The 142,363-nt window shown below is 43.2% G+C and overlaps 1 protein-coding gene and 1 pseudogene across 2 annotated transcripts; both read left to right on the top strand.

Moving 5' to 3' along the window:
• The first annotated feature begins 21,999 nt into the window (after positions 1-21,999).
• On the top strand, positions 22,000-80,513 carry mtnr1aa (melatonin receptor 1A a). Of its 2 annotated transcripts, NM_001124262.1 has the most exon segments (3): positions 22,173-22,225; positions 22,322-22,476; positions 78,565-79,508. In NM_001124262.1, coding segments are annotated over 3 exon segments (1,152 nt in total).
• Positions 54,724-56,411, top strand: LOC149980131 (uncharacterized; annotated as a pseudogene).
• Positions 80,514-142,363: the final 61,850 nt, after the last annotated feature.

Genomic DNA, 142,363 nt, shown 5'->3' with positions numbered 1-142,363 from the left:
CTCCCTGTTGGTCACATGTTTTTGTTTCTTTTTTTTCCTGTGTTTTTTCCCTCTCTTCAGCATAAGGCGCTAGTCGATTCAGGCGCAGCTGGGAGTTTTATGGATCGCGGACTCGCCCGTAAGTTGGGTATTCCGTTAGTGCAGATAGACCCACCTGTCCCCGTGCACTCCTTAGATAGCCGACCGTTAGGGTCAGGGCTGGTCAGGGAGGCCACGATTCCGCTGGACATGGTAACGCAGGGGGATCATAGGGAGAAGATCAGTTTCTACCTTATTGATTCACCTGGGTTTCCAGTGGTGTTGGTGGTTCCATGGCTGGCTATTCACAATCCCCTAATTTCCTGGAAACAGGGGGCTCTTCAGGGGTGGTCAGACGAGTGTTCGGGTAGGTGTATAGGAGTTTCCATCGGTGCCACGACGGTGGAGAGTCCAGACCAGGTTTCCACCGTGCGCATTCCCCCAGAATATGCCGATTTGGCTATCGCTTTTAGCAAGAAAAAAGCGACCAAATTACCACCCCATCGACGGTGGGATTGCGTGATAAACCTCCAGGAGAACGCTGCACTTCCCCGGAGTCACGTGTACCCACTGTCACAGGAGGAGACGTTGGCTATGGAGACATATGTCACGGAAGCTCTGAGACAGGGGTACATTCGGCCCTCCATGTCACCCGTCTCCTCGAGTTTCTTTTTTGTGAGGAAAAAGGAGGGAGGTCTGCGTCCGTGCATTGATTATCGAGTTCTCAATTCGATCACAGTGGGTTTTAGTTATCTGCTACCTCTCATCGCTACGGCGGTGGAATCATTCCACGGAGCGTGTTTCTTCACAAAACTGGACTTCAGGAGCGTGTATAATCTGGTGCGTATTCGGGGAGCAGACGAGTGGAAAACAGCGTTTAGTACCACATCAGGCCACTATGTGTACCTCGTCATGCCGTATGGGTTGAAAAATGCTCCAGCAGTCTTCCAATCCTTTGTAGATGAGATTCTCAGGGACTTGCACGGGCAGGGTGTGGTAGTCTATATTGATGACATCTTGATTTATTCTGCCACACGCACCGCGCATGTCTCCCTGGTGCGCAAGTTTCTTGGGCTACTGCTGGAGCATGACCTATACGTCAAGGCTGAGAAATGTGTGTTCTCCAAACCAGCAGTTTCCTTCCTGGGTTATCGCATTTCCAGCTCGGGGGTGGTGATGGAGTGTGACCGCGTTAACGCCGTGCGTAATTGGCCGACTCCGACCACGGTAAAGGAGGTGCAGCGGTTTTTAGGGTTTGCCCATTACTACCGGAGGTTTATCCGGGGTTTTGACCAAGTAGTGGCGCCCATTACCTCACAGCTGAAGGGGGGGCCGGTGCGTCTGCGGTGGTCGGCAGAGGCTGATGGAGCCTTCAACCAGTTGAAGGCGCTGTTCACTGAAGCTCCCGTGTTGGCGCATCCGTACCCTTCGTTAGCATTCATAGTGGAGGTGGATGCGTCCGAGGCTGGGGTTGGAGCCGTGCTGTCTCAGCGCTCGGGCACGCCACCGAAGCTCCGTCCCTGCGCTTTTTTTTCTAAGAAGCTGGGTCCGGAGGAGCGGAACTATGATGTGGGGGACCGCCCAATTTTTCAGTTTTTGATTTGTTAAAAAAGTTTGAAATATCCAATAAATGTCGTTCCACTTCATGATTGTGTCCCACTTGTTGTTGATTCTTCACAAAAAAATACAGTTTTATATCTTTATGTTTGAAGCCTGAAATGTGGCAAAAGGTCGCAAAGTTCAAGGGGGCCGAATACTAATACTGGCCGAATACTTTCGCAAGGCACTGTATTTAAGGGCACTAGGCCCGCTGGGTATTTGTGCAGGCTTGTTTTCTGTCATCTAGTGTATGAGTGTTATCAGTATTTTTCCGGACAGTTTTAGTCTGTTGTATTTTGGGACGGGTTTTTTCATGCGCCCTGGTGTTTTGCATGTCCTGGCTCCAGTCTATGGAATAAAATATCCACTTACTGAATTATCTGCTCTCTGCGCTTGACTCCTCCACTCACCATTGTTAGAAGTTGTAACACAAAGGCTTTACAGAAGTCCAGAAACAGGATCTGAAACCGCATCTGAGTCAGTTGCATCTGAATAATCTATAAGGTCCAAGACTAAACGAATGTTAGAGCTTATGTGACGGCCCTTCATAAATCCTGTTTGAGTCTCATTTATAATGGTATCTATTCCTTTCTTTAATCTTTTGACATAAAGCAGAGCAATCAATTTGTAATCAGTATTTAATAAAGTCATTGGTCTCCAATTGTCAATGAGAGAAGGGTCTTCATCAGGCTTCGGAATCAGTGAAATAAGGCCCTGTTTCATAGTGGAGACCATTTCCCCTTTTTTAATGCAATCTTGAAACATATTGAAAATCGGGTCTTCTAGTAACTCCCAAAACTGGTTTTCATAAAAGGAATTGACAAATGATGATATTGTAATGGGATCTTTGCATAAAACATTGTTAATTTTGAGTGCAGTTATAGACTTTCTTTTGTAGTTTCTCTTTTCAAGTGCAATAAAGTAACTAGTGTTTTTTCCCCCCTCTTCAATCCATTTGGCTCTTGACCTTACAAAGGCGCCCTTTGCCAGATCCGTCCGTGTAAGTCTGTTCTCATTCTAGTTGTAAAGACCTGAACACAGACTCCTCTTCTTCAGATAGATTATCTTTCTTTAGAAAACTGTCAAACTTGCTCATCATCTCCTTTTCTCTATTGTTCTTTAATTGCATCAGCTCTTTGGCGCGTTTAATTAATGGCTACCACTCTGACTTTATGTTTGAAAAATTCCCATCGACTTCCATGACCCAAGTCTTTTCTAGCAAAAATATCTTTAGCTAATGATTTGATGTTTTCAATGAGATCAGTATCTTTAAGAAGTGTATTGTTTAATTTCCAATATCCTCGAGTACCTTTTGATTTTTTAGTAGCTTGTAAATTCAGGGAAATCAAGTGATGATCAGAAAAGGAAGCCAACTGATGATCTACATCTATAACAAATTGTAACAAACAAGGGGAAATTAGGAATACATCTATTCTAGATTTACGTGACATAGTTTTGTTGGTCCAGGTATAACCCTTAGCATCCGGATTGAAATAACGCCAGGCATCCTCAACACAGAGATCCTTGCATAATGTAATGATAATGTTACTATTTTGAAGGTTTTGACTCGTTCTAGGAGGAAAACAATCAGCAGATGCATCAGGTGTTTCATTAAAATCCCCTGAAATAATTAGAAAAGCCTCAGAGTATTTGTGGTTTAAATCCTGTACTTTCCTGGTACATTGGGTAAAAGGGGTCTTATTAGGAGCATGTGAGTTATGTCCGTATACATTACAGATGATGAAAATAGCATTGTCAAGTTTAACAGTTACTATGACCCATCTGCCCTCTTGTGAAGATGTGGATTCTAGAATGTCACCTTTAAACTTGTGAATAAGTGTCAACACACCAGCAGAATGATTTGATCCATGACTGAAATAGGCCATATCTCCCCATTGTGCTTTCCAAAAATTTCAAATCACTTTCACCCGAATGAGTTTCCTGAAGAAGGACAAAATCTGCATTACTGCGTTTACAGTATAAAAATAAAGCTTTCCTTTTTGTAGGATTTCTCAAACCCCTAGCATTCAGACTAACGATATTGAGTGAATTGAAAACGAACTCCTGCATTAAAAAATAAAGAACACAAATTAGATAACAAGTGTTAATGTGAACAATAAAACAAACAGTGAACCTTGACACGATTACTCAACGGAAAACTACGCTCAGATGAGGTAGCGGTGGTTAACAGAATAACAAATCTATTTACTTCCTTTTCTTTGGCAAGTGTTCATCAGTTGTAGTTCGAACGGTACATGTATAATAGTACTCACTCAATTTCCCCCTAGTACTCACAGTTCCAATTTGCTTAATGTCAACAGAGTTACCCAGTAATCATTCTTCCTTCGATAAACGCGTGTAGGCCCTTGAACCCCGCCTTCTTTCCTTCTTGTCGCGCCTTCTGTATAAGCGGCCACAGTTTCTCTCGCCTTCTGTATAAGCGGCCACAGTTTCTCTCTGGCAGCCTGATCCTCCGGTATCAGAGCCTCTTTGATGCGGAGCTTCTTCTCGTCCAGAAACTTGTTCCCCTTGGCCATTTTCCATATGATGTCCCTGTAATGGCGCATAGTTATGCGCAAGATGATATTGCGAGGGGGTCCATCAGATCTTCGTTTCCCAAGTCGATGTACCACATCAATCACGTATCTTAGCCAGTCTTTGATGCATGGTGCCACTTTTCCCAGGATATCAATGACTACTTCTCTAATATCCTCTCCCTCTACCTCTTTTACACCTTGGATTTTCAGATTCCACCTACGAGAGTACCTTTGAAGTTCTGCTACATTCTCACACAGCTCATTATTTTTGGATTGCATTTTCTTCCGCTCATTCTCTAGGAGCGTTATCTTTTCCTTGTTCTTGCTCACAATTTTATGTAGTTGATTGACAGTTTCTGACAGATTATCGATCTTCTTTGATGTTTCTTCTGTAGCCCGCTCTATGATGGACACTTTGGAGAGCGTGGTGTCTTGTTTAGTAGACAGGGACTGGATTGCAGAGAAAAGTTCCGAAATGGAAATGTCTTCTTTTACTTTTTACTTGGGGTCTGAGGTAAAGAGGTTGCAAGGATTTCATCCTGGTCAGTTTTGTTCTTTCTCTTGCTTAAGATCGCGGCTTCATGTGTATCCATGCTGCTCTGGTCCTCGTTGTGGCTAGCTAGCATGTCAGCCGTCTTCTGTGAGACTTGGATATTTCGTCTACTTTTGTCTTTCTGTCGTGTTCTTCCTATTCAACTTGACAAAAACTAACTCTGTCCATAAAAACTAACTAATGTCCATAAAAAAGTTATAGTTAGTTTCTTTCAATACTAATAGCCAATATTTGACTGGTAACCACCTTACCCTCAATATTGCTTTGAAGAGCGGAAAACACTCCCTCTCACAGCGACACCATCTTGGAGTCCCCTTCTGGAAAGTAGCTATTGGCTGTCGTAAAAGTCGCTACATGATGCCATCGCCTAATTTACATAATTGGCCATGTGCGTGTAATTGTGATGGACGCTGTAGGAGAGAGAAATAATGTCGTGGGAGAGACAGAAAAGTGAGTAAAAAACACCCTAAATATGTTTAGAACTACAAATGAACTTTCTTCTGTCGATTCTTGTTTTTTTAATGTCACAATTCCAACTCCTCCTTTATCCGGGCTTGGGACTGGCAAAAGCGACCCAAAAGAGACACTGGAGGAGTTACTTAGTTCTTAATTAATTTTTTTGTTTTTGTTTATTAGTTTAGTTTTCTTCATTTGGTTTGGTTTTTAAACGTATGGTCCACTTAGGAGCCTATAACAAGTCACAATAAAACATGAACATTTTTAACCATAACATTTTTTACATTGTTAATGTAGATTGTATACAAAAAAATCTAAATGGATCAAAAAGAGACAATAGAAAAAACTGTTAATGGCAATGTGAGAAAATGATGGTAACTAGTTTGGCCCTAATTCAGGTTAATAGTTTAAAAAAAATGTAAGCCAGGGTGGGATCAGCCAGCGGCTGCTTCCCGCATGCGCGATTCAATTGCAGTCTGGATGCAGAGGGGTGAACATCTCCCAACTGTAGCTGGGAGGGACTACTGCGCAAGGACAGGACCGCCTGTGAGTGCTTTGGGACTGGGTGGGACAGGGGTGGCATTGAGAAGAGTAAGAAAGATACTTTCACGTCAGAGTCTCCAAAAGTTTCCAATAACACCAGAAAAAGTAGCTAGACTAGTAGCTAGTCGCTTTTTTGAAAATGTGTCCGCTAGAGGGGAATGAATTCTCACTAAATTAAGCGACAAAGACGCTAAGTTGGCAACACTGGTTGCAAAGGGTCAGAAACTTTCCGGATATTTTCCATGGAAATTTAAGCCCGGCTTAAATTCCTCAAAAAAGTAGGATACACATAAGGCAATTCTAGGTCTTGTGGCATATTTTGGTTATCTCAAATTCAATGGAATTGCAACCCTCTGCATGCATAGTGCACTCTTCCATCACATGTACAGCTGATTCTCAAGATCTTGCACACTAATGAGATGCAATTGAGCCCACTCTACTACACTGCCTGAGCCAAGGACTACATACTTTCTGGTAAATTTAGTTTATAATACTGGGTGGGGTGAATATATTTCATATGACATACATGATTTGTTTTGTTAACTAACTTGTTAACAATTTCTGCTACTTAGTTTTTGCTACCATGTGGGTTTTAGCTTGCTTAAGCCTGCTAACTGAGGAGTGTTAATTCAACTGTTTCCATACATGCTTCATTTTAAAACGTGTATCTTACAAAAGAGTAGTTTAATCTAAATGCTTAACTATTTATCTGTACATGGAATTGTATTTGTTGTTCCGGAGTTCCAAATTGAGCAGAAGCTGCTGAAAAAATGAGCTCCTACAAATATAAAAATTTACATGGTTTTTAGAGTGAAGTACAGTGCCTTGCGAAAGTATTCGGCCCCCTTGAACTTTGCGACCTTTTGCCACATTTCAGGCTTCAAACATAAAGATATAAAACGGTATTTTTTTGTGAAGAATCAACAACAAGTGGGACACAATCATGAAGTGGAACGACATTTATTGGATATTTAAAACTTTTTTAACAAATCAAAAGCTGAAAAATTGTCAGTGCAAAATTAGGTCTGTACCCAAACAATTTGAACTTCTACTTTTAAAAATCCAACTCTCTAAAAACAAGTCTCTCACCGTTGCCACCTGCTATAGACCACCCTCTGCCCCCAGCTGTGCTCTGGATACCATATGTGAACTGATTGCCCCCTATCTATCTTCAGAGCTTGTGCTGCTGGGTGACCTAAACTGTGACATGCTTAACACCCCGGCCATCCTACAATCTAAGCTTGATGCCCTCAATCTCACACAAATTATCAATGAACCTACCAGGTACAACCCCAAAGCCGTAAACACGGGCACCCTCATAGATATCATCCTAATCAACTTGCCCTCTAAATACACCTCTGCTGTTTTCAACCAAGATCTCAGCGATCACTGCCACATTGTCTGCAAACTACCTCCACTCATCATTATCAAACGCTACCTGAAACACTTCAGCAAGCAGGCCTTTCTAATCGACCTGGCCCGGGTATCCTGGAAGGATATCGACCTCATCCCGTCAGTAGAGGATGCCTGGTTATTTTTTTAAATGCCTTCCTCACCATCTTAAATAAGCATGCCCCATTCAATAAATTTAGAACCAGGAACAGATATAGCCCTTGGTTCTCTCCAGACCTGACTGCCCTTTAACCAACACAAAAACTTCATGTGGCGTTTAGCATCGAGCAGCCCCCGTGAAATGCAACTTTTTAGGGAAGTTAGAAACCAATATACACAGGCAGTTAGAAAAGACAAGGCTAGCTTTTTCAAGCAGAAATTTGCTTCCTGCAACACAAACTCAAAGTTCTGGGACATTGTAAAGTCCATGGAGAATAAGAGCACCTCCTCCCAGCTGCCCACTGCACTGAGGATAGGAAACTCTGTCACCACCGATAAATCCACTATAATTGAGAATTTCAATAAGCATTTTTCTACAGCTGGCCATGCTTTCCACCTGGCCACCCCTACCCCTGGTCAACAGCACTGCACCCCCCACAGCAACTCGCCACAATTTCTCCAGTCAGCTGATGTTCTGGAATAGCTGCAAAATCTGGACCCCCACAAATCAGCCGGACTAGACAATCTGGACCCTTTCTTTTTAAAAATTTCTGCCGAAGTTGTTGCAACCCATTATTACTAGCTTGTTCAACCTCTCTTTTGTGTCATCTGAGATTCCCAAAGATTGGAAAGCAGCTGTGATCATCCCCCTCTTCAAAGGGGGGACACTCTTGACCCAAACTGCTACAGACCTATATCTTATCTATCGAGAAGAAACAATACTGTGCAGCTGTATTCATTGATCTGGCCAAGGCTTTCGACTCTGTCAATCATCACATCCTCATTGGCAGACTCGACAGCCTTGGTTTCTCCAATGATTGCCTCGCCTGGTTCACCAACTACTTCTCCGACAGAGTTCAGTGGGTCAAATCTGAGGGCCTGTTGTCCGGGCCTCTGGCAATCTCTATGGGGGTGCCACAGGGTTTAATTCTTGGGCTGACTCTCTTCTCTGTATATATCAATGATGTCTCTCTTGCTGCTGGTGAGTTTCTGATCCACCTCTACGCAGATGACACCATTCTGTATACTTCTGGCCCTTATTTGGACACTGTGTTAATAACCCTCCAGACGAGCTTCAATGCCATACAACTCTCCTTCCTTGGCCTCCAACTACTCTTAAATACAAGTAAAACTAAATGCATGCTCTTCAACCGATTGCTGCCTGCACCTGCCCGCCCGTCCAGCATCACTACACTACATCACTTCTGACTTAGAATATGTCGACAACTACAAATACCTAGGTGTATGGTTAGACTGTAAACTCTCCTTCCAGACTTACATAAAACATCTCCAATCCAAAGTTAAATCTAGAATTGGCTTACTATTTCGCAACAAAGCATCCTTCACTCATGCTGCGAAACATACCCTCATAAAACTGACCATCCCACCGATCCTCGACTTTGGCGATGTCATTTACAAAATAGCCTCCAACACCCTACTCAACAACTTGGATGCAGTCTATCACAGTGCCATCCGTTTTGTCACCAAAGCCCCATATACTACCCACCACTGAGACCTGTACGCTCTCGTTGGCTGGCCCTCGATTCATATTGGTAAAGCCTTATCTCAGCTCAGTCGTCACCATTGCAGCACCCACCCGTAGCACGCACTCCAACAGGTATATTTCACTAGTCACCCCTAAAGCCAATTCCTCATTTGGCCGCCTTTCCGTCCAGTTTTCTGCTGCCAATGACTGGAACGAATTGCAAAAATCACTGAAGCTGGAGACTCATATCTCCCTCACTAACTTTAAGCATCAGCTGTCAGAGCAGCTTACAGATCATTGCATCTGTACATAGCCCATCTGTAAATAGCCCACCCAACTACCTCATCCACATATTGTTATTCTTTTTTTGCTATTTTACACCCCAGTATCTCTACTTGCACATTCATCTTCTGCACGTCTATCTCTCCAGTGTTTAATTGCTCAATTGTAATTATTTCGCCACTATGGCCTATTTATTGCCTTACCTTCCTAATCTTACTTAATTTGCACACACTGTATATAGACTTTTCTATTGTGTTATTGACTGTATGCTTGTTTATTCCATGTGTAATTCTGTGTTGTTGTTTGTGTCGCACTGCTTTGCTTTATCTTGTCCAGGTCGCAGTTGTAAATGAGAACTTGTTCTCAACTGGCCTATCTGGTTAAATAAAGGTGAAATAAAACAATTAAAAATATTGATATAACAGTAGCTAAGATGAGGAGTAGTCTGTCTATAATAAAGTGCTGCTCTGACTTAATAATACTATCAACAAGGCAGGTCCTACAAGTCCAAGTTCTGTCGTACCTGGACTATTGTTCAGTCGTGTGGTGTCAGCTGTCACAAAGAGGGACTTTGTCATTTTCCTATCGGCTCAGAACAGGTCAGTACGGCTGGCCGTTAAAAGTACACAGGGAGCTAACATTAATGATATGCATGTACATCTCTCATGGCTCAAAGTGGAAGAGTGACTTCATCACCACTTGTTTTTGTTTTTGTAAGAAGTGTTGACAAGCTGACTGCACCAAGCTGTCTGTTTGAACTACTGGCACACAGCGCCGACACCCGTGTATACATCACATGCCACCAGAGGTCTCTTCACAGTCCCCAAGTCCAGAACAGACTATGGGAGGTGCACAGTACTACATAGAGCCGTGACTACATGGAACTCTATTCCACATCAGGTAACTGAAGCAAGCAGTGGAATCAGATTTAGGAAAAAATATAAAAATACACCTCATGGGACAGCAATGACTGTGAAGAGACACACAATTTTTTTATTTGACCTTTATTTAACCAGGCAAGTCAGTTAAGAACAAATTCTTATTTTCAATGACGGCCTGGGAACAGTAGGTTAACTGCCTGTTCAGGGGCAGAACGACAGATTTGTATCTTGTCAGCTCGGGGGTTTGAACTTGCAACCTTGCGGTTACTAGTCCAACGCTCTAACCACTAGGCTACCCTGCCGCCCCAACATACACACTATACACACATGTACACCTGGAGTGTGTGTTGTAGTGGCCGGAGGGCAGACAATGTACTGTGAAATCTGTTGTAAAAAGCAGGGTGGTGGTAGTGTGATGGTTTGGGGATGCTTTGCTGCCTCAGGACCTGGACTACTTGCCTTAATGGAAGGAACCATGAATTCTGCTCTGTATCAGAGAATTCTACAGGAGAATGTCAGGCCATCTGTCTGTGAGGTGAAGTTGAAGTGAAGCTGGGGCATGCCGCAAGACAATGATAGAAAGCACACAATCAAGTCAACACCCAATCATGTTTTGGAATGGCCTAGTCGAAGTCTCGACCTAATCCCAATTGAGATGTTGTGCCAGAACTTGAAATGAGCGGTTCATGCTTGAAAACCCACACACGTCGCTGAGTTAAAGCAGTTCTGCATGCAAGAGTGGGCCACAATTCCTCCACATTGAAGTGAGAGACTGATCAACAACTACAGGAAGCATTTGGTTGCAGTCATTGCAGCTAAAATTGGCACAACCAGTTTTTGAGCGTAACGGGGTGATTACTTTTTCACACAGGGGCATTAAATAAAATATGTATACATGTTTTGTTATTTGTTCACTCATGGTCCCGTTACATAATATTAGGTTTTGGTTGAAGATCTAATAGCATTCAGTGTAAAAAATATGCAAAAATGCAAAAAATCAAACGGGGAAAATACTTATTGTTGTCAACATGACAAGCCTAACATACAGTAGACCTACCGCAAGGCTCTTGGGCTACATGTTCAGGACATGTTATAAACAAACTAACATGAATACCATTTTTCTTACCAAAACCACATGAGGGTCAGGGGAACCATTGTAATGGAATGCTAATCATAGGTCATCACCTATAGGATGATAGGATGATTTATTGATTCATAGGATGATTTAGGTGCACAGCCAGGGTTTTATGCATTAGTGCACACCATAGCAAACTGTTTTGCAAAGGAAACGAAAACAAGGGTTTCTTATCAGACAAATTCAGGTGATCCCTTTAGGTCAGTTTTCTTCCATTTGGTGCCTAATATATATGGCCCAGTTATGGGTTGTTGGCCTAACATGCTTGTTTTTTAAGCACTACCTCACTGCTTTAGCACATGGCCACAGTCACGTGTTCTAATGTGAATTCTTTAAGAGATGGGTGGCTTTAGAGGGTGTGAACAATGCTAAATGGGCATAAACAACAATAGGCAATTTAATACTGTTAATGGTTTGCCTAATGGGGCAACTTGGTGAGATAATGTTCAGAGAATCTATTTTGTCAATTTGGTGAACGTATTCCTTTTCTGACTACATGTTTCCCAATGATTAATACAGAGCAAGTGTGACATTCACTCCTCCTTCCCCAATGTTTCACTGTAGTTTCCTCCAACTACAGTGTATGATATGCCCTTTTGAAGCTCTGTCTGTACTTTTATCAAATGTAAAAAAAAACATAATTTCAAATGTTGGAACGTAAGACCTAAAAGAGATTCTGGGTCACAAATGTCCTTGTTGGGATTCTCTGAAAGCTATTCTAATTTCAGAGAAGTAGATACGTTCAGTATATTATTTTCGGAAAACATTATTATTATTATTAACCTTTATTTAACTAGGCAAGTTTAGTTAAGAACAAATTCTTATTTTCAATGACGGCCTAGGAACAGTGGGTTAACTGCCTGTTCAGGGGCAGAACGACAGATTTGTACCTTGTCAGCTCGGGGATTTGAACTTGCAACCTTTCGGTTACTAGTCCAATGCTCTAACCACTAGTACTGTGTTAATAATGACAGTTAGAAGCTAATTATGTTAATAATGGAGGTAGTTGTCAGGTTCATTGTTTCATGTGATGAAGTGAAAAGTGACATTGTTTATTTCTCACAAGGGGCTGATAGACATCCTCTTTTCCCTCCTGTTATTGTGTGCGTGCGTGTGCATGCGTACTTGCTTGCCTATGTTAGTGGCTGTGTGTGTCTTTCTTTGTCTCTGGTTGTACCGTCAATGCCCCCTCCACTCAAGCTGTACTGCCTTTCCAGCCTACTGCCTCAACTCCCTTTCCATCATTAGGAACCTAGGTAGGGGGGGGGGGGTATTTTGGGATAAGAGTGATTCTCTTTTGTCCTTTCTCGTGGGTCCACATCTGTGGAGGCTGGTGGGAGGAGCTATAGGAGGACGGGCTCATTGTAATGGCTGGAATAGAATAAATGGAATGGTATCAAACAGATCAAACATATAGAAACCACGTTTGACTCCATTCCATTTATGCCATTCCAGCAATTACAATGAGCTCGTCCTCCTATAGCTCCTCCCACCAGCCTCCACTCTTCCACATACTCCATTGGGGTGTTGTGTGTGTCTGTGTGGTGTGTGTGTACGAGCACATGCATGTGTTTACAAGCATACTGTACGTATGAGTTACTTTTAAAAAAAAACAGCAAAGCAAAGGATTTCTGTGGCATCATCTCTCGGACCGAATTGAGCAATCTCATTCTTCAGTGCCTAGACATCCCTCTCAAAATATACAGGGACGGACCTATAAATAACCCTCGCTCTCAGCCACATCCACACATACAGACCACCTCTGTCTCACAGAATACACCTCTCTCTCTGGCCCTGCCGGGCTCTCCAGTCACTGTGGTAACCTACCAAAACAAGAACACCAACGAAATACCTCTGCACAGTGAGTGAGTGAGTGAGAGAGTGAGAGTGAGAGAGACCCTTTACTCATTACTTTGTTGAAGCACCTTTGGCAGCGATTACAGCATCAAGTCTTCTTGGGTATGATGCTACAAGCCTGGCACATCTGTATTTGGGGTCTTTGCCTCGATCCTGACAAGTCTCCCAGTCCCTGCTGCTGAAAAACATTCCCACAGCATGATGCTACATCACCATGCTTCACTGTGGAGATGGTGCCAAGTTTCCTCCAGATGTGACGCTTGGCATTCAGGACAAAGAGTTCAATTTTGGTTTCAAAACGTGTCATATTATGTCTATATACGTTGTTGTAATATTGAGCAAATAGTTAAAGTACAAAAGGGAAAATAAATAAACAAATACAGGTTTTATTTACAATGGTGTTTGTTCTTCACTGGTTGCCCTTTTCTTGTGGCAACAGGTCACAAATCTTGCTGCTGTGATTACACACTGTGGTATTTCACCCAATAGATATTGGAGTTTTGCGGGTCTGTGTAATCTTTGGGAAATATGTGTCTCTATTATGGTTATACATTTTGCAGGGGGTTAGGAAGTGCAGCTAAGTTTGCACCTAATTTTGTGGGCAGTGTGCACATAGTCTCCTCTTGAGAGCCAAGTCTGCCTTCGGTGGCTTTTCTCAATAGCAAGGCTATGCTCACTGAGTCTGTACATATTATTTTAATATATATTTTCTTTATACCCCTCATTCTTCCCCAATTTCGTGGTATCCAATTGGTAGGTACAGTCTTGTCTCATCGCTTCAACTCCCGTATGGACTCGGGAGAGGCGAAGGTCGAGAGCCGTGCGTCCTCCGAAACACAACCCAACCAAGCCACACTGCTTCTTGACACAATGCCCACTTAACCCGGAAGCCAGCCGCACCAATATGTCGGAGGAAACACCCTACACCTGGCGACGGTGTCAGTGTGCACTGCGTCCGTGCGGGCCGGAGGTCAAATTAAGGAAAGATTATCTTCCAAGAGAATTTTCTTCGATTATAGTCACAGCCATGTATATCCCTCCCAAGCAGACCCCTTGTCGGCCCTGAAAGAACTTCACTGAACTCTATGTAAACCATACATCCTGATGCTGTATTTATTGTAGCTGGGGATTTTAACAAAGCTAACCTGAGAACAATATTTCCTAAATTCTATCAGTATATCGAATATGCGACATGAGCTGGTAGCATTCTGGATCATTCTGGATCATTCGATGCATACAAAGCCCTCCCCCGCCCTGCCTTCAGCAAGTATGACCATGACTCCATTTTGTTGCTCCCAACCTATAGATAGAAACGAAAACAGGACACTCCCGTGCTCAGGTCAATACAATGCTGGTCTGAGCAATCTGATTCTACCCTACAATATTGCTTCGATCACGTGGACTGGAATATGTTCCGGATAGCCTCAGACAACAACATTGATGTATACTCTGACTCGGTGAGCGAGTTTATTAGCAAGTGCATCGGAGATGTCATACCCTCTGTGACTATTAAAACCTTCCCTAACCAGAAACCGTAGATTGATGGCAGCATTCGCGCAAAACTGAATGCCCGAACCACCGCTTTTAATCATGGGAATGCGACCGGAAACATGACCGAATACAAACAATGCAGCTACTTCCTCCGCAAGGCAATCAAACAAGCAAAGTGTCAGTATAGAGACAAAGTAGAGTCGTAATTCAACGGCTCAAACACAAGATGTATGTGGCAGGGTCTACAGCCAATCACAGATTACAAAAAGAAAACCAGCCCGGTCGCAGACATCGACGTCTTGCTCCCAGACAAATGAAACAACTTCTTTGCTCGCTTTGAGGACAATACAGTACCACTGACACCGCCTGCTACCAAAGCCTGTGGGCTCTCCTTCTCCGTGGCCAACGTGAGTAAAAACCTTTAAACGTCTTAACCCTCGCAAGGCTGCCTGCCCAGACGACATCCCTAGCCGCGTCCTCAGAGCATGTGCAGACCAGCTGGCTGGTATGTTAATGGGCATATTCAACCAATCCCTATCACAGTCTGTTGTCCCCGCATGCTTCAAGATGGCACCCATTGTTCCTGTTCCCAAGAAAGCTAAGGTAATTGAACTAAATGACTATCACCCCATTGAACTCATCATGAAGTGCTTTGAGAGACTAGTCAAGGATCACATGACCTCCACCCTACCTGACACCCTAGACCCACTCCAATTTGCTTACCACCCCAATAGGTCCACTGACGATGCAATCGCCATCACAATGCACACTGCCCTATCCCATCTGGACAAGAGGAATACCTATTTAAGAATGCTGTTCATTGACTACAGCTCAGCATTTAACACCATAGTACTCTCCAAACTCATCATTAAGATCAAGACCCTAGGTTTTGAACCCGCCCTGTGCAACTGGGTCCTGGACTTTCTGACGGTAGGAAACAACATCTGCACACCACTGATCCTCAACACTGGGTACTCACAAGGGTGCGTTCTCAGCCCTCTCCTGTACTTCCTGTTCACCCATGACTGCGTGGCCATGCACGCTTCCAACTCAATCATCAAGTTTGCAGACGACACTGCAGTGGTAGGCCTGATTACCAACAACGATGAGACGGCCTACAGGGAGGAGGTGAGGGCCCTCGGAGTGTGGTGTCAGGAAAATAACCTCTCACTCAACTTAAACAAAACCAAGGAGATGATTGTAGACTTCAGGAAACAGCAGAGGGAACCCCCCCATCCACATCGATGGGACAGTAGTCACAGACAAACTGAAATGGTCAACCCACACAGACAGCGTGGTGAAGGAGGTCCAATAGCGCCTCTTAAACCTCAGGAGGCTGAAGAAATTTGGCTTGTCATCTAAAACACTCACAGGCTGTCAGGCTGTATCAGCGCCTGGTACGGCAATTGCACCACTCTCAACCGCAAGGCTCTCCAGAGGGTGGTGCGGGTCTGCACAACGCATCACCGGGGGCAAACTATCTGCCCTCCAGGACACCTACAGCACACGATGTCACAGGAAGGCCAAAAAGATCATCAAGGACAACAACCACCCAAGCCATGGCCTGTTCACCCCGCTATCATCCAGAAGGTGAGGTCAGTACAGGTGCATCACAGCTGGGACCGAGAGACTGAAAAACAGGTTATATTTCGAGGCCATCAGACTGTTAAACAGCCATCACTAACATAGAGAGGCTGCTGCCATCATAATGACTCAAATCTCTAGCCACTTAAATAAATGAACTTAAGAAAGGTATCACTGGTCACTTTAAATAATGCCACTTTAATAATGTTTACATGTACAGTTAAAGGAGGAAGTTTACATACACCTTAGCCAAATAGATTTAAACTCAATTTTTCACAATTCCTGACATTTAATCCTCGTAAAAATTCCCTGTCTTAGGTCAGTTAGGATCACCACTTTATTTAGAGAATGCGAAATGTCAGAATAATAGTAGAGAGAATGATTTATTTCAATGTTATTTTTTTTCATCACATTCCCGGTGGGTCAATTAGTATTTGGTAGCATTGCCTTTGAATTGTTTGACTTGGGTCAAACATTTCGGGTAGCCTTCCACAAGCTTCCCACAATAAGTTGGGTGAATTTTGGCCCATTCCTCCTGACAGAGCTGGTGTAACTGAGTCAGGTGTGTAGGCCTCCTTGCTCACACACGCTTTTTCAGTTCTGCCCACAAATTTTATATAGGATTGAGATCAGGGCTTTGTGATGGCCACGCCAATACCTTTACTTTGTTGTCCTTAAGCCTTTTTGCCACAACTTTGGAAGTATGCTTGGGGTCATTGTCCATTTGGAAGACCCATTTGTGACCAAGCTTTAACTTCCTGACCGATGTCTTGAGATGTTGCTTCAATATATCCACATAATTTTCCACCCTCGTGATGCCATCTATTTTGTGAAGTGCACCAGTCCCTCTTGCAGCAAAGCACACCACAACATGATGCTGCCACCCCCATGCTTCACGGTTCTGATAGTGTTCTTCGGCTTGCAAGCCACCCCCTTTTTCCTCCAAACATAACGATGGCCATTATGGCCAAAAAGTTATATTTTTGTTTCATCAGACCAGATTACATTTCTCCAAAAAGTACGATCTTTGTCCCCATGTGCAGTTGCAAACTGTAGTCTGGCTTTTTTTGGCGGTTTTGGAGCAGTGGCTTCTTCCTTGCTGAGCTCCCAAGGATGAACCAGACTTGTGGATGTCTACAATTTTTTTTCTGAGGTCTTGGCGCTGATTTCTTTTGATTTTCCCATGATGACAAGCAAAGAGGCACTGCGTTTGAAGGTAGGCCTTGAAATACATCCACAGGTACACCTCCAATTGACTCAAATGATGTCAATTAGCCTATCAGAAGCTTCTAAAGACATGACATACTTTTCTGGAATTTTCCAAGCTGTTTAAAGGCACAGTCAACTTAGTGTATGTAAACTTCTGACCCACTGGAATTGTGATACATTAAATTATAAGTGAAATAATCTGTCTGTAAACAATTGTTGGAAAATGACTTTTGTCATGCACAAAGTAGATGTCCTAACCGACTTACCAAACTACAGTTTGTTAATAAGGTATTTGTGGAGTTGTTGAAAAACGAGTTTTAATCACTTTAAATAATGCTACTTTAATAATGTTTACATATCCTACATTACTCATCTCATATGTTTATGCTGTATTCTACACCATCTGTTGCATCTTGCCTATGCCGCGCGCCATCGCTCAACCATATATTTAAATTTACATAATCTTATTCATCCCTTTACATTTGTGTGTATTTGTGTGTATAAGGTAGTTGTTGTAAATATGTTAGATTACTTGTTAGATATTACTGCATAGTCGGAAAACGAGATGCACAAGCATTTCGCTACACTCGCATTAACGTCTTCTAACCATCTTCTAAAATTGTATTTGATTTTATTTGAGTCTCAGTGGTCAGGTATTCTGTCACTGCGTACTCTCTGTTTAGGGCCAAATAGCATTCTAGTTTGCTCGTTTTTGTTTTGTAAATTCTCTCCAATGTGTCAAGTAATTATCTTTATTTTTTCTCATGATTTGTTTGGGTTTAATTGTGTTGCTGTCTTTCTACTCACTCTCTGTCTTTGCTCTGTTTCTCACACACACACACACACACACACACACACACACACACACACACACACACACACACACACACACACACACACACACACACACACACACACACACACACACAATCTGCCCCCCCCCCCTCTCTTGCTCTCATTCATTCAGAAGTGTGTGCTCTGTTCTGAGGTCAATGTTCTGTTCATTGCCTGCATGCCCTTTCGTCAGTCTTCCCCCTTCACCGTCTCTGCTCACGTCAGTGCCTTTGTATTTTATTCAAACCATTGATTTATTATCGACTGACAATGCAGCAGAACCATGTGTATGATTCTGTTCATTGCAGATGCTTTGTGAGACTCAGTTCCACTGTGACTAGGGTTCTTGTTTGGACTAAAGCGTTTGGATGCGTTGGTATTCCCACTCCGACTCTATTGTCTGAAATAGTTTGGGGGTGTTTGGGTTTGGTTGGCCAATATCAGACCCAAAGTGGATGATAGAAATCTCAACAGATCACAGCAATGTGTCGAAGGGTCTCGGAGCTCAGAAGCTCTCTCTTTTTCTTTCTCTCTCTCCCTGTCTCTCTCTCTCCCCTCCCTACATCTCTCTCACCTGCTCTCTCTTTCTCCCACCCTCTATCTCTCCTCCATCTCGCAATTCAATTCAAGGGGCTTCATTGGCATGGGAAACACACTTACATTGTCAAAGCAAGTGAAATGGATAAACAAAAGTGAAATAAACAAACAGTCAACAGTAAATATCCCTCTCTTCCTCTCTCTCTTTCTCTCTCTTCCTCTCTCTCTCTCTCTCGTTCTCTCTGTCTGTAGTGTATCATGAGATTAAGCAGTGAAAAATAGAGGTAGGGTTGTAGAGAATCAAAGGACCATGAATGCAATAAGAAACCGTAGGTGCTGGCTTAAGGCCGCTAGTAACCACTACAGGATGTCTGGTCAGAACAAGGATGAGGATGACCGGGTTAGGGGGAGTTTAATGGAAGAAGATGTCCACATGCACACATCTGAGAACTGACATGAACTATGTGGTGGTTTGGATGCACGCACAATAAAACATCAGACGTAGAGGGATTCAGTCTCGAGGAGGAAAAGTTCAGCAGGAGGGACAACTTTTTGAAGTGTTCATTATGATGGGGGAAAGCATGTTTCGGACCACACAGCGTGCTGGGGTCATAGACTAACTGAAACTGAAGTCCTGGGAATCAAAGCCACTGATAGGCTGAAGGAGATGTGGTGATAAGTGTTTGGCATGACTAAGCTGCCCAACTAGAACTAACCAGAAGTAATGGCTAGAATCAGCTGACTGAAGCTGGCCATTTTCACAAGCAGTCAAACCTCTGTCCGCCTTAATGAGTGTGGGACGAAGCCACATCAAAGACATGCAATGAATTACATTGGTCGCATGAGACGTGTGTGTGTGTGTGTGTGTGTGCGGATGTGTTTGTATGTATATGTCTGTACGTGTGCATGCGAACATAAACATGTTTGTGTTCGCGTGTGGCTGGACAGGATGAGAGCCCACCCCAAAGTAATCATGATGTTTTGATTGGAGTAACCTTTGCCCTCTCTTCAACTTAACTCAAAGTCTATTCCTGGTTCCAAACTAACAATTTAGTTTGGATACTATTTTTACTACCACTTATGGACACATTCCAACCTTATGACAGATAGTAATGGGTCTAAGAGTACTTCATATTGGCTTTCAGGGCAATATGTTAACATTTTATGACAAGCTAAAAGCATGGTGGACATACAAAGTAGCCTCATATAGTCGCCTTGCTGGGTCAGACACAGTGTTTGCATCGCAAAACAGCACGCTATTCCCTTTTGTGCACTTTAGGGCTCTGGTCAAAATGAGCGCACTATATAGGGAATAGGGTGCCATTTGCAACAGAGCCTGTCCCGTCCAACTGAATTACTTGAGTAGTACCCCATCAATCAATCAAATTGTATCTATATAGCCCTTTGAACAAGGTGTCAAGATGAAGCTGCTGCTATCGTGAAGAGTTGGTTTTTGCAAAACAGATGTCATCTTAATGAGACTAGCCTGTAACCTCGTACAACCGCCCAGAAGTCTTACGAGTTCACTCACTGTTTTGCTACATTACATCTGGCTGGGAGTGGAGGGGATGTGAGCTTGATGCCCTCACCGTTCTGTCGGACGACGAACGCGAATCGCCACTGTTGACAGGCACTATATGGCTTCAGTTCAGTCGGCATTTCTTTGCTCGAGCCAAGGTAGTAAGCAGGCGTTAGCTGAAATACTTTTGCAGCCAGGTCACCGCGATACAAGTCAGTATTTAACGTCCATCCACGTCCAAGGACCAAAGTTTGCAAGTTCGAATCCAGCGATGGAAAGTTGTTTTTGAGATTTTTGTTCAAGCCTATATCCCAAACCTTAACCCTTACCTTAACCATTTAGAGCTAATGCCAAACCTTAAGATTTTGGGGTTGATGCCTAAACTTAACCTATAACCTAAAACATTCTAAGTTAACGCCTGAACTTAACCGTAAAACACGTCAACATTTGACTTTGAAAGTTGTTTGTGAAACATGGATGAATGTCTAATTGTCAGACCTAGTTGGTTTATGTCCTGGTACTCAATGTGCTTTCCTCTGCAACGACAGCAAGTGCTTGTTTTACTTCTGCAAAATGCAGCACTGTGGCTTCTGTTGTCTGACTGGTTGAAGATGTTCCAATCGCTTTAAAATGTGTTTTTCTGCAACTCCACTCGGGCAAAAAGGCTTCAATGGTATCACACACACACACACACACACACACACACACACACACACACACACACACAGAGAGGATAATGTGGAGAGGGAGAGCTGAAGAGGGAAAGAGAGTGAATGAAAGAAAGAGAGAAGGGGAGAGAGAATTAAAGAGAGAGAGAACATAGCCCACACAGACCTTTTTAATGCACTGCCTTCATCACAGCAGACCTATTAGTGGGATGTCTCCACATTAAAGTTGCATTCACATGGCAGATGAGGTTTGGGTGACAACCCCTTAACAGCGTGTGTGTGTGTGTGTGTGTGTGTGTGTGTGTGTGTGTGTAAGGGTAGGTGGAGACTAAAGTACCTGTCACACGCTGATATGTGTGTGTGTCTGTGTGTGCGCGCTTGTATGTGCGTGTGTGTGGGAATTTGTGCAGAAGGAAGCGATTACAATTGTACTTATAGGTCGCAGGGGCGCAGTTTCCTTTGGTAAAATAACTTCGATTTACCATGTGTTGGTTTTTCAAGTCAGGTCCACCACATTTCCCCAGCTCAGCTACAAGCAGTCTCCTCAACCTGTCTCTATAAGTCTGCATATTCCCATATAGTGCACTACTTTTGACCAGATCCCAATGAGCCCTGATCCTGACTAGTGCATAGGGTGCCATTTGAGACACAATTAATGTTTCTATGTTAGAGTTTGTAGTTTATCTTGATATTCTGTAGATACTAATCATGTGGATCACTCTTTACAACGCCTGCTGTTGGGACACAGATATGAGAGAGAGATAGAGAGAGAGAGAGAGATTTACATGACATCTGTACATCTGTCTAAATCTTTCTGTCTCTCCATAATATTAGTAAGTAATGTTATGTTATTTGAATTAACAGTGTTTTCTCTATCATAGTAATTGGAATAATTCCAATAATTGATATTAAGGATAATCATCATGATGATCTTAATAATAGCATAGTCGAGTCAACATCCTTATGTTGATATTTTATTAAAAAAGGTGCATGTTGTCTGTTTCTTTATTTGTGAAATGAATCAACGTGGGAAAGGATAAAAAATAAAAATATGAACGATTCCTCAACAAAAAAAAGTATCAGTGAACGCTTGAATAAATGAACGACGAAGTCGCTGGAAGCGAAGCAATAATAGCGAGGAGAGCTCGCAAACATGCTTCAAAAGACACTTGGAAACGAGTGCCGCCGCGTGCCGTCCACTGTTTTTCCCTCTTTCGGCCGCTGAGAGGCATCACTAGGCTACCACTTACCCGTCATCCAACCACGACGGGCCCACTGTAATCACATCATGTTAACATGGGAAGGTCTGAAGTTGCCTCTGAATGTCACATACCAACAATGTGATGGGGACACATATAGCCATATAAATGTAGACGCTGACACACGAGCATTGTGACTAGAAGGTTGTCTTCGGGATCTTATAACGCGCAATATGGAGAGGAGGAAAGCCACGGGAGTATACCACGGCATCCCTGTGTCCAAAATGTAGACTACATATTATGGGACGGGCGGCACGTTTATTTCGCTAATTGGGAAAGTTACAAAATATACAATGATTATAAATGGGTCTTATCTGAACAGGTCGTCGCTGGACCCGTACGAGGAAGTGTTGAACCGCCCTCCGTGGGTTACTACAACTTTGGGGTGCTTCCTGATATTCACTATCGTGGTTGATATTTTGGGCAACCTTTTGGTGATATTCTCTGTCTACCGGAATAAGAAACTAAGGAATGCAGGTGAGTAATGTATACTATTGTGCACGAGGTCGGAGTAGCCAAAGTATTGTATTGTGTTTATAAACAAGTTTCAAATTGTTGTATTTGACACCACATTGTTTTGATACATTTGAGTCCGAAATATGACAACAATAAAGGACAGGCGTTTGGGTAAAGCTATATACGCTGTTCGCGCGCACATGTAGAAATTAACAAAACAAGTAGGTTTATTTGTGCAGAATTTGTGATAGACCTACTACCTACATCGATGAAAAGCAATAAAATGCACGGGTCTATCCCAATTAATTTAGTTTGAGCTTAAAGCTACGGTGAAAGTAATGATCCGGTGGCATTTGGAGGTAGCTACCCGCGCGTTATAGAGGATGCCGTGCCAATGTTGGTAGCCTGATCGTATACCCCAGGCAATAACAATAGCCAGAGAGGGTCAATGAAAAATAGACTCGCCGAGATAGATTGACACGCGCCGCCCGCAACTACTCAAGAGAAACTATAGGATGGACCGCAGTGTATTTCAGCAGACATGTGCGCCACAGGCTCCACATGCTTAGTTTGAGTTTGCATTTCACATCTTATCAATCATGTAACTAAACTGGGATGTCTGAATGAGAACTATCCGTTTTATTTTTCAATGGAAAAATTGGATTAAGTGACAGAAGATGCGTCACGTGCGCACTTGGGTTTTATCAATTGGGATCGGAGTGGGGCTGCTGTGTCCTGCCTATTATCACCAGATGGCAGATTGGATATAGAATGTGTTTGATATTATAATGTGGGATAATGTCGTATGTAGGATAATGTTGTATGTTGTACAGTATGTATATTTTAAATGCATTATAGTATTGTACTGTGGAGTGGTTGTTTAACTTATGTTTGGATATTTCATGTCTTAATGATTCTATTCCAAAGTACAGTACTGCTGTAACCCTGTGATAAGACGACATTCTTGAGTGAGAACGCAATAATACACATATCATAAAAATAAAAAAATCTCTTCAGCAATAACATTGTGATTTGATAGGCTACATATAACATGTGCGTGCGCCTGATAGAAGTTAAGCTGTTGAGAAAATACATATTTAGTCCTACATTATTACTGACTGGTGAGTTCTCCAAATACCAAATGGACATGCTTTGGGATCCGGTGCCGCTCTGGACATTCAATGACAGATTGGAATTTTAGACGAATCCACATTGTACACAGCTTTGAGAGTTTGTAGTTTACTGGAATGTGAATCTAGATAAATTCCTTTTTTTTTTACCCTCCAAATTACTTTTTTTTTCTTTGACGTTTCATGATATTAGTTGCGTTTGATTGACACAGCCTAGACCTAATGTCAAACGCAGAGCATCTTTTAAGTGATTTAAGAAAAATATATTTGTGCCAGTCATATTAAGACCCTCCCCCTAATGTGAAGAATATTATTATTATTATTAAGGCTTCCTGTAATTCCTTGTCCCACCCCCCTCACCATCCTGATTTATCATTATAATCACTTCCGTTTGATATAAACATACACAGAATTGCACAATTGCTTTGTCCTGGATGTGAGTCTTTGAATAGTTTATACAGCAAATAGAATTGAACATAAAAAATCACATCTTTTTAATTTGGTATGACATGTTTGATCATATTTTATGGTGCCCAGTCTGTGGCCAAAAAAACGATACTTATTTAGGGAGCACATCTTTGAGGACGGGAGGGATGATACATTTAAGTGCACAGAGTTCAATTGATTTAACAAGTGCAGTCTCTCTGGGTGCATCTCAATAGTCTGACGTGGCTCCCTCTCCTCCTTCTGCGTCAATAATGGCTGCATCTCAACAGTCTAAAGTGGCGCCCACTCCTTGTCCCATGTGCTTCATTTGCACTGATCTGAAAGTCCTAATGGTAGTCCCGAATTATTAAACTGCTTCACCTGTCCAGTCCAGTCCTTTCACATCAGTGCAGATGAAGGAAAGGAGACAAGTCAAGGAAGCTACTTTAGACTGTTGAGAGGAAGCCATTGTTGTCAACTTCACAGTAGCTGATGTCCTATTTTTCCTTGTACTTACTCACCCTAAAGTTATTCTTTGGTTTGTCAGTTATCTCCTTGCATTGTCATTATAGTTGCAAATCCTTGCTACGCCACTGCTGAAAACGAACTATAAATTAAGTATCTAAGATGTGCCAAATCAATTGTTTCCAGCTCAGGGCTCCAGCTAGGTATTTTGGCTCCCGAGTGGTGCAGCGGTCTAAGGCACTGCATCGCAGTGCAAGAGACCACTACAGACCCTGGTTCAAATCCAGGCTGAGTCACATCCGGCTGTGATTGGGACTCCCCTAGGGAGTGGCGAACAATTGTCCCAGGTTTGGCCGGGGTAGGCTGTCATTGAAAATAAGAGTTTGTTCTTAATAGTTAAATAAAATAAAAAAGTGGTTTGTGAGCTAAGTGGCTAACTTGCTAGATCAAGCTTATTGGTTACAGCAGAGACAATTAATCCCCTGCTGGATCAAGATCCCTGCTGCATAAATGCCTTTTCATTTATTTTCTTTTATTTTTATGTTTGGAAAGAAATAGCGGCCCTGCTGGCAATACCGTATACCCCGGTATGGTACAGGAACGGTATGAAGGTATGAAATACCGCCCAACCCTAGTTAGAATATCTGATTTGAATAAAACCATTTACACTGACATGAATATCCATTCAGTCTTTTGTCAGCTTTCTACACAACAATAATTCATGTCATTAATAATGGACCTATGTGACAGGCTTCAATTGAGCCACGTGAAAAAATGTGGTATCTCTCTAACACTGTTTCCACAACAGCGTTTGGCGAATACTAACATCCCTTAAGCAGGCCAGCCAACCAGTTTCCCTGTATCCTTAGTTTTATGCCTTTCAGGAGCGTTTGCAATTTCCCTGCCCTGTTCCCAAAGATGGTGCATGTCCAACTCAAAGCCCTCACAATTTTCTTTCTATTCAAGCCTCCCAAAAAAGGAAAAAACCCTACATTGGCAAATCGTATGCCTCATGGCAGCTATATTGATTGACACTTTTCCTTAGTATTTTCTAGGTCTATAGGCATGGAGTTGTCTCACCAGGCTACATAATGTTTGACATGGTTGTTATTTATGGGATGGAATGGAATGCATGTGCCGGTTCGTTTTGTCAATGTAAACACGGATTATGACTTGACTCCTCGAGCAGTCTGCGAGCTATGGATAAACCGCAGACAACCAAAGTCTGTTTGTTGATGCTGACCAAAATGGGGTTTTGTGGTATGGGAAAACTCAGGCATGGGAATAAACTGAAATAACAGAATGGGTTTGAATTCCATGCAAGTTTCCATTAACATGCATCCCAAATGGCACCCTCTCTATGCAGTGCACTACTTTTGACCAGGGCCCATAAGGAGAATAGCGAGCCATTTGGGACACTGATCATGCCTATTTTCTCCTCAGCGGATATTTAAGTATTTTGTAAAGTTCAGACAAAGTGCTAAGTCCCATAGCGTTGCTAAAACAGATTGGTCCAATCGTGGAGTAAGGTTCATTTTGGGCATCCGGGGAACGTGGAAGCCACCACCACCTCTGCCCATGTGGCCTGCCCCTTTGCCAGCGAACAGAATGGCTGTGCCGCAGAAGAGTGTGCGTGTGTGATTGACTGCACATTGAACTTTAATCTGAAGCACTCTCTCTCAACCCAGCGATGTTGCAGTGCTTTCCATCCTTTCAGAAGCAGAATGTTGTTTGTGTGCCAAAGTTTTGAATACACGCTACATGCACGCTTGTGTGTGTGTGTGTGTTTGAGGTACACCAGGCACAACAGCAGTGTTTACTTGTCGTGTTGTGTATGATTTAGGGCAGGTCATTCAATTTCAATTGATCATTCAACTTGTGCCAGACAATAAATCTTGGCAACAGAGAACTTGAAGACATGACATACCTGTACAGCGCATTGGGAGAGTATTTAGACCCCTTAACTTTATCCACATTTTCTTACATTACAGCCTTATTCTAAAATGGACGAAAAAATGTTTTCCTCGTCAATCTACACACAATTTATTTTTATTTTTTTTCTACTGTGTTATTGACTTGTTTATTGTTTACTCCATGTGTTGTCTGTTCACACTGCTATGCTTTATCTTGGCCAGGTCGCAGTTGTAAATGAGAACGTGTTCTCAACTAGCCTACCTGGTTAAATAAAGGTGAAATATTTTTTTTTTACAAATAAATAATAATGAATATGCGGAAATTGGTTTTTAGAATTTTTGGCAATTGTGTTAATTAATAAATAACAGAAATACCTTATTTGCATAAGTATACTATTTACTATTAAACACAGGTGCATCCTGTTTCAATTGATCATTCTTGAGATTAAAAAAAACAAAACATTATTTAACAAAGCAAGTCAGTTAAGAACAAATTCTTATTTACAATACCTGCCTAGGAACAGTGGGTTAACTGCCTTGTTCAGGGGCAGAACGACAGCTGTTTACCTTGTCATGGATGCGAACTAGCAACCTTTCAGTTACGGGCCCAACACTCTAACAACTAGGCTACCTGCCGCCCCATGTGTCTACCTATAGTAAATTCAACTGATTGGACATGATTTAGAAAGGCAGACACCTGTCTATATAAGGTCCCAGAGTTGGCAGTGCATGTCAGAGCAAAATCCAAGGAATTGTCCCGAGAGCTCAGAGACAGGATTGTCTTGAGGCACACATCTGGGGAAGGGTACCAAAACATTTCTGCAGAATTTCAGGTCCCAAAGAATACAGTGACCTCCATCATTCTTTAATGGAAGGTTTGGAACCACGAACACTCTTCCTATAGCTTGGCCAAATTGAGCAATTGGGGGAGAAGGGCCTTGGTCAGGGAGGTGACCAAGAACACTTGGTCACTCTGACAGAGCTCCAGACTTCCTCTGTGGAGATGGGGGAACCTTTCAGAAGGACAACCATCTCTGCAGCACTCCACCAATCAGGCTTTTATGGTAGAGTGGCCAAACGGAAGCCACTCCTCAGTAAAAGGCACATGACAGCCCGCTACGAATTTGCCAAAAAGCACTTGAAGACTCTCAGACCGTGAGAAACAACATGTTTTTCAGTGACAGGGACTCACAGACTAGTCAGGATCAAGGAAAGACGAACGGAGCAAAGTACAGAGAGATCCTTGATGAAAGCCTGCTCCAGAGCGCTCAAGACCTCAGACTGGGGTGAATGTTCACTTTCCAACAGGACAATGACCCTAAGCACATAGCCAAGACAATGCAGGAGTGGCTTCAGAACCTGTCTCTGAAAGTCCTTGAGTGGCCCAGCCAGAGCCCGGACTTGAACCAAATCGAACATCTCTGGAGAGACCTGAAAATAGGTGTGGAGCGATGCTCCCCATCCAACCTGACAGAGCGTAAGAGGATCTGCAGAGAAGAATTAGAGAAACTTCCCAAATACAGATGTGCCAAACTTGTAGCGTCATACCCAAGAAGACTTATGGATGTAATCTCTGCCAGAGGTGCTTCAACAAAGCAATGAGTAAAGGGTCTGAATACTAATGTAAATGTGATATTTCCGTTTTTTTTTTAAAGAATTTCGGTAACATTTCCAAAAACTGTTTTGCTTTGTCATTGTGGGGTATTAAAGTACCAGTAAAAAGTTTGGACACACCTACTCATTCCTTGGTTTTTCTTAATTTTGACTATTTTCTACATTGTAGAATAATTGTGAGGACATCAGAACTATGAAATAACACACATGGAATCATGTAGTAACCAAAAAAAGTGTTAAACAAATCAACATATATTTTATATTTGAGATTCTTCAAAGTAACCACCCTTTGCCTTGATGACAGCTTTGCACACTCTTGGCATTCTCTCAACCAGATTCAGGAGGTAGTCACCTGGAATGCATTGAATTAACAGGTATTCCGTGTTAAAAGTTCAATGGTGGGATTTCATTTCTTCTTAATGCATTTGAGCCAATCAGTTGTGTTGTGACAAGGTAGGGGTGGTGTACAGAAGACAGCCCTTTTTGGTAAAAAAGCAAGTCCAAATAAGCAAATAGAAAAGACAGTCCATCGTTACTTTAAGACATGAAGGTCAGTCAACGAGGAAAATTTCAAGAACTTTGAAAGTTTCTTCAAGTGCAGTCACAAAAACCATCAAGCGCTATGATGAAATGGGCTCTCACGAGGACCGCCACAGGAAAGGAAGACCCAGAGTTACTTCTGCTGCAGAAGATAAGTTAATTAGAGTTACCAGCCTCAGAAATTGCAGCCCAAATAAATGCTTCACAGAGTTCAAACACGAGCAATGGACATTAGACCGGTGGAAATCTGTCCTTTGGTCTGGTGAATCCAAATTTGAGATGTTTGGTTCCAACCGCCGTGTCTTTGTGAGATGCAGAGTAGTTGAAAGGATAATCTCTGCATGTGTGGTTCCCACCGTGAAGTATGGAAGAGGAGGTGTGATGGTGTGGGCATGCTTTGCTGGGGACAGTGTCTGTGATTTATTTAGAATTCAAGGCACACTTATCCAGCATGGCTACCACAGCATTCTGCGGAGATACGCCATCCCATCTAATTTGCACTCAGTTGGGCTATCATTCATTTTTTCAACAGGACAATGACCGAACACACCTCCAGGGTGTGTAAGGGCTATTTGACCAAGAAGGAGAGTGATGGAGTTCTGGGTTAGATTACCTGTCCTCCACAATCATCCAACCTCAACCCAATTGAGATGGTTTTGGATGGGTTGTACCGCAGAGTGAAGGAAAAGCAGCCAACAAGTGCTCAGCATATGTGCGTACTCCTTCAAGACTGTTGGAAAAGTATTCCAGGTGAAGCTGGTTGATAGAATGCAAAGAGTGTGCAAAGATGTCATCAAGGCAACAAATACAAAATATATGTTGATATGTTTAACACTTTTTTGGTTACTCCAATTCCACATGTGTTATTTCATAGTTTTGATGTCTTCACTATTATTCTACAATGTAGAAAATAGTAAAAACAAAGAAAAACCCTTGAATGAGTAGGTGTGTCCAAACCTTCGACTGGTACTGTATGTGTAGATTGGTGAGGAAGAAAAAACGATGTCACCCATTTTATAATAAGGCTGTAACGTAACAAAATGTGGATGAAGCCAAAGGGTCTGAATACTTCCCGAATGCACTGTATGTCTACACTACAGAGTCTGATTATAGAGTCTGGTGTAAAATCTATATATGGTCTACAAGCAATTCGTATACTATCAAATTCATGTATTTTCATGTATACACATTACAAGTTTCAATGATGTTTAGGTAAAGTTCAGATTCAAACTTCAAGTTCCAAAGTTTGCTTTCGTTTCATTAAATGTTATTTTGGATCATCATAGAATCCAAACCCCACTGCCACTCCAGAGTCTGTTATTGTAGCTCCAAGCGTAATACATGATTTCTAAGCATATAATACGGCATTAAGTGCTTTGCGTATGTCTCCATTTATGACAAGCGTTTACGGCCCCTAAATATCCCACTGGCTTTGTTGCTAAACCTCTTTAACGGAAATTGGTACACAGCACAGTGACGTCAAATTAGAGGGCTCAGTGAAAAAACAAAAGACAAATCTTATTTTTGGAGGGAAATTGATATTTTTAATTGCACTGATTTCCCCCAGCGTCCTGTTTGAATTTCATCTAGAGGGGAAGACATTTTAAATCCCAATTGAACTCTGGGTCAAACTAGATTGAGTTTTGTATTTTTGAGACCATTCTGTTGTACTAGACACACCGAACCAACAGCAACTCTAAAGTATAGAACAGTGTTTACAATATTTTGATTCGAATAGATAGTACTTTATTGTGTGTATTAGGTACAGAATTTGCACTGCGTTCAAAGAGATTCCACAGCAAAAGAGAGACATGATATAGTCATAACATCAGACACACAAATTCATGAATTTATTCATATTTGACACAGGTCTAGTATTCACTAATCATCTGTCAATGGACAGCCTAGAATGTTTGAGTGACAGGGAAATACATAGGGTGTTGTGAACAGAGCTGTTTGTTCACCTCTCTGACAATCTGCTGCCCAATATCTGTCATTGGAGTGTACCAGTGTCACGCCCTGGCCATAGAGAGGCTTTTATTCTCTATTTTGGTTAGGCCAGGGTGTGACTAGGGTGGGCATTCTAGTTTCTTTATTTTTCTGTTTTCTGTTTCTATGTTTTGGCCGGGTATGGTTCTCAATCAGGGACAGCTGTCTATCGTTGTCTCTGATTGGGAATCATACTTAGGCAGCCTGTTTTTCCACCTTAGTTGTGGGTAGTTGTCTTTGTTACTGGCCTGTATAGCCCTAGGTAGCTGCACTTTAGTTTTTGGTGTTGTTTTGTCTTGTTTTGTTGATGACATTCTTAATAAAGGAAAATGTACGCTTACCACACTGCACCTTGGTCCGGTCATTTACCTGACGACATTTGTGAGAGAACTACCCACCACAAACGGACCAAGCGGTGTGGCCGGGAGGAGCAGCGTTTTCTGGAGGAATGGACATGGGAGGAGATCTTGGAAGGCAAGGGACCCTGGGCAAAGGCTGGTGAGTATTGGTGTCCAAGGGAGGAGATAGAGGCGGCGAAAGCAGAGCGGCGACAATACGAGGAGTTGGCACAGCGGAGCAGGCTCGAGAGGCAGCCTCACGAGGAGATTGGAGACCTGAGGTTGGAGACCTGAGCCAACTCCTCGTGCTTACAGTAGGGAGCGTGGTACTGGTCAGGCACCGTGTTATGCGCTGGCGCGCGTTCACAGCCCGGTGCGCTACAATCCAGCTCCCCGCATTGGACGGGCTAGAGTGGGCATCCAGCCAGGACGGATGGTGCCGGCTCAGCGCGCCTGGCCTCCAGTGCATCTCTTCGGCCCAGGATATCCTGTGCCGGCTCTGCGCACTGTGTCTCCGGTGCGTATGCACAGCCCAGTGCGTCCTGTGCCAGCGCCCCGCATTTGCCAGGACGGGTTGTGCAGGCTCTACGCTCGAGACCTCCAGTGTGCCTCCACGGACCAGTGTATCCGGTGCCTGCTCCAAGAACCAAGCCTCCTGTATGTCTCCCCAGCCTGGTAAGCCATGTGGCAGCTCCACGCACTGCCTATACATCTCCTCACTCCAGTGATGATCCATGGCACGAAGCCTCCAGTGATGATCCATGGCACGAAGCCTCCAGTGATGATCCATGGCACGAAGCCTCCAGTGATGATCCATGACACGAAGCCTCCAGTGATGAACCATGGCATTAAGCCTCCAGTGATCATCCATGGCACAAAGCTTCCAGTGATGATCCATGGCCCGGAGCCTGCAGTGAGGATCCACGGCATGGAGCCTCCAGTATTGATCCACGGTCCGGAGCCTGCAGCGACGGTCTCCAGTCCAGAGCCTCCAGTCCGGAGCCTCCAGCAACGGTCCCCAGTCCGGGGCCTCCAGCGACGGTCCCCAGTCCAGAGGCGCCACCAAAGTGGGGGGAGCCAGAGGTGGAGCGGGGTCTGCGTCCCGCACCGGAGCCGTCACCGAAGTAGATTCCCACCCGGACCCTCCCCTATAGAGACAGGTTTTGTGGCCGGAGTCCGCACCTTTGGGGGGGGGGGGGGGGGGGGGGTACTACTGTCACACCCTGGCCATTGAGAGGCTTTTATTCTCTATGTTGGTTAGGCCAGGTTGTGACTAGGGTGGGCATTTTAGTTTATTTATTTCTATGTTTTCTGTTTCTATCTTTTGGCCAGGTATGGTTCTTGATCAGGGACAGCTGTCTATCGTTGTCTCTGATTGGGAATCATATTTAGGCAGCCTGTTTTTCCACCTTAGTTGTGGGTAGTTGTCTTTGTTAGTGGCCTGTATAGCCCTTGGAAGCTGCACGTTCGTTTTTGGTGTTTCATTTTTTTTTTGGCGACGTAAAGGAAAATGTACGCTTATCACACTGCACCTTGGTCCGGTCATTTCCCTGACGACGTTCGTGACAACCAGACAGAAGAAGAGTCCCATTTTAGACCTGTCTTGTAAAGTTCAAGGTTCCTTTTGCTGGATGCACGTGGCAAACATAGTATCGCCAGAATGTAGTGTTTTGTATTTACATCACAAGGATTGGAATGAGTACATGTTGGCACCAGGTCAATTTGTTAGATCTAGTTGCAGCAGTCAACTTCTGTTGCATAGTCAAAACAATATCAAAGTGAGGCCTCCCGGGTGGCGCAGTGGTTAAGGGCGCTGTACTGCAGCTGTGCCACCAGAGACCCTGGGTTCGTACCCAGGCTCTGTCGTAACCGCCCGCGACCGGGAGGTCCTCACAATTGGCCTAGCATAATCCGGGTTAGGGAAGGTTTGGCCGGTCCTTGTCTCATTGTGCACCAGCGACCGGGCGACCGGGCCGGGCGTAGTGCACGCTAACCAAGGTTGCCAGGTGCACGGTGTTTCCTCTGACACATTGGTGCGGTTGGCTTCCGGGTTGTGTTGTGTTGTGTTAAGAAGCAGTGCGGCTTGGTTGGGTTGTGTATCGGGGGACGCATGACTTTCAACCTTCGTCTCTCCCAAGCCTGTACGGGAGTTGTAGCGATGAGACAAGATAGTAGCTACTAAAACAATTGGATACCATGAAATTGGGGAGAAAAAGGGGTAAAAAATAAATAAAATGAAAAACTATCAAAGTGAGCTCTCAAACACAGCAGCAACAGTTCCACTCTTTGAAACAGTGTAAAGTTTGCATCTGTGAAGTGGGATGAGATGTCTGTGTCCTTCTTCCCCATCCAGGCTGCAACACATCCGGCCGTGATTGGGAGTCCCATAGGCTGGCGCACAATTGGCCCAGTGTCGTCCAGGTTTGGCCGGTGTAGGCCGTCATTTTAAATAAGAATTTGTTCTTAACTGTCTTGCCTAGTTATATTTAGTTGCATAGCTTTCTAAGTTGAATATGTGTAACCTTGCTCAAACTTTTCATGATGTCTTGTCAGTTGGAATTTCTACAAAACCATCCGCCGAGAACCAGTCTGTTACCACAGAGTTTGCCTCGCTACACTACAATGCACAGCTTGCCTAACAAGGGAATTGGTAACGTTCCCTCAGCATAAGAACATGTTTAAAACAGCACCGCAATGCTTCAAAACGATAACCAGAAAGTCACATTGCGATCGACATCTTTGCCAACTCTTACCAGTGAGCCTTGGCCAAAAAAGCTGCATGCTCCTGTTGATGTCTGTTGCCGCGGCGACTGCCAACACTAGGAGTCAAGCAGTGGTGGGGGGATAGGGCATGTTGTCAGGAGCAAGGAGGATGGTGGGTAAACTCAGGTGAGGGCCGCGGGAGTGTATGACCTGGGGGTGCCTTCGCTGCGTGTATGTGTGCTGGTGGCTTCCCTGTGTGTGTGTGTGTGTGTGTGTGTATGTGTTGGCAGCTTCCTATTGTATGCGTGTGTGTCTGTGTTGGTGGCTTCGCTAATGTGTGTGTGTCGGCGGCTTTGCTGTGTGTGCGTGTGTGTCCGAGCTGCATAAATTAATAATTTGTTAGGAAGAAGTCGATTAGAGAGCGAGGCCTGCCAAAGCAACGTTCTCCTTAGTTCTCGTCATAACCCACTTAACATCGGCCGTAAATCAGTCTCAACATCACCTCCAGTCAACTAGGGCAATAAAAAAGGGAAAGTCGTCCACACCAAACATGACATAATACAGAACATTAATAGACAAGAACATCTGTCTGTGTGTGTGATGTGTGTCTATCAAGACACCCTGGAGCAGTGAGCAAACTTAATGAAAGGTTTGGATTGTGTTGTGTGGTTCAAATCGAATCAAATTGTATTCGTCACATGTGCCCAATACAACAGGTAGACCTTACAGTGAAATGCTTACTTACAGGCTCTAACCAATAGTGCGGAAAAAAACAAGTGTGTGTGTGTGTGTGTGTGTGTGTGTGTGTGTGTGTAGGTAAGTAAAGAAATAAAACAACAGTAAAAATACATTTTAAAATAACAGTAGCGAGGCTATATACAGACACCGGTTAGTCAGGCTGATTGAGGTATTATGAACATGTAGGTATGGTTAAAGTGACTATGCATATATGATGAACAGAGAGTAGCAGTAGCGTAAAAAGGGGTTGGCGGGTGGTGGGACACAATGCAGATAGCCCGGTTAGCCAATGTGTGGGAGCACTATTTGGTCGGCCCAATTGAGGTAGTATGTACATGAATGTATAGTTAAAGTGACTATGCATATAAGATAAACAGAGAGTAGCAGCAGCATAAAAGAGGGGTTGGGGGGGGCACACAATGCAAATAGTCTGAGTAACCATTGGTTACCTGTTCAGGAGTCTTATGGCTTGGGGGTAAAATCTGTTGAGAAGCCTTTTCATCCTAGACTTGGCACTCCAGTACCGCTTGCCATGTGGTAGTAGAGAGAACAGTCTATGACTGGGGTGGCTGGGGTCCTTAACAATTTTCAGGGCCTTCCTCTGACACCGCCTGGTGTAGAGGTCCTGGATGGCAGGCAGCTTTGCCCCAGTGATGTACTGGGCCATACGCACTACCCTCTGAAGTGCCTTGCGGTCGGAGGCCGAGCAATTGCCGTACCAGGCAGTGATGCAACCGGTCAGGATGCTCTCGGTTCAGTTATAATGCTTCTGTTATCATCACTCCTTTGGGGATGGACGGAGGGGGGAGAGAGAGAGGTAGAGAGAGACTAATAGAAAGGGAGGGATACAGAGACATTTCATCTGTGGAATTTGTTCCTTAAAGATGAAAATAGAGCACTTTTCTGGGCCCCTATTATTTTGCCTATTCTGTTCCCACTGGGCACAGACGTCAATTCAACGTCTATTCCTTGTTTGTTCAAACATCATTTCATTGAAATGGCGTGGAAGCAACGTTGATTCAACCAGTGTGTGCCCAGTGTGTTGCTATTTATAGGGCTCCCGAGTGGCGCAGCTGTCTAAGGCACTGCATCTCAGTGCTAGAGGCGTCACTACAGACCTGGTTTGATTCCAGGCTGTATCACAACCGGCCGTGATTGGGAGTTGTCACGAATCCCGCCGAAGATGGTGCCTCGCCCTGTTCGGGTGGCGCTCGGTGTTCGTCGTCGCCGGCCTACTAGCTGCCACCGATCCCCTTTTCTGTTTCATTTAGTTTTGTCTGATTAGTTTCACCTGTTTCTTGTTTGGGTTTGGTTTTGGGCTATTTAAACCCAGTAGGCCCGCCGGCTTTTGTGCGGGCTTGTTTTTCTGTTTATGGTGTGTGAATATTTTGTGGATTCCATTTTTCCGAACAGTTTCGTCCTGTTTGTTGGACTGGGTCTTCATGCGCCCTTGTGTGTGTGGTGTGACCGTCTCTCTGTTTTTTTGGAAGTAAAAGATCCACATCTTTGAACTACCCTGCTCTCTGCGCCTGACTCCTCCACTCACTACTTCTAGAAGCCGTTACAGGAGTCCCTAGGGCGGTGCACAATTGGTCCTGTGTCAGGGCTTGGCCTGGGTAGGCCTTCATTGTAAATAAGAATTTGTTCTTAACTGACTTGCCTAGTTAAATAAATGAAATATATACAGTTGAAGTCGGAAGTTTGCATACACCTTAGCCAAATACATTTAAAGTTTTTTACAATTCCTGACTTTTAATCCTAGTAAAAATTCCCTGTCTTAGGTCAGTGAGGATCACCAGTTTATTTTAAGAATATAAATTGTCAGAATAAGAGTAGAGCGATTTATTTAAGCTTTTATTTATTTCATCACATTCCCAGTGGGTCAGAAGTTTACACACACTCAATTAGTATTTGGTAGCATTGCCTTTAAATTGTTTAACTTGGGTCAAACATTCTGGGTAGCCTTCCACACGCTTCCCACAAAATAAGTTGGGTGAATTTTGGCCCATTCCTCCTGACAGAGCTGGTGTAACTGAGTCAGTTTTGTAGTCCTCCTTGCTGTCACACGCTTTTTCAGTTCTGCCCACAAATGTTCTATTGGATTGAGGTCAGGGCTTTGTGATGGCCACTCCAATACCTTGACTTTGTTGTCCTTAAACCATTTTGCCACAACTTTGGAAGTATGCTTGGCATCATTGTCCATTTGGAAGACCCATTTGCGACCAAGCTTTAACTGGACTGATGTCTTGAGATGTTGCTTCAATATATCCACATAATTTTCCATCCTAATGATGCCATCTATTTTGTGAAGTGCACCAGTTCCTCTTGCAGCAATGCACCCTTGCAACAGGATGCTGCCACCCCCGTGCTTCATGGTTGGGATGGTGTTCTTCGGCTTGCAAGCCTCCCCCTTTTTCCCTCCAAACATAACAATGGTCATTATAGCCTAAAAGTTCTATTTTTGTTTCTTCAGACAAGAGGACATTTCTCAAAAAAGTAAGATTTTTGTCCCCATGTGCAGTTGCCAACCGTAGTCTGGCTTTTTTATGGCGGTTTTGGAGCAGTGGCTTCTTCCTTGCTGAGCACCCTTTCAGGTTATGTCGATATAGGACTCGTTTCATTGTGGATATACAATGGGGAGAACAAGTATTTGATACACTGCCGATTTTGCAGGTTTTCCTACTTACAAAGCACGTAGAGGTGTGTAATTGTTATCATATGTACACTTCAACTGTGAGAGACGGAATCTAAAACAAAAATCCAGAAAATCACATTGTATGATTTTTAAGTAATTAAATAGCATTTTATTGCATGACATAAGAATTTGATACATCAGAAAAACAGAACTTAATATTTGGTACAGAAACCTTTGTTTGCAATTACAGAGATCATACGTTTTCTGGATTTTTGTTGTAGATTCCGTCTCTCACAGTTGAAGTGTACCTATAATAAAAATTACAGACCTCTACATGCTTTGTAAGTAGGAAAACCTGCAAAATCGGCAGTGTATCAAATACTTGTTCTCCCCACTGTAGATACTTTTGAACCTGTTTCCTTCAGCATCTTCACAAGGTCCTTTGCTGTTGTTCTGGGATTGATTAGCGCTTTTTGCACCAAAGTACGTTCATCTCTAGGAGACAGAACGTGTCTCCTTCCTGAGCGGTATGACGGCTGCGTGGTCCCATGGTGCTTATACTTGCGTACTATTATTTGTACAGATGGACGCGGTACCTTCAGGCATTTGGAAATTGCTCCCAAGGATGAACAAGACTTGTGGAGATCTACATTTTGTTTTCTGAGGTCTTGGCTGATTTCTTTTGATTTCCCCACGATTTCAAGCAAAGAGGCACTGAGTGTGAATGTAGACCTTGAAATACATCCACAGGTACACCTCCAATTGACTCAAATTATGTAAACTAGCCTAACAGAAGCCATGACATCATTTTCTGGAATTTTCCAAACTGTTTAAAGGCACAGTCAACTTAGTGTATGTTAACTTCTGACCCACTGGAATTGTGATACAGTGAATTATAGGTGAAATAATCTGTCTGTAAACAATTGTTGGAAAAATGACTTGTGTCATGCACAAGTAGATGTCCTGACCAACTTTCCAAAACTATAGTTTGCTAACAAGAATTTTGTGGAGTGGTTGAAAAACAAGTTTTAATTACTCCAAACTAAGTGTATGTACACTTCAGACTTCAACTGTGTATATACAGTATATCACAAAAGTGAGTACACCCCTCACATTTTTGTAAATATTTGAGTAAATCTTTTCATGTGACAACACTGAAGAAATTACACTTTGCTACAATGTAAAGTAGTGTGTACAGCTTGTATAACAGTGTAAATTTGCTGTCCCCTCAAAATAACTCAACACACTGCCATTAAAGTCTAAACCGCTGGCAACAAAAGTGAGTACACCCCTAAGTAAAAATGTCCAAATTGGGCCCAATTAGCCATTTTCCCTTCCCGGTGTCATGTGACTCGTTAGTGTTACAAGGTCTCAGGTGTGAATGGGGAGCAGGTGTGTTAAATTTGGTGTCATCGCTCTCACACTCCCTCATACTGACTGGTCACTGGAAGTTCAACATGGCACCTCATGGCAAAGAACTCTCTGAGGATCTGAAAATAAATATTGTTGCTCTACATAAAGATGGCCTGGGCTATAAGAAGATTGCCAAGACCCTGAAACTGAGCTGTAGCACGGTGGCCAAGACCATACAGCGGTTTAACTGGACAGGTTCCACTCAGAACAGGCCTCGCCATGGTCGACCAAAAAAGTTGAGTGCACGTGCTCAGCGTCATATCCAGAGGTTGTCTTTGGGAAATAGACGTATGAGTGCTGCCAGCATTGCTGCAGAGGTTGAAGGGGTGGGGGGGTCAGCCTGTCAGTGCTCAGAGTACGCCGTACACTGCATCAAATTGGTCTGCATGGCTGTCGTCCCAGAAGGAAGCCTCTTCTAAAGATGATGCACAAGAAAGCCCGCAAACAGTTTGCTGAAGACAAGCAGACTAAGGACATGGATTACTGGAACCATGTCCTGTGGTCTGATGAGACCAAGATAAACTTATTTGGTTCAGATGGTGTTGAGCGTGTGGCGGCAACCAGGTGAGGAGTACAAAGACAAGTGTGTCTTGCCTACAGTCAAGCATGGTGGTGGGAGTGTCATGGTCTGGGGCTGCATGAGTGCTGCTGGCACTGGGGAGCTCAGTTCATTGAGCGAACCATGAATGCCAACATGTACTGTGACATACTGAAGCCGAGCATGATCCCCCTCCCTTCGGAGACTGGGCCGCAGGGCAGTATTCCAACATGATAACGACCCCAAACACACCCCCAAGACGACCACTGCCTTGCTAAAAAAGCTGAGGGCAAAGGTGATGGACTGGCTAAGCATGTCTCCAGACCTAAACCCTATTGAGTATCTGTGGGGCATCCTCAAACGGAATGCGGAGGAGTGCAAGGTCTCTAACATCCACCAGCTCCGTGATATTGTCATGGAGGAGTGGAAGAGGACTCCAGTGGCAACCTGTGAAGCTCTGGTGAACTCCATGCCCAAGAGGGTTAAGGCAGTGCTGGAAAATGATGGTGGCCACACAAAATATTGACACTTTGGGCCCAATTTGGAAATTTTCACTTAGGGGTGTACTCACTTTTGTTGCCAGCGGTTTAGACATTAATGGCTGTGTGTTGAGTTATTTTGAGGGGACAGCAAATGTACACTGTTATACAAGCTCACTACTTTACATTGTAGCAAAGTGTCATTTCTTCAGTGTTGTCACATGAAAATATATACTCAAATATTTACAAAAATGTGAGGGGTGTACTCACTTTTGTGATATACTGTGTATATATATATCTCTCTGTCTTCAATACTCTCACAAGTACCCTATAGCCCCTGAGCCGTCCTCTTCTTTATCCCTAACCTTTTCATTTTCTTTATCCCCCATATTTCTTTATTCCTCTTCATTATCCCTGACCTCTTCCTTCCTCTTCTTTATCCCTGACCTCTTCCTTCCTCTTCTTTATCCGCAACCACTTCCTTCCTCTTCTTTATCCCTGACCTCTTCCTTCCTCTTCATTATCCCTGACCTCTTCCTTCCTCTTCTTTATCCCCCACCACTTCCTTCCTCTTCATTATCCATGACCTCTTCCTTCCTCTTCTTTATCCACAACCACTTCCTTCCTCTTCATTATCCCTGACCTCTTCCTTCCTCTTCATTATCCCTGACCTCTTCCTTCCTCTCTTCTTTATCCCCCACCACTTCCTTCCTCTTCATTATCCCTGACCTCTTCCTTCCTCTTCTTTATCACCAACCACTTTCTTCCTCTTCATTATCCCTGACCTCTTCCTTCCTCTTCTTTCTCCTGCTTTTCCTCCCTCTTTCAGGGGCTGTTTTTAATCATTTACAATATAATACAGTGTAAACCTCTTTCTGCTTGAAGTGCACTGGGGATGACGCAATTTGGCGGGCTCAGTATAACCTAATGCTCGTCCGAGGGGAACCGTGCACAACTTATGCATATGGTAGTGTATGCCGGGTTAGAGTATAAGAGATGTTTTGAACACACGCACCCACACTTGCGCCATTGTGCAAAATGGTATGCAGCTTAATCAGAAAATTCAATGTTCAGGTTCTGCTACCATTTATGTCAAGCCTTCTACACATACGATTTGATACAGACGTTTGTTAAATTCAACGTATGCACCACACTGAACGCACTACAACTGCCTCTGACACGCAATGTTGCAAGGCAAACGCAGTGTTCCGTTGGAAATGAATGTACTTCTGGTGTGTCTCCCCTCTGATGCGCCTATCTGTTTTCCCAAAAGAGCTTGGGCATGATCCACTTATGTTTGATCCCACTCTCTCCCCCTTCCCATCAGACTAAGCCAAATATGAGTGGGCTACCTTACAGGCAAAAGGGGTTGCAATGATGTCATTCTAACATCTTTTGTGACATCATGGGCAGGTTTCATATGCTGATTCTGGAGACCAGAAGACCAGATTACAACCAGGTAAAGATTTATTTATCTGTCAACTCTTACGACCAGGTAACCGATTCACAACCAGAAAATGTCATACATCACGTGACACATTTTGAATTCTGGTTAAACTCAGGAATCTGAAAAAAAAGGAGATATTACTACATTAACTTTGGAACTAGTGAACCGATGTATCATAGATGAATGTGAACAAGAGACTCCCCCACACGATGTGATGAAACATTACTGTTGTCTTTGTGTGCAGGAGGAAAAGAGCAAGAGAGGAATACAAGACAGGCCAAAATATGAAACAAAAAAAACAAAAGACAAATCGTGTCTAATCCGCCTCTTTATTTTGGGCAAAAGATTTGTTGAAAATGATCAAGTATCACGATGCTCAAAGTGTAATTACAGAGACAAAACTTTTATCAAATGGGTTTTTGTGCTCGGCAGATTAGAAAGAAAGCCAATTCCACCCCAAGGCAAGATGCGTTCCATGTGATAAAACAATTAAACATTTGTTTTTTTCTTCTAGGGGTAGGATCAATTACTGTATCACCAAACATTATTTTGCTAGAGCCACGCTCCTATAACTTGAGCCATAGAGGACCAGCGAAACCACGTAGCTGTGAACTGCCAAGATAAGCCAATTAGCTTACCCGTCCTCGTCACACGATATGCCAATATCACCCTATACGTTTTCAATAGCCACTCCATTGAACTGACCAAGCGCTAATGGCTTGTATTGTTGTGGCACACCTTGCATCCCAAATGGCACCCTGTTCCCTACGTAGTGCACTACTTTTCACCAGGGCCCATAGTAGTTGCACTGTGTAGGGCATAGGGTGACATTTGGGATGCAGGGCATTGTGTCAACGACCACAATTGCACTTCACAGTACTGTATGTGCCACTGTGGTGACAGGGCCATCCATGCGTCAGAGGACATTAGTGTCAGCTTCTCCCGTAGGGCAGTATACATTCCCTTGTATGGATGGATCTTAGGGACAAGTAAGCACCCCCTCTGACTTCTCCTCCATTGTCATTGTAACATAGTGAGGAACTTTAGAACAGCTAGTGGCTCCTAGTAACAGCCTATATTTACAGTAAATGCATTAATGAAGCCTTAATTAACGCATACATTTATTTATATTTGTTTTATTTAACCTTTATTTAACTAGGCAAGTCAGTTAAGAACAAATTCTTATTTTCAACGACGTCCTACCGGGGAACAGTGGGTTAACTGCCTTGTTCAGGGGCAAAACGACAGATTTTTACCTTGTCGGCTCGGGGATTCGATCCAGCAACCTTTCAGATACTGGCGCAATGCTCTAACCACTAGGCTACCTGCATAATGAATTGCGCTACATATAGAAAGTGTGTAATAGGAGCAGATTGCGTTGCCAAACTGACAGATTGTGTTACCTCCAGTATGTGTACTGTATGTCACAAACTGCACATCTCTTGTATAATTTTATATATATATTTTTTTTGAATTTACAATTGCCGTGCAAGTTCAGTCCATCAGAGGATGAATACTAACTTTCCATTTGCTAACGCTTACGTGTAAGGGGGTGCAAATTGCTTTCCTTCCAAGCAGTATGTTTTCTTTTAACAGGCCATAAACAAACTCTTTGAAATGCTTCTCAACATGAATTCATCAATTTCATAGACTTTCTAATCCGTTCGTTACAATCTCTCTCCTCATGCCTGGCAGCTCAGCCCTTGTCCAAGCCAGCTAGTCTGAGAACCTCCACCGTCAGGGCCATTTGGGCACAGTCCAAAAAAAAAAGTGAAAATGCTGCAGTAGGAAATAGGATGATCTCGCCCATAAACTACCCTCACATCCGGAACTCGGCCGAGCCGTATTTTCTCAGAGGCCTTGAGCCCGTCAGGAAGCACCTTTTGGATGTGTTATGAATCCAAAGGAGTGACTTCCGTGTCAATGCGGTGGTGAAGACAGCCTCAGATTTGTCCATGATTGATATCACCTGTGGTATTTTAGGGGAAAATATAACATTGATAAGCAGGACTGCTGAGAGGTTTTGACCCATTTTGGCAGTTGGAAGGTGGGTGCATGGCCTGCTGTGTGTGTGTTTGTCAGAGACTACTCTCTCCCCGGTGGAGCGGACGTGGTTCACAGATATTTTCCCTCCGTCAGAAACCACACCGTTGCTGTGGATACCTAGTGGGTTACCCCACTTTTCATTCTGCTGCTCATAACAGAAGGAAAGAGAGAGAGAGTGAAAGAGAGGAAGAGTTGGCTGGACCTCCCAATTTTTGTTTTCAGCACTTTTATTTCCAAAACTCGTTTTCTCATGGCTCTCTCGTCCCACAGCAGCAGACATATGGTGAGTACTATGTTTGATATATCGGATTGCAATAAAATCACAGAATTGAATCGCAAAACATATAGGATCGTGAGAATCGCAATACGTATCAAATCAAATCAAATTTGATTTGCCACATGCTCCAAATAGAACAGGTGACCTTACAGTAAAATGCTTACCTGCAAGCCCTTAACCAACAATGCTGTTTTAAGGAAATACCCCGCAAAAAGTATGAGATTAAAAAATAACAAATAATTAAAGAGCAGCAGTAAAATAACAATAGCGGGGATGGTAGCAGCAACATTATGTACAAGATAACTTACAAACAATGCGAAAAAAGTAACAAAATAGCACAGTTGGTTAAAAGCCAATAAAACAGCAGCCATCCTCTCTGGCGCCATTGGGACTGAAGTATTGAGATAATATCATACCGTGAGGTCCCTGGCAATTCCCTGCCTTAGTTTACAATATATCTAAGCATTACATTGTCATATGCTGTCAACAGTTTCTAATTCCCTGTCCAAACATTCATAACAATATTAATTTATCCAGTATTGTGGGGGCAGAAGGTGTGGGAATAGAGTGAAATCATTTTGACTTGTAATAATGTGCTTTTTTTTGCATAGAATCCCAGTCATTTTACATTGTTGAGTTCTCAAAGTGAGTTTATAGTTCTACTCCTGGTTATTCAAAATCAAAATCAATACAAATCATATTTTATTTCTCACAAGCGCTGAATAAAAGAGGTGTAGACCTAACAGTGAAATTCTTACTTACAAGCCCTTAACCAACAATGCAGTTTAAAAAAAATGCCTAAAAAACTAAGAATAAGAAATAAAAGTAACAAATAATTAAAGAGCAGCAATAATAACAATAACGAGGCTATATACAGGGGGTACCGGTGCAGAGTCAATGTGCGGTGGCACCGGTTAGTCGAGGTAATTGAGGTAATATGTTCATGTAGGTAGAGTTATTAAAGTGACTATGCATAGATAATAGCAGCAGCGTAAATTTGATAAGACGTTCAGGAGTCTTATGGCTTGGGGGGTAGAAGCTGTTTAGACTTGGCGCACTTTTATTGTGCCTTCTCCACGACTGTCTTGGTGTGCTTGGACCATGTTAGTTTATTGGTGATGTGGACACCAAGGAACTTGAATCCCTCAATCTGCTAGACTGCAGCCCCATCGAAAACTCACATGCCAGGGAAGGAGGGCATTAATCAGAGGTAACAAAGAGACCAAAGATAACTCTGAAGGAGCTGCAAAGCTCCACAGCGAAGTTTGGAGTTTATGTGTAACGGATCTCTTCGTCGTCTGACGACGAGTATGAAATATCGGACCAATCCAATGTGTTAAGTGTCCATGATAATTTATTAACTGAACACACAAAAACAAAATAACGAAGTGAATGGAAGAAACAAAACAGTTCTGCAAGGTGACATACCCTAAACAGAAAACCACTACCCACAAATCATAGTGGGAACACAGGCTACCTAAGTATGGTTCTCAATCAGAGACAACGATTGAGAGCTGCCTCTGATTGGGAACCATACCAGGCCAAAAGCAGAAATACAAAACATAGAACAAAAACATTGAATGCCCACCCCAACTCACGCCCTGACCAAGCTAAAACAGAGACATAAAAAAGGAACTAAGGTCAGGACGTGACATTACGTCCATAGGACCACTTTAAGCCGTACAATCCACAGGGTTGGGCTTTACGGAAGAGTGGCCAGAAAAAAGCAATACATTTAAAAAAATAAAATAAAATAAAAACGTTTGGTGTTCGCCAAAAGGCATGGGGGGGACTCCCCAAACATATAGAAGATTGTGCTCTGGTTAGATGAGACTAAAATGTAGCTTTTTGACTATCAAGGAAAACGCTATGTGTGGCGCAAACCCAACACCTCTTATCACCCCAAGAACACCATCCCCACAGTGAAGCATGGTGGTGGCAGCATCATGCTGTGGGTATGTTTTTCATCGGCAGGGACTGGGAAACTGGTCAGAATTGAAGGAATGATGGCACTAAATACAGGGAAATTCTTGAGGGAAACCTGTTTCAGTCTTCCAAGAGATTTGAGGTTCACCTTCCGGCAGGACATTGACCCTAAGCATACTGCTAAAGCAACACTCAAGTGGTTTAAGGGAAACATTTAAATGTATTTGAATGGCCTAGTCAAAGCCCAGACCTCAATCCAATTGAGAATCTGTGGTATGACTTAAAGATTGCTGTACACCAGCGGAACCCATCAAATTTGAAGGGGCTGGAGCAGTTTGGCCTTGAAGAATGGGCAAAAATCCCAGTGACTAGATGTGCCAAGCTTATAGAGACATGCCCCAAGAGACTTGCAGCTGTAGTTGCTGCAAAAGGTGGCTCTGCTAAGTATTGACTTTGGGGGGTGAATAGTTATGCATGCTCAAGTTCTCTTTTTTTGTCTTATTTCTTTGCTTGTTTCAGAAGAAAAAATATTTTGCATCTTCAAAGTGGTAGGCATGTTGTGTAAATCAAATGATACGAACGATACGGTTGTAGTCAAAATAGGAATAATGCCAAGGGAGATGAATACTTTTCCAAGCCACTGTAAGTGTTCCTTTTGCCCAGGTGTGAAAGTGCAGTGTGGAGTGCAATAGAGATAGCATCATCTGTGGATATGTTGGTGCGGTATGCAAATTGGAGTGGGTCTAGGGTTTCTGGGTTAATGGCGTTGATGTGAACCATGGCCGGCCTTTCAAAGCACTTCATGGCTACAGATGTGAGTGCTACAGGTCGTAGTCATTTAGGCAGGTTACCTTAGTGTTCTTGGGCACAGAGACTATGGTGGTCAACTTGAAACATGTTGGTATTACAGACTCAGACAATGAGAGATTGACACTTGCCAGTTGCTCAGCACATGCTCGGAGTTCACGTCCTGATAATTCGTCTGGCCCTACGGTCTTGTGAAGGACCTGTTGACCTGTTTAAAGGTCTTACTCACATCGGCTGCGGAGAGCATGATCACACAGTCATCCAGAACAGCTGATGCTCTCATGCATGTTTCAGTGTTACTTGCCTCGAAGCGAGCATAGAAGTTATTTAGCTCGTCTGGGAGGCTCATGCCACTAATCTTTCCAGTCTTTTAGGTCATTTGAAGCAGCAGGTAGTCAGCAGGTTGTCACCGTCAAAAACACCGTCCTTGGAGGGCAATTCTGAGATATACATTTTGCGCAGACTGAGCTGGCGCTTATGAGGCGAAATAGTACTAGAACTGCCCGCTTCCTCCTTCCTTCATGACCTACACGAGGTAAAATAGAGCCAAGCATAGCAACGGACACTTTGGTTTATTACCTAAGTTCTAGCAACAGCCCTAGATCTCACTGAATCCCATTGTGAAGCAGGGGGTGGACACTTTTTGGCAAGGGGACACTATTTGGCATGACAAGCCCTGAGTCTAAACCCCTCCCTGTGCAACTGGGTGTTGGACATCCTCGCAGGCCGACCCCAAGTGGTGAAGGCAGCTAACAACGCCTCCGCCACATTGATCCTCAACACGGGGGCCCCACAGGGGTGCATGCTCAGTCCCCTCCTGTAGCCCCTGTTCACCCATGACTGTGTGGCCACGCAAATCGTCTCCAACTCAATCCTCAAGTTTGCTGACGACACAACAGTGGTAGGCCTGATTACCAACAACTATGAGACAGCCTACAGGTGAAAGCCCAACACATCAACGGGGGCACATGGAGTGCCCTCCAAGACATATATAGCCCCCGATGTCACAGGAAGGCCATGAAGATCATCAAGGACCTCATCACCCCAGCCACGGCCTGTTCATCACACTACCATCTAGAAGGCAGAGACAGTACAGGTGCATCAAAACCGAGAGACTTCTTCTATCTCCAGGCCTTCAGACTGTTAAACAGTCACCAATAGCCTGCCTTTGCCCTGAACCTTATTCACTGTTAATAGCCGGCTGCCACCTGATACCTCTACCCTGCACTTTAGAGACTGCAGCCCTATGTACTTGAATAATGTTTAATAATGTTTACATACTGTTTTACCCACTTTAGATGTATATATTGTATTCTAGTCATGGCTCATCCTATATAACGCCTGATGTACACATCTTTTGTATCTATATACTGTCCATAATGTCTATAGACACCAGTTTAATAATATCATATATTGTATATTCTGGACGCTGACATTTCTTAATTGATTTCTTTTCACTTTTTGGATTATGTGAATATTAGTGTTGCTATGGTATTATTGCTGTTGGAGCAAGAAACACAAGCATTTCGCTTCACCTGCGATAACAACTGCAAATCTGTGTACGCGACCAATAAACTTTGATTTGTTTTGATTTGACATATATTCCGTGTTCTGGGTCTCAGTGTTCTGAGATGTAAATTCCCATTGCACACTTGTGGCATGAGTTGGAGTGTTAATCTCAATGTCCTGTCTAAATTCCAAACCTGGCCCTCAGCTTCCAATGGGCTCTTTCAACCTCTCTACTCTCTTTCCTGTCGTATTTGTAAATGAGAATGTGCTCTTCATTAACCTAGTAGCTGACTGATTCTACTGAAACTCTTTACTTCAGTCCTGGGCACAGATTCACAAAACACTTCTTACACAAAAACGTAATAAGAAGCTTCTTAAGAAAAATAAGAAGTTCATAAGTTAGTTCATAAGTGCAATTCCTCCACAATATCATAAGATTGAATGATTTTCTCAAGAACTTCCCAAATATCTTTTTACAAATCTTAAGATGTTTGTTGCTAGCTATCTAGCTAGCAATAGCAATCGTATTAGCATATTTCCTACTGAGATTACAGTTCTAAAACATGTTATTGGGTTTAAATAATCAATACTGAAACTTTCAGATGAAGTTTGTGAATGAATTAAACATGTTCAATTGCTTTCATGAGCTTTTTCTCTCACTGGCCTGAGTTTAAGACAAGGGTTTAGCTATCTGGGAATTATTAATATTTCCAATAACTTTATTTTCAATAATCTAATTTCTTCTTAACTTTTTGCTTAAAGGAGAAACATAAGAAAAAGCACAAGACAATTTCCAAAAACCTTTTGAGGAATAGCAGCGTTGCTTATGTTTATTCTTAAGTCTATAGTTAAGGAAAACATTGCAGTTAAGAAGACATTTCTTCTTCACCTCTCTGGCACAGGTGTTCCGCTAGCGACCCACCTCGACAACATCCGGTGAAATTGCAGAGCGCCAAATTCAAAATACAGAAATACTCATAATAAACATTCATAAAGGACACAAGTGTTATACATTGGCTTACAGATGAACTTCTTGTTAATCCAGCCACTGTGTCAGATTTCAAAAAGGCTTTACGGCGAAAACATACCATGCGATTTTCTGAGAACAGCGCCCCACTTACAAAAACATACAAACATTTTACAACCAAGTAAAGGAATTACATAAATCAGAAATAGCGATAAAATTAATCACTTACCTTTGATGATCTTCATATGGTTGCAGTCACAAGGGTCCCTGTTACACAATAAATGTTTGTTTTGTTCGATAAAGTCCCTCTTTATTTCCCAATAACTCTGTTTTGTTGCCGTGTTTTGTTCAGTAATCCACTGGCTCAATAGCGGTCACAACATGCAGACGAATACATCCTAATAGTACCGGTAAAGTTCGTTGAAACATGTCTAACGATGTTTATAATTAATCCTCAGGTTGTCTATTGTCTAAATAATCGATAATATTTCAACCGGACAATAGCATTTTCAAGAGAAAGGAAAATAAACGAAGGGTGCGCAATCAGTCACGAGCGCAAACTAGCTCTGGTTCATTCTACAGTACACTTAGAAAATGGTCTCATTCTTCCTAATTTTTCAGAAAACAAGCCTGAAACAATGTCTAAAGACTGTTGACATCTATTGGAAGCCATAGGAACTGCAATCTGGGTCCTAACCCAACACATACTGTATATTCAATTGAAAACTACACACATCAAAAATATCCCACTTCCTGGATGGATTTTCCTCAGGTTTTTGCCTGCCATATCAGTTCTGTTATATTCACAGACATTATTCTAACAGTTTTGGAAACTTTAGAGTGTTTTCTATCCAAATCCAATTATATGCATATCCTAGCTTCTGGGCCTGAGTAACAGGCAGTTGGGCACGCTTTTCATCCAGATGTCAAAATACTGCCCCCAAGCCATAACAAGAAGGTTTTGTGAATCTAGGCCCTGGAACTGTCTAGGCCCTGGACCTCTATACCAGAGTGTGTAGTTGATTACTTGCATCAGGTGTAATAGTACAGTCCTAAAACACGTGTGGTTCCCCCCAAGACCTTGATTGAAAAGCCCTGCTCATTACTCTAGAATCTGGAGGCACCTTTTGACTTCACACCATGTGAAGATTCAAAGGGGGTGGCGCTCCATTAGTACAGGATGTTTGTGTATTCAGCCCAGGCTCAGTTGAGCTGTATCTATAGACTGATAATGACTAATCATAATTTATCTGGTTTAGCTCTCTCTGCACACTCCCAAACTGCAACACCAGTCTCTCCTGGTGGTCCCTTACGAAAAAGCACTATAGGATTACTATAAAAGAGTATTATACAAATATCACAAAAAAACACAATATTCTTGTGGTAAATTTGGACATACTATAGAATAACGATATCAATATTGTAATGATCCTATAAGATTACTATAGAAATATCACAGAAAAACATTTTCTAAATTCGATAATATTTTATGGTAATTCCTACATACTAGAGAATAACTATAAAATACTAATTTTCCACCATAATTTGCAAATAAATTCATTTAAAAATCCTACAATTTGATTTTCTGGATTTTTTTTCTCATTTTGTCTGTCATAGTTGAAATGAAATATGATGAAAATTACTGGCCTCTCTCATCTTTTTAAGTGGAAGAACTTGCACAATTGGTGGCTGACTAAATACTTTTTTTGCCCCACTGTATTTCATCATTCTACATGTTATTGTACAGTATTTATAGTAAAGAAATGACTAAGCAACTTACTGCAGCCACTTTGGTTGGGCACAGCTGTTTCTTTGCCTCCTGGTCCCAGAATGCATTAAAATGTTTTCCTGTCAACGAAGAGACAGCCGTCATCTCTCTGGGAAACAGAACTGTCATGAGCTCAGAAATGCACATTGATGGTTCTTTGCTCAGTCGAGGGATAATGTTTGCCTGGAGTTTAACACCCTCTGCCAGTTCCACCTGTAAGACTTCAATAAACAACAACTTTAATAAAAGACACAAAACATTAAGCCAGTTAAACATGATCTTGGGCCTTTAGAAGCTGTGGTCAAAATGTTATCTTCGTACAGTACTGTAATAGTTATCAACAATGTATTCAAACTGTCCTTTGTGATGGACTGAAACTTTGTTTTTTGCATGATATTAGAATATTTAAAAAAATGTCTGAAATCGATACAGTATTTTAATATTAGGATTTGCTCTGACTTCTAGTTTGTGTTCACCTGTTCTAAAAAAAACTTGCCTTGTTAGCGCAATCATCCCCAGTATGTCTTTAATAGGGGTGTGCAGAGTATTTGGACAAAATCATTATTGTTACTAATATGAGCACTTTCAATAGCATTGCATTGGAAGTAAATCTGAGCTCCAAATTTGTTTTCTCCTCAGGTTTTCGCCTGCTATATCAGTTCTGTTATACTCAGACATTATTGTAACAGTTTTAGAAACGTCAGAGTGGTTTCTATCCAATCCTACCAATTATATGCATATCCTAGCTTCTGGGCCTGAGTAACAGGCAGTTTTCTTTGGGCACGTCAGACAGGCGGTAATTCAGGAAACTAGCCTTTTGCGGAGAGGTTAAAAGTACTTTTTCGATGAACCACCCCTTTAAGTAAGTAAATGTATTTGAATTATAAAGCCATTTCCTTTCTGCCATGACTCAAGTTGTTTGCTTGCTGTCATCAACCTAACAACAAACTATAACACACCATTAAAAACTGTTTTTCCTCTCTCACCATTGTGAGATTTGGGGATAGGTCTCAGACCACCAGCCATGTCTGGGAACACAGTATGACAGTTAGAGAAAGTGAATACAGATTAATTAAACCACCTCCTTCCAACTTCTAATAATCTTTCGTACTCTCATTCTCTACTGCTCATATTTTGGTCGTCATGCTTAAACCAAACACACAGACACCCTTTGAAGTTGTGTGTCTCATTCTATCCCTTTTTTAGGTTTTTCACCTCCTGGAGAAAACCTGGCAACTCTGAAAATATTGAACATAATGTGCTATCATTGCACTTGCATGCAGTATTCATTCAACTAATAGATTGGTAGACACTTTACAACTGCACCTACTCACAGATACACCTACAAATGAACCTAATCACTGTATCTATGGGTATATACACAACTAAACCTGCACTTGCATGCAGGGTGAGAATATTCTGTGGGAGCATCCAGAAACAGGAAAGCTTACCTTCAATGAGAGAGATTGTCTGAGTGATGCACGCAGTGGTTATTTGCATTTGCATTCCCTGTTTTGACACTAAGGTGAGATCCTCCTCACTCTCTGTGTCACTTTGAGGTTTAGCTTGGAAGGACAAAGATTCTTTGTACAACTTACACATTTAGACATGAATAGGGGACATATTTTTTTTAAAGACAACATCCACCAATTGACAATATTTGTGATGTTTTTTAGTCTCAATGATTGGAGGTTTCAGACATAATTATTAACCACATAACTATTTTTTTATGTATTTGGTTGTGTTGAGGAGAAATCCGATTTTTATGCACAAAGTGTTCTGCTAATATTAGTGATTAGTACATTAAGTAGGTGAGACAGGGTTACATTCACCTTTAATGCATCAACTTAAATTGCACAACTAATGCTACAAAGTGAAACTTACTTGACGTGATACACTGGTCGTTAGTTCCGCCTGATGCTTTTTCAGACTCGGCCCTCTTCTTTTTCTGTGAAACACTCTGCTAGAGTAACATAGCTACAGTCAGGAAATTACAGGTTTTGCACAAAGATATAGCTCGTCAATTTCACAACTAAGCATACCTTTCGTGTAGTATTTTCCGCTTCTTCCACATAATGCCGGTTCTCTCTTTTCCACCCTCATTCCTCTCCCTTTCTTCTCTTGCACATTCTGACCTGGTCCTTTTTTGGACATTTCTGCGAGTCTCTTGCGATCTTCTAGAAAGTAAAAATGAACATTATTAGCTAGGCAATAGCTAGGAGCGACTCACATCACTCACCATGATGCATACCCCCCCTCAACCCATAATATCATAAGCTGTGTTTGCAACTTAGCTTACTAGCTAGCTATATATTTTATTTTACCTTTCTTTTACCAGGCAAGTCAGTTAAGAACACATTTTTATTTACAACAATGGACAGGCAATCAGCCCAGTTAGTATGTGTTAGCTAGCATTCGTGCTAACCAGAAGCTAGTTAGCTGTTGGATCGGCCTGCCGAACAGCTAACTAGCCAGTGGTTAGCATGCTTCCTACACATACTAGTGAACTTAAGTGATATAACTAGCTCCTTAGCTAGCTAACGTTAGCTACATCAGTTGTTAGTGTTATAGCCAATGTCTTGGCTGTATTACTTTTGTATAACTAAGTTTAACGATTGATGACATTAAACATATATTGTTAGCTAGCTACGTTATACTGTGTCATTAGCTGAATAGCTAGCTAGATAGCTTACCATCCAGAGCCATGACATAGGCGGCATATCTCTTCCCTGTGTGCTGCCAATTAACAATACATTTTTTCAAATTGTCGCATGTCTCACTGGAACAATTTCTGATGTCCCTTCTTCAAAAAGATCCACAAGTGCATACATGGTTGGTGATATTTTGCTTGTGCTGCAAAGTGCAAACTGAGAGTAAACCGTTATTTTCTTTGCTCGTGCCTAGTTTTCTAACCTTCGCCCATGCGCACGATTTAGTTACGTAGAGCTTGGCACCTTTTATGCTTTACCGCAAATGTTTTTTTATTGCTAACTACGCCATCAGTTTCATTAGCAGTTGACATGATGCAAACAGTTTTCATCAATTAGCTAATTTGCTTACCCTTGTAAGAAATGGCTCCAGTCCAAGTGAGGACCATATAAAAAATGGATGCGTGATGGAAACTTCCCTTTTCCTCGACAGACCAGATCAAGCAGAAATATTAAGGTATTGTTGTTGTTAAATTGCCTTATCTAGGTGTGAGCTCTAGAAAACTAGATTTATTTTTGTATGTAGCTACAACCATAATACTGCTTGGGGTGTTCAATTGCTTATGCTATGCTGTTACTGGCATGTATTCACTAGCTGTATATCTGCTAGCTAGATACAGTAGCTAGTTAACTTGCTACCTAGATGGTACATTGTCAGTGTTTGTATTCAGTATCTAGTTTCTAGCTAGCTACTTACAAACCTCAATCAACATCGCTCTGATTTAGAGCTTAATGAGGATTTAGTCGTGTGTCAGGTACACACAGACACCCATCCACACACACACACACACACACACACACACACACACACACGCACACACACACACACACACCCACCCAGACATTCAGGTTTTTAGCCTCACCCTTGTGAAGTCAGTCATGTATTCTAGCTAATATTTTCATTAGATATTGTTCTGTGTTGGTTTTCTCTGTTCATTTTTTAGGGCCCCCTGAAACACCCCAATCAACCTGGCTCTGATCATTTAGACTATGATGATGCCCCTGAGATGGTAAGTGTCAGGTGCACAAACACACACACATGCACACACACACATATTTGTTTTTCTATCGTTGTGGGGACTTGAGACCTAAACTTTACCCAAAAATGCATGTTCCCTAGCCCTAAACGTAACCTTAAGGTTAGGGTTAAGATGAGGGTTAAGGTTATTGACGTTAAGGTTAAGGCTAAAATTCACCTGGCCCTAATGCCTAACCCCAAACTTAACCCGCAATGCCTAAGCCTAATAGTAACCCCAATTCTAACACTATGCACAATTGTACGTTCCAAAAATTGCAATTCCCCTCATGGGGACTTGCCAAATGTCTCCACGATGTCCAGATGTGTCCGGTTTTTGTATACATGTGGGGACATCAGGTACTCACATGGACACATAAATGTGGTACACACACATACATTCAGTTTCTTAGCCTCACCCTTGTGAAGTCAGTGTTATGTATTCTAGCAAATATTTCAGTTAGATAATGTTCTGTGTTGGTTTTCTCCATGTATTCCTAATTTAGGGCTCCCTGACACACCCCAACCAACCTGGATCTGATCATTTAGACTATGATGATGCCCCTGAGATGGTTAGTGTCAGGTGCACAAACACACACAAATCTCAGGCCTTGGCAATCTGTTCTACCTTTACAGATTTATTGTACGTTTCCTTCTGGCTTAAACAAATGTCTAAATATACCTTGCATCTAACTCTTTTCAGAACAAAGAAATTATTTACCCTGGGGCATCAGTAACAAAGGGGCAATGTCTTATGGCAAAAATCCTCTTTGTTCTGCATCATCACCTGACTGGAACTGCACTGATAGACCGACTTGCCTTGCTGAATTTGCTTGTCCCCAATTTGGTTCCAGCATCTAAATATCTCTTCAAAAGAATGTTGGGTAACCCAGCCCTGACAGCTGTCTCTCATTTATTTTGTGTTGAATGCCAAAATGACTTAGGAAAGCAATGTGGAACGTCCTTCATCAGAGAAACAAAATGTTTATTTGGGTCAATACCTTTGAGGGACCTTCTGCGAGATACACTGGAGAACCATGGAATAGATATTTTGAGGAAAACAGTGAAGGAAGAAGAATATGAAATTGAGGACGTCATGGATGGAAAGATGTACCAGACATTACTGAAAGAGAAGAGGCTATCTGCTGATGATTTAATGATGATTTAATATGATAATATTATACCCTGATGAAGACCGCTTGGCTGTCGAAACGTTGGTAATTACATTTTTGCATCTGAGCCGCACACCTAGAGCTCTCTTTTATTTTCAAGTTTTCTACTCCGCTAGCCAGCACCTCGTCTTAATAGGTGTGCGTTTCTTTTTCTTCTAGATGATTTAATATGAACCTGGAACTGTGATGGAGTATCCGTTTTTAACTCCTCAAATTACTCAGTTTGGCCCCTTCCATTTACCATAAATGAACCGCCTTACATACATCGGGAAGAAAATATGATGATTGCAGGACGTTGGTTTGGCCCAGAAAACCCCAGAATGGATAACCTTTTAAAACCTTTTACTGATGAATGTTGCGATTTAGCCCAAAACCCATTACGTTGGAGAGAGAACAGTGGGATTCTGAAGAGAACAAAGGTCTTCTCCTTGATTTGTTCCTCGGATGCAATTGCCAGGCCAATCCTTCGTTACCGTAAGCAATTCAATCGCGGAATATGGTTGTGACTGGTGCTTGCACCCTGGTAAAGTTGTCCCCTGGTAAGATCCTGTCCTTACAGTCAACAACTGCAAATTGAAAGATCACACAATCAATTTAAGGGTAAGCAGCATTTCATGCTGCTCGCACTGACATTCTGTAAAATGGTGTAAAGGGGTTGTCAACACTGTTTTTGCTTCCATTGTTCAACATTGTGTTTGGTTTTGTGCCTAACTACATGCATTCTGTTCTCCTCGGCGTCACTCGACAGCTTCTGTCTCTTCGGTTGGACACGTGCAACTGTTTGAATCCATGGTACATAGGTCGACACATTACAGAATTAGACTCCCGACTGCTAAATCTCAAGCCACCAAAGGAAGTCACAAGAATAGCGCGACCACTGCATATAAGAACATTTTGGAACGCATCGGAGTGTCGTCATTTTCTTCTGTTTTATTCAACCACTGTTCTGCCGGGCATCCTCCATCCGGCTCCATTTCTACAACATTTATTTTCAACTTACATTCTGCATGCATATTTTGCTTCAAGGATCTAGTCCTCTTTCTCAAGAAAATGGAAGAATTATATGGACAAGAAAAGGTTTCTTTTAATTGTCATCAGCTAATCCACCTTACTGATAGTGTACTGATCTGGGGGTCTCTATGGGCAATGCCATCGTTTACATTTGAGGGTAACAATGGAAGTTTGACATCTCTTTTCCATGGGACGCAGTGTGTTCCACAACACATTTTCCAGCTTTTCCTTCTTTGGCGAAATGTTCTCAAACGTCTTAGTGTTTTAGGATTTCACCCAGAGTCAGAGTTCGGTATATTCCGTACATAGCTTGCAGACAGCAAACTGAAAGGAGAAAAAATATCAGGCTCTCTCAAAGCTCTTGGAAAATCTGTACCTCTTCATCTCACAGCTTCTGAAAAACTTGCTGTTGAATAACTAATTACCAGATCTGTCCCGTCACAGCCTGTGGAGTCATACGACCGATTCATTTATGAACAGATTGTTTATTACACAACTAACTACAAAATCTCAGAAAAAAAGGTGTTTTATGTGCACAACTGCTGTTATTTTTCTTTTCTTTAGACTGAATTGCATTTGTCAAACAAACTGCTTATGTCAACCTATTCCCATTGTTGTGGTTCAACAATATTGTCACGTTCTGACCATAGTTATTTTGTGTTTTCTTTGTTTTAGTGTTGGTCAGGACGTGAGCTGAGTGGGCATTCTATGTTGTGTCTAGTTTTCCCGTTTCTATGTTTGGCCTGATATGGTTCTCAATCAGAGGCAGGTGTTAGTCATTGTCTCTGATTGGGAACCATATTTAGGTAGCCTGTTTTGTGTTGGGTTTTTGTGGGTGGTTGTCTTCTGTCTTCGTGTGTCTGCACCAGACAGAACTGTTTCGGTTTTTCACATTTGTTGTTCTGTAGTCATTGAGTGTTCAGTTTATGTTTTTAAATAAACAACCATGGACACTTACCACGCTGCGCATTGGTCCTCCGATCCTTCTCGCTTCTCCCCCCTCAGACCAAGAGGAGGAGGAAAACCCTTACACATATGTCATTGAAGCTGACAGTTTGTTCATCAACCACATTCTAGGCATCTCATCAAAAAGAAATGTACGTGAAAGTTGAGAGGTCGAGACAAAAAAATAACGTTTTCTCTTTGGAAGACATCAAGTGTAAATGTATTTATGTGGATGGCTGGTTTGTCCCTCTGTCAAACACTTATGAGAGAGATTAGTTATGGGTGGTTTTTTTTAGAGAGAGCTGGTTGATGTTATTGTGCTGATTGATAATGAGAGCTGATTCTCATTTGCAATGGTGACCTGGCCAAGAAAAGCATCAACATACAGTACTTTAATTCAGGTCCGTCCAATGTGAAGACGTGTTAGGGACGTGCAGCTTCCAGTTAAAACGCATGCATTTAGTTTCACTGGGACTGAGCAATAGTTGGAGATCACAGAATGTGTGTTGTATGTCAATGAATCTGTGTGATTCTAATCGTATGTTTCATTGATAACTTATCAGCGACATACATCAGTGATGCAAGGGCCATCGCTTATATATAATTGTATTGTACATGTGGTTAACATGTTCAGTGGAATAGATGTTTTTTAAAATAAAAATAAATTATTACATTAATATTACTGGTCTGTTTTCACTAAGATGCAACATGTGTTTGATGGATTTAATTTATTGAAAGTATCCATCCCAAAAATTCACCCTACTTTAAAAGTAACCTGGCTATAATAACCATGTTGGCATATAAAATAAATATTGGTTGGCTTTCTTTTTTTGCTTGCAGAAAATGTTTTTTTTCATCACCTCAAATAGAATACTACTAAAAACCCGACTGGAATAGCCTATAGGAATGCTTTCAATAACTTCAGGGGAATGCTAACGAAAATAATACAGGAACGATGTTTGAATTCCTAAGAATATTATAGAGAGAGTGTATAATATTTGTACTATTCAAAACATATTGGATATTTTGAGGTTATTGTAGTTTAAAAAAAATACATACTATAGAGACTCCTATAATCATTCTATTTTCAGTATTTTCATAGCAAAATAATATATCATAGCATACTATAAGGGTATTATAAAAAAAACATACAGTTTCTTATAGGAATCTTATAGAAACGCTATAGTGCTTTTTCGTAAGGGGTGTGTTTGTGCGCGCTTGCGAGCGCGAGCTAGAACGCATGTGTGTGTGAGTAGTTAACTCTTCACATGGGATGATGTCACTGAAAACAAAAGAAAGGGAATATTGAATGCTCCCCAATGATCAATCACCTCTCCCAAAAACGTTTTCAACATACATCTGTAAAATGATAGTCAAGAAACAAAAGCTGTGGTTGTCTTCCTCTCAGGCTTCCATGTCTTCTACCTGGACCCCCTCAATGTCCACCTCTTGAACATCAGACTCTATAAGGCCTCATCTTCACTGTCACTTTCCAACCTTGTTGAGGATGGCTCGTTGTCAGGCTCAAAAATCCAGAAATTTGCCCGGATGGCCACCAATTTTTCAAGCCTTGTATTGGTCAGCCTGTTGTGTGCTTTGGTGTGTGTGTTCCCAAACAAGGACCAGTTGCGCTCTGAGGCGGCTGATGTTTTTGGGGGATTTGGAGGATGATGGAGGCAACAGGGGAAGGAGCCTCAGATCCACAAAGTCCCTTCCACCAGGTGGCTGATATACAGTCCTATTTTGTTGCATTACAACCTGTAATTTAACTTCTTAGGATAGGAGTCCCATCCCACTAAACATTTATGTACATATAAGTGTCTTATATTGGCTGAAAGCTTAATTTATTGTTAATTTAACTGCACTGTCCGATTTACAGTAGCTTTTATAGCGAAAACATGCCATGCGATTGTTTGAGGACGGCGCCCCACATCAAAATATTTTTCCACCGGCACAGGTTTCATACATTCACAAATAACAATTTAATATTCACTCACTTTTTGAAAATGTTCCTGTGATTTGTCATCCAAAGGGTCCCAGCTATAACATGTATTGTCATTTTGTTGGATAAAATCCTTCTTTATATCCCTAAAAGTCAGTTTAGTTGGCGCCATCGATTTGAATAATCCACTCGTTCAACATGTAGAGAAAGTAATTTGAAAATCTACCCCCTTAACTCTGTTTCAACAAGTAAAAATGCATTTCTATTTACTCCTCAGATACCCTAAAATGTAGACAAACTATATTATTTCTAACGGAAAGAAGTATGTTCAATAGGAAACCGATTTTAGCAGGTGCGTAATGTCTTCATGGCGCGCACAAACACAAATTTCCAAGACTGTGTCCTTCTGCTAAACCTGATATTTCTTATTCGATTTTGAAGTTACAAGCCTGAAACCTTGAACATAGACTGCTGACACCCTAGTGGAAGCCATAGGAGTTGCATCGCGGGAGCTAATTTTCAATTTGATCTTACTCTTGCATTTCTAAGAGGATGGTCTCTAAAAAAAGAAAATTCCGGTTCGTTTTTCTTTGGATTTTCTCCTACCATATCTATCGTGTTATATTCTCCTACATTATTTGATTATTTCTACAAACTTCAACGTGTTTTCTTTCCAATGGTACCAGTTATATGCATATCCTGGCTTCAGGGCCTGAGTTACAGGCAGTTTACTTTGGGCACGAGAAAAAAGGGGCCGGTATATGCATGTCTGTTCACCCCTTTTGCTATGAAGCCCCTAAACAAGATCTGATGCAACCAATTACCTTAAAAATGTGAGTCGTTATGCACGCTCAAGTTTTCTGTTTCTTTGTATTATTTCTTGCTTGTCTCACAAGAAAACAACATTTTTTACATCTTCAAAGTGGTAGGCATGTTGTGTAAATCAAATGCTACAAATCCTCTAAATAAGGCAACAAAATAGGAAAAATGCCAAGGGGGGTGAATACTTTCACATGCCACTGTATGTTGGCACGAGTGCCATATTGCATCTCCATCCCAAAGCCTTTGCTTGGAAGTCTACTTCGCCAGACTGCCAAGAACCGTGCCCTCTTCCAGGCCAAGGTGGCGAGACACGGTAGTGATGACACCATAGGCCTTGTTGATCTCTGCACCCGACAGGATGCTCTTGCCAGCATACTTGGGGTCCAACGTGTACGCTGCAGCGTATGGGCTTCAGGCAGAAGTCTTGAAGTTTCCGACCCTTTGCAACCCTATGTGTGAGAGAGAGCGTGTGTGTGTACGCTCATGCTCATATGTGTTTGTGTAGATGTGCATAGCCTGTAGTTGTTTATGTGGACTCAAGTCGGAGCAGCTAGGGTGGACCAGGTAGGGAAGGAAAATCAGAGGGCTGCAAAGCGAGCTGCTGTTTCTCTGGAACATTCTGCCCAATCCTGTTTGTTAAGTTTCTGCCTGCTGGTATGTATCTAATCATCACCCAAGAGTTGTCAGTGTTTTCAAACGTTGAACTCTCTAAGGCCTGAAGACTTGCGCTATAGGTACCTGAGGTAAGCCTGGCTAAAACAGTATTGTGGCGTGGAAGATATTCGTGTTCGAACCCAGTCAGTCGTTGACATATCGGAGATCAACGAATCGAAAAATGTTCATGGTGCAAAGACACTTTTTTTTGTCACCAGAATATGTAAAAAAAATAATAATATGTTTTTCAAAGTAAGAGTCTCTTCTCGATGAACCAGTATGAATGCCACAATAATTGTAGAATTGTGTTGCACATGACACACAAAGTAGTCCTTAATTGTATGTAGAAAACAAAGGTATTATCAAGGTACTGAGGTGATATGTTTACACTGACTCAGACATATACTGTACTGATGCATACATGTAGAAGGAGACTGTGAACCGTGTGGGTGCTCAAAACAACAACACCAGCTGCAGCAGATGGAAAATAAAGACGTATGCATTACCTTTACATGGGTCACTGAGTCTTTTTCTCCGGCACACTTTCTCTCTGTAGACTGTGTGTGTGTGTGTGGGGGGGGGGTGGTGAGTGTATGTGTGTGAGTCAGTGTGTGGCTCTCATTTCAGTGTGTGTGTGTGTATCTCTGTGTGTATTTATAGCTATAGCTCTGTCTCCAGTTTCTGTGTGTGAGTGAGTGTGTGTATCTGTCTCCTGTGTGTGTGTGTGTGTGTGTATATCTCTCTCTCCAGTGTGTGTCCTAGCACTATTCAATGTTTCATATCTACACATCTGTGTGTGATCCCCCCCCCCCCCAAAACCCACAGTAGGCGAGATCACAATGCAATATAGAAATGGAAAGTGCCGTCAAATGGGCCGCCTTTTTGTGGTACATTGTGGGCCATGGGCTTCCAATTGCAGATGGCGTGCCGCCGAATCTGGCAAATGTGTTTAAAAAATAGATATGGAACTGATACCAGGAGCCTGGATCCCATAGAATAACCCCACGTTTAGGCTTGGAGCTAGTATTTCTCTGTCTCCTGAGAGGCAGCTCTGCAGGGTGGGAGGGGAGGGGGGTCTTATTAGGGGTGTCTTAATCTCGGAAGTATCGTGGCAAGGAAACAAAACATTTCTAGAGAAAAACAGTCCTATTATGTATCACCTAGAGGCACATTTGTTTATTTTGCAAGCTATAACACCCACCATTTGACATAAAGTCGTTTTTAATAGGATCATTCGTGTGTTTTTTTTTACCATGGAAAATCTGGTGCCTGTAGTAATGCAATACTGGTATCGTGACAACCCTAGCAATGTGTGTACGGGAGGTGGAAATTAATTCTGGTAATTAGAGCTTATCATTCCTGCATGAGGTGTGAGAGAGAGAGAGAGAGAGAGAGAGAGAGAGAGAGAGAGAGAGAGAGAGAGAGAGAGAGAGAGAGAGAGAGAGAGAGAGAGAGAGAGAGAGAGAGAGAGAGAGAGAGAGAGAGAGAGAGAGAGAGAGAGAGAGAGAGAGAGAGAGAGAGAGAGAGAGAGAGAGAGAGAGAGAGAGAGAGAGAGAGAGAGAGAGAGAGAGAGAGAGAGAGAGAGAGAGAGAGAGAGAGAGAGAGAGAGAGAGAGAGAGAGAGAGAGAGAGAGAGAGAGAGAGAGAGAGAGATGTAACAATTCACTGATACACATTGGTTCTGGTTCAAATGTTTAAGATAAGAGTGCATCATTCTGCCTGAACCGATCCAAATTAAGCATGCATTGGTAGGAAACCCGATTGAAACGTTAAGAATCGCCAGTTCACTAATGTTTTTTACTCCTATTGTTTTGTTCCAAAAATCTTCTCATCAGTTGTGTCTGAATTGATGAATCCTCTCCTTCAGGTCAGTAGACCATCGAACTTTGTCGTAGCAGAATCAGAATTAGTTAGGTAACATTGATAAACAAGATGTTTTATCTACTTTCATAAATAGGCTTATGTGGGTAAAGTCACTTGGGGCCCAGAGAGGGGAGAGGTCAGGACTGTCTTCATATGTGAGGGTATCTGTTAAACCATGTGAAGGGCTCCACAATGTCTGTACACCAGTCACTCCCTCCTTTTCCCATTGGGGGAGGAGTATGGCAGTGTCTGGAACCATTGTATGTCCCCTCTGATGTCGAAACTTGTCTTGATTTAGTATATGACCTCACTACTCTCTGTGAGCTTGTCCAGGAGGGTTGTATTTGAGATGGGAGTATCTAGATTTGACAATTGATATATGCCATTAGATGAGGTACTGTTTTGGTAATATCAAAAACGAGAAGTAGAACCTTGTCTTAGAGAGCAAACTGAACGATAATTTGTAGCTAATGCTGTCTGGCTATGGGATACTCCTCTCTCAAGTAAAAGTCTTCCTTTGTGCAGTTTTCCTAAGACCTGTGGTTCGTCATTGTGAGTTGAGAGAGGTGGATCTTTGCTATAAAAGATCTCAGTTGCCATTATGTTGACACTCTCAGAATTCATTTATAGACACTGAATTGATCCGAGAGTCAAAGGGCTATGATAAAGCTGTCACGACTTCTACCGAAGGTAACTCCTCTCCCTGTTCGGGCGGCGCTCGGCGTCGCCGGTCTACTAGCCACTACCGATCCCTTTTTCTTTTTCTGGTTGTTTTGTCTGTTCCTTTTCACACCTGGTTTTCAATTGCTTTGATTTCTGTCGGTATATAGGGCACCTGTTACCTGCCGTAATTCGTGCAGGATTATACTTGTGTGTATTGCGTTCGATGGTATTTGATATTTGTTGTTTTTTCGCTATTACGCATGTGTATGTAAAGTGTCGGAACTGTGTTTGTTCCTCCGTGTGTTTGCACGATTATTCGAGAGCGTAGTTTGGGGATTTTGTTCTGTGCCGTTTGCATTGGTGGACTATATTATTAAACACGCTTCTCAGACATCCCTGCTCTCCTGCGCCTGACTCCTACACCTCTCACCAAGACGCGTGTTATCACAGAAGCTCATATTATTAAAAGATGAAGTTTAAAGTATAACTCTGACTTGTGTGTGGTTTGTAAACTCTCCTTTCACTTAGTAATACAGGAAATTACCACAACAACTTTTATACATGTAACTGTGTATGCCTGTCGGATAACAACAGTGCAGCAGACACTGATGCTCACGCCAACGAGCGGTAGACCTATCCTAGCCCAAATGCCGACAGATGCCGATATTGAGTCGTGTCATTTTACTATCTAAATGCATTGTATGCAGCCGGCAATACATTGGTATCCCTAGTGGACCGGTTCGTACCTAAAACATTCTCCATCAGACTGCGTAGGCTTTGATTTCCTCCTTAACCTTATTTAATGGCGAGAAGGTGGGGGGGGAAAAAACTGGGGAAATATGTACTTTTATTATGAAACACCATTTTCCACCATCATGCTAGAAGTGTCTAAATGCTAATCCTGGATGTTGTGTAAGGAAAGTACGCATATTCCCCTGTTTTTTTCCCCTCCATATCTCCATCATATAAAGTTAAGGAGGAAATCGAAGCCTGTGCAGCCTGAATGGAGAATGTTTTAGGTATGAACCGATCCGCGAGGGATACCAATGTATTGTCGGCTGCATATAATGCATTTGGATGGTAAAATGACACAAATCAAAATCGCTGTCTGCCGGCCTTTTGGGCTTTTTGGTATCCAAAGCTGCATTATATTAATTCTCAAAATACCATGCTCATTTCTAAATAAAGATATTGACATAGTACTAGCTCAAAACATTTTTAATCTGCAAAAATGCGAAGTTAATCAGTGGGTGATGGTGATTTCAGAAAACAAGTGGTGGGAATAAATACCTACATTTCCCCCACCTCTAATTTGACAGTGGGGAGGTACATGCTCAATCTGTCCAATGGCTCAGCTCAGGCGCCCACACACCATTGACTTTGGAACGCACGCACGCATGCAAGTATGCACGCACGCACGCACACACACAAGCCCAACTCCTGAGCTCACATCAGCAGCAGATATTCATTTAAAATGGAATATTAATGTGTTCATGCAACAACAAAAAAATCATCGTATCATATCGAACCGAATCGCATTGATTCGTTATCCTAATCAAACTGAATCGCACCGAATCATTTCAAACTAAAACATTGTTCCTGTATCATATCGGATCCCATGCATCTAGGTCCGTATTGAATCATTCATGAGAGGAGAGATGCACAACCCTAGAGTGTGTAAGTGCAATTGTGTTACTATCTGTGTGTGTTGCTATGATTTAATCTGTTTTGGTGTGTGTTTATGTGTGGGTGTGAGAGAAAGAGAGAGAGAGAGAGAGAGAGAGAGTGATGCACATAAAGAGAAAGAGAGAGTTAGTGTGTGTGTGTTCTGTCAACCCCAATGTGTGGCTTATTTATTTTGTGTATTTTTGGGGTCACTTGCCGAGCTGTCAGAAAAGTAATTACAGGAGTGTCTGAGCTGTCTGGGATGGAGGGAGAGAGTGGTGGGAGGCAGGCGAACGGATGGGATCTACTCACTGTCGTGGAAAATAGGATTCATTTTAATGATGAATTGAAGATAGTGGGTTTTTTAATATAGGGATTAATAAATGTGACGAAATGCTCAGAATTCCGGATAAGGTATTGGCACAACTTTGATGGTGAACACGTTGCATAAACAGAAAATTGGTGGGCTGGGTGACAGCTTATGCATTGACAGGTCCCTTACTAACCAAGGTGGTGTTCAGTTGGGTACACCGTACCAAAACGTTTTGAAATGGAAAACAAAACAAATCTGTTTTTCCGATTGGACAGGTTCAGGTAGTACATCCCCATTTCGAAACATTTCAAAATGTTGTTTTACCTACTGAACATGACCCAGAAGGCTTGGCTGCTTGTCATCCTATAGGGCCACATTATTCACGTGGGAGGGATAAACAACATGGTTTATCTTCTCATCAAGGGGGGTTGGTTTCATTAGAAAAGACACACGACAGCAAAGTCATAGAATGTCACTGGAAAATGGGAAGATATGAGATTGACATATTATGCAACGCATTCCCATTCAAAGTTTAAGGAGATTAAATTTGAGGTCTTTTAAGTCAGCCGGGGCTAGGTCATCTGCTTAATAAATGGGTGATAAGACTAACAACCGTCACGCCAGCCAATCGGAATTTAGAGGCTCAGCAGGCAGATGTTAAACCATTGGCTAGGCACCGGTTGTCCAACATATTTTCATCAAAACACTGAACTGTCACTTACGGTAGCAATGGATAAACCACACACTCCGGGGTGTAGTTTACCCTAGGTACAGATCTGGGATCAGCTTCCCCTCCCCCAATCCTAACCTTAACCAATAGTGAGGTTTAATGAGGCAAAAAAGATCAGCATCCAGGGGCAAATTCAACCTACACCGATAAACAACATATTTATTCCTTAAAGGAATATTAATTATGTATGTTTTACCAGATGTGTATTGGTACTGTGTAGGTGTGTAGTATTCAGCTACTGTAGGCCACAAACTAAACATGGTCATTTCAAACTCACAGTATGTCGAGGTGTTTCCATTTGGGAGGAATACAATTAAGAGGTGTGAGTAGGTGTGGGAATAATGTGAGATATTGCAGCCCGGTAAATATATTTTCTTATAGAAGGCTTCATGGTTTCCATACTAATGAGTTTGGCCAATGTACCAAGCTCATATTCATTTAGTTCAGATTTAAAGGGTACAACATTTAAACGTTTAACCCATCATTCTTTGGAAAATGACACACTATCTAGTCCATCTTAATATTCTATTGTAATTATGGGGATATTCAGTACCATACAAACAAGCGAACACTCACCCTACTGTAATGCACCCAGTCTTCCTTTCCAAAGATAATCATCCTTTACATTTTTTTTGCGTTAATCGTACTGTATATAACGTTGTAATTAATAACTTAATCAAGAAAAAAACACCCACACCCTTCCCCCAATCTCCCGCCATTTGTCAAACAGACAGCATAGTGCCATGCTACCAAAAAGTCTTTGTCTACCTATCGGTAGCATTTTTAATGGGTCGACCTGTTTATCATTTTAAAGACCGCGAGTAGCTCATCATTAAATGGTGTCTTTATGAGGACTTCAAAAGCTACAAGGCATAATGCATTCAATCCATAGAGATAAATAGAGATCGCTACTTGGAAATAACAAATGTTTGCATGGACATTGCCAATGAGGACTTTCACCATTTTAAAGTAGTCAACTGGGTGGGACTCCTCATGGTTTAAGGAAGGATCACATAATTCTATCGCGATCATCAGGAGGGATCAGCCAATTAATTAGACTCATGAAACAACATTCCATAACTTCAGGTGGCAGTAAATCGCCAACCTTGCCTTTATACCTGTTCAAACAACACACTCCAGGTGGCGGTATTCACCCTTTTAGTTTGTTTACCAACTAATAGAAGAGGTAGAAGAAGATTTACTACTTCAAAATGGAGATGGCCCATAGAGATAGATAGAGGACTCATTTTTGTATCTGAGCCATTATAGCGTCTGTGACAGCACGGCTGCGCCATGGAGGCTATCTCCATTTTAACATTGGACCAGAGCTAGCTAGCTAGCTAACAAGCTTGTGAAATGCAGAGTGGCACCTGAATTCAAATAAAAACACTTCTTACCCTTTTGTAGCTAATACATCCAAAGTGAAACTTGATAACTGTAGTAACCTTAACTAGCATTGAAAAAGTGAATCCATTCTTCTCAAATAAAAAAATGTCTCCTTCATTTCTGAATCATGCTTTTAACATCAGTAGGCTACAGTAGCCTGTGCTTTGGAGGGTCAGGAGTAGGTAGCCTACACACGCACGCAGACACACTGGAATAGATTTTCAGCTGGCAGGCAGACACTGGAATACATTTCTGAGTGACAAGAGTGTCCGTTTTTTGTGAGACTGGAAAAAAATGCCCAGAACATAAAATAACATTATTAACTGGCTCCCATGCTTTTAAAATAACTGAACTGTTCCGGAACATTATAGATCACTTTCGTTCCTGGTTCTGATTCTGTTCCTCGAAAAATTACATTTTCAGGTTTTCGGTTCTGTTTCCTGATCCGGTTACAACCCCTGCTGATAACTGCAAAATGGAGCCCAAACCCTTCATAATTGGTTTCCTATATGCAGGATACCCACTGGGCACAGACGTCAGTTCAACATCTAGTTTTGATTTACATTTGGTTGAGTTGTCAACTAATGTGAATTCAAAGTGAAATCAGCAAAACATTTCACCGTTGCATTGGATTTAGGTTAAAAGTTGGATGAAAAAAATAGAAAATTCTCTTACATTGATGACTTTTGAGAAAATCCAATCATTTTTCCACGTTGATTCAACTTCATCGGTTGAAATGACGTGAAAACAACGTTTATTCAACCAGTTTATATGAGAAGGTAGAAAAAAGGAGGGGGAAACCTCCTCTCTGTATATCATGACGCTATGAGTTTTCTCTCCAGTTTTCTTAATTAGCGTTCGCATTCCAACACCTAATGGAATTCGACTGCACTATATGGTTTGTTAGCCTGTTAGCCACTTAGTATTCCTTGAGGAAAATCATTGAGAATAGCCCTGGAATCACTTCCAACTAAGACCTCTCTCACGCTCGTATAGGACACAGAGAGCGTACATGCAGACACTTCGACCGTGTCCTGTAATCCTTGTGTCCTGGCAGAACTTTCAGTCTGTTTCCCCCCTATCTGGGTCACCTCATCAGTTCCCTACTGTGTGGTGCACAGGCTTGTCTCTCCAAAACAAAATCACCTGGGGGTCTAATTGGAGGTGGAGGGAAGATGATAATCCCCACACATGCCCTCCCCAAATTTGTGGCACTGTGTGTTTGCTATGGACAACACTTGGAATCCTGCTGCTAGGCCATCCCTGGCTTGTATCCTTATGCCCCAAAGCTCAAAATCAAAAGGCCCCTTTCGAAAATAATGGAGTTGGCACCTGGGGCTTGCCCAAAGCACCCCGGCAGGCTCCAACAACCCTTTGATACTCCTGAAGTGGTGGCCATCATTACAGTGGACCTCTGGTGGGACACTGAATTCACTTTGAACCTTAGATAATTACCGGCACAGAAAAAGGTTTGATGGGATTGGAACTTAGGACCAAATGGATTTATTTGCAAACCCGCTCAGTATGGATCCGGAAATGGACAGCCTGGCGCTTTGACATCCTTTTCTCTAGCGCACAGTCCAGAACAGTGCAACACAGTGCCAGTGTAGGGTCCTAGTTTTGCATTCAAAGTGCCCAGGAAGTGGATCAGGGACAGCAGCTGTCGTGCATTGGGGGCTTTTTGTCTGTCCAAGTGGTTCTGTGAATACATTTTTCTCTTTCTACAATATCTGATGGTGGATTCTGGTGAGCAGCTGAAGTAAGGTGCAGTGGTGCCCGGGGCTACAACAAGCCGTAACCCACATGGTTTACCCAACCCACACCCCCCTCAGGGCCTTAAGTACAGTAGTCCGTACACAACAGGCCAGGGCCCCATGTGAAGAAAGTAGTGCTGAGCGATTAAACAAAATTTGTTTATTTTATTTTTTTACCCACTTTCATGGTATCCAATTGTTAATAGTTACTCTCTTGTCTTGTCGCTACAACTCCCGTACGGGCTCGGGAGAGACAAAGGTCAGGAGTCATGCATCCTCCGAAACACAACCCAACCAAGCCGCACTGCTTCTTAACACAGCACGCATCCAACCCGGAAGCCAGCCGCACCAATGTGTCGGAGGAAACACCGTACACCTAGCGAACTGGTTAGCGTGCACTGAGCCTGGCCCGCCACAGGAGTCACTAGTGTGCGATAAGACAAGGATATTCCTTGAACCGACATCGGTTCAATGATTTGAATTCCATTTGTTTTCTTTTCTGTAAGCTTATTAATGTGCACAGTTTTTCTAGAGATAAATCAGACCAGCCTGAACTGTGTGATGTAGTAGGGAGTTGTAGTTTCCAACAGGCAAATATTCTACATCGTTTAGCACATAAAATGTGGTAATTAACTACAATGATCATAATCCATTGCACATCTACTTGTCCGGTCTGAGGGGATATAGAGAGCAGCTGTTGCTTCGCCAGGTACCAATACCTGAAAATAAATGATCCAGTCATAAAAGTATGTCTTATTTACTTTGAAGAACTGCAAAATAGTAATTTTGTCAGACAACATACTGTATGCAGTCGCTCTATAGAAATTTGTTGACTTGGAATGAAAAAAATAAGTCAAATGAAACACATGTATGATACACAACAACTGAAATATTTTTTTAAAGTAAAGTAATGTGAATTAAATGATGGTTAAGAAGTGATCAGCAGTCACGAACAGTCACTACCATCATGGGACTTTAATTCGTTATTTTATTCTGTGTTGTTACAGTATTCAACCCAAATAATCGAAACTGAAAACCGCGATTGTTTTTTTGAATAATCGAACAGAGACTTAACCCGACCTCGAAAAGCACTAATTGCTCAGAACTAGAAGCAAGAGGAGTGTTTGGGAAAATTACGCAGCTAATGTGTTATTGTGTAGCAGTGACTCTACATGCTAACAGCTAGCTAGCCTAAAACACAGCTTTTCAGATCCTCGTGTTGGACCGAATCGTAGTTTCTCGGTCATAATGACACATTGAAGATGTTATCTGTTTTGTTTTTTTTAAACCTGCAGGTTTGTGCCACATCTAGAACGGTGATGCAAACAGCTTTTGTCACTCAGTTGAGGCATGAACAAATACGATACGATACCTTAACTAGCGCCTCGTTCACAGGTTTGATGTTTTCCGTCAATGTTTTTTGGAGGAGAAGTTGCAACTAACATTGGAGACGGCGAAACTTCACAAATGAAGGATGGCGTAATCGGATTGACAACATGACAGCGAACAACTCCGCCTTGGGGGGGTTCTGTCTGGCTCCACGACCACCGTGGCTGGTCCTGTCATCTCTCTTCATGCCACTAGCTGTGTGGGCCGTGTTGACATCCCATTGTGACAACACCCATGGTGTTTTGTCATCGCGGCTTCCTCAGCTTCCCGAGGAGAGACTGTGAGTGCACCGGACAGGTACATGCACAGCGCAGGGTCCTCAAAGCTGCGACACGCAATGGTATAGCGGTCCGTAAAAATTGACTAGCAGCCCGGCAAATTGAGATTGAGACCGTAAACTAGGGAGGATGAGCAACTTTGGTGGATTTGTTTTGTGGCATGTTCCGTGAGTAGGTGGGATGTACGATTCATGTCTATCTGAGTACTGTTAAACCACAGCGCTATCACACCCTAGGATTCGTCTTATTGTGCCGAACACTAAGATAAATAAATAGGGAATTGGAAGAACTTGACAATTGTTTTCCGTTTCCATGAATATAACAGTGAAAGTCCTTTCCTGAGGTCACGCAAGAAGAGCCCACGCAAGTAGTTTGTCGCAGTTAGAAAAATGTCAATGTGCACAGAACTAAAATCTCACCCTTGTCTGAAGAGTTCTGTCTGAATACAGACACAGAGAAGCACCCTGACCTGACAGTCTGTCTGCAAGGCCAAAACCTGCACTGAGAGAAAAAGAGACAGAGTCCCAGAAGATGGAACAAGTTAAAAGCACTTTCTGAAATGTCAAGAGTTAGGTAAGTGCCTTGAAATACCTGTGGTAATGTGAATCTCTTCGGTCTGCATTTGGGTTCTTTCTTCTCTTCTCTGGCACTGGTCCGCCTCGTATGATAGCTTTGACTCCTGTGATTTATTAACTAGTGACAATGACAGTTCACGAGGGGCAGCTTACTGCAGAATCAGCTTTCACTTATACTGCTTCCAACTGTAGGTTTTGTTTTGTCTAGTTAGTCTTTTGTGGTCATCTTCTGTATTCCGTTGTTGCTTTGCATTATTATGTCTGCTGGTGTGAATTGGTCGAATGCCAGATGTTTACATATTACATTTAGGATAACATATTGCTTTTATATTAGAGGTCGACCGATTAATCGGTATGGCCGACTAGTTAGTGCCGATTTCATAACAATCGGTATCTGCATTTTTGGACACCGGTTATGGCCGATTACATTGCACTCCACGAGGAGACTGCGTGGCAGGCTGACTACCTGTTACGCGAGTGCAGCAAGGAGCCAAGGTAAGGTGCTAGCTAGCATTAAAATTATCTTATAAAAACAATCAATCTTAAAATAATTACTAGTTAACTACACATGGTAGCTTGTCCTATGTTGCATATAATCGATGCGGTGCCTGTTAATTTATCATCAAATCACAGCCTACTTCGCCAAACGAGTGATGATTTAACGAGCGCATTCGCGAAAAAAAAGTACTGTCATTGCACCAATGTGTACCTAACCATAAACATCAATTCCTTTCTTAAAATCAGTACACAATTATATATTTTTAAACCTGCATATTTAGTAAATATTGCCTGCTAACATGAATTTCTTTTAACTAGGGAAATTGTGTCACTTCTCTTGCGTTCCGTGCAAGCCGTCAGGGTATATGCAGCAGTTTGGGCTGCCTGGCTCGTTGCGAACTGTGTGTTCCATTTCTTCCTAACAAAGACCGTAATTATTTTGCCAGAATTGTACATAATTATGACATAACATTGAAGGTTGTGCAATGTAACAGCAATATTATGGAACGGTTCCGTATTTCACTGAAAGAATAAACGTTTTGACCTTATTAATGGCTCATATTTCTGTGTGTTCTTATATTATAATTAAGTCTATGATTTGATAGAGCAGTCTGACTGAGCCGTGGTAGGCAGCAGCAGGTTCGTAAGCATTCATTCAAACAGCACTTTCCTGCATTTGCCAGCAGCTCTTCGCTGTGCTTCAAGCATTCCGCTGTTTATGACTTCAAGCCTATCAACTCCCGAGATTAGGCTGGCAATACTAAAGTGCCTATAAGAACATCCAATCGTCAAAGGTATATGAAATACAAATGGCATAGAGAGAAATAGTCCTATAATTCCTACAATAACTACAACCTAAAACTTCTTACCTGGGAATATTGAAGACTCATGTTCAAAGGAACCACCAGCTTTCATATGTTCTCATGTTCTGATTAAGGAACTGAAACGTTAGCTTTTTTGCATGGCAAATATTGCACTTTTACTTTCTTCTCCAACACTTTGTTTTGCATTATTTAAACCAGATTGAACATGTTTCATTATTTATTTAAGACTAAATTGATTTTAGTGATGTATTATATTAAGTTAAAATAAAAGTGTTAATTCATTATTGTTGTAATAGTCATTATTTCAAATATATATATAAAAATCGTCCAATTAATCGGTACCGGCTTTTTTTTGGTCCTCCAATAATCGGTATTGGTATCGGCGCTAAACAATCATAATCGGTCGACCTCTAGTTCATATGTTACTAGATGGTAATACGTGCTCACGTTGCCTCTAGTGGATGGTATTGAAGGTATCTCCCTACTAGATGGTAATGCGTGCTCACGTTGCCTCTAGTGGATGGTATTGAAGGCATCTCCCTACTAGATGGTAATGCGTGCTCACGTTGCCTCTAGTGGGTGGTATTGAAGGCATCTCCCTACTAGATGGTAATACGTGCTCACGTTGCCTCTAGTGGATGGTATTGAAGGTATCTCCCTACTAGATGGTAATGCGTGCTCACGTTGCCTCTAGTGGATGGTATTGAAGGCATCTCCCTACTAGATGGTAATACGTGCTCACGTTGCCTCTAGTGGATGGTATTGAAGGCATTTCCCTACTAGATGGTAATGCGTGCTCACGTTGCCTCTAGTGGATGGTATTGAAGGCATCTCCCTACTAGATGGTAATACGTGCTCACGTTGCCTCTAGTGGATGGTATTGAAGGCATCTCCCTACTAGATGGTAACACGTGCTCACGTTGCCTCTAGTGGATGGTATTGAAGGCATCTCCCTACTAGATGGTAATACGTGCTCACGTTGCCTCTAGTGGATGGTATTGAAGGTATCTCCCTACTAGATGGTAATACGTGCTCACGTTGCCTCTAGTGGATGGTATTGAATGCAGCTCCTGACATCCTGGGGACCTGAATAGAATATTGAAGTGATCTCGCTGATACTCTACACTGCCTGCATTAACATATTGTTTCAGCATGCTTTCCAAATGCTGTCCATTTTCCTGTCTAAGCCATTTGTTTTATGGTCCGCTCTTGAAATAGCCTTAGTAGAGAGGAGAGAACAGATTAACTCTGGAGAGGCATGCCTCATCATCCACGCCTGTCACCAGCCCTCATTCACAAACACTATATCTGCAAATCCAATAATGTCACGAGGGACATCACTCATGTTTCTCTCCTATCTCGCCCCCTCTCTCTTTCTCTCTCTCCCTCTCTCTTTCTCCCTGTCCATCTCTCTCTCTCTCTCTCTCTCTCTCTCTCCATTTTGCTCTCTCTCTCTCTTTCTGTCTCTCTCCCTCTCTTATATGAAGGACCCAGATTACAGTGAGTGCCATAGAGAGACGACACACTCATTTTTTTTTTGCGTCCACATTTGTCTCAGTACAGTAGCTCCATCTCACCGTTATGTGTTTGACTCTGATCTGTCACATTGGTGCTGTGAGGGAGTTGGAGCCATCGTAATCCAATTTGATCATTGTTGTGCTGGTGGCAGCGGTGGGATATTTTGGGTGAATTCCAACTAGACCTTGTTAAATGCCCGCCATGCCCAATCTGTGACACATGCCAATTCTATAACACCATCATTGACTTAAATAAGCCAGTGTTTCCACATTGCCTTTGTGAAAGAAACACTTGAATTATTAACCATTCTATCGATGCCTAAGTACAGAAGGTGAACGTTACATGTGAAGTTACAATTCATGAACGTCAGATATGCATTCTCCAACGTCTTTTTCTATGGGCACAAGCACTGTTCATGACACAAACTGTTCACACCCCTCTTGTTTTGCATATTCAATGCTTATTTCCTGAATTTGTACATGCTCGCTGCAAACATATACATTTTGCCATAGGGTGGAGGATTTATGTGCTGTTTTAAAGCTAATTCCCTGCAATGTATGTCTTATGTGATTTCATCTGATATCTGAGTGACTCAAACTTTACAACAAAATCAAAACATTAGATGACATGGGCTAAATAAATAGATAGCTCTCTCTACAATGACTGACTGAACAAGAGAAAAACCTCTGATGCACTACCCAATTTTGAAATTGCACCTTTTACTATTACAACATTCAAGAGTACTGTAAGTTGAATGTTCCTTTTTCATTTGGTCATCTCCCCTAGTTTGGGAACCACTGGCATACATTATCATAGATTAGCTATCTAGCCTATGCATAATAATCTGCCAGGGGCAATAGAGTTAGGGCCCTTGGGACCTTCTCCCACTTGCTGACACTTCGACCTTGGTGCCTCGCTGACCCTCAAGTTGTGGAGTTTACACTTTGACCCTAGGCGTTGAAATTCACACCTCATTAGCGGAGCATAACCGTGAGGCTACAGTTGGCCGGCGCCGACGTGCTTGGACTCACTCTGACTCGCTCTACCTGCTGTCCTTCAAAAAGGGCACGCCGCTCGAGATATTCAAGTTATCTTTCCATGCTGCTCCATTGAAAACATTTATCTCCACTGCCTGCCACAGAAAAAGACCAGAGGTTATTCCCTCATGCCTAAATCCTTATCGAAGTCAGTGGCAAGTGAGTGAAAAATTAAAACTTGGAAGAGCTGGGCTGTATCTCCCCTTAAGCCAAATTAATACTTTGAGTGGTGTGTCAATCAGCGGGTCTAGCCTCCACGGTGACAAGAGCCGATAGAAGCCAGGCCTCAGGGCACTTGAATGCCAGTCGAGCTGGCTGTAGGGCTCTATCTCACAACCTTGTCAAGGTCTAGGCTCTGTATGAACACTCCAAGCAGCTCAAATAGTCTAAACCCTTGCCCAGGCTTTGCTTTAGCGAGTCTCACGTTTAGGGGTAGTGCAATCTTGGTCTTAGAGGTCTTAAAGGCAAACTCCTCGACCCTTGCTGTTTCCACCCTTAAGCTCTCACGCCATAGCTTGAGAAACATCTCTTTGTTTTAGCCGCCAGACCTTCTGTTAAGTCTCCTCGTCCAGCTACAATAGCAGGTGCACAACGCAGGTGGACATAATCCTCTTACAGAGGGCTCCTGGATGACAGATCCAGGAGGACAAAGCTTCATTTATTGCAGGAAAGGTCTTCGGCCATGAAAGAATTTCTGGTATGCTACGAGGGAGAGGGGAGAAAGAAAGAGAGGGAAGGCCCCGGGCAGACCTGGGTTTTGTTGTGCTTGCGTGTCTGTGCCACCGGCGTCCCGGAGAGAGTGACACATTTCCCAGAAGCGTCTGTCGACTGATCTGTGTGATAGATCGTGGCTGGAAGTCAAGGAGTGATGGGTGTGGAAAGACGATACTTCAGCGCTACTGCAATGTTGCTGAGTCGTTGTAGCGATGTTGTCGAAACGTAGTACTTGCTGCCTTTATGTTTAGCTCATGTCTGACACAAGAGGAACTCCTCACTAACAGGACCAGGTTTATGACACACATACAGTACTGTAGGCACTGTAGGGGAAAGCTGTTAACTGCCTGATTGAGTAAATTCAATCTTTGCCTTTACGCATACATCAGAAGATCTGTCGGGCAAACGCGGGGAAAAACACTGACTTTGCATAATTAAAGCAAACTTGGAACTAACTAGCGTGTGTTTGCGTGTGCGAGCCTGAGCGTGGTCCTGTCAGAATATAATGAGAGATTTGTTCTCATCCTCCTTCTCTGTGTGAAGTGGCATGTCATGCACTCACTTCACTTGCTGGTGAGTCAATGACCAAAAGCCCCCTCTTTTGCCTCACCTGTGGAATGTTTTTGGATAATGAATAAAGATTATAAAAAATAAACAAATGATGTTTCTATGTCAAACGGTTTTTGTTATATTTCAATCTTCTGTGATGTATATGAAGTTTAATGTTGGGATGCAAACTCAAAATTGAAAACATTTCAACTGTATATCTGCCATGGTATGGGTGCCTTCTTTTTTGTTGTTGTAGCCCATAACCATGTGTGTGAGGAGTATACTTGTGTTTCAAAGTAGATTTGTTTAAGACTACCAATAAACAGTCTAAAAACCAACTTCTCATTTAGAAAACACCCTATGTGGCATCAATATGAATCAGAAACATTTATTCTACTGTGTCGTGACATGACTATCGATTAATGTGATGACGGTTATTTTATCAAATCAATTAACTATGTTTAATTATTATGTGAATAAATTAATCATCATAACACCAACTCATTAGCAATCTTGGGGCACCATGGAAAAAGTTTGTTTAATGAGTTACCGTTTCACGAATGAACTCAATAATATATTGTTAAAAATCGTTATCATACCATCATCCATTAATAATTATTACCTCGTATCAGTCTCATTCTGAACGTCGTTGACTTCAAATCTGCACGAACCCTAGTCTAAGTTATGATTATTCAGGGTACACCGATTTACACACCCGGCATGTTTTGGTCTAATGTAAATGTTGTTAGCGGTCCTTTTATGCACTTGCCTTGGAGGGCGGATACTTCACGTTGCCACAATGTCTGTGCTCACGTGGGCGTAGTTACTGACTTGGCAAATGTTTCTTAGGAAAAACAATTATCTAATTTAGAAGGCTAGGATCACATTTCATCTTCTCACAAATAGTCTCATATTTAATCATATAAAGTCCACAACATTTAGGTGTAAATCTGATAACTGGGACGTACGTATACATTGGTAAAGTTACTGTTATTTAGTTATACCGTCCTTAATGATATCACAAAACAACAACTGATTTGACATGATTATTGTTTGGAGTCCCACCAACCATTTCCCACACTATTTATGATGTAAATATTGTTTCAATGTCCAACCTTCTGTTGTTAATGTACTGCAAAGTATCTCTCTGTTTTAATACCCAGACATTCCATTCTCCATACTGCAAAGGGCCAGAGAGAAAAGTTTACGACTGGTCGTTAAAGTCATCAACCGGCCCAATTTCCACCCCTTCCTCTCTGGTGGGAGAGAGGGGGGGGGGGGTGCACTCTTTGATCCTCACCCAGAAGGGAAAGTCATGACAACTGTCAAAACTGACTACCAAGTGTAAATAGGATAATTTTGGTCATATAGTCAGTCTTGTCCAAAATGTATTTTCGTGAGACTTGTGGTAGTCATGACTGCATCACAATGTAAATGAAGGTTGGGTTGGTTTCAACATTTCAATCCTGTCCACATGCCCAGAGCTGGCAGCACACAAGTAATTATGAATTCAGAGTGCAGATGCACACCGGAGATGGAAGATGAAGCGAGACACCACACTTGCCGATTATTTTGTAAAATTTATGGTTAAATGAAAGTTAATAAATGAAGTTGACCAGAACCAGCTGCTATTACACTGGTGTCTATGGGAGACACACCCAATTAAGCAGACTGGAACGTAATACATTTTTTTCAATAGCTAATGGCCTGAGTGAACTATCTTCATTTATCCACCATCTTTGCTGCATGCGACCCAATCGTAATGTCTGTGGTAAATTTGGGTTGACTTTGGATATCCGTATGGGGCTAGTTAGGGACCATCATTAAATTACACAATGTACATGGGAGAATATGCTAAACTTTCAATAGCTCCAAATGTCAATGACTTTAAAACCTAAAAACAACTATAAATTGTAGAAATTCATACACAAATAAACTAAAAGGTGTGCAACATGAAAATATTGTCAAATTTACATTGTGTAATTGATTGATGGTCCTTAACTAAGAAACAAACAAAGAAACATACACACACACACTGACATTGACACACTGACATGCACACACTGACATACACACTTACACAAGCATATGCAGATTCAAAGGCATTGTTTTTCTGTCACCATAAGCACCTAGTTGTCAAAGTAGTAGCCTTGAAGCAGATTGCTGTGTTGTGAGGTATGCAAAATGGTATATGTAAATAAATTAGTCAAGCCTTTCTGTCTGAAAGAATGGAAACACAATTACCTGTCCGTCCATTCAGCCGCTTATTCAGTGACATTAACATAGTGTTTGTCTTGATGACTTTGATTGTGCTCATTGTGATAGGATAGAATAGTTTCTAATTTCCATGATCTTTGTTCTCTCTCTCTCTCTCTCTCTCTCTCTCTCTCTCTCTCTCTCTCTCTCTCTCGCTCTAGGAAACATCTTTGTGGTGAGCCTGGCCGTGGCCGACCTGGTGGTGGCCATCTACCCCTACCCTCTGGTCCTCACCTCCATCTTCCACAAAGGCTGGAACCTGGGATATGTCCACTGCCAGATCAGCGGTTTTCTCATGGGCGTCAGCGTCATCGGCTCCATCTTCAACATCACCGGCATTGCCATCAACCGCTACTGTTATATATGTCACAGCCTTAAGTACGACAAGCTGTACAGCGACAAGAACTCAGTGTGTTATGTCCTACTAATCTGGGCGTTGACCATTGTGGCCATCGTGCCGAATCTCTTTGTGGGTTCGTTGCAGTATGACCCCAGGGTGTATTCGTGTACGTTCGAGCAGTCTGCGAGTTCGGCGTACACCATCGCCGTGGTCTTCTTCCACTTCATCCTACCGATCATGATCGTCACTTACTGCTACCTGAGGATCTGGATCCTGGTCATTCAGGTTAGGCGACGTGTCAAACCGGACAATAGACCGAAACTGACGCCACACGACGTGAGGAACTTCGTGACTATGTTCGTGGTGTTTGTGCTGTTCGCCGTGTGCTGGGCACCGCTCAACTTCATTGGGCTGGCAGTGGCCATCAACCCAGAGGTGGTGGTGCCTCTCATCCCCGAGTGGCTCTTCGTGGCGAGCTACTTCATGGCCTACTTCAACAGCTGCCTTAATGCCATCGTATACGGGGTGCTCAACCAGAACTTCCGGCGCGAGTACAAGCGCATTGTGGTGTCGGTCTGCACGGCGCGAATCTTCTTCCACGGCAGCTCCAACGACGCGGCCGAGCGGCTCAAGAGCAAGCCGTCGCCGCTCATCACCAACAACAACCAGGTCAAGTTGGAGTTGGTGTGAGAGGACCAGCTGGTCCCAGTGAGCTCCCTACCCCTCCCCCATGGTGCGAACCCATCGATGTCTATACATCTGTAAGGTGGAAGGAAGCAATATGGCGGAAGCTCAAGCTGCCCCATTTCGCTTCTTGTACCTATCCAGTACACTGCAGATCTACAAACATTGGAGGAGTTAAGGAGCCCAGGGGAAGGGGTAGGGAGCGATTTGGGACCGGGTGATACTAACACACACGCATGAACAAAGGGGGAGGGAGGCTTAAGGGAACCAACGTGACATAAAATAGCAAGATTAGTTTAAGAAATCCAAGTGAACGGAGAACAATTACCAAATACAAAAACAAAACTTTCTGAACCGTCCGTGATTTGTGCTATCTTCACCTCCTATACAGTCAAAGCGAAACGGGGAAAATGTATCTTTTGTCTTTTGCAAAAACCACTTTTGTTCGTTTTTTTGGTACTTAAAAAAGTGATAATGTACTTTTGTTTTCATGTTTACAGTGATGATAACAGTGACTCTATGTATGACATATTATATGTTTTTATTTTATATGAAGTATATGTTCTATAGATGTACGAGAATATATATCAGGTTCATTTCACCAACATCAATAATCTGATGAAATAAAATGACTAGGGTTGCAAAATTCCTGTAACTTCTCAAAATGTACAGGTTTTTCAGAAATCCCAGTTGGAATATTCCCAGAATCAGGAGGGAATAAGCAGCATTCAAAATTAATAGAAAATCTGCATTTTGCAAACCTACAAATGACAAATATATCATTCCGTGAAAGCCAGAAAAATTCTGCAATGTCTGATCACAAACATTACCAAAAGCATTTGTTAAAGATTTGACCGATGTTAATGATCAGTTTTGTTGGGGTGTGACACTGTTACACTCCTTCCTTTGGAGGAGGAAGCAATATGTTTGGATTGCTGCTGTTTCGCGATGCCCTGCAAAACTGTTCCCATCATTCAGTGGAATATGTTTGTAAGTATGGGATTTCTCTCTCTCTCTCTCTCTCTGAGCTCCTTGTATGCATGGATCTGAAGAATCTTTAATATGCAAAATAAAGGATCAGATGCAGATGTGTGCAACTATTTCAGTACAGCACAACAACACACAAGCACACACATATTGCAGTCCGGTTTGTTCAAATCCAATGTCATCTTTTTGTTGTTGTTGATATTTTCTTGGAAATTTCATGCATGTTATATCGATGCATAATGAAGTATACTTAGTAAAGACATTTGGGTAAAATGGATTACCTTGCTATTAGCCAGTAGATTTTCACAGCTCAGCAGGTTCCTTAGGACTTATTTGAAGAAAGCGTTTGTCCAACTGCACTCGCTAAGACAAATACACTTTCAAACCCACTGATTACACTTTAATTGCCTTTAGAAAACAAACCAATCTGTCTCAGGCTGGGGCCGTATCGATGCGCAACGTTAATTGATGTCCCCCAACTTGGCTGAGGTCCTGGCTCCACAACCCTATTCTTTGGCCCAGAAACCAGAGATCAACAATGACGGCGGTGCTACAAATCTGCCCAGGTAATATGTGATTCGACCTGGCCCATGCTAAGGTTCAATCACTAACAGTAGCTGTAAACCAACTAAATATCTATCCTAGCTGGAATTGTAAAAATTATTATGGTGAAATGGACTATATCAGTTTGGATTCCAGGCTACTAGAAACCAGTACTGAAAGAAGACTGTATTCGTTATCTCTCATGGCAAAAGTAAATTCGTTTAACACTGTCAATGATATAGTTTGCTAGCTTTCAGGTATTCCAGCTCTAACAAACCAGATTTTCCATCAAACATTTGAACATACTTCCTGGGAATGGGACTCTAGAACATTCTAGAACACAAATTCACAAATGCTATAAAGCTATAGAAACCTCTGATTATTCACAGTTAAGGGTACATACACATTTTTCACGACGTCTCCATTACTTTTAACCACATTTCCATGACTTATTATAGCCGTTAAAAAGTAAAGCATTATTGACACTGGAAAGCTGCTGTGTCTGATCCCATGCAGGTCTACCATCTCCTGCCATTGTTCCCTTGATCAAGGCACGTAAAACCCTCCACAAAGTAGAACTGCACTGTTAGTCACATGCTGTCAATATGTGGTCAACCCTCCTTCTGGAGAGCTCGCTTTTGGCTTTTGATCCAGTCCTGAAACACCCGAGGCTGCTTAGCAAGGTCATGTTGAGCAGCTGATGTTTAGGCTACAATTCGGTTAGACCAGCGCTGGAACAAAAGCCTGTACACCCAGTAGCTATCCTGGAGGATGGTTGCCACCCTTGATATAAAATATTGCAACATTGCAATCAACTACTTTTGTCTTTCTAAAATAATCCCCTCATTCAATGAATCAGAGATCAAATGGACAAGGCAGGTTACTTTAAAAGCGAGGTATCTAGCTAGACATGTTTAAATATCAGTCTCAAATATTCGTGTTTGAGGGGAGATCTATGCGCAGCAAGGTATTTGTCAATTAGGCTATTCTCAGAATATTTTTGGACGTTGTCGCAATTACATGGCTGCTGTTTAATAGAGTGGAATCCCAGCGTTCCAACGGACCCCGATTTTATTAAGGCTGTCTACAGTGCCGGTGGAAAAGAAACAACGACATGAATGTTTAGTTAGCGATTGTTAACTAGAGCGAGAGCTACTGCAAGTTATGTTTTGAATTGGCTATCTAGTTAGTCTGTTGTCTGTCATTATGTTTTACCTGCCGCTAAAATGTTGCGATCTCTCTCCTGGGGCAACGGGCCATTCGCACTAGCACACACAGACACACACTGAAGGGTCATTATTTTAACCTGCCGCTAAAATGTTGCACTCTCTCTCCTGGGGCAACGGGCCATTCGCACTAGCACACACAGACACACACTGAAGGGTCATTATGTTAATGGTATGACGTGTCATTTTGTTGTGATTGATCATCTTTAAAAGTGTGCCTTCATGAATTTCATTAACAAAAATGATTAAACAAATTTTCCATTACTTTTCATGACCTTACACACCATCGTTGGCAACTTGGAACAGCGCACCATGTGCATTCAGGATGGTGCATTTTCAGTCTGTGCAATCTCGAACATCCTGCTGTCACGCACAGATTTATAGACGAGGAGCAAATAAACTTGAATAAAGCGGATTCGTGAAATCAATGCCCACTTTCAGTATTCAATGCAGATCCCATCCTCATTCCGCTTTGATCAATCTTTTCTGCATGTCAATCTGGGCCGGCTATGGGCTACTTTGTTTCATAGTGAGCAGTATTGCCTTTGTTTAAGGACCAATGTCATAGGCGGCTCGATTGTGTGCGACGCTGCTCACCCCCCTTGTCCTTGTTGTTGCCTGACGTGTGTGGGCAGCGGTGGTTCGTGGGCCACAGACAAAAGCAGCATAAACCGCCACAATTGCACTGGTTGCAAAAGGCTGAACTGAGCATTTGACATCCACTTGACGGACTCTGACCATCCAACACCATCCTCCACCCACTGAACCAACCAACTCCGAAAGAGCCAGGTCATCGTTCTCCCTACCTCTTCCCCACTTCCCTGTACAATCCCCCTGCTAATCCTGTGAGCTGTGTGTTGTAGGGAATTAATGAGCAGGACAGAGACTGGAGCAAATATACAAATCCCAGGGATATATGCCCTCCTCAAACAGATTTATACAGTGATCTGGTCCCCCTAGGGGACTTTTATAACCTCCCCTTGGCCCCAGGATCTACAACACACACACACACACACACACACACACACACACACACACACACACACACACACAGAAATGCACACACAGAGGTCTGGGAGGTGATGAGGGGGAAAACACAGTGTTACATGTTTTCCTCCCTCTGTGTGTGTGTGTTTGTGTGTGTGTTGTAGATCCTAGTGCCAAAGGAGGTTATAAAAGTCTGCAGGAAGGGACCAGATTACTGTATAATTCTGTTTGAGCAGGGCGTAAATCCCTGGGATTTTTATATTTGCTCCAGTCTCTGTCCTGCCTATTTTTTTCACTGAGCGTCTGTCCTCCTCGGGAGGCCAGGGAGAAGGGGGTGAAATGAACCGTAGGTGACTGACCATGGTGACTTGATTGTGGGATGACTGCTGGGAGGCTTGGCCCTGGCTCTGGATCAAATATTCCCCTGGCTGGTGTTCATCAGGCACAGAATGGAAGAAAGCAGACTGAAATAGGAAGGGACTAGCTGGTCTAATAGGAAATGCACATCTTCATTTTCCGTTGCAAAATGTGTTTACAATTTTCTGTTGCGTGCCCAAATGAACATGACCCTGGTCGGATCTGGGTGGGTGGAGTGTTCATCAGGGTGAAACGAGACAAAATAAATGTGTGATGATCTCACCACCAACCTGGGCTTCATTTCCCAGTGTTTCAAAGATAACCCTGAAGGAGCTGCAAAGCTCCACAGCAGAGATTGAAGTATCTGTCGACAGGACCACTTTAAGCTGTAAACTCCACAGAGTTGGGCTTTACGGAAGAGTGGCCAGAAAAAAAAATATTGCTTAAAGAAAAAATGTTAGCAAACACATTTGGGACTCCCCAAACATATAGTAGGTACTCTGGTCAGATGAGACTAAAATTGAACTTTTTGGCCATCAAGAAAAACCTGGTGCAAACCCAACACCTCTCACCACCCCGAGAACACCATCCCCACAGTGAAGCATGGTGGTGGCAGCATCATGCTGTTGGCATGTTTTTAATCGGCAGAGACTGGGAAACTGGTCAGAATTGAAGGAATGATGGATGGCTCTAAATTCAGGGAAGGTCTTGAAGGAAACCTGTTTCAGTTTTCCAGAGATTTGAGACTGGGGCGAAGTTTCACCTTCCAGCAGGACAATGACCCTAAGCATATTGCTAAAATTACACTTGAGTGGTTTAAGGGGAAACACCTAAATGTCTTGGAATGGCCTAGTCAAAGCCCAGACCTCAATCCATTTGAGAATCTGTGGTATGACTAAAAAATTGCTGTACACCAGCGGAGCCCATCCAATTTGAAGGAGCTGGAGCAGTTTTGCCTTGAAGAATGGGCAAAAATCCCAGTGGCTAGATGTGCCAAGCTTATAGAAATATTTTGCATCTTCAAAGTGGTCGGCATGTTGTGTAAATCAAATGATACAAACCCCCACAAAATCTATTTAATTCCAGGTTGTAAGGCAACAAAAAAATGAGAAATATATTTTTGATACTAAAAAGTCTACATAGATACTTCCATACATTTTTTCAACTGGTCCTGGGGACCTTCAGACGAGTCTTGTGGGGCCACTAACATGTACGTGTTTGTGAGAATCTCACCTTTCCACAGAGGGGTCATATTTTTGTGTGGCCCAAACTTTTCGGATGCTGCAGACAGAAGTTGGCAAATCGGCTGTAACAACTTCAGACGAGTCTCCTTACATTTTTGGAGGGTGTAGAGCAAAACGGAGAACGCCATCGTGTTCATGAGAGTCTCATCGTTCCACAGAGGGGCTGAACCGCTGGGACGCTACAGATCATTTTGTGAGAAGACCGATTTTCGGGAGTTCTCATGGTCTGACAAACACCGCTCTAGCTGTGTCACCTTTCACCGCAAATGCGGAAGTACGACAGGCGGATGCGGTGGATTGAGACACATCCAATGCAAAAAATGCAGATATAGTCTACACATTAAATAATTGACATTCACATGTTGGATTCACATATCAATTTCCACAAAATATCAAAGTTTGGACTAAATCAAAGGACTAAATAGACATTATCCTGACCAACTTGCCCTCCAAATACACCTCTGCTGTTTTCAATCAGGATCTCAGCGATCACTGTCTCATTGCCTGTATCTGCTATGGGTCCTCGGTCAAACGACCACCCCTCATCACTGTCAAACACTCCCTAAAACACTTCTGCGAGCTAGCCTTTCTAATCGATCTGGCCCGGGTATCCTGGAAGGATATTGACCTCATCCCGTCAGTCGGGGATGCCTGGTCGTTCTTTAAAAGTAATATTCTCACCATCTTAGATAAGCATGTCCCATTAAAAAAATGCAGAATTAAGAACAGATATAGCCCTTGTTTCACTCCAGACCTGACTGCCATTGACCAGCACAAAACATCCTGTGGTGGACAGCAATAGCATCGAATAGTCCCCGCGATATGCAACTGATCAGGGAAGTCAGGAACCAATACACACAGTCAGTCAAGAAAGCAAAGGCTAGATTTTTCAATCTGAAATTTGCATCCTGTAGCTCTAACTTCAAGAAGTTTTGGGACACTGTAAAGTCCACGGAGAACAAGAGCACCTCCTCCCAGCTGCCCACTGCACTGAGGCTAGGTAACACGGACACCACCGATAAATCCATGATAATCGAAAATTTCAATGAGCATTTCTCTATGGTTGGCCATGCCTCCTGGCTACTCCAACCCCGGCCAACAGCTACTCACCTGAGCCTCCCCAGATTATCCTTCACCCAAATCCAGAAAGCAGATGTTCTGAAAGAGCTGCAAAACCTGGACCCGTGCAAATCAGCTGGTCTAGACAATCTGGACCCTCTCTTTCTAAAACTATCCGCCGCCATTGTTGCAACCCCTATTACCAGCCTGTTCAACCTCTCTTTCGTATCGTTCAAGATCCATAAAGATTGGAAAGCTGCCGCGGTCATCCCCCTCTTCAAATGGGGTGACACTCTAGACCCAAACTGCTATAGACCTATATCTATCCTGCCCTGCCTCTCTTCGAAAGCCAAGTTAATAAACAGATCCCTGACCATATCGAATCCCACCGTATCTTCTCCGCTGTGCAATCCGGTTTCCGAGCCGGTCACGGGTGCACCTCAGCCACGCTCAAAGTACTAAACGATATCATAACCGCCATCGATAAAAGACAGAACTGTGCAGCCGTCTTCATCGACCTGGCCAAGGCTTTCGACTCTGTCAATCACCGTATTCTTAACGGCAGACTCAATAGCCTTTGTTTCTCTAATGACTCGCCTGGTTCACCAACTAATTTGCAGACAGAGTTCAGTGTGTCAAATCGAAGAGCCTGTTGTCCAGGACCTCTGGCAGTCTCTATGGGGGTACCACAGGGTTCAATTCTCGGGCCGACACTTTTCTCTGTATATATCAATGATGTCGCTCTTGCTGCGGGTGATTCCCTGATCCACCTCTACGCAGACAATACCATTCTGTATACTTCTGGCCCTTCCTTGGACACTGTGTAAACTAACCTCCAAACGAGCTTCAATGCCATACAACAGTCCTTCTGTGGCCTCCAACTGCTCTTTAACGCTAGTAAAAACCAAATGCATGCTTTTCAACCGTTCGCTACCCGCACTCGCCAATCCAACTAGCATCACCACCCTGGACGGTTCTGACCTCGAATATGTGGACAACTATAAATACCTAGGTGTCTGGCTAGACTGTAAACTCTCCTTCCAGACTCATACTAAACATCTCCAATCCAAAATCAAATCTAGAATCGGCTTTCTATTTAGCAACAAAGCCTCCTTCACTCACGCCGTCAAACTTACCCTAGTAAAACTGACTTTCCTACTGATCCTCGACTTCGGCCATGTCATCCACAAAATAGCTTCCAATACTATGCTCAGCAAATTGGATGCAGTCTATCATGGTGCCTTCCGTTTTGTTCCCAAATCACCTTATACCACCCACCACTGCGACCTGTATGCTCTAGTCGGCTGGCCCTCACTACATATTCGTCGCCAGACCCACTGGCTCCAGGTCATCTATAAGTCTATGCTAGGTAAAGCTCCGCCTTATCTCAGTTCACTGGTCTCGATAACAACACCCACCCGTAGCACACGTTCCAGCAGGTATATCTCTCTGATCATCCCCAAAGCCAACACCTCATTTGGCCACCTTTCCTTCCAGTTCTCTGCTGCCAGTGACTGGAATGAATTGCAAAAATCGCTGAAGCTGGAGACTTATATTTCCCTCACCAACTTTAAACATCAGCTATTTGAGCAGCAAACCGATCGCTGCAGCTGTACATAGTCCATCTGTAAATAGCCCACCCAATCTCCTCCCCATACTGTTTTTATTTACTTTTCTGCTCTTTTGCACACCAGTATCTCTACTTGCACATCAGCATCTGCTCATTTATCACTCCAGTGTTAATCTGCTAAATTGTAAATCTTCGCTACTACACCTTTTTATTGCCTACCTCCTCATGCCTTTTGCACACACTGTATATAGACTTTCTTTTTTTCTACTGTGTCATTGACTTGTTTATTGTGTTATTGGCTTGTTTATGGTTTATTCCATGTTATTTCATGTGTAACTCTGTGTTGTTGTTTGTGTCACACTGCTTTGCTTTATCTTGGCCAGGTCGCAGTTGTAAATGAGAACTTGTTCTCAACTAGCTTACCAGGTTAAATAAAGGTGAAATAAAAAAATGTATTTTTCAAAAAATCCATTCAAACATTAAATAGACTTTAAATAAGGTTTGATTTGATCTTGATATTTGGTTGAGATATTTTGTTGAGATGGAGACGTGAATCCAACACATCAATTATTAATTAGTAGACAAACTGGAATTCAATTCAATATCACTTTTGAAATACAATAAATAGCCTATTAATTTGTCGCCAAGTTAACAAATTATTCACATTAACCAAAAAGAAAAGTTTAAGAATGAGATGAAGCCAGTGTCTCAGACCATCCAAGCATTAGATACATCTCCTTTAAATCTTGATATCTGGTTGCATTGCATTTTATTACTTTTGTAAAACAAGAAATAGCTAACTTACAAAATAATCGAACATTCAACCTTAAAATGAGTAACACATCCATGGGAAAAAAAAGTTTTGGTGACTTCTAACGTAAACTAATGTAATCATATAAAGCGTGCATGTTCACGAGAGCATGCATGGGTTGTCGCAGGTCTGTGGAGATCTTCCCAATTGCTGTGATAATCTACCTTTGGCTGTCTTTTTGAGTGGGTGAATATAGGTTGTGGCTGGGCTGAGTCGTAATCTCGTTGATCGACGTCTCAACCAAATATTACCCAATTATCCATGTTGAAATGATCATTTGGTCGTGTGTTTCTTTCTCTCTTTACACGATTCCTCCCATCCTATCTCACCTCTTTCCCTCACCCCTCTGACCTTCTTTAAGGGGTTTTATGAAGGATGTGTGGAGAGAGGATGCGAGAAATGATGAGAAAATTTATTGAGAAAGACCCTCCCTGTCGACCCCATATCCCATGATGATACACGTCTATTCCCCGTCTTCTGAATGGACCATGTCAACTCGGGGTGTTGCCCAACCAATCAGGGCAATGAGGACAGATAGGGCCCCACATAGTGCATCCATGAAGAAGGGTAGAGACAGAATGAGACAAGAAGAGAGGGAGCGAGTGTTAAGGTTTTCTTCCTCCTCCTCTGAAGAGGAGGTGTAGCAGGGATCGGACCTTCTTTAATAAAGACGATACAATACAAATAAACGTGAAAAACCTAAACAGCCTTATCTGGTGCAAACAAACACAGAGACAGGAACAATCACCCACGAAACACTCAAAGAATATGGCTGCCTAAATATGGTTCCCAATCAGAGACAACGATAAACACCTGCCTCTGATTGAGAACCACTCCAGGCAACCATAGACTTACCTAGACAACTATACTACACCACAATCCCATAACCTACAAAACCCCCAAGACAAAACACACCACATAAATAACCCATGTCACACCCTGGCCTGACCAAAATAATAAAGAAAACACAAAATACTAAGACCAGGGCGTGACAGAGAGAGAGAGAGAGAGATGGGTTCAACATTGAATGACAAGGACACTCCTTTTTCAACAGTTGTCTCTGTTGAGAATTTTTTATTTTTTTTAAACAATAAAAAAAACATTCAGCCATTGACACGTTCTCATTAAACACACTCGGAATAGTCCGGCTTCCAAAATACACAATTAGAAATAATTGGTCAAACAAACTAGTAAATAAGCAAAAGCTACAGTACATGGATGAACAACTTATTTATTACACATGTTATTTATTATCAGTGAATGTTTTCCTCTTACTCCTTCCCTAACCCTCGGTTAGAATCACATGATTGAGTGTGTGTGTGTGTGTGTGTGTGTGTGTGACAACGTTCCTCTCCTCATAATGTTTCACCTAAGCCCTGCTGAGCTACTGGACAGAAGTGTGTCTGCCAGCATAATATTATGCTACTCGCTACATGCTACATCCAGCCAGCCAGTGAGCACTGACAGTTGAGATAATGTGGTCTCAATGCAGAGGATGTCCAGGACACACACACACGCACACAGCGTTGTACAACACACACACACACACACACACACACACACACACACACACACACACACACACACACACACACACACACACACACACACACACACACACACACACACACACACACACACACACACACACACACACACACACACACACACACATCCCAAGCATCCCATAACCACCCATCAGCGGGCCAGACCGAATAGCCAGACAACTCATTCTGAATTTAATTCCTTTGCTCTATCGATTGCTACATGTATTCAGTCTGACACTGCCATCCTAGAAGTTGTTTGTGTGAATTTGTACAAAACAAATTCATCAGCATTTGGATGGTCTCTAAAAAAAATGGAACCAATCAGAGTTTCAAGGTTTATACCGTCATCATGTATGCCAGCTCTGGCCCAACCTATTGGTTTCTGGGACCAATCAGAACAGTCAGAATGTGTTACATTTCTAGAAATTGTCTTGAGGGAGGCAAATCGTGGAGAAGAAATGTAATTTGGCCGGAGCGATGTTGATGGATAGCCAGGCAAGAAGCCCATGATTTGGGAAAGGTGTTCTGTCCATTTAGGAGGAGACCAACAACCATCAAATATTGTTCATTCACTCACGTCCGAAGATCAAGGTCCTATTCATTTGTGCATGGCCATATTCATGAACGCAACATAATTTTTTTTGCAACATTCAGGTCCCACTGGACACAAAATGGGTGAATAAACATTGAAAAGTGATTTGAAAGAGTCATAAAGGAACTTCAGCAATTGTTGTCTTCTTCTCCACCCAACCTCTGATCTAAATCCAATGACATGGTTACATTTGAACTTTATTTCATTTTGAATGAATGTTAGTTAATGAAATTTATATCATTGAGCTGACCTCTGTGCCCAGTGGGGTCTCTCATATTGGCCATTTTTCATTTGCGTAAGAAGGCATAAACAAGTGTTTAATTTTGTTTTTTAAATTTGATTTATTAGGATCTCCATTAGCCGACGCCAGTGGAGACAGCTAGTCTTATTGGGGTCCGACACACAGTGAATTATTACATTTTATTTACATATAATTTACATACATTTAAAAACATTAACATGTAGAGTGTGTGTGTGCGAGTGTGCATCTATCAGTTACACATACATGTCAGTACATGTACACAACAAGTAGATCACATGGAGGAGATACATTGTGCCGTGAGGTGTTAGTATATTTGTTTTTTGAAACCAGGTTTGCTGTTCACTTGCGCTATATAAGATGGAAGGGAGTTCCGTGCCCTCATGTCTCTGTATAATACTCTATATTTCCTTGATTTTGTTCTGGACCTGGGGACTGTGAAAAGACCTGGAGACTGTGAATTAGCCATCTGTTTACAATTAAGAGCAAGAGATATGGCTCTGTTCTGGGTCCGCTGCATCTTAACTAGGTCTTTCTTTGCAACACTTGACCATACGACTGAACAATAATCAAGATAAGATAAAACTAGAGCCTGCAGGACTTGCTTTGTGGAGTGTGGTGTCAAAAAAGCCGAGCATCTCTTTATTACGGGCAGACCTCTCCCCATCTTTACAACCATTGAATCTATCTGTTTTGACCATGACAGTTTACAATCTAAGGTAACACCAAGTAACTTAGTCTCCTCAACTTGTTCAACAGCCACACCATTCATTACCAGATTCAGCTGAGGTCTAGAATTTAGGGAACGATTTGTACCAAATACAATGCTCTTAGTTTTAGAGATGTTCAGGTCCAGTTATTTATTGGCCACCCATTCCAAAACAGACTGCAACTCTTTGTTAAAGGTTTCAGTGACTTCATTAGCTCTGGTTGCTGATGCGTATATGGTTGAATCATCAGCAAGAGCTGGCAGCAAGGTGATAGATCTGCTGCTAGGCTAACTGCTACACTAAGCAGGCTCCTCAGACCCGGCCTTGGTCGTCAGGATCCCTGGACAGATAGTAGAGGTCCCAGAAGGTGATGCCAACCGCGACACGGGAGCCAAACTCAATAGACTTTCAAAACGTTCCAAAACAACAAACTTTCTAAAACAAAAAAAAAACGAGCTCTCCCTCGTTCTGCCTTCAACAGGAAGTGACGTGGACGCTCATCCAAAGTGATCGGGAAGCTCATCCAACACTCTGGAAAATCGAATCAGGGGAGGCTGGGTGATGCTGGATGATGCTCTATCCTGCATATAGATTAGGATTAATCCTGGGCTCAGCTAAGTGCCACATTAATCATGGTATGAGTCCCAAATGGCAGCAACCTATATCGTGCACTATCTTTGACCAGAGCCCTACAGATGTAGGTTCTTAATTTGAGGCCGTTTGCTGCAACAGGAAAATAATCCTGCAGCAACAGGAAATGTGAATTATTATGTGGATTATGACTAAAGGGACTTTTTTTTTGTAGGGGATGATACATTTTTAGTTAGGGCAAATCAAGTCTGACATTTTAGCTTTAGAAGCCTTGCATACACCACAAGTTTGCATTTCCTGCTGTGCAGGAAATTCTGAGCAACAAAAGAGTGATCAAATAAAGATCCTACATCTATATGGGCCCTGGTTATAAGTACGTAGTGCACTACGTGTGCCATTCGGGACGAGTCTATAGAAGATGTGTGCAGTGCCCTCTGCAATGTGTGTCTTGTGTTAAATGTATGTCTTTTCAGGAACAGAGAAGGGATCTTGGTTGTGTGATATACAGAGTATACCACTCATTAGGAACACCTTCCTAATATTGAGTTGCAACCCCCCCCCCCCCCCCCCCCCCTTTTGCCCTCAGAACAGCCTCAATTCATCAGGGCATGGACTCCACAAGGTGTCGAAAGTGTTCCACAGGGATGCTGGCCCATGTTGACTCCAATGCTTCCCACAGTTGTGTCAAGTTGCCTGGACCATTCTTGATACATAGGAAACTGTTGAGCGTGAAACACCGGGCAGCGTTGCAGTTCTTGACACAAACCGGTGTGCCTGGCACCTACTACCATACCCCGTTCAAAGGAGCTTAAATATTTTGTTTTCACACAACCCCCAAGCCTGTGTACTTCACGCACGCACGCACACACACACGCACGCACGCACACACACACGCACACACACACACACACACACACACACACACACACACACACACACACACACACACACACACACACACACACACACACACACACACACACACACACACACACACACACACACACACACACACACACACACATGCACTCAAACACACTTCACAAAGTACAGGGAGGGGGTGGCCACAACGTCAGCTGAAAGCAGAGAGGGGATACAGGAGTGTGATGCTAAAGGATGTTACAAGAGCTATACCCCCCGGGGAAACAGAGTCCATCAACCTCCAAACATTCACCATGCTGTGGAAGGTGAACCACGCTAAAATACCCCCATCACCAAGAAGAGAAATAACATATAAATATGTCACATGACACAAGTCTGTCACACAAGTGTGTGTTCTGGCCACCTTTGATATTGACCTTAATGACAGCAATGGTCTAGACCGACGTCCAGGGATAAGCTGGGGTTAAGTTTCCTCTAGGTACAGATCTAAGATCAGCTTTCCCTCTTCCAATCCTAACCATTAGTGGGGAAAATGCAAAACTAGCCAGATCAGTGTCTATGGGCCACTTCACCCTACTCCACAGTGATAGCCCATTCATTTACAGATTAAACAAAACCTGGCGGTGCTAGTCTTACGATTTCTCTTGTGACAGTTTGGAGACTGGCGGCGGCAAATTATTATTAAATATATTTGAATGTCTCATTATGTTGCATTGTACATTATTTGGGCGTCAGCAGTCCGGTGAGTATGGTGAGTGACCTCTTTGCTTACTCCAGCCCTTCTGAGCCCCCTCCCACTCTCTCTCTCCCCCTCGCCCTCCACTCTTTCTCCCTCGACTTTCTCCCTTTGTCTCTCTCTCCCTTTCTCTCTCTCTTTCTCTCCACTAAAGAAGTGAGATTTTAATCAACATCATGTATCACCATTTCATTCACTTGGTATTGAAAGGTAGGTGTTATGTTCCAATACAATTGCCTATAATTTTGACTTGCTTCCCTGGACTGGTTGGAGCATCCTAGTCACTCCAACCAAGGCTCTCCTTTGTGTTATTGTACAACGAGGTAAGTTGGAACAGGTGATGGCCAAACAGTTGTTCAAGTGTCATGAGAATATAATGTCATGACAATATAATAACATATCTAGAGAAAACATATCTAAATAGACACATTAACCTAAAGTCAATGTCCGCGCCCCCCACAGAAATCGATTTAGGACAATAAATAAAAAAAAACTCTGGTGCAACTCTGATATCTGGTGCATCTCAACCCACCAACGTCACACTTCCACATTTTAACAGACCCTCTTATCCAGAGCGACTTACAGTTTTGAGTGCATACATTTTCATACTGGTCCCCTTTGGGAATCAAACACACAACCCTGGCGTTGCAAGCACCATGCTCTACCATGCTCTACCAACTGAGCCACGCAGGACCATCTGTGGTGAAAGGTGACAGCGCTAGAGTGGCGTGTGTCAGACCATCAGACATCCCCGGAAATCGGTCTTCTCACAAAATCGTCTTTAGCCTATGAATGGTTTGGCCGCTCTATGGAATGAAAAGATACTTTGAACCATGACCCCCACAAGCGTTGTGGGACGTGTCTGAGGTCGGTACAGCTGATCTGCCCACTTCTGTCTGTAGGGTCTGAACAGCTTGGCCTACACACTAATAACCCCTCTGTGGAAAGGCGAGACTCTCACGAACACTTACATGTCGAATGGTTTGCTTTAGTACGGCCACAGGCCTCACAAGACTCGCCTGTAGGTCACCCGGTACCAGTTGAATGGAAGTGCAGTATATTATGGAGACTGTTTAGAGCCAAAAAAATAAGTGGACAGACACTTTAGAGCAAACTTCCTTTCGATTTTTTGGGGACTACCTCTTGTTCCGTGTAGTGAGTCTGTTATTCAATGCGTTTGTATGGGCTAGTAGAAGTAGGGCCGAATATAATGCTTCATCAAACAATTTTGTATTATATTTTTTGGATACTTCAAGGCGTCTTAAAATTCTAAATCAAATAGAAAAATGATCCTTGGTATGACCTTATCAAAACAATTCCATACAGCTTAGTAGAACCCCCCCCCCCCCCCTCAATTTAAACTGTAATGGGTTAACCATTCATATACATTTTCATCTCTATCACTGTTAGCCCAATACCTCTTTAGAATAATTGAATTTGAGAGATGTTCTTTTCTGTCTCTATTGTCCAGCCGTATATTTCCAGTGTCAGACGAGGACATTGGTCAGCTCGTGCAGAGCTGGGTGCTTGAATCCATTGTCTGTGTAAAGGCCTAAACCTGCAGTCTAAACCAGCCTCTCTGCATTATCCATTCTGGTAATATTTTTGGCTATTTTCGTCGGGCAGACTTGTGCGTCACAAGCCCCGGAACAGTAATGTAATTTTTGAGATCCAAATCAATACATGTGTTGGCATTCAAAAGTCTCTCACAGCCACCTCCTCTTCCTCCACTTTCTGCTCTCCCATCTCTACATCCCACCTTTCTTTTTTTCAAAATAGCATCTCAGTAGGGGGAAGGAATCAACTGACGCCATTTGTAATTCATACCAATATCAACGGTACCTGATATGTTTTTCGTAGACATCTTCCCCCCTCCTGATGATATCTGTGCCCCAGTTACAGAGTGGGATGAGTGCCTAAAAGACGTGGCAAGTGGCTGTGAATGGGGTTTGAAAAGTGATCTGCCTGCCCCGTCCTTGCTTACAGTGCCTGGTTCATGTTCATTAGTGCACTCAACGAATAACATTTTACGACATTTCACAATGAAAGTGAATGTTTGCTATTAGTCAAGTACAGGTTGGCCCTCCATGTTTCAGACCTTTTTCTTTCGCCTAGTGCCCAATGAACACAGCCCAGGACTTGGCCATGTCAGACACACACCTGAACATCCCACAAGTAAAGACTACTTTGTCATGGTTGACTTAGATCTAAATCTTTGGAAAATGTATTTCTACCAACCACCGTTAAAGTTCTGGAACTTTCATTCCACATAGAGGCAGAATAATGAATCCTGACCGTGGATCAAAATGAGTTCAAAAACAATTACCACCCAATCTTCTATGACTAATACAGCCGGTTTGATAATTAACTAGTTAAACCAACTCAAGTGATTAAACATAGTGTTTAATTAAACATGTCTTCTTTTAAAAGTGCCGCTAGAAGTGGCACCGGACGGCAATGAGCTTTGATTTACATCAAATGAACGCCGAGTTATTTTCATCCCACCGCAAACCCCAATCTGGCGGCCATTTTGACCTTCAGCATCGCAGCAGATGAAGGGACATGAAGCACAAAAACACAGAAGCGTAATAAGGGGCTCCTGCTATTGCTATTCACCCACCAACATTACCTTTGAGAGCTTAGGATCATCCACTGGAGATTAGAAGTAATTAGTAGTATTACTGCCATCATTAAGCAGTGGCTCCTTATCTAAGCTGGCTTAGATGTATTCGCCTAGGCGTAAGTAGTGTGAGAGGAAATGGGAGGAAGGAATAAGGTGATTTGTATAGACCTGGGGAATTTCACAATGGAAGTGCTTCTCCCCACTCCATCTGGGCCGAATGTGTCACTCCTTAGCCGCCATGAAAAAGAGGACAGGAGGAGATGTCCCTATAAACCACTCACACTTGTAACAGGAGAAACATAGACTTCAGGAATCAGTTGATATAAATCACGAGTGAGGATGGATCATCTGGAAACACTCCAGATTTTGGAAGAGAGTGTCTGCCGCTGATGACTCACCCAACAATCATCCTCTGGAGAGCCATAGACTTTGTAACACACACTACCATCAAAGCATAAAATGACAATGTAATAAAACACAAGTACTTAAAGAAATTAATTTATGAAATTATGAAAATAACAACGATTCAGCCGCGAAGTGGTAGGCCCCTCGAGCTCACAGAATGGGACCGCTGAGTGCTGAAGTGCGTAGCGCATAAAAATCGTCTGTCCTCGGTTGCCACACTCACTACTGAGTTCAAAATTGCCTCTGGAAGCAATGTCAGCACAAGGACAGTTCGTCGCGAGCTTGATGAATTTGTTTGCATGGCCGAGAAGCTGCACACAAGCCTAAGATCACCATGCACAATAGCAAGTGTCAGCTGGAGTTGTGTAAAGCTTGCCGCCATTGGATTCTGGAGCAGTGGAAACTCGATCTCTGGAGTGATGAATCACGCTTCACCATCTGGCAGTCTGAAGGATGAATATGGGTTTGGCGGATGCCAGGAGTTCGCTACCTGTCCCAATGCTTAGTGCCAACTGCAAAGCTTGGTGGAAGAGGAATAATGGTCTGGGACTTGACTGGCCTGCACACAGCCTTGCCCTCAACCCCATTGAACACCTTTGGTATGAATTGGGACGCAGACTGATCTTGAATCAGTAGCCAGGCCTAATCATGCCCAACCTCACTAATCCTCTTGTGACTGAATGGAAGCAAATCCCCACAGCAATGTTCAATCAACCAGTGGAAAGCCTTCCCAGAAGAGTGGAGGCTGTTATAGCAGCAAATGGGGGACCAACTCCATATTACTGCCTGTGATTTTGGAATGTAGTGTATGTAGTCAGCAAGGACCACGTTAAAATCAAATAACATTTTATTGGTCACACACACATATTTAACAGATGTTAATTCAGGTGTAGCGAAATGCTTGTGTTCCTAGCTCCAACAGTGCAGTAGTATCTAAAAAACAATTCACAACAATACACACAAATCTAAAATAAAAAATAATAAAATTAAGAAATACATAAATATTAGTTTGAACATTGTCGGCATTGACTAAAATAATCAATACTAAAATTTAGTAGAATAGAATACAGAATATACACTACCGTTCAAAAGTTTGGGGTCATTTAGAAATGTCCTTGTTTTTGAAAGAAAATCACATTCAAAATTCTGGGGTCATTTAGAAATGTCCTTGTTTTTGAAAGAAAATCACATTCAAAATTCTGGGGTCATTTAGAAATGTCCTTGTTTTTGAAAGAAAATCACATTCAAAATTCTGGGGTCATTTAGAAATGTCCTTGTTTTTGAAAGAAAATCACATTCAAAATTCTGGGGTCATTTAGAAATGTCCTTGTTTTTTTAAATCACATTCAAAATTCTGGGGTCATTTAGAAATGTCCTTGTTTTTGAAAGAAAATCACATTCAAAATTCTGGGGTCATTTAGAAATGTCCTTGTTTTTTTAAATCACATTCAAAATTCTGGGGTCATTTAGAAATGTCCTTGTTTTTTTAAATCACATTCAAAATTCTGGGGTCATTTAGAAATGTCCTTGTTTTTGAAAGAAAATCAAATGTTTTGTCCATTAAAATAACATCAAATTGATTAGAAATATATTGTAGACATTGTTAATGTTGTAAATGACTATTGTTTGGAAATGACTGAATTTGAATGGATTATCTACATAGACGTACAGAGGCCCATTATCAGCAACCATCACTCCTGTGTTCCAATGGAACGTTGTGTTAGCTAATCCAAGTTTATCATTTTAAAAGTCTAATTGATCATTAGAAAACCCTTTTGCAATTATGTTAGCATAGCTGAAATCTGTTGTTCTGATTAAAGAAGGAATAAAACTGGCCTTCTTTAGACTAGTTGAGTATCTGGAGCATCAGCATTTGTGGGACCAATTACAGGCTCAAAATATCCAGAAACTTTCTTCTGAAACTCGCCAGTCTATTCTAGTTCTGAGAAATGAGGGCTATTCCATGCGAGAAACTGAAGATAGAGAAACTGGCCCTAACCAGAATAGGAAGAGGAGTGGGAGGCCCCGGTGCATAACTGAGCAAGAGGACAAGTACATTAGAGTGTCTAGTTTGAGAAACAGATGCCTCACAAGTCCTCAACTGGCAGCTTCATTAAATAGTACCAGCAAAACATCAGTCTCAACGTCAACAGTGAAGAGGCGACTCCGGGATGCTGGCCTTCTTATTACCTTTGTGGCCTTCCTGTGACCATTGCGACACACGTTTCGAAAAAGTACCCGAGTTCAATGAAGCTTACCACAGGGCACAGACATCAGTTTAACGTATAGTTTTGATTTAAATTTGTTTGAGTTGTCAACTTATGTGAGTTCAGTGTGACATCAACAAAAAAATCACCATGTCATTGGATTTAGATTCAAATTCCCTACCGTTGATGTAACATTTATTTAACTAGGCAAGTCAGTTAAGAACAAATTCTTTTTTACAATGACAGCCTACCCCGGCCAAACCCAGACGATCCTGGGCCAATTGTGCGCTTCCCTATCGGACACCCAATCCCAGCCAGATGTGATGCAGCCTGGATTCAAACCAGGTACTGCAGTGACGCCTCTTGTAATTGAGATGCAGTGTCTTAGACCAGAAGTCCTTCTGCAAATCCAATCAGTTGGACACGTTGATTCAACGTCATCACATGACATTTTTTGTTGTTGAAATGACGTCGAAACAACGTTGATTCCACGAGTTTTTGTCCGATCGGTTTGGAAGTCATTGATCACATGATAATTGAAATTTGATTCAAGCATCGATCATTTTGCATCAGACAGCGTTGACATTTTGACGCAATTGAAAGCACACGGCACACAGAACGCACCGCAGCCTACTGCGGCACCCCCAACGTAGAGTTGCGGACTGCTCCATTGACAATGAATGACTTCCGCTGGAAAGCAAAGCGTTTGAAGCATCTGGTGGACATGAGGTGTTGGCCAGGGCTGTGAATGTGCCGCCTACGATATTCCAGACGTCTACCTCTTTACCCAGCCCTTTATATTATTTAGACTGAAGTGCAGTCATATTTCATTGAGCATGTGTGGATATTTTTAGAACCTCTGGCAGGAGAAAAGAAAGAGTGTGCTTGCACATGAGTGGTTAATTAGGTCACGACCAATTGCAAGCCTGCATTGGAGCTGCACCGTGGGTGTGTGTGTGTTTGTGCATGCGTGTGTGTGTGTGTGTGTGTGGTCATGTGCGTGTCTGTGTGAGAGCATGCGTGCATATGCACGAGTGTGTGTATCAATGCATGAGAGTATGCGCGCATGTGCACGTGTGTGTGTGTGTGTGCATGTTTTGCATTCAACTGAATTTAGCCAACGCTGATTCACACACATTGCATTTTAATACCACATGTTCTACTGACAGATTTGGAGATGTGGCTTTAATGAACAAAAAGCCATAATCTGCCCAAAACGTGATTGACTGCTCAGTGAGCAAGCAGGGAAATGTGACAGATCAGTGAGAAATGTGAAGAAAAAAAGGCTACTTTTGCTTCTTGGTCATTTCCAATAACATACTAGACTGTTCAGCATTTTTATTTTTTTTATATATATTTTGTGTAGTTTTCATTTGCAACTCAGTTCAGCTCAGCTCACTAGTTTGAAAAGGGTACTAGTTAATTAACACAAATGTCACATAACTGTCGCTCCACCATCTCTTCAATGTAGACTCAATGTCTCCCTCCCAAAGCAGATCCAACAGAACTCCCAGAAACACATTTTTCCCTTCAAAAGTGTCATTGGGACGCAAATCTAGGCTGTCTGTGGCGGACCTTTCGCTAAATAGCTGTGCACTTTGCGTTGACATCTCAAAGCGTAAAAGACCAAAGATCCCACTGAAGGGGTTTTTAGTTCCAAATAGCAGCCTATTCCCTACATTGTCCACTACTTTTGACTAGAGCCCTATGGGCCCTGGTTCAAAAGTAGTGCACTAGGGAATAGGGCACCATTTAGGACACAGGCCAGGGTTTTCAAAATGGCTAAAGCACTCCATTAAGAGATGAGGCTGCCAGCTCCGGTTTATTTTTAGAGCTTTTCATTATAAAGTGGCATATTCAGACTGCCCAATCTATTCCGGCGACATCACGGATGATGTCGTCTGAACACGGAATTAGCGTGTGCCGTGGCGTCCTCTTTGTGAGCTTTCTACATTTAATGACTGCCATAAAAAGCACCAAAAGGCCAGGATGAAATGAAAGTGGGGAAGGGAGAAATGATGGGTGGAAACTCACAAGGAAAGATGGAGGGAGCCAGAGGGATGCCCCTAGCTGGAGCAAGGTCCAAGGTGGCCATTCATGCCTCGGTGGGGTTTTCGTATATGTGTGTGCGGGTTTTTTACCCTAACGAGGCAAGAGGAGCATGTGGCTCACTGGGTAGGGAGTAATAATGTTAGAGGACAGCGTGGTCTTACACACACACACACACACACACACACACACACACACACACACACACACACACACACACACACACACACACACACACACGCTCGCTGCAACAAGCTCTCGCAGACCCACTGCAGACTCTGAAGCTTGTCCATAAAGGTCCAATTTCAAAGGTTAAGTTTAGGCATTTTTCTGAATGGTTAAGTCAAGGGTTGGGATATGGTTGAAAGTAAACATAGATCCGAGCCTAGCACTGGGATTGAGCACACAACCCTAGGTGCCAGAGCATTCACCATTGCCCCTAGTGGCAGGTTTTCAAGTCATCTCCCAACATCCAGGACAGACGTTGAATTTCTAAGTGGATCTTGAGCTCTACACACACTGTCCTTGTCCCTACAGTAGGTTGTGTTAGACATTTTACATGTACAGTCATTCTTACCCAGAGAGACTTACACGACCAATTACGTTACGTTCCTTCCTCAATGCGCGTCAATGCCTAGTCCCTGAGTCGACTAGGTGAAACTAGGTGTTGATGCGACTAGGTGTTGACAGGGGACACCTAGTTTCACCTATTTGACTCAGGGATTAAAACCAGCAACCTATCAGCTACTATCCCAAGCCCTTATCCTCTTAACCTACCACACTTGCCCAGGAGTGTGGCTAGATAGCCAGATGGAGAAACATGGAGGTTATTTCAGGAAGGAAGGGAAGTAAAACCCATATGCTGGGTACAGTAGAGTTCAATTCCCACATATGCTACCATCAGCGCGAATCGGTAATGTATGATCGGCTGGTGTGTGAAGCGTGCCTCTCATCCTAAAGGCATAGCGCTTCATGTTGGCACAACCCCAATGCTATGTCCTAATATCACATGGAAGGTCTGTGGATCGAAATGGTTTGTGGGAGGTCTGTTCAATACATTATGAAGAGATAGAAGGGTAGCGCTGTGCTGGAGTTTCTCCCTCTATGCAGCTAAGTTGGCTGTATAAGGCATGCAAAGAAACCTAATTTACAGGGATAGGATGTTCATCAAGAGATAAATATATTTGAAAAAAACAACAAACCCTTTAACCCTGTTGTTTTTGTTCCGTGTTAAATTAATTCTGTGTTCCCGGTCCAAAACGACCGCCCCATTATAGCTGATTATAAATCCATAGTAATACATATATTATCACCTAATGTTGTACTGTTGTGTAAGATCTTTTTATCAACTTAAGTTATTGTGAACATTACACGTTTTGAACTTCTATTGGCTATTTATGGCCTGTAGGCCTCATTAACCCGAGTTACAACTCGTTTTTGAGTAAAAAAAAAAAAAAAAGCATAATGCATGGATTATTTTGACTATAACAAATACTCAGATGAAACATATTGTGCTATTTATCACAGACTACTTTGTGTCAAAGTTTAACGAGAACATTTGTTTTGAAACCATTTCACATTTTTAAATATTTGCAGGACTTTAAGTCATCAACCCCGGGATATGGCGTATCTCGTTGGCCCCGGGGTCATCCTGATAACATTTTCAGCCGACAGCCTACCTCTCCTCTCAGGTGGGGATGAAGACCAGGACAAATTCCCATTCTTTGACCGGAATCTAACAGCAACCTCAGCAGGGCCCTCTTCCTCATCACTGGAATGTAACAGCAACCTCAGCAGGGCCCTCTTCCTCATCACTGGAATGTAACAACAACCTCAGCAGGGCCCTCTTCCTCATCACTGGAATGTAACAGCAACCTCAGCAGGGCCCTCTTCCTCATCACTGGAATGTAACAGCAACCTCAGCAGGGCCCTCTTCCTCATCACTGGAATGTAACAACAACCTCAGCAGGGCCCTCTTCCTCATCACTGGAATGTAACAACAACCTCAGCAGGGCCCTCTTCCTCATCACTGGAATGTAACAACAACCTCAGCAGGGCCCTCTTCCTCATCACTGGAATGTAACAGCAACCTCAGCAGGGCCCTCTTCCTCATCACTGGAATGTAACAACAACCTCAGCAGGGCCCTCTTCCTCATCACTGGAATGTAACAGCAACCTCAGCAGGGCCCTCTTCCTCATCACTGGAATGTAACAGCAACCTCAGCAGGGCCCTCTTCCTCATCACTGGAATGTAACAACAACCTCAGCAGGGCCCTCTTCCTCATCACTGGAATGTAACAACAACCTCAGCAGGGCCCTCTTCCTCATCACTGGAATGTAACAACAACCTCAGCAGGGCCCTCTTCCTCATCAATGGAATGTAACAACAACCTCAGCAGGGCCCTCTTCCTCATCACTGGAATGTAACAACAACCTCAGCAGGGCCCTCTTCCTCATCACTGGAATGTAACAACAACCTCAGCAGGGCCCTCTTCCTCATCACTGGAATGTAACAACAACCTCAGCAGGGCCCTCTTCCTCATCAATGGAATGTAACAACAACCTCAGCAGGGCCCTCTTCCTCATCACTGGAATGTAACAACAACCTCAGCAGGTCCCTCTTCCTCATCAATGGAATGTAACAGCAACCTCAGCAGGGCCCTCTTCCTCATCACTGGAATGTAACAACAACCTCAGCAGGGCCCTCTTCCTCATCACTGGAATGTAACAACAACCTCAGCAGGGCCCTCTTCCTCATCACTGGAATGTAACAGCAACCTCAGCAGGGCCCTCTTCCTCATCACTGGAATGTAACAACAACCTCAGCAGGGCCCTCTTCCTCATCACTGGATTGTTCCACATCGTTTGTCTCTTGGTCTGGATCATATTCTGTGTTGTCTTCAACTCCTGACACTTCCTCATCTAATGCATCTTCACTGTCAGGTTCCTGGCCTCTGACCTCCTCACCAGTGTCACGATCAAAGATATGATCAAGAGCCTCACATACAATATATTGTTTGGTCATTGTGCTGCTGCAGAATGAATTGTGAGCGAGAGGCCTCAAAAAAAGCTTTTATATACCAGAGCTGCGAGAAAAGTTCTATATATTATTGAAACAATGTTGCGATTGTTTGTGAGAATGAAAACAGGTGTGGCTCCCGTGGGGAAAAGATTCTACTGGGGAAAGGTTTTTGTGGGGGTTGCCATGGAAGCCGAGAAGGGGAGTGAGGTGTGTGCATGTGGCTCAAACACACATGCATGTGGGGGTCTGGGAGAGGAAGTGTGTCCATCTGATGAATTGGCATTTGCTTGAACTCAATTTTATACACTAATTGTAGTCTCACCCATTCATTTCTAATGACCGTTCATTTTTGACTGGGAACACCACCGGTGGACAAAAGTTAAATAAAACACCCAAAATGTCATGAAAATCATCAAACATTTTTTTTAAATTTTTAAAATTTTTTAATTTTTTTTTAAACATTTTTATTTTTTTATTTCACCTTTATTTAACCAGGTCGGCTAGTTGAGAACAAGTTCTAATTTGCAACTGCGACCTGGCCAAGATAAAGCGTAGCAATTCGACACATACAACAACACATTGAATAAACAAAACATACAGTCAATAATATAGTAGAACAGAAGAAAACAAAAAGTCTATATACAGTGAGTGCAAATGAGGTAAGTTAAGGAAATAAATAGGCCATGTTGGCGAAGTAATTACAATATAGCAATTAAACACTGGAATGGTAGATCGGCAGAAGATGAATGTGCAAGTAGAGATATTGGTGTGCAAAGGAGCAAAATAAATAAATGAATACCAGTATGGGGATGAGGTAGGTAGATAGATGGGCTGTTTACAGATAGGCTATGTACAGGTGCAGTGATCTGTGAGCTGCTCTGACAACTGGTGCTTAAAGCTAGTGAGGGAGATGTGAGTCTCCAGCTTCAGAGATTTTTGCAATTCGTTCCAGTCATGGGCAGCAGAGAACTGGAAGGAAAGACGACCAAAGGAGGAATTGGCTTTGGGGGTGACCAGTGAAATATACCTGCTGAAGCGCGTGCTACAGGTGGGTGCTGCTATGGTGACCAGTGAGCTGAGATAAGGCGGGGCTTTACCTAGCAGAGAATTGGAGATAATCTGTAGCCAGTGGGTTTGGCGACGAGAATGAAGCGAGGGCCAACCAACGAGAGCGTACAGGTCGCAATGGTGGGTAGTGTATGAGGCTTTGGTGACAAAACGGATGGCACTGTGATAGACTGCATCCAGCTTGTTGAGTAGAGTGTTGGAGGCTATTTTATAGATGACATCACCGAAGTCGAGGATCGGCAGAATGTATTTGGTGTGCTCAGATGCCCTGTGTGGACAAAGTCACGGAACCTTATGACAGTCAGATTAAATTAACTGCATTTTTCAGAGAGAAATCTTGTAAATCGGTCCAATTCAACCCGGAACACAGCAGGAGGGTTAATACGTCGATATTAATGAATAATTACTTCCCATAACGCCTCCTTGCGAAAAACAATACGAAGAACACCACTCAAGAGAATATAAGACACCTTTCCACAAAATCCCCCAATCCTTAAAAAAAAAACCTATTAAATTGGATTGCTGAACGTAAACTCTCTTCTCTTTTGACAACAGTCCTCTGACAACTCCAGACTTTGACGATTTTAGGACTTACGCCGTGTGCATATTTGCCCATTCCCTGATTCCGCTAAAAGTCTAATATATCCATTGGGATTAATGTCAGAATATGGGTAAGGGATTGGGAGGCTTAGGGAGGGATAGAGGAGGGCTAGAGGAGCTAATTTTCCCTTTGATTTGACAGATGGTGGTTGGAGCCATGGATTTAGGCGCCTCAGAACTCAAGGTGCTTCAAATGTCTATTTCCTATTAAAGACTGGGTCATTCGAGCCCTGAATGCTGATTGGCTGACAGCCGTTGTATACGGTCTGATATACCACAAAACATGTATTTTTACTGCTCTAATCACGTTGGTAACCAGTTTATAATAGCAATAAGGCACCTCAGGGGTTTGTGATATATAACCAATATACCACGGCTAAGGGTTGTGTCCAGGCACTCCACATTGCGTTGTGCCTAAGAACAGCCCTTAGCCGTCGTATATTAGCCATATACCAAACCTCCTCGGGCCTTATTGCTTAATTAATCACTGGCCAATGCGACCTATTCAATGCTACATTTAATGCTACATTTACAATTCTATATTTAAACAAGGTGACTTTGAGTTGTCAGTGTGTGTGCGTCTTTCTGTGGACATGAACATTCATACTGGATACTGCCAATAGGCTGACAGTCTCTTCTTAGTGTGTGTGTGTATGTGTGTGTGGGTGCATACCCACACATTTATTCCTGTAGTTGTTGACACACCCCCAACCTCTGCCCAGGCCCCATTTCATAGAAGACAAGCATCGATTATGTAAAGTTTTGTCCCCTTAACAGCAGTGGGCATATAGGGCCCTGGGGCTTTCATTACAGATACAGACAGACACAGAGGTCAGAAGGCAGTAACCGCTGCAGACGACCAGATCAGACCATACTGTAGCTGCAGTAGCCTGTGTGTGTGTGTGTGTGTGTGTGTGTGTGTGTGAGAGAGTAGGGTTGTTATGGTGACCGTATTACCGCCACGTCAGCGGTCATGAGTGATGACTGCATTCAAATTCCACGTGACCTTTTTGCCACGGTAACTTTGTCATGGTACTAATGACCATCAAAACAAACTCTGAACCAACTACATTAATTTGGGGACAGGTTGAAAAGCATTAAACATTTATGGCAATTTAGCTAGCTAGCTTCCTCTTGCTAGCTAATTTGTCCTGGGATATAAAATTGGGTTGTTGTTTTACCTGAAATGCACAAGGTCCTCTACTCCGAAAAGGTATCTACAGATAAAAGAGTAAAAGTTTTTTTCTAGTAATCTCTCCTCCTTCAGACTTCTTCTTCTTCTTTGGACTTTATATGGCGGTTGGCAACCAACTTTAAGGTGCATTACCACCACTAACTGGACTGGAGTGTGGGACCTCAGTTCGTCTTTCAATCACCCACGTGGGTATATGCTCCTAAAAACCAATGAGGAGATGGGAGAGGCGGGACGTCAAGCGTCACAAATAGAACCAAGTTCTATTTTTGTCAATGGTGTGCGTACTGGTAGCGGAGTCAGGAGAACATGCAGAAGAACATAGAGTTGTGAACAGGCGCACACTTTATTGAGGCAGAGGAAACCAACAGACGGACGCCACTGCGTCAAACTTCCAGCCAATTGGCAAAAGTGCAAAACGCGCAGTCACGATAATTATGTTCAAACAAATAAACATACCTCGTGACAAAAACACGGAACATACGAACACCAGTCTGGCGCGTCAAACATAACACGTAACACAAACAATATCACACAAAGACATGAGGGGGAACAGAGGAATAAACAGAGGAATAAACAGAGAAATGAACAGAGGGATAAATACATGCAGTGTGATTGGGAAATGTAAACCAGGTGTGCAAAACAAGACAAAACAAATGGATCAATGAAAAATGGAGCGGCGATGGCTAGAAATCCGGTGACGTCGACCGCTGCCCGATCAAGGAGAGGAGCCGACTTCGGCGAAAGTCATGACAATCTTAACGCCTGGCTACGCAGACGCTCGTTGACAGTGAGCAGTGTGGGTGCAATGATTGAATAACATGTATGTGTGGTCAGCATGTAACTGGCATACATAGGCGGCGCATGACTTTCATGTTTGGGGAAGATCATTATCACCATCAAAATACACCATAAAGCATTAAATGCGTTATTTGCATTTGCGGCCGTATTTGTGGTCGCTTTTGAGAATCGCTAATTGATTACATTTTAGAACATTCACACTTATGGCCTACTGCCGTGTGCACATTGCTGCGCTTATAATGTGAAGAAAAAGCTTAGTTTATCAACATTTTAAGCTAATTCTTATCTGTTGCATCAGACTCATTGTTTTCAGATTTTTTTTTGGTGCTAATGGTTGTGTTCATTTGGAATCTATCACATCCCACAACTATCCAAGACTATATTTGGAATATTAATTTCTCGCACAAAATAGAATAGATCAAAATTTTACTATGGGGGATAGTAGATTGACGTAGGCTAGTGCTTTTGATGTTCGTTAGGCCTACTAATCTTGTTGGCTGTCAAAAAGTACATGTGGACAGTTCTTCTGACATACTCACCATGTGCCGTAGAATTCGATAAGGACGCGAGCCGTTGCATCCCTGATGTGTCTGTCTTCACTTGTAGCCTGTGAGAAGGACCCAAGATGCCTGTGAGAAGGACCTGATCATGTGAAGGGCATTGGCTAATAATAGTTGATATATCTTGGAGACATATAGCCCAACATTTATATCACAACTAAAGTTGCATAAATAACTATACATTAAGCATATACAGTACCTTCAGAAAGTATTCAGACCCCTTTACTTTTTCAACATTTTGTTAGCCTTATTTTCACAATGGATTATAAAAAAAATAAGCAATCTACACACAATACCCAATAATGACAAAGTAAAAACAGATTTTTAGAAATGTTTGCAAATTTATTTAAAAAAAACGACATAAATACCTTATTTACAAAATTATTCAGACCCTTTTCTACGAGACTCGAAATTGAGCTCATGTGCAGCTTTTTTCCATTGATCATCATTGAGATGTTTCTTCAACTTGATTGGAGTCCACCTGTGGTAAATGCAATTGATTGGACATGATTTGGAAAGGCACATACCTGTCTATATAAGGTCCCACAGTTAACAGTGCATGAAAGAGCATAAATCGAGCAATGAGGTCGAAGGAATTGGCCGTAGAGCTCCGAGACAGGATTGTGTTGAGGCACAGATCTGGGGAAGGGTACCAAAACATTTCTACAGCATTGAAGGTCCCCAAGAACACAGTGGCCTCCATCGTTCTTAAATGGCAGAAGTTTGGAACCACCAAGACTGTTCCTAGAGCTGGCCGCCTGGCCAAACGGAGCAATCGGGGGAGAAGGGCCTTGTCCAGGTCACACACGTCACATAATGTTAGCTAACAAGCCAGCCTAGAAACATTAGCTAGTTAAACAACAATGAACATAGCGCCAAATCATGTCGTTACTAGGAGATGCTACATTTGTTAATGTTAATTAAAGGTAAATTACCATGAGACAGGCAGTTATCCGCTTGACAATCACTGGCTGACAAAGTGTAATGACCGCCACAGCCCTATGTGTGTGTGTGTGTGTGTGTGTGTGTGTGTGTGTGTGTGTGTGTGTGTGTGTGTGTGTGTGTGTGTGTGTGTGTGTGTGTGTGTGTTGTGTGTGTGTGTGACCCGACGAGACAGGCCACAACAACATAGCTACAAAAGCCTGAAGGATGGGACTGGCCCGCTCCACTGTCTGCACACTACTCGGGCCCTAGAGGGCTCGGCTAGGTCTTGCTTTAGCCCTTCACACCCAAATAACTGTCATTCACTTGGTAGCTCTTTACAGTCCTCTGTCCTCTACTGAAGGAGAGAGATGATGAAAGAGAGGGGAAGATAAAGTGAGGGAGAGAGAGAGAGAAATGAGGTTAGAGAGATAGGGAGAGAGAAAGAGCAAGGGAGAAAGAGACAGGGAGAGATTGCAGAGACATAAAAGAAGAGTGAGAGAGTATGAGTGTAGGGAGAGAGAGGGTATGAGATGAGGGAGACAGAGGGTATGAGGTGGAGAGAGAGAGTAAGAAATGTAGGGAGAGGGGGTATGAGATGGAGGGAGAGAGAGGATGTGAGGTGGAAGGAGAGAAAGGGTATGAGATGGAGGGAGAGAGAGACTATGAGATGGAGGGAGAGAGACTATGAGATGTAGGAAGAGAGAATGTATGAGATGGAGGGAGAGAGAGGTTATGAGATGGAGGGAGAGAGGGTATGAGATGGAGAGAGAGAGAAGGTATGAGTTGAATGGAGAGAGAGAAGGAGATGGAAGGAGAGAGAAGGTTTGACATTGAGGAAGAGAGAGGGTATGAGGTAGAGGGAGAGAGAGAGGGTATGATATGGTTGGAGAGAGAGAGAGAAGGAAATGGAGGGAGAGTGAGGGTAGGATATGGAGGGAGGGAGAGAGGGGATGAAATGGAGGGAGAGAGAGGGTATGAGATTGAGGGAGAGAGACTATGAGATGGAGGAAGAGAGAACGTATGAGATGGAGGGAGAGAGAGAGGGTAAGAGATGGAGGGAGAGAGGGTATGAGATGGAGTGAGAGAGGGTATGAGTGGAGGGAGAGAGAAAGGGTATGAGATGAGGGAGAGAGGGTATGAGATGGAGAGAGAGAGAGGGTATGAGATGGAAGGAGGGAGAGGGTACGAGCTGGAGGGAGAGAAAGGGTATGAGATGGAGGGAGGGAGAGGGTAGGAGATGGAGGGAGGGAGAGAGGGTATGAAATGGAGGGAGAGAGAGGGCATGATATGGATGGAGAGAGAGAGGGTAGGAGATGGAGAGAGAGAGAATGAGAGAGGGTACGAGCTGGAGGGAGAGAGAGGGTATGAGATGGAGAGAGAGAGGATATGAGTGGAGGGAGAGAGAGAGGTTATGAGATGGATTGAGTGAGGGCATGAGATGAAGGTGGAGAGAGGTTATGAGATGGAGGGAGAGAGGTCAAGAGAAGGAAGAGAGAAAGGGTATGAAATGGAAGGATAGAGAGGGTACGAGCTGGAGGGATTGAAATAGGGTATGGGATGGAGGGAGAAAGAGAAGGTATGAGTTGATTGGAGAGAGAGGGTATGAGATGGAGAGAGAGAGGGTTTGAGTGGAGCGAGAAAGAGAGGGTATTAAACGGAGGGAGAGATTAAATGAGATGGAAGGAGTGACAGGGTTTGAGATGGAGGGTATGAGATGGAGGGAGAGAGAGGGTATGATATGGTTGGAAAGAAAGAGTGTATGAGATAGAGAGAGATAGAGGGAGTACGAGATGGAGGGAGAGAGAGGATATGAGGTGGAGGTAGAGAGAGAGAGTATAAGATGGAGGGAGAGAGAGGTATGAGATGGAGGGAGAGAAAGGTCATGAGATGGAGGGAGAGAGAGGGTATGAGATGGGATTGAGAGAGAGAAGGTATGAGTTGATTGGAGAGAGAGAAGGAGCTGGAAAGAGAGAGAGGGTACGACATGCAGGGAGAGAGAGGATATGAGATGGAGGGAGAGAGACAACGAGATGGAGGACAAGAGAGTGTAAGAGATAGAGGGTGAGAGGGTATGAGATGAGGGAGAGAGAGAGGGTATGAGTTGAGAGAGGGAATGAGATGGAGAGAGAGAGGGTTTGAGATGGAGCGAGAGAGGGTATGAGATGGAGGGAGAGAGAGAGGGAATGAGATGGAGGGAGAGATTGGTATGAGATTAAGGGAGAGAAAGGTCATGAGATAGAGGGAGAGAGAGGGTATGAGATGGGATTGAGAGAGAGAAGGTATGAGTTGATTGGAGAGAGAGAGAAGGAGATGGAAAGAGAGAGAATACAACATGCTGGGAGAGAGAGGATATGAGATGGAGGGAGAGAGGGTATGAGATGAGAGAGAGAGGTATGAGATGGATGGAGAGAGAGAGGGTATGATATGGAGGGAGAGAGGGTATGATTTGAGAGAGGGAATGAGATGGAGAGAGAAGGTATGAGGGGATTGGAGAGAGAGAAGGTATGAGTTGATTGGAGAGAGAGAGAAAGGGAAAGAAAGAGATTGTACAACATGCAGGGAGAGAGAGGATATGAGATGGAGGGAAAGAGACAATGAGATGGAGGATGAGAGAGTGTATGAGATGGAGGGAGAGAGACAGAGATGGAGGATGAGAGATTGTATGAGATGGAGGGAGAGAGACAATGAGATGGAGGGTGAGAGAGTGTATAAGATGGAGGGAGAGAGAGGATGAGATGAAGGGAGAGAGAGGGTATGAGATGGAGGGAGAGAGACAATGAGATGGAGGATGAGAGAGTGTATGAGATGGAGGGAGAGAAAGGTCATGAGATAAAGAGAGGTCATGAGATAGAGGGAGAGAGAGGGTATGATGTAGAGGGAGAGAGAGAGGGTATGGTATGGTTGGAAAGAAAGAGTGTATGAGATGGAGAGAGATCGAGGGAGTACGAGATGGAGGGTGAGAGAGGATATGAGGTGGAGGTAGAGAGAGAGAGTATAAGATGGAGAGAGAGAGAGGTATGAGATGGAGGGAGAGAAAGGTCATGAAATGGAGGGAGAGAGCGGGTGTGAGATGGGATTGAGAGAGAGAGAGAAGGTATGAGTTGATTGGAGAGAGAGAGAATGAGCTGGAAAGAGAGAGAGGGTACGACATGCAGGGAGAGAGAGGATATGAGATGGAGGGAGAAAGACAATGAGATTGAGGACAAGAGAGTGTAAGAGATAGAGGGAGAGAGAGGGTATGATATGGTTGGAAAGAAAGAGTGTATGAGATAGAGAGAGATAGAGGGAGTACGAGATGGAGGGAGAGAGAGGATATGAGGTGGAGGTAGAGAGAGAGAGTATAAGATGGAGGGAGAGAGAGGTATGAGATGGAGGGAGAGAAAGGTCATGAGATGGAGGGAGAGAGAGGGTATGAGATGGGATTGAGAGAGAGAAGGTATGAGTTGATTGGAGAGAGAGAAGGAGCTGGAAAGAGAGAGAGGGTACGACATGCAGGGAGAGAGAGGATATGAGATGGAGGGAGAGAGACAACGAGATGGAGGACAAGAGAGTGTAAGAGATAGAGGGTGAGAGGGTATGAGATGAGGGAGAGAGAGAGGGTATGAGTTGAGAGAGGGAATGAGATGGAGAGAGAGAGGGTTTGAGATGGAGCGAGAGAGGGTATGAGATGGAGGGAGAGAGAGAGGGAATGAGATGGAGGGAGAGATTGGTATGAGATTAAGGGAGAGAAAGGTCATGAGATAGAGGGAGAGAGAGGGTATGAGATGGGATTGAGAGAGAGAAGGTATGAGTTGATTGGAGAGAGAGAGAAGGAGATGGAAAGAGAGAGAATACAACATGCTGGGAGAGAGAGGATATGAGATGGAGGGAGAGAGGGTATGAGATGAGAGAGAGAGGTATGAGATGGATGGAGAGAGAGAGGGTATGATATGGAGGGAGAGAGGGTATGATTTGAGAGAGGGAATGAGATGGAGAGAGAAGGTATGAGGGGATTGGAGAGAGAGAAGGTATGAGTTGATTGGAGAGAGAGAGAAAGGGAAAGAAAGAGATTGTACAACATGCAGGGAGAGAGAGGATATGAGATGGAGGGAAAGAGACAATGAGATGGAGGATGAGAGAGTGTATGAGATGGAGGGAGAGAGACAGAGATGGAGGATGAGAGATTGTATGAGATGGAGGGAGAGAGACAATGAGATGGAGGGTGAGAGGGTTTGAGATGGAGCGAGAGAGGGTATGAGATGGAGGGAGAGAGAGAGGGAATGAGATGGAGGGAGAGATTGGTATGAGATTAAGGGAGAGAAAGGTCATGAGATAGAGGGAGAGAGAGGGTATGAGATGGGATTGAGAGAGAGAAGGTATGAGTTGATTGGAGAGAGAGAGAAGGAGATGGAAAGAGAGAGAGTACAACATGCTGGGAGAGAGAGGATATGAGATGGAGGGAGAGAGGGTATGAGATGAGAGAGAGAGGTATGAGATGGATGGAGAGAGAGAGGGTATGATATGGAGGGAGAGAGGGTATGATTTGAGAGAGGGAATGAGATGGAGAGAGAAGGTATGAGGGGATTGGAGAGAGAGAAGGTATGAGTTGATTGGAGAGAGAGAGAAAGGGAAAGAAAGAGATTGTACAACATGCAGGGAGAGAGAGGATATGAGATGGAGGGAAAGAGACAATGAGATGGAGGATGAGAGAGTGTATGAGATGGAGGGAGAGAGACAGAGATGGAGGATGAGAGATTGTATGAGATGGAGGGAGAGAGACAATGAGATGGAGGGTGAGAGAGTGTATAAGATGGAGGGAGAGAGAGGATGAGATGAAGGGAGAGAGAGGGTATGAGATGGAGGGAGAGAGACAATGAGATGGAGGATGAGAGAGTGTATGAGATGGAGGGAGAGAAAGGTCATGAGATAAAGAGAGGTCATGAGATAGAGGGAGAGAGAGGGTATGATGTAGAGGGAGAGAGAGAGGGTATGGTATGGTTGGAAAGAAAGAGTGTATGAGATGGAGAGAGATCAAGGGAGTACGAGATGGAGGGTGAGAGAGGATATGAGGTGGAGGTAGAGAGAGAGAGTATAAGATGGAGAGAGAGAGAGGTATGAGATGGAGGGAGAGAAAGGTCATGAAATGGAGGGAGAGAGCGGGTGTGAGATGGGATTGAGAGAGAGAGAGAAGGTATGAGTTGATTGGAGAGAGAGAGAATGAGCTGGAAAGAGAGAGAGGGTACGACATGCAGGGAGAGAGAGGATATGAGATGGAGGGAGAAAGACAATGAGATTGAGGACAAGAGAGTGTAAGAGATAGAGGGAGAGAGGGTATGAGATGGAGGGAGAGAGAGAGGGTATGAGTTGAGAGAGGGAAGGAGATGGAGAGAGAGAGGGTTTGAGATGGAGGGAGAGAGGGTATGAGATGGAGGGAGAGATAGTTGGAATGAGATGGAGGGAGAGAGAGTTGGAATGAGATGGAGGGAGAGAAAGAGGGTGTAAGATGGAGGGAGAATTTGGTATGAGATGGAGGGAGAGAAAGGTCATGAGAGAGGGTATGAGATGGGATTGAGAGAGAGAAGGTATGCGTTGATTGGAGAGAGAGAGAAGGAGATGGAAAGAGAGAGAGTATGACATGCAGGGAGAGAGAGGATATGAGATAGAGGGAGAGAGACAATGAGATGGAGGACAAGAGAGTGTATGAGATAGAGGGAGAGAGGTTATGAGATGGAGGGTGAGAGGGTATGAGATGGAGGGAGAAAGAGGTCATGAGTTAGAGAGTGGTCATGAGATGGAGGGAGAGAGAGGGTGTGAGATGGGATTGAGCGAGAGAGAAGGTATGAGTTGATTGGAGAGAGAGAGAAGGAGCTGGAAAGAGAGAGAGGGTACGACATGCAGGGAGAGAGAGGATATGAGATGGAGGGAGAAAGACAATGAGATGGAGGACAAGAGAGTGTAAGAGATAGAGGGAGAGAGGGTATGAGATGGAGGGAGAGAGAGAGGGTATGAGTTGAGAGAGGGAAGGAGATGGAGAGAGAGAGGGTTTGAGATGGAGGGAGAGAGGGTATGAGATGGAGGGTGAGAGGGTATGAGATGAGAGAGAGACACAATGAGATGGCGGGAGAGAGAGGATGAGATGGAGAGATAGAGAGAGGGTTTGAGATGGAGGGAGAGAGAGAGGGTATGAGATGGAGGGAGAGAGAGAGAGGGAATGAGATGGAGGGAGAGAGAGAGGGAATGAGATGGAGGGAGAGAGATGGTATGAGATGGAGAGAGAGGTTATGAGTGGAGCGAGAGAGAGAGGATGAGATGGAGGGAGAGAGAGGATTTGAGATGGGAGGGTATGAGACGGATTGAGAGAGAGGGTATGAGAATGATGGAGAGAGAGGGTATGAGATGGAGCGGGAGAGAGAGGGTATGAGATGGAGGGCGAGAAAGGGTATGGGATGGAGGGAGAGAGAGGGTATGAGATGGAGGGAGAGAGAAAATGAGGTGGCAGGAGAGAGAGAGGGAATGAGATGGAGGGAGAGAGATGGTATGAGATGGAGAGAGAGGGAGGGTATGCAATGGAGAGGGTATGAGACGGATTGAGAGAGAGGGTATGAGATGGAGCGGGAGAGAGAGGGTATGAGATGGAGGGCGAGAAAGGGTATGGGAGAGAGAGAGAGAGAGAGAGGGTTTGAGATGGAGGGAGAGAGAGAGGGTATGAGATGGAGGGGGAGAGAGAGGGAATGAGATGGAGGGAGAGAGAGAGGGAATGAGATGGAGGGAGAGAGATGGTATGAGATGGAGAGAGAGAGGGTATGAGTGGAGCGAGAAAGAGAGGGTATTAGACGGAGGGAGAGATTGAATGAGATGGAAGGAGAGACAGGGTTTGAGATAGAGGGAGAGAGAGGGTATGAGATGGAGGGAGAGAGACTATGAGATGGAGGAAGAGAGAGGGTATGAGAATGAGGGAGAGAGAGAGAGAGGATGTGAGATAGAGGGATGGTATGGGATGAAGAGAGAGAGAGGGTATGAGATGAAGAGAGAGAGAGAAGGTATGAGATGGAGGGAGAGAGAAGGTATGAGATGGAGGGCAATATAGGGTTTGAGATGGAGGGAGAGAGAAGGTATGAGATGGAGGGCAATATAGGGTTTGAGATGGAGGGAGAGAAAGGGTATGAGATGGAGGGAGAGAGTGAGGGAGAGAGAGAGGGTATGAGGTGGAGGGAGAGAGAGGGTATGATATGGAGAGAGAGAGAGAGATTTTGAGTGCAGGGAGATGGAGAGAGAGAGTGTGTGGGTATGAGATGGAGAGAGAGAGGGTATGAGTGGAACGAGAATGAGAGGGTATTAGACGGAGGGAGAGATTGAATGAGATGGAAGGAGAGACAGGGTTTGTGATAGAGGGAGAGAGAGGGTATGAGATGGAGGGAGAGAGAAGGTATGAGATGGAGGGAAGGTAAGAGGGTATGAGCTGGAGGGATAAAGAGGATGAGATGGAGGAAGAGAAAGGGTACGAGATGGAGGGAGAGAGAGAGGGAGAGAGAGAGGGTATGAGGTGGAGGGAGAGAGAGGGTATGAGATGGAGAGAGAGAGAGAGATTTTGAGTGCAGGGAGGGAGAGAGAGTACAAGATGGAGGGAAGGAGAAAGGGTATGAGATTGAGGGAGAGAGAGGGTATGAGATGGAGATGGAGAAAGAGGGTATGAGTGGAGGAAGAGATCGAGGTTATGAAATGAAGGGAGAGGGAAGGTGTATGAAATGGAAGGAGAGAGGGAATGAGCTGGTGTGAGTGAGTGGGTATGAGATGGTGTGAGAGAGAATGTATCAGATAGAGGGAGAGAGAGGGTATGAGATGTGTGAGAGAGTGGGTTTGAGCTGGAGGGAGAAAGGGTATGACATGGAGGGAGCGAAAGGGTATGAGATGGAGTTTGAGAGAGGGTATGAGATGGAGTGAAGGAGAGAGAGCATTAGGTAGAGGGAGAGAGAGGATGAGATGGGGGGAGAGAGAGATGGTATGATATGGAGGGAGTGAGAGGGTATGCGATGGCTTGAGAGAGTGGGTATGAGATGGAGGGAGAGAGAGGGTATCAGATGGAGGGAGAGAGAGGGTATCAGATGGAGGGAGAGAGAATGTGACATGGTGTGAGAGAGTGGGTATGAGCTGGAGGGAGAGAGATGGTATGTGATGGAGTGAAGGAGAGATGGTATGAAATGGAGGGAGAGAGAGGATCAGATTGAGGGAGAGAGGTTTATGACATGGTGGGAGTGAGAAGGTATGAGATGGAGGCTGAGAGAGGGTATGATATGGCGTGAGAGAGTGGGTATGAGATGGAGGGAGAGAGAGGGTATCAGATGGAGGGAGAGAGATGATGAGCTGGAGGGAGAGAGAGAGGGTATGACATGGAGGGAGAGAGAGGGTATGAGATGGCATGAAAGAGTGGGTATGAGATGGAGGGAGAAAGATGGTATGAGATGGAGGGAGAAAGAGGGCATGAGATGGACGGAGAGAGAGAGGGTATGAGATGGAGGGAGTGAGAGGGTATGAGTGGGAGGGAGGGAGAAAGGGTGTGAGGTGGAGGGACAGAGAGGGTATGAGATGGAGGGAGAGGGAGGGTATGACAGCATAGGGATTGCCTGGAGAGAGTTGGTAATAGAGAGAAAGAATGTGAAGAAGAGTGATTGGGAGAGGAGAAAAGAGAGGAAGAGATACAGAAAATAGTGAGTGGGAGATATAGAAAGGAGTTGCCACACTCACACACCACCACCCTCTAAAGGCAACTGATTCTCACAAGGGTACGGTCTTGAAACATTGGCATCATTATTACAATCATTATCATCATGAAACTGCATTAAGATGCGCAATTATCTCTGTGAGTAGTGATACTGTAGCAATTGAGGAAAATGCTCTTCTATTAGTGAGGCTTCTGTAACGTTTTGGCACACAGCTTAAAGCTGTCAATCCAACACACACCTGTGCACAGTTGAAGTCAGAAGTTTACATGCACCTTAGCCAAATACATTTAAAATCAGTTTTTCACAATTCCTGACTTTTAATCCGAATAAAAATAAATGATATATTTCAGCTTGTATTTCCTTCATAACATTCTCAGTGGGTAAGAAGTTTACATTCACTCAATTAGTATTTAGTAGCATTGCCTTTAATTTATTTAAACTTGGGTCAAACATTTCGGGTAGCCTTCCACAAGCTTCCCACAATAAGTTGGGTGAATTTTGGCCCATTCCTCCTGACAGAGCTGGTGTAACTGAGTCAGTTTTGTATCCCTCGTTGCTCACACATACTTTTTCAGTTCTGCCCACAAATTTTCTATAGGATTGAGGTCAGGGCTTTGTGATGGCCACTCCAATACCTTGACTTTGTTGTTGTTAAAACCATTTTGCCACAACTTTGGAAGTATGCTTGGGGTCATTGTGCATTTGGAAGACCCATTTGTGACCAAGCTTTAACTTCCTGACTGATGTCTTGAGATGTTGCTTCAATATATCCACATTATTTTCCTTCCTCATGACGCCATCTATTTTGTGAAGTGCACCAGTCCCTCCAGCTGCAAAGCAACCCCACAACATGATGCTGCCAACCCCGTGCTTCACGGTTGGGATGGTGTTCTTTGGCTTGCAAGCCTCCCCCTTTTTCCTCCAAACATAATGGGCATTATGGCCAAACAGTTCTATCAAACCAGAGGACATTTCTCCAAAAAGTACGATCTTTGTCCCCCATGTGCAGTTGCAAACCGTAGTCTGGCTTTTTTATGGCAGTTTTGGAGCAGTGGGTTCTTCCTTGCTGAGTGTCCATTCAGATTATGTCGAAATAGGACACATTTTACTGTGGATGTAGATACTTTTGTACCTGTTTCCTTTGCTGTTCTGGGATTGATTTGCACTTTTTGCACCAAAGTATGTTCATCTCTAGGAGACAGAACGTGTCTCCTTCTTGAGCGGTATGACGGCTGCATGGTCCCATGGTGTCTATACTCGCGTACTATTGTTTGTACAGATCAATGTGTTACCTTCAGGCGTTTGGAAATGCTCAATGGATGAACCAGACTTGTGGAGGTATACAATTTATTGGCTGATTTCTTTAGATTTTCCCATCATGTCAAGCAAAGAGGCACTGAGTTTGAAGGTAGGCCTTGAAATACATCCACAGTTACACCTTCAATTGACTCAAATGATGTCAATTAGCCTATCAGAAGCTTCTAAAGCCATGACATCATTTTCTGGAATTTTCCAAGCTGTTTAAAGGCACAGTCAACTTATGTCACGTTGTTTGTAATAATGATGGTCGGACCAAGGCGCAGCATGAGTATAGTTCCACATCTTTTAATAATGAATTAGTGAAACTGAACACAAAATAACAAAACTTACAAAGACCCGTGACTACGTAGTGCTCAAACACACTATACATAAACAATATCCCATAACCCACAGGTGAAAGAAATGCAACTTAAGTATGATCACCAATTAGACACAACAATTACCAGTTGCCTCTAATTGGGAATCATACACAAACACCAACATAGAAAAATAAACATTGAACCCCACTTAGAAATAATAAACTAGACTAAACACCCCTAGTCACACCCTGACCTACTCTACCATAGAAAATACAGGCTTTCTATGGTCAGGACGTGTCAGTACCCCCCCAAAGGTGCGGACCCCGACAGCAAAACCTGAAACAAAAAGGGAGGGTCTAGTGACGGTGTTGGCTCTGGTGCGAGGCGAAGTACCCGCTCATCCGCCAGCATCTGGGACGGCTCTGGTGCGGGACGAAATACCCCCTCATCCTGTGGATCCAGCCATGGACCCAGGCTGAACACTTTGTCTGGACTGGGCATCGGCGCAGGGGAAGGCTCCCGCCATGGAGCGGGACTGGATGCTGTGCCTGGACTGGGCACCAATGCAGAAGAAGACTCTGGCCTTGGAGCTGGACTGGACGCCGTGATTAGAATGGGCATCGGCGCACGGGAAGGCTCTGACCATGGAGCTGGAGGTTTCGAACCATTGACCGTCGCAGGAGGTTCCAGACTGTGGACTGTCATTGGAGGTTCCGGACTGTGAAACGTCGCCGGAAGCTCTGGACTGGGCACTGTCGTCGGAAGCTCTGGACTGGGCACTGTAGCCGGAAGCTCTGGGCTGGGGCTCGTCGCAGGAACCTCTGGACTGGGGCTCGTCGCAGGCAGCGTTCTGGACTGGGGAGGTGCACTGGAGGCCTGATGCCACGCACTTCAGGGCGAGTGCGGGGAGGAGGCACAGGACGTACTGGACTGGGGACACACACTCCAAGGAGAGTGCGAGGAGCAGGAACAGGACGCACCTGATTGGGGACACGTACTTGAGGGAGAGTGCGAGGAGCAGGAACAGGAAGCACCTGACTGGGTAGACGCACTTGAGGGAGAGTGCAAGGAGCAGGCACAGGACATACCGGGCTGTGGAGACGTACTGGAGACCTGGTGCGTATAGCCGGCATCAATGGTACCGGAACTTTAACACACTTTGCACGGCAAGTGTGAGGAGTTGGCATAGGACGTACTGGGCTGTGAAGTTGCATTGGAGACCTGGTGCGTATAGCCGGCATCAATTGTTCATCAACTTGTTCCGGAACCCCAACATTTTCTTGGGGTTTCTGTGGCCTTCCTCCCCAACTTCGCTGCTGTCCCTCCTTCACTGCTTCCTCCTGCTTCCATGCCAGGCTCTTCTCTCCCGCCATTATGTCGTCCCAAGTCCAGGATGTTCTCTCCCTAATCTCCTCCAAAGACCAGGATGCCATTACCTCCCGGGCACGCTGCTTGGTCCTTTGTAGATGGGATATTCTGTCACGCTCGTTAGAATAAGTGGACCAAAGCGCAGCGTGATCTGGGTTCCACATCTTCTTTATTCCTAGGTGAAACTCACAGCAAAACAAAAACAATAAATCTCAAACTGAAAAGTGAAGCTAACAATAGACAAGATCCCACCAAGCACAAAGGGGAAATGGCTGCCTAAATATAATCCCCAATCAGAGACAACGACAAACAGCTGCTTCTTATTGGGAACCATACCTGGCCAACATAGAAACATAAATCACCTAACTGACCCACCCTAGTCACACCCCGACCTAACCAACATAGAGAATAAAAATCTTTCTATGGTCAGGGCGTGACAACTTAGTATATGGTAACTTCTGACCCACTGGAATTGTGATACAGTGAATTATAAGTGAAATAATCTGTCTGTAAAACATTGTTGGAAAAATGACTTATGTCATGCACAAAGTAGATGTTCTAAATGACTTGCCAAAACTATAGTTTGTTAACAGGAAGTTTGTGGAGTGGTTGAAAAAACGAGTTTTAATGATTCCAACCTAAGTGTATGTAAACTTCCGACTTCAACTGTACATACAGTGGGGCAAAAAAGTATTTAGTCAGCAAGCAATTGTGCAAGTTCTCCCACTTAAAAAGATGAGAGAGACCTGTAATTTTCATCATAGGTGCTCTTCAACTATGATAGACAAAATGAGAAAATGAATTTATTTGCAAATTATGGTGGAAAATAAGTATTTGGTCAATGACAAAAGTTTATCTCAATACTTTGTTATATACTCTTTGTTGGCAATGACAGAGGTCAAATGTTTTCTGTAAGTGTTCACAAAGTTTTCACACACTGTTGCTGGTATTTTGGCCCATTCCTCCATGCAGATCTCCTCTAGTTATGTATTGGGGCTGTTGCTGGGCAACACGGACTTTCAACTCCCTCCAAAGATTTTCTATGGGGTTGAGATCTGGAGACTGGCTAGGCCACTCCAGGACCTTGCCTGGGCGGTGTGTTTGGGATCATTGTCGTTCTGAAAGGCCCAGCCACGTTTCATCTTCAATACCCTTGCTGATGGTAGGCTTTCATTCACTAGGTCCCCCTGTGTGGTTCTGGGATTTTTGCTCACCGTTCATGTGATCATTTTGACCCCACGGGGTGAGATCTTGCGTGGAGCCCCAGATTGAGGGAGATTATCAGTGGTCTTGTATGTCTTCTATTTCCTAATAATTGCTCCCACAGTTGATTTCTTCAATCCAAGCTGCTTACCTATTGCAGATTCAGTCTTCCCAGCCTGGTGCAGGTCTACAATTTTGTTTCTGGTGTCCTTTGACAGCTCTTTGGTCCTGGCCATAGTGGAGTTTGGAGTGTGACTGTTTGAGGTTGTGGACAGGTATCTTTTATACTGATAACAAGTTCAAACAGGTGCCATTAATACAGGTAACAAGTGGAGGACAGGTCTGTGAGAGCCAGAAATCTTGCTTGTTTGTAGGTGACCAAATACTCATTTTCCACCATAATTTGCAAATAAATTCATTAAAAATCCTACAATGTGATTTTCTGGATTTTTTCTTCTTTTTTTGTCTGTCATAGTTGAAGTGTACCGATGATGAAAATTACAGGCCCCTCTCATCTTTTTAAGTGGGAGAACTTGCACAATTGGTGGCTGATTAAATACTTTTTTGCCCCATTGTATGTGTGCTCGCACACACCAGAACAGACACACGTGTCACACACAGTAACAAACACAGTTTAACACACAGTCACACACACCAAGACTCACAATTTCACTCATACATACGTATAACACGACAGAGCGTTTTTCTGATTAATCAATTTCCACATTGATTCCAACGTTTGCATTAACTTAATGAAGTGGTGGTGTGTGTGGTTGCCATGCTGGAACATGTTTACCCTAAACAAGGGTGAGAGGACAGCAGGCCGATAGGGAGGTTAGCGAAGTTAAGACGTAAACCAAAACAGACAAACTTGGCAATTCGACTAAACCAACTTTAACTCAAAATGGAACATTCAGTCGGCGCCATTATCCATGCTATGTTTTGTTTAGCGTTAGCGCTACTTAAATGTTCTGTCGGGTAAAATGAGAATGTTCAGAGTAAAATAACATCCTTGTTGTTGAGATTTCGGCTGTTAAAAAGAGGTGGGGGGGTTGGGGGTGGGGTAAATAGATCTTCTCGATTGTCTCCTGCCATCTGTATAAGCTTTCTCCCATGCTAGCAATGTTATGATAGCTAGCTCTAAGACCTAAGATGGCCGTGCTGTTTCAGTGGCATTACCCACGGATTAAAATCGAGGCACAGCAAAGCCATTGATCAGGCCTGTTTGTTTTCACAGGCGTTCACACGTCACCACACTAATCCCAGGAAGCAATGGAGCCGGTGACCCCAGAATGGCGCCATTTAGGGGTGTGACGAGTGGCAGTTTCTCCTTGACACATGCGATTTACCATTGATGGGTGACTTCTGCTCGTGTAGCTCAGCTGTATAGTACACAGTATGGCTTCACACATGGAAAATCTGTGGTACTGGTCCTGTGGATTCAATCTTGCAGTGTTATTAATAGAGAGACAGAGAACAAGAGATAGAAAGAGAGAGAGGAATGAGAGAGGGAGAGGGAGATAAAGCAACAAAGGGAAAGCGGGAGAGAATCAAAAATATATAAATGCATTGCACATTGCTGAGATCCGTGAGAAATAGAGATTTGACAACCACACATAGTAGGATTTGATTATCTGCCAGATTCCATTGCAATTCTCATCCCAGTGTCTTCTGTGGAGGTGACAGGCGTGTTAACCGAACATGTTTGTTCAATGCATGAGAGGAATCGCATGAATTCGTGTCAGGGCAATCAAGCAGAAAACCTACTGTAGGTTTTCCATGTTATTTATTTGGATGGAGGCAGAGAGAACATGGTTAGTACAGAAGGAGGTGTAGTGGTTGGATATAATTAGAAATAATAGAGATGAGAGAGAGCAATAGAGTGTGTGTGTGTGCGCGCGCGCGCGTGTACGTAGCGTGCGTGTGTGTCCGTGCGTGTGTGTATGCTTGCGTGTTTGTTACGGTGTGTGTCTCTGTCTGTGTCAGAGAGCGGGAGAACCAGAGGCTGGAGCTAAGAATAAAATGTCTGATGCCCTGTTGGTTTACTTGCTGCTTGCCTGGCATATTCTCTGCTGGATGAAATGACATTTCTGTGATGTCAGCACGTATTAACCTCCCCAAAACACAACACAACTAACTGGGCGACACTCACACTAGGTTGTGGGAAGGGAAGCTGATCCTAGATCTGTCCTACCCCACCAGACCTAAGTAGCATATCTAGCAGAGTACAGGGCCTGAGCCATGATAGAGAACATGCCACAAGTTCCAAAAGAAACGAAAACAGGAATCTTCATGGGGACTCCTTCTATCTTGGGGGCAAGTTTGGGGATCCAAACCACATACTATAAGAACCTTATCAAGAGGTTCAATACACTTGGCATAACAGCTAAGGTGCTGGATTGACAATCACAGGACTTGGGTTTGTATCTTAGTTGAGGCTACCCCTCAAATACACTGCAGTACATTACAATCAAGGTCTTCACTTTATCCACAAGGAGTTCTAACATTTAAACAACAAAAAATGCTACTTCAGATGACAGATATTTTTGGACAGTTTTTTGATGTTATAGGAAAATACCACTCAAAAACTGTCCTTTGATATTTGTTTCATTAGTGCACTGTTGATACAGCAAATCAAGTTATCAAGATACAGAACATTCAAAATAGAGAACGTGTCACCGGAATAAAGCACAATGTTTTTGAGTGGTGTTTTCCTTTAAGCATACTGGGTTAAATGATATATTTCTCATTGGTCGAAAAAGAACAACCGTAATTGGAAACTTTCTGCTGTACAGCCCTAGGCCTAATTCTTTATTTCACTGACATGTACCGCTAATAACATGAATAACATATGCATATATCAGTGCTTATTTGAATATGCATATTTGGAAAGCTAGGCTCATTGAATTGACTGACGTGTGCACTTGCACTATTTTGATTTATTGAGTTGAGTGAAGGGCTGTTCTAGTGAAGGGCTGTTCCAGTGAAGGGCTGTTCCAGTGAAGGGCTGTTCTAGTGAAGGGCTGTTCCAGTGAAGGGCTGTTCCAGTGAAGAGCTGTTCCAGTGAAGGGCTGTTCCAGTGAAGATCTGTTCCATTGAAGGGCTGTTCCAGTGAAGGGCTGTTCCAGTGAAGGGCTGTTCCAGTGAAGGGCTGTTCTAGTGAAGGGCTGTTCCAGTGAAGAGCTGTTCCAGTGAAGGGCTGTTCCAGTGAAGGGCTGTTCCAGTGAAGAGCTGTTCCAGTGAAGGGCTGTTCCAGTGAAGGGCTGTTCCAGTGAAGAGCTGTTCCAGTGAAGGGCTGTTCCAGTGAAGAGCTGTTCCAGTGAAGAGCTGTTCCAGTGAAGGGCTGTTCCAGTGAAGGGCTGTTCCAGTGAGGAGGTATATATGCCGTATTAATTGTGTCTTTTTTGGGGGGTTAATTGAAAGAGGTGTAGGTGTGTGTGACTGTGTGTGTGTACATGTACACATGGATGAGTCTGTGTGCGTCTGAGTTGTCTCTGCATTTCCTCAATCAACACAGCCACTAAGTGTCCAACATCTTAGAGAACAGCTTGGAGAGGCCGTCCCAAATGGCACCCTATTCATTATTGCGCGTGCTACTTCTTTATGGCTCTGTTCAAAAGTTGTGTATTACATACGGAATAGGTTGCCATCTGAGATGCAACCTCTGTCTTCTTTACTACAGACAGTTCTGTGTTTCCCCACAATCCCCAGCGGTTCCCATGTGGGTCGGCATGCTAATTTGAAGGGGTCTCTGGACCCAGACTAAAGCCTCGCCAGGGACTTCTTCCAAAGCGTTTTAGCACTTAAAAGGGACATTTCTGTTCTATTTATACTTCATATTCATCATCTCTAGCACCACTCCAACATCAACATATGTGAAAGTGGTGCATTTCCATGTTTTGTAGTAAAACAAATATTTTCAACCAATCATCAATTGGTTGATGATGTCATTGGAAACACTTATCTTCCTCTATCTTGTTTACTACAAAAACCTAGAAACACAACATTTTCACATTATGTTGATGTTGGGTTGGTGCTGGAGATGATGAATATGAAGTTAAAAATGGTTTCAATTTCACTTTAATACCCCTCCTCGTTCTCCAGCCATCTGCAAAACGAGAGAGCTGTTTTTAGAAGACACAAACTGCGCCGGGAGACGCAGTTGTGTAATCAGGTAGCTTCCGTGGAGCCAAAAATAGACGAGGAGGGCGAGTGAGGCGAGGGGGCGAGGCGTCAGCGCTTGTCAATTGTTAATGCCCCCGATGGTGATTCGTTTTGAGAAGCCCACGCACAACAAGTTCAGCGACAGAGGGCGAGCAGTAAAAACATGGGGAGATACAGGCAGACTAAAATTAGATTTGGTCCTGGCCTCACCTTCCCAAGAGTCCCTTAAGTATGTGTGTGTTTGTGTGTGTGTGCATGTTGTGTGTGGGTGGGTGGGAGGGGAGAGATAAATACAATTTTTAAAAAAAGTGTATTTGTCACATGTGCCAAATACAACAGGTGTAGGCTTTACTGGGAAATGCTTGCTTTACAAGCCCTTTCCAATGATGTAGAATAAAAAATTAAAAAACATAAAATATAATAATAATTTGTAACACAAGATGAATAACAAACACAAAATGGAGCTATACACAGGGAGTACCAGTACCAGATCAATGTGCAGGGCTACAACGTATTTGAGTGGAAAACCCGATTGGATTTGAAAAAAGTAATCCATGTAAGGCCATTTCATCTCTTAACTCTTAAAGTCCAGTGACATGGGGAATTGTTTTGTGGATTTCACGTTGAATTCACGTTAGTTGACAACTCAACCGAACGTAAATAAAAACTAGACATTGAACTGACGTCTGTGCCCAGTGAGTAGGCATCGGGACAGATAATAATACGAGTAAAATAAAGAACAGAGGAGCCATAGCATATGATGAGTGTAAAAGTGAGTGTGTACGTGAGTGTGTGTATGTGTGTGTGTGTGCATATATAGTGTATGTGAATATGTGTGGGTTTTGTGTAAGTGTGTCAGTGTAGTTTGTGTGAGTGGGGGTTTATATAGTGTGCATACAATGCATTCGGAAGGTATTCAGACCCCTTGACTTTTGTTACGTTACAGCCTTATTCTAAAATGGATTAAATGACTTTTTTTCCTCATCAATCTACACACAATGCCCCATAAAGACAAAGCGAAAACAGGTTGTTCGGAATTGTAGTATTTTTTGTGTGCCTAACCCCCCTGAAATACCACATTTACATAAGTATTCAGAACCTTCTCTCAGTAGTTTTTTGAAGCACCTTCAGCAGCGATTACAGCCTCGAGTCTTCTTGAGTATGATGCTACAAGCTTGGCACACCTATATTTGGTGAGTTTCTCCCATTCTTCTCTGCAGATCCTCTCAGACTCTGTTAGGTTGGATGGGATCGTAGGTGCACAGCTATTTTCAGGTATCTCCAAAGATGTTCGATCAGGTTCAATCCGGGCTTTGGCTAAGCCACTCAAGGATATTCAGAGAATTGTCCCGAAGCCACTCCTGGCTGCGTGTTTAGGGTCGTTGTCCTGTTGGAAGGTGAACCGTCACCCTAGTCTGAGGTCCTAAGCGTTCTGGGGCAAGTTTTTATCAATGATCTCTCTGTTCTTTGCTCCATTCATCTTTCCCTCAATCCGGACTAGTCTCCCAGTCACTACAGTTTATAAACATCCCCACAGCATGATGCTGTCACCACCATGCTTCACCATACGGATGGTGCCAGGTTCCCTCCAGACGGTACGCTTGGCATTCAGTCCAAAGAGTTCAATCTTGGTTTCATCAGACCAGAGAATCTTGTTTCTCAGGTCATTTAGGAGCCTTTTGGCTAACTCCAAGCGGGCTGTCATGTGCCTTTTACTGAGGAGTGGCGTTCGTCTGGCCACTCTACCATAAAGGCCTGATTGTTAGAGTGCTGCAGAGATGGTTGTCCTTCTGGAAGGTTCTTCCATCTCCACAGAGGGACTCTGGAGCTCTTTCAGAGTGACTATCAGGTTCTTGGTCACCTCCCTGACCAAGGCCCTTCTCTCCCGATTGCTCAGTTTGGCCGGGCGGCCAGCTCGTCAAAGAGTCTTGGTGCTTCCAAACTTAAATAAAATAATGGTGGACGCCACTGTGTTCTTAGGGAACTTCAATGCTGCAGAATTGTTTTGGTGCCCTTCTCCATATCTGGGCCTCAACACAATCCTGTCTCGGAGCTCTACAGACAATTCCTTTGACTTCATTGCTTGGATTTTGCTCTGACATGCACTGTCAACTGTGGGACCTTATATAGACAGGTGTGTGCCTTTCCAAATCATGTCCGATCAATGAATATATCACATATGGACTCCGATCAAGTTGTAGAAACATTTCAAGGATGATCAATGGAAACAGGATGCACCTGAGCTAAATGTTGAGTCTCATAAGCAAAGGGTCTGAATACTTACTCTACCGGTCAAAGGTTTTAGAAAACATACACATTTTTATTATTTTCTACATTGTAGAATAATAGTGAAGACATCAAAACTACTAAGAGACTTGCTTGGGCGAAGAAACACAAGCAATGGACATTAGACCAGTGGAAATATGTCCTTTAGTCTGGAGTCCAAATTGGAGGTTTTTGGTGTCTTTGTGAGACCCATGTGTATTTCCCACCGTAAAGCATGGAGGAGGAGGTGTTATGGTGTGGTGGTGTTTTTCTGGTGACACTGTCTGTGATTTATTTAGAATTAGAGGCACACTTAACCAGCATGACTACCACAGCATTCTGCAGCGACACGTCACCCCATCTGGTTTGGGCTTAGTGGGACTATCATTTCATTTTCAACAGGACAATGACCCAACACACCTCCAGGCTGTGTAAGGTATATTTGACCAAGAAGGAGAGTGATGGAGTGCTGCATCAGATGACTTGGCCTCCACAATCCCCCGACCTCAAGCAAATTGAGATGGTTTGGGATGAGTCAGACTGCAGAATGAAGGAAAATCAGCCAAGAAGTTCTCAGCATATGGTGGAACTCCTTCAAGACTGTTGGAAATGAATTCCAGGTGAAGCTGGTTGAGAGAGTGCCAAGAATGTGCAAAGCTGGCATCAAGGCAAAGGCGGGCTATTTGAAGAATCTCAAATATATAATATATTTTGATTTGTTTAACACTTTTCTGGATACTACATAATACCATATGTGTTATTTCATAGTTTTGATGTCTTCACTATTATTCTACAATGTAGAAAATAGTCAAAATAAAGAAAAACCCTTGAATGAGTAGGTGTTCTACAACCTTTGACCGGTAGTGTATGTAAATAAGGTATTTCTGTTTATATTTTGAATAGATTTGCATACAGTTCTATAAACCTGTTTTCTCTTTGTCATTATGGGGTATTGTGTGTAGATTGATGAGGAAAATGTTTTATTTCATCCATTTTAGAATAAGGATGTAACGTAACAAAATGTGAAAAAAGTTAAGGGATCTGAATAATTTCCGAATGCGCTGTATGTAATGTTGTGAGTGTGAATGTAGTCAGTGCAAGATAGGGTCAGTGCAGATAGTCCGGGTAACCATTTAATTAACTATTTGGCACTCTTTTGGCTATTTAGGAGACTTTTGGCTTGGGGATAGATGCTGTCTCTGAGCCTGTTGGTTCGAGAACCGGTGCTCCGGTACTGTTTGCCTGATAGTAGCAGAGTAAACAGTCTATGGTTTGGTGGCCGGAGTCTTTGGCAATATTTTCTGGCCTTCCTCTGACACAGCATGATGTGAAGGTCCTGGATGGCAGGGAGCTCGGCCCACGGGATGTACTGGGCTGTCCGCACAACCCTCTGTAGCGTTAATACACATGTATGATCAGGATAATACCATTTCACTAATACCAGAACACAATGCCGATGTCAATCCACTTCATACCAATAGTGATATAACCTAAACCTACCATCCACCACAACCAAAAACACCTGGGTTCAAATACTATTCAAAATCATTTCAAATACTTAAGCTGCTCTTGATTGGTCTTGCCAGTTTCAATGGGACCATTGAATGCACCGAGCTGTCTGTTTAAACAGCTAGCACACAGCTCAGACAACCATGCATACCCCACAAGACATGCCACCAGAGGTCTCTTCACAGTCCCCAAGTCCAGAACAGACTATCCCTAACCCTAACCATGCATACCCCACAAGACATGCCACCAGAGGTCTCTTCACAGTCCCCAAGTCCAGAACAGACTATCCCTAACCCTAACCATGCATACCCCACAAGACATGCCACCAGAGGTCTCTTCACAGTCCCCAAGTCCAGAACAGACTATCCCTAACCCTAACCATGCATACCCCACAAGACATGCCACCAGAGGTCTCTTCACAGTCCCCAAGTCCAGAACAGACTATCCCTAACCCTAACCATGCATACCCCACAAGACATGCCACCAGAGGTCTCTTCACAGTCCCCAAGTCCAGAACAGACTATCCCTAACCCTAACCATGCATACCCCACAAGACATGCCCCCAGAGGTCTCTTCACAGTCCCCAAGTCCAGAACAGACTATCCCTAACCCTAACCCTGCTGGACATCTGTCGTATTTGATCCCAGGTCTGTAGACAAATACGACTCTCAGAAACAATCAACTCACAGAAATCACTTGGAACATGGGCTAGAGTGGGGACCATTGCACCACAATTGACATCGATTCGTTTGGAGGCAGTAATCGGCATAGAAAAGCAAGAAGACCCTTGATTATCTAACAAAGGTGGAACCGTGTGCAAATAGATGACCCCAACTTTTGTCGCCATCGCTCCTTTGTTTGCACCATCGGTTAGTGCAAACATCGGCAGAATAGAGAGAAGAAGAAAGCAAGAGACAATGAGAGGAAAAGTGAAAGAGGGGACAGGATGAGAGATCGTGAAAGGGAAATAGATTGAGGGAGAGAATGAGAAAGAGAACGAGAAAGAACGAGAGAATAAATGAATGGGAAGTAAACAGCAATCTTGGAGCAGGAGCGGAGTTGTAGCGGGTGGAGGGATTTTTATAAAATAATGCGTCCTCACTTGATAAATAGCGGAGGGCCGGAGGACCTAATCTCATTAATAATGAATGAGGGAGATATTAAAAACATGCTCACTCATATCGGGCACCAGGGAGTTGGGGGGCTGTGCACTTTGCCGAGTTGTTGTTAGCTCCTACTGTTTCGGCAGGCACGCGAAGCGTCAGTAATTTCAACAGAACGTCTGGGCTGATAACAAGATGGAAAACAGGAAATGCCAAAGATGACAGAAGAGCTTCACTGCCCAAGTATCAGTCCTTTTTTAAAAACGTCCCCGCAAGCGTCGCCGCACTTAGCATCAGACGGCTTAGAGCAGAGACATTTCCCTCCCTTCTTCGCGGTTCGATACCGATGGTGTAGTTTGTCTTGTTTGTGTTTGTTTCTCTCGAGAGAAAGAGAGGAGGAGATAAAGAGGGGTATTTTCATGGAGCAGGCATGAAAGTCAGTTGGCTAATTAGAGAACGAGAGATGGAGAGATCAAGAGAGAACAAGTGAAAGAAAAGAGAGAGCGAGTGGAGGAGAGAGAGCACGTTGACATGAACAGAAATTCTTCCATTTCCCCTGCCTAGACCCCCTGACTCCCGTTTTGTTATTGCTCTTTAATGCCTCTGTGCTTCATTTTGCTACATCAAACTAGCTCCAGGGAGGTTGGGAGAGGCCCTCAGGAGCGATAAGGGCCCCGAAATAAAGCCTAATCAAAGAAAACACAGCTGTGTCGCTTTAACGCGGTTATTTAAAGTAGTGTATATCAGACCTGGCTTCAAAAACTATATAAAAAAAACAAAAACAAAAATTATCTGTACTTGATTGCGCTTGTCTGGCTTAATGAACCAATAGAACAGTCCTAAAACTGTAAAACTTGCCCATCTGGCACTCTAGATAGGGTATAACATACGTAAAGGTAGTTTAAAGATTTCAAATAGGATTTGAACCCAGGTCTGCTTTATCGTAGAGTATATATAGTCTGGTGTTGGTCTACGGCCACAGAATGTCCACCTACAGTATCTCTCTCTGAATGGGTTCTTCAACCCAGGAAGAACAAACAGGAGCAGGCAGGGAGGAGGCAGGGAGTGTTTGGTCAACCCCTGGTTGTCTAGGCCAACATGTCTTTGAAAGAATGAGAGATTTATTGGTTTAATATGGAATTGGCAAAAATGCTTGCGTTTTAACCAAGTTAACATTATTCTACAAATCACATACAAATGTAGCTGATTATTTATGCATCTGTAAATTGGAGGGTGCCCTCATTGATCGTGTTCCCGCTTATAAATATCTAGGCATCTGGATTGACGAAAAGCTATCTTTAAAAAAACATTTTGATGTGTTAGCTAATAAATGAATAATCATGAATTAATTCAGTAGCAGAAAACAAATCATTCAGTCAAAATGCATACCGGTTATAGACTATGGGGATATTGTCTGTATGAATGCAGCTGCCACTGTATTAAAACCATTGGACACAGTTTATCATAGCACACTAAGATTTATCACAGGAGATTGCATACTGTATCAGAAATTGATGCATTCTGTATCCGAAATTAAGCTGGCCCTCTTTGAAGTCTCCTGGATTGATGCATTGCACTATTTTTGTTTATAAAGCCCTCCTGCATAAACTTCCACTGTACCTTGCTTCCGTCTTAACTTATAGACGTACGGGATACCAGACCTGGTCTCAGGGATGGCTAACTCTGGAGATTCCTTCAATCTCAACTGAGTTGGGTAGATCTGCTTTTAGTTTTTTTCTTCAGATGGTTGTTATAGAGGACCTTTTTACTGAAGTATTTTAATGTGTGTATGGATGTGTAATTTAAGGTGTTTGTTGTATTTGGATGTGAATTGTGGTGTTACACGTCTGGAAAAGAAAGCTTGGTCTCAATAAACGTTGGTCTTTTTTAGACTTCCTGTCAACAACAACAAAAAAGAACACAAAAAAGAACACAACCAACCACGTTGGTTCATTAGGAACTCACAGCACAATTATAACTTGCATTCACAAATGAATTACCTTTCAGTCAAATGCAAAGTGCTTGACTCCTGCTCTTTGTATAAATCAGTGGTGGCTGGTGGACAAATATGTAGGAGGATTGGCTCATTGTGAAAACCAATGGTTTGATGTGTTTGGTACCTTTCCATTCATTCAATTCCTACCATTATAATGAACCCTCCCTCCAATATCGTCGCCTACCAGCCTACTCCGATGGAAATTGAAATTTTCAATTTCTGGCTGATTTGATTTGTAATTTTTGCAGTAGTTACAGTGGTCACAGCTATGCCATAGCATTTTGAAAATTGGCCTTTTAGTGTGTTCGTACAATGTAGGATATACCAAATTGCGAGGTAAATTCCTTTCGTGTTTCTCACCTCCCAAATCATCCCTGCTTGATGTGAAATGAAACCGGGCTGAGCGATGATGTCGTCTCGGTTAGAGTGTGAAAATTGGCCACAGCTGTCACTCATCTCATTGTTGCGGCAACCATCAAAGCACCCAGACACATTAAAGCCAGGGGCATAGCAGAGCGATTAGACAAATCGAGAAAGACAGAAAGAGATAGCGGAAAGAGAGAGAGTGAGGGCGAAACCAAAATACATACGGGAAAGAGAACAAGTGGGGAAAAAATGAGAAAGGGGGGGGATGAGAGAGAGCGGGGACGATAGAGAGATTGTGAAATAATTTGAGAATAGAGAGGGTAAGTGATTAAAGGAGAGAAATGGGATTAGAGAGTGATGAGAAAGTGAAGGAAGTTAGGGGGTAGAGAGAACGGGAGATAAAGAAATCAGATGACAGAGAGAATGAGAAAGAAGTTAGTGTATGGGGATGTGGGAGATAAAACAGAGTAATATAAAGACATCTAGGCAATGAGAGAAAGATGATGTGACAGATACAAGGGACCGAGAGAGACAGAGAGAGAGAGAGAGAGAGACAGAGAGAGAGAGAGAGAGAGACAGAGAGACAGAGACAGAGACAGAGAGAGAGAGAGAGAGAGAGACAGAGAGACAGAGAGACAGAGAGACAGAGAGAGAGAGAGGGAGGAAATTACAATATGCAGAACTTTGTGGGGTTTGGCGGAACTCGCACAATCAAGCATGGGGCTCATAATCTGATCCCCAAGTGGCACCCAAATCCAGTCATCGTTATTCATCTGCGCACTCTCCAAATACGGACCATCGAACACTCACAGGAATCTTTAGCCGTCTGGATCATTCACTTAAGCCCATTCTGTAGGCCAAAAACATAGCATGCCTGTCATTGGAAAAATACTGAAGGACAGAGAGAAAGACACAAAATTACTGTTGAGTTGTCTCATAAATGCTAAGATCCTTTGACATCCATTCTCTCTCCATTTCCGATGTGAGTCATTCCATTCAGGTAGGGTGGTCAACACATTAAAGAGAGAGTGTGTGTAAGTGATAAGATGGGGTATAATGATAAGCATTCCCTACAATTTACCTGGCCCATAAAGCAGCAGTACGAGAGGCCTCACAAGCTATGCGATTGGTCAATTTGCCATAGTTATGCAGGGATGTAGTGGTAAATAAAATTATGGTAAAAGCTAAATAGAGATGGAAGAACTGTCACACCCTGATCTGTTTCACCTGTCTTTGTGATTGTCTCCACCCTCCTCCAGGTGTCGCCCATCTTCCCCATTATCATCTGTGTATTTATACCTCTGGTCTCTGTTTGTCTCTTACCAGTTCGTCTCGTTTGTTCAATTCAACCAGCGTTTAGTGTCTCAGCTCCTGCTTTTTCCAGTCTCTCTTTTCTCGCAGTCCTGGTTTTGACCCTTGCCTGTCTTGACTCTGAGCCCGCTTGCCTGACCACTCTGCCTGAACCTGCCTATCGACCTCTGCCTTACCCTGACCTTGTCTGCCACCCGGTACCATTACTGACCCCTGCCTGCCTTGACCTGTCTATTGCCTGCCCCTGTTGGAATATTAAACTAGTGTTTATTCAACGTGGTCTGCATCTGGGTTTTACCTTCATACCTGATAGTACAAAATGGCATTGACTGACCCAGCAGACCTAGACCAGCTGCACAATGCAATCTCCTCCCAAGGAGCCTCCATTGGTAGGCATGAGGAATTGCTTTGTGGGCTGATGGAGGGGGTCCAAACGTTGGCTGAGCGCCATGACCAACTGTTGAACATGCTGCTGGAGCAATTCCGTGGGTTGTCTTGGGGGTAGCCTGCCACGGTGGTTACCCCACCGCCCCTGAGCTACTCGGCGGTCAGCTGCGCCGCCTCTCCACTTTCGGAATGCTTTAATGGAGAGCCGAGCACCTGTCGGGCATTTTTAGCTCATTGTGCCCTCATTTTTGAGCTTCAGCCCTCCTCCTTCCCCTTGGATCGCTCCAAAATAGCCTACCTCATCATGCTGATGTCTGGAAGGGCTCTCACCTGGGCTACCACCATATGGGTACAGCAGCCGGCCATATGCGCGAGCCTTGAGGGGTTAGTGGGAGAGGTGAGGAAGGTCTTTGATGGCCAGTTCTCCGGGAGAGAAGCTGCCCGGAAGCTAATCCAGCTCTGGCAGGACGCCAGCAATATGGCCGATCATGCGGTGGATTTCCGTATGTTGGCTGAGGAGATTGTGTGGACCCAGGAAGCACTGTTCTACATGTTCCTGCACGGCATCTCGGAGGAGGATAAGGAAGAGCTTGCGTCTCGGGAGTTCCCTACAGATTTGGACTCCCTCATCGCTTTGACCATCCACATCAATGGACAATTGCGGGAACGACGGATGGAGTGGAAATTCGATTTCACTCACACGTCCAGGGATTCCACCTCGCCTCCGAGTCATCCCTGAAGTAACCGACCTGCCAGTGGCTGAGAGCACCCGAGATTTCCCGACCTCCCTCAAGAATCACCGTGGAAAGCCGAGCCCATGCAACTAGGCAGGGCTGGGCTGTCACCAGTGGAATGGCAACACCGGATCAGCACAAGGAGCTGTCTGTATTGTGGGACTTTTGGTCATTTTGTGTCCTCGTGCCCGGTAAAAGACTGGTAGGAGCGAATTCTCTGGTGGGCCATATAGGGAACTTTTGTGTTTCCCTTACTCGCACCCCTTTTCATGTAATTCTGCTGTGGGGAAACCAGTCCAAGTCCTCATTGACCCTGGGACCGATGAGAGCTTTTTGGACACCACACTGGCTTCCGAGCTGAACATCCCACCTCTGCCCCTCTCCATTCCCGTAGATGTTAGAGCATTGGACAGGCGCTCTATAGGTCAGGTCACCCATAACACCACTCCCATCAACCTATGGGTGTCAGGGAATCACAGCGAGACTATTCAGTTCCTGGTCAACAAGTTCCCCCAGATCTCAATGGTTTGGGATTCTGCTGGCTCTAGAGCCACAACCCACTCATCAACTGGTCTATGGGTGCCATCATGGGCTAGAGGCCATTCTGCTATGTCCATTGTCTGAATGGGATGTCTTCCTGGGTCCTCGGAGGTTGTTACGGATCTCTCCGCCATTCCCGCAGAGTACCTGGATCTCCGGGAGGTGTTCAACAAGTCCCGGGCCACTTCCCTTCTGCCACACCGCCCCTATGACTGTGGGATTGCCCTTCTCCAGAGCACCACGCCGCATCTGTACTTGCTGTCGGGACCTGAAACTAAGACTATGGAGGACTACATTGTGGACTCCCTAGCTACTGGATTTATCCGTCCCTCTTCCTCTCCCACTGGAGCAGGGTTCTTCGTCATGGAGAAGAATGACAAGACCCTGCGCCCGTGCACTGACTACCAATAACCTCACTGTTAAGAACCATTATCCTCTACCACTCATTTCCTCTACCTTCAAGCCAGTCCAGGGGGCCACTGTGTTCTCCAAGCTGGATCTACATAACGCCTACCACCTGGTGCAGATAAGAGAGGGAGATGAGTGGAAGACTGCCTACAACATGGCCAGCGGCCACTATGAATATCTGGTCATGCCCTTTGGCCTCACCAACACCCTTGCCATGTTCCAGGCTCTGGTGAATGACGTTCTCCGTGACATGCTGAACCGGTTCGTCTTCATCTACATTGATGACATCCTCGTCTTCTCCCGCTTCCCCCAAGAACAAGTGCTCCATGTCCGACAGGTTCTCCAGCACCTTCTGGAGAACCAGTTGCTCGTTAAGGTGAAAAAGTGCAAGTTCCATCACTCCACCATTCCCTTTCTGGGCTACATCATCTCTGCTGGGAGCATCAAGATAGATCCCGAGAAGGTGAAAGCAGTGCTGGATTGGCCTCAGCCTATATCCAGGGTGCAGCTGCAACGCTTCTATGAAAGACAGTGTCCTGAAAAAGGACGTTTCTATTTTTGCTGAGTTTAGATATCTTAGACTTGACTGAGGCAGGTTAGCATGGCCTTGAACGGCGAGGCAGTAAGGGTTAAGCTTACTGTATTGTACTTTACTGTTCTGTACTGTACTGTACTTTCCAAACATGTGAAACATAGACATCTATGATTGGTTCAGATTTCATCATTCATAAACAAACTTGATATTAACGAATACAAACGTCAGGCTTTATTGTAACAAACCTAACGTAATGGTAAATCTATTTGCAGGCTGTAGTGCTATAGGTTCAGGGGATTGTCCGAAATATTTTCACTGTCACAATTATTGGCGCACTTGTTGGCATTGACACGAAATGGCTGAGTTTTGATGAATTAACAAGTTGTGGGCATGTTGAGGCTTGGACCCTCACTGGCCAATCAGAATGTGTGATTGCTTCCAGTTCTGTATTGATCATATTGTATGTATTGACTTGGAATCAATTCCAATTCCAATGTTAATCCGTTATAGTTACAGAAACGAAATATCAAAATGTAGTCCTATCTTTACTTAATACCTTAACTTGAACCCATTTGCAGCCTACACTGTTTCAAGTAATTGCATGGCGTCAAAGCATTGACATTGATATAGGGGCTAGGCCTACTGTAAATGGCATTATGGCTGAGCATGGACATGCCAAACATTGTCAAGAAGCAAGAGTAAATGAATTATTAGCAAGGCCTAATAAGAGGGCAAATAAATCAAATTCCATTCTAAACAAAAACTTGTTTTTTAAAGGCTATGTCACATTTGTAGGCACCATACCTTCTCCCTGTGGTCATATAATGTTAAAATAACACAGACTATGAAGCGTTTTACGCTCATCCAAACTTTTCACAGTAGCTGGGCAAAGACCCAATAGAAATAGAAAGGGAGAATGTCCACTCACCGTTATACTGCTCCCAAATAGGCCTATGTTTTATGAACATAATTGGAATCATTTCACAGATCAGACGGCATTCACAGATATCCCGAAGTTTCATTGCAAGTGCACCACGGACGTCGTCACCATAAAACCAGGAAGGTGAATCATTCTAATAAGTTTGTTTGTAATAGAATGTAACAAAAAACTATCAATCAGTGTTTTTTAAAACAACACCAACAATATATACATGTAAAATGTAATGAGATCATAAAATCGGCAGAATAAAAAAAAACACGCATTGCTTTTTACACCAGCCTTCGTTATATTAGGGCCAAGGGAGGGCTTGGGTTTTGAAAATACTGTATTTAAAAAGAAAACAAGCTATTTTTACAGGTTACAGATAACTTCTAAATACGAGGTTCTCATCTCTAGTTTCATGATGTACATGGACACGTAGCCTACATCATGGAGGTGGTTTTACGCACGTCCAAGATGGGATATCCATGGCTAAAGTAATGTGGGCCTGCCTACAATACATAGATAAAAAGGGAATGTCAGCTCACTGTTTTATTCACAAAATGTTTATTTCCAAGCAGTCTCAGGAGCCAAACCCTTTATCGACAGTCTTGACTACTTTGCGTTTGCATTGGGCAGTGTGATTACATACTTACCTGATTTGTTTGATATTAATAGGAAACTATTATGTAATGAACTAATAGTAAGACTGGCCTGCTAAGGCTGAGCTTTATAGTGTCCACTCTTGCTTCCTGCAGCTAGTCTGGGCGTCGAGGACATGGGTTTTACTAGAGATCGCTTGAAGCTGACAATTGATTGATGTCTCAGTGATAAAAAAAAACAATCAGCCACATTCCAGTCTATCATTAGTGGTGCATGTGAGACATATGTCTCTGGTCTAACTGGGCCTGCATTCTATAGATGAGATTATGTGTGTCACCGAGATAGAGGTACCCTGAAGGAATAGAACAAACATTTCCTTGTTTGTTCTCATCCTTGCATTTGGGAAACTTAGCCTGGAGGAGTTGAATTACACCCGTTGACCGCTCCTGAAGATCTGGGTAAACTGTGCACAGGGGATCTTAAATTGGGATCTCAGGGTAAACCACGCTTATTATTGAGCATCTGGACCCACCTATGATCTGAGAGGCACGGGTGGATACCAGATCTTGGATATAGTACTGATAGAGGTAGGCTTGGACAATCTATCAATAAGTGATGAAATTATAAAGAAAAAAAATTAAAACAATAAAATCCCCTGTTGAGGGTACACTCAGAGCGAGGTCTTCCTTAAGAGGGCCACAGTGCAGTATCCTTGGGCATAATTGTTTATTAGCCAGTTGCGGGCAACCAAAACTCCAGATCGACGGTACTGACTTGATCACAGTAGGATTGGTGAGGTTAATGTAGAGTGAAGGACTAGAGCGTGGGTAATCTTGCGAGACAACTCGGCTTGGTGAAGCTCATTGAATGAGGGACTATAATGCAGGCGACGCCTTGCGAGGGCATGTAACTTGAAGATCAAATCTTCATGTGAACGTAATTGATCAAATGCTTTGCTAAATGAGGTACAGTGGGGGGAAAAAGTATTTAGTCAGCCACCAATTGTGCAAGTTCTCCCACTTAAAAAGATGAGAGAGGCCTGTAATTTTCATCATAGGTACACTTCAACCATGACAGACAAAATGAGAAGAAAAAAATCCAGAAAATCACATTGTAGGATTATTAATGAATTTATTTGCAAATTATGGTGGAAAATAAGTATTTGGTCACCTACACTGTAAACAGGTATGCCCTGGGTTACTGTAGTTCGGTGTTATTGTAATTGTTTTGTTATTCCTGATATTAGAAAATATGAGGTAAGGTTGGATTTTCTGGGACCGTGTTACATAGATAGGAGAAATGGGTACTCTGTTGGTAGTTTTGCACATTTGGATAGACATAAGATAATCTATACCATAGTAATCTCAGTAGGTGAAATCCCAGTGTGGAAGCAATACCCTGTTGTGGGACCACTAACTAGGCAATATTTTGATAATGGTACGCGTTTCCCCGTTTAAATAGACAGGGTTTTGAAATCGGGGAAAAAAATGTGCTAACCGGGTTTTCCTTGTCTGTCTCATTCCCCTCTGTGCTTTTTGTTTGTATTTTATGTAAATGAGAGTGTGCGAGGCAAGTTTGTTTTGGGAACAGTACTGTGTGAATGTGATTGAGAGTTTTTTGAGTCTAGAGAAAAGAGTTCATCTTACGTTTGGATAATAAGATATGGGGTTCGTTCAACACTGCCCATCATAGAATATCACAGAGTGGTATTATTAAGTGCGAGATGTTATTCTATAGTTTCTGGAAGACTGGAGAACCGTTGAGCATTATTCCCATAGGGCATCGAAACGAACGTTTTTGGGTTCCGCTGGGAGTGTATGCTTCAGGAGTTGTTGGAAACGCACATGGAGTGAATAATTAATGTGAGATTTCCTACGTTATATATTGATTCTGTGAAGACATGAAAAAAAATATATGATAAATTGTATGTGTGTATAATCGATTACTGATAGGCAATTTAACCAACCTACATGTAGACGTACACTACCGGTCAAAAGTTTTAGAACACCTGCTCATTCTTCTTTATTTTTACTATTTTCTATATTGTAGAATAATACTGAAGACATCAAAACCATGAAATAACACATATGGAATCATGTACAGTTGTAACCAAAAAAGTGTTAAACAAGTAAAAATATATTTTATATTTGAGATTCTTTAAACAGCCGCCCTTTGCCTTGATGACAGCTTTGCACACTCTTGGAATTCTCTCAACCAGCTTCACCTGGAATGTTTTTCCAACAGTCTTGAAGGAGTTCCCACATATGCTGAGCATTTGTTGGCTGCTTTTCGACTTATCCCTGCAGTCCGACTCATCCCAAACCATCTCAATTGGTTGAGGTTAGGGGATTGTGGAGGTCAGGTCATCTGATTCAGCACTCCATCACTCTCCTTCTTGGTAAAATAGCCCTTACACAGCCTGGAGGAGTTTTTACACACCTTGAGTGATATAGGAAGGAGTGTATTGTTGTGCTGTTGTGTTAGTTTTGTTTTGATAAATCTCACCAGATTGGGTCTGCTGGATGATCGGGATCATTTCCAAAATAATTTGTCAAAAGTAGATAATTTGTTTGGATTTCATGAATGCCTGTCTGGATTTCCTGAATCAGAGATGCACTGAACTGAAAAGTTGCTCTGATCTGTCCTTTCTCAAGGTTATGGTGGAGATGGTATCTAAATGCATGGGAAAATATATATACAGTGCCTTGCGAAATTATTCGGCCCCCTTGAACTTTGCGACCTTTTGCCACATTTCAGGCTTCGAACATAAAGATATAAAACTGTATTTTTTTGTGAAGAATCAACAACAAGTGGGACACAATCATGAAGTGGAACGACATTTTTGGGATATTTCAAACTTTTTTAACAAATCAAAAACAAATCAAAAACTGAAAAATTTCAGTGCAGCCAGAAGTTCAGTGAGGATCTCTGAATGATCCAATGTTGACCTAAATGACTAATGATGATAAATACAATCCACCTGTGTGTAATCAAGTCTCCGTATAAATGCACCTGCACTGTGATAGACTCAGAGGTCCACTAAAAGCGCAGAGAGCATCATGAAGAACAAGGAACACACCAGGCAGGTCCGAGATACTGTTGTGAAGAAGTTTAAAGCCGGATTTGGATACAAAAAGATTTCCCAAGCTTTAAACATCGCAAGGAGCACTGTGCAAGCAATAATATTGAAATGGAAGGAGTACCAGACCACTGCAAATCTACCAAGACCTGGCCGTCCCTCTAAACTTTCAGCTCATACAAGGAGAAGACTGATCAGAGATGCAGCCAAGAGGCCCATGATCACTCTGGATGAACTGCAGAGATCTACAGCTGAGGTGGGAGACTCTGTCCATAGGACAACAATCAGTCGTATATTGCACAAATCTGGCCTTTATGGAAGAGTGGCAAGAAGAAAGCCATTTCATAAAGATATCCATAAAAAGTGTTGTTTAAAGTTTGCCACAAGCCACCTGGGAGACACACCAAACATGTGGAAGAAGGTGCTCTGGTCAGATGAAACCAAAATTGAACTTTTTGGCAACAATGCAAAACGTTATGTTTGGCGTAAAAGCAACACAGCTGAACACACCATCCCCACTGTCAAACATGGTGGTGGCAGCATCATGGTTTGGGCCTGCTTTTCTTCAGCAGGGAC

Source organism: Oncorhynchus mykiss, chromosome 10 (assembly GCF_057628025.1).
Source record: "Oncorhynchus mykiss isolate SJ-2025 chromosome 10, ASM5762802v1, whole genome shotgun sequence".
In the NCBI taxonomy this organism is placed as follows: domain Eukaryota; kingdom Metazoa; phylum Chordata; class Actinopteri; order Salmoniformes; family Salmonidae; genus Oncorhynchus; species Oncorhynchus mykiss.
Note: the sequence above shows the minus strand (reverse complement) of the source record. Positions and strands in the feature narration are given on the sequence as shown.

Coding starts and splice junctions, on each gene's coding strand:
- mtnr1aa (XM_036989312.2), top strand. CDS start 22,293: ATGATTATAAATGGGTCTTATCTGAACAGGTCGTCGCTGGACCCGTAC. Junction 22,477..78,564: donor TAAGAAACTAAGGAATGCAG/GTGAGTAATGTA, acceptor CTCTCGCTCTAG/GAAACATCTTTGTGGTGAGC.